General features: G+C 42.6%; 4 protein-coding genes across 5 annotated transcripts; all 4 read right to left on the bottom strand.

Annotated features, from left to right (window-relative positions):
* Positions 1-29,539: 29,539 nt before the first annotated feature.
* Positions 29,540-54,311, bottom strand: LOC122743327 (zinc finger protein 850-like). Its single transcript, XM_043988194.1, has 5 exons — positions 54,046-54,311; positions 52,394-52,439; positions 41,142-41,268; positions 39,593-39,688; positions 29,540-33,092 (listed from the first exon to the last, which is right to left on the bottom strand). The coding sequence occupies exons 1-5, from the start codon at positions 54,183-54,185 to the stop codon at positions 30,565-30,567; spliced, it is 2,937 nt and encodes a 978-aa protein (XP_043844129.1). The 5' UTR covers positions 54,186-54,311; the 3' UTR covers positions 29,540-30,564.
* Positions 54,312-63,020: 8,709 nt separating this feature from the next.
* LOC122739374 (zinc finger protein 420-like) lies at positions 63,021-81,979 on the bottom strand. The gene is made up of 5 exons (XM_043981137.1): positions 81,714-81,979; positions 80,061-80,106; positions 73,665-73,791; positions 72,117-72,212; positions 63,021-66,808 (listed from the first exon to the last, which is right to left on the bottom strand). Exons 1-5 carry the CDS (start codon positions 81,851-81,853, stop codon positions 64,539-64,541), a joined length of 2,679 nt encoding a protein of 892 aa, XP_043837072.1. The 5' UTR covers positions 81,854-81,979; the 3' UTR covers positions 63,021-64,538.
* Positions 81,980-93,684: 11,705 nt separating this feature from the next.
* On the bottom strand, positions 93,685-109,684 carry LOC122739690 (zinc finger protein 606-like). The gene is made up of 4 exons (XM_043981337.1): positions 109,419-109,684; positions 107,767-107,812; positions 101,377-101,502; positions 93,685-93,846 (listed from the first exon to the last, which is right to left on the bottom strand). The coding sequence occupies exons 1-4, from the start codon at positions 109,556-109,558 to the stop codon at positions 93,685-93,687; spliced, it is 474 nt and encodes a 157-aa protein (XP_043837272.1). The 5' UTR covers positions 109,559-109,684.
* An 8,708-nt stretch (positions 109,685-118,392) lies between these two features.
* On the bottom strand, positions 118,393-137,368 carry LOC122742382 (zinc finger protein 850-like). Of its 2 annotated transcripts, XM_043986604.1 has the most exons (5): positions 137,120-137,368; positions 135,463-135,508; positions 129,067-129,193; positions 127,518-127,613; positions 118,393-122,181 (listed from the first exon to the last, which is right to left on the bottom strand). In XM_043986604.1, exons 2-5 carry the CDS (start codon positions 135,493-135,495, stop codon positions 119,912-119,914), a joined length of 2,526 nt encoding a protein of 841 aa, XP_043842539.1. In that variant the 5' UTR covers positions 135,496-135,508; positions 137,120-137,368; the 3' UTR covers positions 118,393-119,911. The 2 variants fall into 2 exon arrangements, with proteins under 2 accessions (XP_043842539.1, XP_043842540.1); XM_043986605.1 differs by lacking the exon at positions 129,067-129,193.
* Positions 137,369-144,179: the final 6,811 nt, after the last annotated feature.

Genomic DNA, 144,179 nt, shown 5'->3' with positions numbered 1-144,179 from the left:
TTGGAATGATGGGATGAGTGAGTCTATTTTCCCCACTGATCCTATGGTCAATATTACTGGACACATTTTGACTACTTTTGACCCTTATTATGCTAATATAATAATAGCTCTAGCAATTGTAATTTTTTTTCTCTCCATTACTAATATTATAGCATGGTATTTTCTTATAGAACTCTGGAGAGAGAAAAAGAATTGTACCCATAGTGAGCCATGTATTAAGAGGGATACCAGAGCTAACTCTACTAAAAATGACCTGAAGTTAGAAAAAGTTGTTGACCAGTCTTTAAAAGCAGATCATCAGAAGCCTCCTATGCAGGATGCTGCAAAGCGTGCTCACAGAAGCATCCTAGCACCTGCACTTTCAGGTCAAACATTTAAAAATCAGTATAAAACCCCTAAAGTGTGTCAATATTGTGAGAAGCAAGGGGGCAGCTAGGTGGGACAGTGGATAAAGCACTGGCCTTGGATGCGGGAGGACCTGAGTTCAAATCCAGCCTCAAACACTTGACACTAGCTGTGTGACTCTGGGCAAGTCACTTAACCCTCATTGTCCTGCCAAAAAAAAAAAAAAGAGAAGCAAGGGCACTTGTTAAGAGAGTGTAGAACCAGAAGGTATGAATTGAGACAGGTAATGACTGAAACCCTTAAAGATTTTTTTAAGGGAAATAGGAATAATCAGAGGAATTTTTACCAGAGAGGAAACAACCAAGGCAATTACAGGCCTTATTACCAACAGAATCAGAATAACTTTAGAAGACCCAATCAGGAAGGTACAGAAGGACAGAATCAAGGCATTTATAGGCCTTATTATAAACAAAAGCAAAATAGATATAGATCTTATCAGGGAGATACAGACAAGCAGAGTCAAAACAGGTATCGGTCTTTTCAAAGAGTTATAAAGGAGCAAAATGAAAATAGTCACAGACCCTCTCAAAAGGGTAAAGATCAGGGAAATATGGAAAGATGACAGTGCACAGGGGAGGAATGGACAACAGTAAAGATTGAAAATTTTATTTTTCTAGACTTTAAATACATTAATCCTCTTATTCTATTCCATTCTCCTCCCCATAGTAACAAACCTCATGTGATCCTCAAAAGTTGGGGACACTTATTATTATTGCTTATTAGAAGCCCAAAGTGTGGAAAAATTAATTAAGAAGCAGCTAAGGGCCATTCTAGGAGCAGCTGGGTATTGCAGGCAATGGATACCCTGTTTTGGTAAAATTGCTAAGCCACTTGTGACTCTAACAAAAAATTCTTTCCAAGTGTCTTTACAGCTGGATTCCCAGCATCTTTCAACTGTGGCAGAATTGAAGCAGGCACCCTGGCCTGCTGATGTTGCTGTTCCTGTTCCTGCTTGGCCACAGTTTGGTCTTCATCATTTCATTCCACCTGCACCATTTGTAGGAGGACTTCTTCACAAAGAGCATATGGCTCTAACTTCTAAAAAAGGTTACTGAACCTCTAACTTCTAGAAAGGGTTATTGAACTCTATTATTTGGTTCATAAGACAATTAATGGACATTGAGTCTTGCTAATGTTTAAGTTCTTTTGGTAAATTGTTTATCACTTCAAGTATGCTGATGTTTAAGCTTTTTTTTTTTTTATAAATTGTTTATCAATTTAAGTATCTATTATTGCCATTGTACTAGATATAGGATCCATGAACAAGATGATGTGGTTTATTTGCTTAATGAAGATTTCATAATAATGTTTAATATTATCAGTCATTTATATTCATTTATCATTAATATGTCATTGTGACTATGTATATAGCTTTTATTATCCTTAGTGAAAGAGTAGTAATTTTGTTGTATTGGTCATTATACCACTTTCCCACATGACTCTGGGTATGGTTTGGAATTATTGTATATATTGCAAGTGTGTATTTAATTATGCAGCATAACATGCATTTTTACCATCATATTTTCTTTGGTGAAATTAATATGAGATTTTTAAATTATGGAAACTTACCATTTCAGAAACTAATTACTCTTACATTGAGCTTTATGGAGATGACTCCACTCCTTCTCCCAACCCTAGCCCCTTGTGTTCTAATATCTTTCTGAATTTGGAAGACATACATTTCTCTCTCTCTCTCTCTCTCTCTCTCTCTCTCTCTCTCTCTCTCTCTCTATCTATCTATCTATAGATATAGATACACACACACACACACCACACACACACACAAAATGTGTGTTGTTTCCTCTTTAACCCAATGAGAATAAGTTTCTAGCACTATCAAACTTCCCCCCTACTAGTGATGTGGGCTAGAATTTGGGGTCAAATTGATCATGAGTCGTCCCAAAAGAATTACAAGACTCAGTGACTCAGTTTCCCAAGTTTTATTGCAATACTGTGGGTGACCACAGGGAGAGAACCAGAAGTGGGAAGGTATCTCTTGAATAGTGAAAGGAAAGACAGTTATATTTATAGTATGGATAAATTGATTATCAGTTTCATTATAATAATCTCCACATTAAGGAGGTACAGTGGAGGGCCTGTCTTATTCATTATAATATTCTCCACCTTGGGGAGGTACAGGGGAGGGCTTATCCTAATTTGGAGTTCCTGGGGTCCTAAGCCAACCGCCAAGGAGGGTAACTTTTTCTGTGGTGTGTTTTTAGGGTTTACATGTCATAATCTGGGGACAAATTTGGTCTTTTCTGTGCATGTCTCTTTCTGATTCCCATGACTAGTTTAAAAATATCTCCATCTTTCATGGAGATATTTCATGGGCAGCTAGGTGGCACAGTGGATAGAGCACCAGCCCTGGAGTCAGGAGTAGCTAAGTTCAAATCCGGCCTCAGATACTTAACACTTACTAGCTGTGTGACCTCGGGCAAGTCACTTAACCCCAATTGCCTCATTTAAAAAAAAAAAAAAAGAATTTCTATAGCCTATCATTTTATTTAAGGTCTTCATGGCCTAGCTCCCTCTGTTCCCATTATGGGTACTGATTTCTGTGGGTAAGAGAACCTAGCATCCTGACTTGTAAGTTGTCCATTAACTGGGGTCTGAATCCCTCTTAGAGCTCATATCTGAATTAGAGCTTGGGCCTTAGGTTTTTCTATTAAGCCTTTTTTCACCTCCTACATCATTCCCCCCTTTTCATATACCCCGGGAAAAAGAACAACAATCATCTCTTCTGTATCTACTTCCTGATGAGTGGGGGCAAAGTAGGGGCCCACAGGGGGTTTATGAATTGAGGGAGATCTAGGAACCAGAGTTATAAATGCAAGAACCACAACACAAAACACAAATGATTTAAAAACAGATCAAGGGACAACAGAGACCCTAATACAGAATAAATCTAAGAGTTCCATGAAAAACAGTTGTGAACAGTTTCAGCCATCCAGGTAATCTCTGTACAGCAGCTCCACCTTCAGGAGTTGTTCTGAACCATATAGACTCCGCCTTAGTCCAGCACCACATTTGCCAGAGAATTAAAGCACTCTTCCAATTCTTGTAATCCTTATGCAGTAAAATTAGAAACTTATTCTATTACCAAAGTTAAATTTGTAAGCATAGCTTCATGTTCAAGTTACCCAACAAAAGGAATAATAAGGGCAGCAGTTTTTCAGACCCACCAAAGAAAATTATCCCAGGTTCCTCTTCTAACTCTAGTATGAGAAGAGGCAGTAGCATTCTTACTATATAATCCAAATAGACCAAGGTAACATATGGGCTTAAGCAGTTGGTAGTTAACACTAAAGATTTATAATCTCCTCCTTGGTATAGGAAGGGGAAATACCTTTGGGGCACAATAGAGTTCAAAGGTACCAGGGCTAGGGTGGACCAGTGAATGGACCTGGCAACTGATCTAGTAGCAAGGTCCGCCCTGTGATTCCCTTGTGCTATGGAGTTGGTAGCTCGGTGCCCTTGGCAGTACAAAACAGAGATCTGACTGGGCAGATTTATGATAAAACCTAAAATGCACAACTATGTTTCCTAGTTACCATCCTTCCTCTCATCTGTAATGGGGAGGAATTTCAAGCAAATGTCACTTCTTGATACCAAAGAAAAGCTTCATGGCCTTGCCCTCAGAGGCCTTCTCCTCATGGTGGAGCTTTCCTACAGTAATTATCCAGCAGGTGGCATCATTCCAATTGTTACAGTCCCCCCTTTGTTTATTCAAGAAACACAGGGTGTTTCCTTGATGAAACAGTCAAACATAACAGAATATAATACCCTATGCTAGCAAACAATGTGTTAATGACAATATAGAAAAGGTAGAGAGAAAAGTTTTGTCCAGAGGGGCAGTCCCTCATGAACCGACACTTTGACACTAGCCTGCAGAGGGAGGGCCTTTGCAGAGAAAACATGTTACAAATGGTGTATATAACAACAGAAAGGAATAAAAATCAACAAAACCAAACTGTTCATTTAAAGTCTTTGAAAGTCTTTTCTCAGATGGTTCTTGGGACATCCTCTGGGTGTAGTCATGGAATAGAAGGTTTGTTTTTGTTTTTTTTTTTGATGTATGGATGCTGGTAATCAGACAGGAAAATTTCCTACAAAATTGAGCTTAAAACAACTTTAAAATAGCTTTGTCAATAATCAAATCAAACAATGAGAGTTCTCAAAAACATGTCTAAGGGAATTCAGAATCTTAGTTGTTATACATGAAACATATAATAAAACAAAAATTGAAACATTCTCTAAAACTTAATATTACTATAGTCCCCCCCTTGAGGGTAAATTGAGAAGACAATTGCTGTGATATTAATTTTTTTATTACATATAAGGTATTTTATTTTTTCCATTACATGTAAAGATAGTTCTCAACTTTTGTTTATACAAGCTTTACACTTTCAGGTTTTTCTCCCTCCCCTCCCTCCCCCCTCCCCAAGACAGCAGGTAATATGATATAGGTTATATCTATATATCTATATATCCATATAGATACAGATATAGATATAGATATACACACACATATATATACACATAACATTAATCCTATTTCTGCATTAATCCTGTTATGAGAAAAAAATCAGAGCAGTAATGAAAAACCTCAAAATAGAAAAAAAAAAATAGCACCCAAAACAAAAGAAATATTATGGTTCAATCAGCATCTATACTCCACAGTTCTTTTTTTTTTTTTCTTGGATTTGGAGATCCTCTTCTATCATGAGTTCCCTGGAACTCTTCTGTACCATTGCATTGGTGAGAAGAATATAGTCCATCACAGTAGGTCAACACTCAATGTTGATGATACTGTGTACAATGTTCTTCTGGTTCTGCTCATCTCACTCATCATCAGCTCATGTAAGACCCTCCAGGTTTCTCTGAACTCCTCCTGCTCATCATTTCTTACAGCACAATAGTATTTCATTGTATTCATATACCACAACTTGTCCAGCCATTCCCCAATTGATGGGCACCCCCTCAACTTCCAATTCCTTGCTACCACGTAAAGAGCAGCTATAAATATTTTTGTACATATGGGTCCCTTTCCCCCTTCCATGTTCTCTTTGGGAAAAAGACCCAAAAGTGGTATTGCTGGGTCAAAGGGTATGCACAGCTTTATCGCCCTTTGGGCATAATTCCAAATTGCTCTCCAGAATGGTTGGATCAGTTCACAGCTCCACCAAAAATGAATTAGTGTTCCAATTTTCCCACAGCTTCTCCAACATTTATTATCTTCTTTTTTTGTCATTTTAGCCAATCTGATAGGTGTCAGGTGGTACCTCAGAGTTGTTTTAATTTGCATCTCTCTAATCATTAGAGATTTAGAGCATTTTTTCATATGGGAATAGATAGCTTTGGATTCTTCATCAGAAAACTGCCTGTTCATATCCTTTGAGCATTTCTCAATTGGGGAATGACTTGGATTCTTATAAATTTGATTTAGTTCCTTATATATTTTAGAGATGAGGCCTTTATCAGAAGTACTGGCCTCAAAAATTGTTTCCCAGCTTTCTGCCTCCCTTCTAACTTTGGATGCATTGCTTCTGTTTGTACAGAAATTTTTTAATTTAATATAATCAAAATCATTGTGATATTAATTTTAAAAATAATTTTATCTTTGTTTCATCACTTTTTGCATCATCTGTCTAATTATCTTCATGCCATTATGAGAAATTTAAAAATCTAATATAATTGGTAATAGATGTCAAGGCCAAATCCAACACTGTATTTATCCTGACACCTGAGATAATTATGGGAGTTACCAAAAAAGAACAGAGAAATGATGGGATATGAGCATTCCCACAATTGAGCAATATATACTGCCCATGCAGTGTGCCAGGCTTAAAATAGGTGGATGGGATATAGGTCCATGCCACCGAATATATTGCAGGAAACTGAGTCAGACTTAATCAGATGCATGGCATTGAAATGTCCGTGGCATCAGGCATATAGGAGGAGGCATAGAAGCCAGGTGTAGAATGAGATGGGTGGGATGAAAACTTCTAGCCATCTGTACAATATTGTGGGGAAAAAATTAAACCAAGAGAAACCAACCTCAACATCTGTCAAAAGCCGTTCCCTCGGCCGTACCTTAACTTCATGCATGTCTCCCCTCATGTGACAGTTCAATGCCTGCTCTTGCATGTATTCCTCTTGTGATTGGATGGCATCTTGGCCAACTGGCATCTGATTACTCAGAATGAAGGCAATTAATGTCTTAAATGATAAATTCACATAATCCAAGTCTCATATAGATTTAAAAATTGAAGATAAATGATTGCAAAAAATGTGAATATACCTTGACTCAGAATATAATATATAATTATGCAATAATTTCAAATAATACCTCTTTTTTTACTAAGTATACAATTACTTTTGTGAAAAATAATACAAGTTAAAATGCAACACAATCTTAAAGAAAACTTTTTTATGAAAAAAGAAAACTTTTAAAAATGTTCCCCTCTTTTTTTTTTTGGAATATGCTTATCGAAAATAATACTTCTAGAATCAATTTACACTTGCCATGGCAACCAATTTGTCAGGGAAATAGAGTTCGATCAAATAATCAGTTGAGAGAAAAAAATAACAAAAACAAACAACTCAGAATATGGGAGCACAATACTCCCAGAATTAACATTGTATTATGAAATCAAAACCATCTTACATTGTTTTAAAACAGAGATCAACAAATACAACAAATACAAAAAAAAATGAAATTCAAACTAGGGAAATCAAATGAATGTAAATGACCGATATTAAACATTATTAAACGAATATGAACTTAACATCAATAAGAGTATTACAAAATATAAACTTGATCACATGACTATAAAAAGCTTTTACAAATATTCTTTTTTAAAAAAAGACTAAATATAAAACACAATCTCAAAAGCATGAAAATCTCTATGAAAACAACCCCCTCCCATTAATTTCAGAATGTAGATGTAATAGCATAGAAATCCTATGTAACCTCTGAAATGACATTATTTCTCTGAGTGAATTTAGAACACTTCATACTGTGGAAATTTATTTTGATTTGGGGACCCTACCTTTGGGCTGAGATTAGAAAGCCTTAGGCCCTCAGGTTTTTCTTCTCTGTGTAGGAGGGGCTAGTGCTCCTCCCCCTCTGCTTCAGCTGAGCCAAAAAAGCCCCATGGGCTGTGCAAGACGCCAGGTCAGACAGTTGGGAGAAAAAGCCCCAGATCCCTCCACCCTGAGCCTATCTATCCGAGAGATCCCAGGCTTGTCCAGGCCAGGCTCTGGCGTAGCCCGTGCAGAGGTCCCTGGGTGCAGAGCAGGGGGCACAGGCCCCTGGAGCCCTGGGTGTGGTACACACAGGATGCTCGAGCATTCCCCCAGCCACAGCCCTAATGTGGCTGGCAGGTTAGCTTGCTGTGTGTGGGGGTGCAAAAAGCCCTGAGGTTTGAGTGGAGTGAAGGAAGATATATAAACTGGAGACACAGAAAGGGGGAATGGACAGAAATGGGCTACAAGGATGCTAAGGAGAATGAGGCTATGTAAAGAGAGGAGATGGTACATGAGGTTAGAGAAACCAGGGGGCAGCAGAGAGCACAGAAGTGGTCAGCACAGGGTACAGGTTGGAGAAAGGAAGGAGGCTGGGGGGATGCCAGAGCACTAGAACGCTAGAAGAAGGTCCATTGGTACACAGGAGGAGGCTAAAAAAGTTCCAGGCACAGCAGGTGGAGACACACCAGAATACAGTCAGGTTGTACATTTTATTTCCCTGTATTTTTATGTTTAAATTATATCTCATAAATAAATTCTGCTTTGATTATTTAGTTAAGAGGCTTCTTAATCTTTTGCTTATCAATTTGGGAGCAGTGTGGGGAACTTTTTAAATGTCCCATACTAAGTTAATAGCAGTCAGATAGCCAGTGAGTCAAAAGTCCCCAAATTAGTCCTCCAGTCAAATTAGGCCCAAAATTAGCCCTAGTGATAAAAAATATTCTACATTTGAATGGCGACCACGAAGGGACTTATGGCTCAATTATAATTTTTCTAAAATTATAATTTTGCATATAGTTATAATTTTTCATATAAATCCTGTTATATAATTTTTCCAGATTAGATTGGCTAATTAATCATTATTTTTTTTACAATTCTGATATCTAAAATCCCCAATACTCATGTTAATACCTTGCTGCTTACTTCCACATTTCTGTAAATTATGTCTTCTTGAAATATGATGGGGGGCAACTAGGTGGTGCAGTGGATAAAGCACTGGCCCTGGATTCAGGAGGACCTGAGTTCAAATCCAGCCTCAGACACTTGACACTAGCTGTGTGACCCTGGGCAAGTCATTTAACCCTCATTGCCCTGCAAAAAAAAAAAAAAACCCAAACCAAACAAAAAAAGAAATATAATGATTGTCATTTTTATTCAGCTTAAGTTTGTCTTCTTTAACCCCTCTATTTTCTCTGTCGGTCCTTTCATAATATAAATGCTTTATAAGGTTACTAATTAAAGACAAAAGCAGATTAACAAAATTATGAACAAAATGAGCATATCTGGAATTTAAAGTGTTTTTTAAGGTTGGTTTGGGAAAAACCACAGCCAGTCAAGTCAGAATCACAGCCAGGCTGGGGAAGGGCTGAGCCTGACTGCTCCTGTACCTGAGTAGAAGCTGCAAATGCAGGTAGAGAAAGCTGTGCATGCTCAAACTCAGATCTCTGGACTTCCCTGGCAGGAGGATCAAGGGGCTTGGCCATGGGAGGTGGCAACGGAGGAAGGGGAGGAGGTAGGGTCCCAAGAGGAGGGGAGGGGACCACCTCTCCCATATGGTGCACAGCCGGGAATCGAAGTCAGGCCTGATTTCCCCTTCCCCCACTTCTAGGGGATTAAAGGCTTCTAGAGGCTGGGTCCTTGCCTCCAGGCATGCAAAATTAGAGCAACAATTAGTGTTAGAATTTGGAAAAGTTGCAGCAGTCAGAGGTATCTCTGAAAAGGCATAGTTGGGAGAGGGGGAGATATTTGTATTCCCTTGTGTGAGCACCTTGCTGGCTCTTTTAACAAAAATAAAAATAAAAATTGAAATTCCACAAAAACAAAGCATTAACATGATCTTATCCCCCATTTTCTGGTTAAACAGACAAAAATCAGGAACAGGCTACTTAGGGAGTTGAAAAAACCCATTTGAAAATTAAAAGCAAAAACAGCCAATACTTAGCAGTACTTTCCAATTTAAGGGGACAGGATAGGGGAAATCTTACCCAACAGGAAGATGAGAAGATGGAGATTCAGCTTTCCTCTTCGTAGTCAGCCATCTGTAAGGGGCTAAAATTCTAGCTATACTAAAATATCTAATGAGTGGTCACTAATAAATTATAAGCTTTAGCAAGAGTTAGACTTTTAAGCATTTATTAAGGAGAATAAGAATTTGGTGAAGAGAAAGGCCTAGATTCATCTATCTATTAAAGGGAGAGCGCATTTCTGACTCCCCTCTCCATGAGAGTTCTGGCGAAAGAGAGCAAGAGCCCCAGCCTCTCCCCCTCTTCCTTCCACAACCAAACATCACTTCCTGATGCCAAAGAAAAGCTGCATGGCCTTGCCCTCAGAGGCCTTCTCCTCATGGTGGAGCTCTCCTACAGTAAGTCTCCAGCAGGTGGCATCATTCCAATCGTTACATAAACTTTATCCTAGTGTAAATATCAATCATTAGAAATTACTTCTATACAATTAGCAGCCTTATAAATCCTCAGCAAAACCATTCTTCCTTCCCGGAAGTTAACAACACCACACCTGTGTCCATGTGGGTGTCACTAAAACGGCAAAGAACCCAATCCAGAGCATCCCCAGACTGCTGGGTCCTGCTAATAGGGCAATTCCTTTCTTCCCTTTTCAGGAAAAAAGTAGTGAAATCCCTCAGGGTAAATTGCTTGATCACATATCAACGAGAAATACCCCCGCTCTCTTTGGTAAGCCGGCCAGACTCCCAAATGAGCCAAAACCTGAATGTAGGAGTTAAAGGCAGATCCCAAACTTACCTTAACAAGATCTCACTCCACTGCTTTCAAAAAAAAAAAAAAAGAAAAAGAGTTTGAGTCTGGGACTTTAAGTCACATGAGGCACCAAATGATGTGGGATGGAATTGAGGGTCAAATTGATAGTGAGTCATCCCAAAAGAATTACAAGACTCAATGACTCCATTTCCCAAGTTTTACAGCAATACTGTGGGTGAACACAGGGAGAGAACCAGAATAGTGGAAAGGTATCTCTCAAATAGTGAAAGGAAAGACAGTTATATTTATAGTATGGTATATTGTTAAGGATAATGTTCAGATTCACTCCTACAAAAATGACACTCCAACACCACGTGAAGAAAATTAAATTTAATGAGTATTATAGTACAGGAAGAGATATTAGTTTTCCAACAGCAATAAAGCAAGCAGCCTAAAGCAGAGCATCCTCTCCACAGGTGAGACTCCAAAGAGGTGGGAGCTTACTTTGACTTATATAGTACCTTAAACAAAAGTGGCTTGAAGCCACCTATTGAAGGCACCTATTGGTGCCTTGTATGATGAGATGACATGATTGACACCAAGTGAGTTCATGCAGGATCACTGCCAGAGAAGTTGGAATAAACATTTAGTTTCTCAGGACATACTCCTGAGGGGGAGCCAACCCCCCAAGACAACCCCTGGATTTGTTTATAGTCCCTAGGAATGGCTAGTTCCTGGGAACCTTAGGCAGTTAATCAGTGAAATATGCCTAGAAGGGACCTGGCCAAGATCCCAAGAGGGTATCTTCCTTCATGTTCCCACTCTCGGTTGTGGAAATTTATTTTGATCTGTGGACTCTGCCTTTGGGCTGAGATTAAAAAGCCTTAGGCCCTCAGGCGTTTTTTGTGTGTAAGAGGGGCTGGTGCCCCTCCCCCTCTGCTTCAGCTGAGCCAAAAAGCCCCGTGGGCTTGACAGGACATCAGGTCAGATGGCTGGGGGAAAAAGCCCCAGCTCCCTATGCCCTCAGGGGAGCTGCCCCGGAGATCCCAGGCTTGTCCTGTCAGGCCCTAGCGTAGCCTGTGCGGAGGTCCCAGGCACACAGCAGGGGCCATGGGCCCCTAGAGCCCTGTTAGGCACAGCCCTAGTGGGGCCGGTGGATTAGCTTGGTGTGTGTGGGGGTGCAGAGAGCCTGAGGTTTGAGGGGAGAAAAGGAAGACATATACCGAAAAGAGGGGATGCAAGGAGGCCAGAAGATTAAGAGAACAGGAGGGACAGTACAGGTGGTGGGAGAGAGTGAAGTTGGAGAAAAAGGAGTTTGGAGAAGACAGTAAGGGAGAACAGAGTGGGGACACCGGAGCACTAGAATGGAAGGAGAGGTCGGTGAGAAACATGAGCTCAGCACAGCAGTACCGAGAGGAAAGTTAGACATGGGGGGTCAACAAAGTGAAAGGGGCTTGGAGTTAGAAGAAAGGAGCAGAGCAGTGAAAGTGAAAGCCCAGGGGAGCTAGAGTGAAGGAGAAAAAGAGTGAAAGTTGGAGAAAGCTGGAGCATACCCTAAGGCAAGAGGCAGCAACAGGGCCCTTATTATATTAAAAGCAGACAGGTTGTATAATTTGCATTTCTTAACCCTTATCTTTTATATTGATTTTTATAAATAAATTTTGCTTTGATTATTTAATTAAGAGGCTTCTTAATCGTTTACTTATCAATTTGGGAGCAGTGTGGAGAAATTTTTAAATGGTCCATATTAAATTAATAGCAGTCAGATAGCCAGCCAGTCAAAAGTCCCCAGTTTAGGCTGTGAAAATATTTTTGATGACTAGCCTAATTTTGGGGGCTGAAGCTGACTGGAGGACTAATCTGGGACTTGTGACTATTTGGCTATCTGACTTCGTTAATTTAATGTGGGCCGTTGATAAAGTTCCACCACACTACTCCCAAACTGATAGACTAAAGATTAAGAAGCCTCTTAACCAAATAATCAAAGCAGAGTTTATTTATGAGATACTATTTAAAATTAGGAATACAGGGAAATAAAGTGTACAACCTGACTGCTTTCTTGCGGTCTCTTTCCACTGCGTCTCTAGCTCTCTTTCGCACCTGCTGAGCTTCGAACTTCTTGAATACAATAAGGGCCTTAGCCGCCTCAGGGCACGTTACACTTTCCCTGGTTTGTATTAAGGCCTGTAACCTTGTCAGACCCATCTCTAGTCTCCAATCTTTGCCCTCTCCTCAGCCGCCTCTTGACCTCTTCTTGTTCCTCCGAACCCCTGAGTCTTGTCTATCTAGTCCATCTCCCGGCTCCTTCCTTAGTCTGTCCCCCTCTAGTCCGTCCAATCCGTCCTCCAAGTCTCCTTCCTTTTTTCTAGTCCATCTCCTCTAGTCTCCTTCCTTGCTCTAGTCAGCCGAACTCTCCTTAATCTTGTCTCTCTACCTAGTCTGTCCTCGCTCCTTCTTTTTCTAGTCCATCTCCCTCTAGTCTCCTTCCTCCTCTAGTCAGCTGAACTCTCCTTAATCTTGTCTCTCTATCTAGTCTGTCCTCGCTCCTTCTTTTTCTAGTCCATCTCCCTCTAGTCTCCTTCCTTTTTTTTTTTTTTCTAACTCCCAGGTCTATATATACCTTTTCTTCTCTCCACTCAAATCTCGGGGCTTCCTTCGCCCCCACAGACCAAGCTAATCCGCTAACCAGAGCTGCAGCTGGTGTGTGTGTGGGGGGGGGGGGGGTGCTCTCGAGCCTTATGCCTCAACACAGGCCATCCGGGATCCTTCAGATAGCTCCGCTCAGGTCGGAGGGAGCTGGGGGCTTTTTTTTCCCCCAACTGTCTGACCTGGTGTCTTGTATAGCCCACGGGGCTTTTTCGCTCAGCTGAAGCTGAGGAGAAGGGGGAGAGACCCTGAGGGCCTAAAGCTTTCTAATCTCAGCCTAAAGGTAGGGTCCCCAAATCAAAATAAATTTCCACAAGGCCCAGCAGTCAGATTAGTCATCCACAGATTAGGCCCCCCCAGTCAGTTTAGGGCCCAGTCAGTAAAATATTTTCACATTTGAATGGCGACCGCAGCAGGACTTACAGCCCAATTATAATTTTTCTGAAGTTATAATTTTTCATGCAAGTCCAGTTATATAAATTTTCAGATTAGATTAGATAAATTAATATATATTTTTTACACAGTCAAAACAGGGGCAATTTCCCATGTTAAGCTATAGCTAGAGTTCACAGAAAACATCTGGCAGTTCATAGAGGGGGCAAACACAGATTTCTGAGCTAGGCCTATACCTGGATAATCTTCTAATATTCATTTACCTTTCATATTGTGAGATTTAAAATTGGATATTAGATCATAAATCTCCCCTACTTAACCTTTCCCTTAATTTATCTCCCAAACTAGTAAATGGAAGCAGCTTTTGGTTTTCTAGATAGACCTTTTTATTTATAGTTATGATAGTCACAAGGTGATGTTGGTTAGAAGGATAGGAAAGTAGAAACACAATACAAATCGTCTTAAGTCTAAGCTTAGTCTATATTCCTTATAACAACTCACCAAACCGACAAGGCCACCTTTGGAGAGAGAATCTGTTCCGCGCCGTCAGGAGTCCCGCCAAGCAGGCAAAAAGGCCCCTCTCCTTCTCTCCACCCCGGAAGTCAAAAAACCCGGCAGGCAGTCTGACATGCGCAGCAGGCGCACTGTACCTGGCAGGCAGTCTGACATGCGCAGCAGGCGCACTGTACCCGGCAGGCAGTCTGACATGCGCAGCAGGCGGACTGTTCATCTCCTCCCCAAAAGGGTGGTCCTTGAAAAACTGGCGTCTTTCACTTATCCTAACCGACTGTTAAAAACTTTCATATTTTACCACATTTCCCCCCTTTGCTTCCTCAAGAAACGGAATGTTTCCTTGATGGAACAGTAAAAAGAACATAATAACTTTTGCTGACTAATAATATGCGAACAACAATACAGAAAAGGAAGAGAGGAAAGAAGATCAGGGCAAAAATATTGGTTTCCTTTTTTTTTTACAAATTTGAAATTTGTTTTTTTTTTAAAGCTAGAATTTTATTTCCATTATTTACTTGTTTAAGTGTCTAATAATAATGGGTTTGGGGTTTTGGGGGGTTTTTTTGGTGATGCATTTGGGGTTAAGTGACTTGCCCAGGGTCACACAGCTAGTAAGTGTCAAGTGTCTGAGGCTGGATTTGAACTCAGGTCCTCCTGACTCCAGGGCTGGTGCTTTACCCACTGTGCCACCTAGCTGCCCCTTGAATTGCTTTTGACAACAAAAATAAGCCTTCTTTCCCCTCCCTTTCTGCTCTGCCCTCCTATTGAGAAAGCAAGAAAAATATAATCCTCTGTTACAGAATGTATGTATTCAAGCTAAACAAAATTTCTCATTGGCCATATCTAAAGAAAGTTACCTCACTTTACACTCTGAGAATCACCTTGCTAATAAGCTCTGCTGACTAATTCACAGAGGCAGAAATGCAGAGTCCCCTTTATTCTGAGATTCCTGCCCTAGTTATAGCAATGCAGGCTGGGCTTGGAGCAAGACCCTGCTTGGCACCCGAGGTGCAAACGACATCCCTGCTTCTGCTAGCTTCCAAATGTCCTTGCTTCATTTCCCAGGATCTCCTGACCCAGGAATTTCACTGCTTCACACAGATTTCCTTGACCCTAGTCATGTGACCTGGGTTTGGGTAGAGGGTAACAAAGGTGCCAGTGGCAGCCATGCTGTTGTAGTTGTCTCATGTGGGTGAGTCTTCTTGCCCTACTGCATAGCATGCTCCTTGTGCAGTGTCTTCCTCACTAGACTTGTCCCCAGAGTCCACAGACCTCCCTTACCTCCACTCCTGCTCCTGCTATACCAAGACTGTCTAGTTTCCTTGGTTTTCCCCATCAGGATTTGGTCTAGAACATTGTCCAGAACTGTTGGGAATAGAGAGTTCAATGAATGGCTTTCTCTCACTCTGCCATCCCAGAGACATTATCCTCAGTGGACATAAACTGAGAAAACTGAGACAGATGTTAAGGCATTTTGCCCAGGGTCACACAGCTCTTAAGTGTCTGAGGTTGGATGTGAACTAAGGTCTTCGCCAGCATGACCCTTTTTGTAAAATTTCACTCATGACATTAGTATAGCATTAAAAGTGTAAATTATTTTGGGTAGTACTGTCACTTTTATTATATCGACAGAACCTATCCATAAACACTGAATATTCTTCCAGCTTTTAGATGGTCTGTCCCTTCTTTGAGGATTGCTTTGTAATTGAATCTACGCAACTTTTTTGTGTGCTTTAGGAGGTTGAATTCCAGATATCATGCAGATTTTACTTATTTTAAATGTGATTTTTCCTTCTTGAACTTTGTTACTATCTAGGAATACTATTAACTTCTGAAGATTCATTTTGTAATCTGCAACTTAGCTTAAGCTACTCATTGTCTCGTTTGTTATCTTTGTTAGGATTTTCCCAGTAAACCATCATATCAGTGAGTGAGGATAGTGTAAGCTCTTTACCTGTTTTTATTCCTTTAATTCATTGCTCATCTTAGTACTATTGATAGCATTTCCAGAAGCCTGAAGACAGTAACTATGCTTGCTTGACTCCAGCATTTCTTGGAAAAGGTTCTAATCTAATCCCATTTCATGTGATACTTTTGGTTTTACATAGATGTTTTTAAGATATTGATAATTGTCTCATAAAGCCTATACTGATTATATTTTTAGCATAAAAGAGTGTTGTACTTTGAAGCTTTCTCTTTATCTATTGAAATGATTATGTGGGTTTGGATTTTTTAAGTTTGAATGTGATTAATTATATTCATCATTTTCCTTTTGTTGAATTTTCCTTGCATCCCTCGTATGAATTCCACTAGATCATAATAAAGGATTGGTTGGATAATCCATTGTAGTCATTTTGATAGGGTTTTGTTTGTTTGTTTGTTTGTTTGTTTGTTTTTTAGTGAGGCAATTGGGGTTAAGTGACTTGCCCAGGGTCACACAGCTAGTAAGTGTCTGAGGCCGGATCCGAACCCAGGTACTCCTGACTCCAGGGCCGGTGCTCTATCCACTGTGCCACCTAGCTGCCCCTTGATAGGTTTTTGTTTAAAATTTGGTGGTGGGGCAATGTTCATGATATTGGCTTGTAGTTCTGTTTGGGCTTTCCTTGGTTTGGGTATTAGGTCTATGTTTGTCTCTAAAGGATTCTGGTAGGATACTTTCTTATTTGGGGAAATTAGTGATTAAGTATGGATACTGTTCTTTATATATTTGATAGCATTCTTGTGTCTTCTTCCAGTTGGATAGCATTAGGGTTAGGGTTAGGGCTAGGGTTTTGGAGATATGCCTCTTTCCTTTCTGCCTTCACTTTCTTTAGAATAAAACTGTGCAAATTATATTCTAATTATTCTTTTTTATTTCTTCTGATGTTGTGATTTTACCTTTGTCTTTTGCTATGTTGTTGATTTGATTTTCTACTCTCTTCCTTTTAATCAGATTAGCCAAGAGTTTTCTCAACTTTATTAGTCATTTCAAAGGATTCATTTTTAGTTTTGTCATTTTTATTTTTTTGTTCCCAATTTATCTCTTTCCGTTCCAATTTAACATCTTTTGTGCCTATTTTAGGTTTATTTACTTTTCTAATTTTTCAAAATGCATATTTAGTTTATTAATCTTTTTTGTGTATTCTTAAAGTAAAATTGTGAGGATATGTTTTTCTCCTTGGGACTTCTTTACCTGAAAGCCAGAAATTATGGCATGTGGTTTAGTCATTATCATTTTCTTTTACAAAGTTAGAATCTCTGTGATTTGTTCTTTGACTCAGTCATTATTTATTATGTCATTCAAGTCTCCATTTGGGTTTATATCTTTTCTTTGTGGTCCCTGAACCAATGTCCATTCCTCTGTCATTATGGAATTGTTGGAATATTTTAAATGACTGGCCTAATTTGGGGGGCTAATCTGACTGGAGGACTAAACTGGGGACTTTTGACTATTTGGCTATCTGACTTCGTTAATTTAATATGGGCCGTTTATAAAGTTCCACCACACTGCTCCCAAACTGATAGACTAAAGATTAAGAAGCCTCTTAACCAAATAATCCAAGCAGAGTTTATTTATTAGATACTATTTCAAATTAGGAATACAGGGAAATAAAGTACAACCTGACTGCTTTCCTGCCATCTCTTTCGCACCTGCTGCACCTTGAGCTTCTTGAATATAATAAGGGCCTTGGCCGCCTCCGGCCTCAGGGCATGTTACACTTTCCCTGGTTTGTATTAAGGCCTGTAACCTTGTCAGACCCGTCTCTCCTTTTCCGAGCCAAACTCTCCTCCGTCCTTGTCCCAGCTCCTCTCTAGTCAGCCTCTCTCCTAGTCCGTCCTCGCTCTAGTCAGCCGATCTCTCCTTAATCTTGTCTCTCTATCTAGTCCGTCTCCCTCTAGTCTTCTTCCTCCTTTTTCTATCTAACTCCCAGGTCTATATATACCTTTTCTTCTCTCCACTCAAATCTCGGGGCTTCCTTTGCCCCCACAGACCAAGTTAATCCGCCAGCCAGAGCTGCAGCTGGGGGGGGGGGGTGCTCTCGAGCCTTATGCCTCAGCACAGGCCATCCGGGATCCTTCAGATAGCTCTGCTCAGGTCGGAGGAAGCTGGGGGCTTCCCCCCCCCCCAGCTGTCTGACCTGGCGTCTTGTATAGCCCACGGGGCTTTTTCACTCAGCTGAAGCTGAGGAGGAGGGGGAGAGACCCTGAGGGCCTAAGGCTTTCTAATCTCAGCCTAAAGGTAGGGTCCCCAAATCAAAATAAATTTCCACAGAATGAAATGATGTACTGATTATTTCTGCCTTTTTACATTCATTTGCAGTATCTCAGTGCCCTAGTAATTAATTCTTGTAGAAGTTCCATGTGTTGCAAAGAAGTATGCATATTCCTTAGTTGTCCCATTTAGAAGATGTCATAACTCTGTTGGGAAAATTTCTAAGTCCAATGAAGGGAAAAAAACAGCAAAGTCTCCAAGTCATAGAATATGGGGTTTTGGTTTTTTGGTTTTTTGCAGGGCAATGGGGGTTAAGTGACTTTCCCAGGGTCACACAGCTAGTAAGTGTTAAGTGTCTGAGGTTGGATTTGAACTCAGGTACTCCTGAATCCAGGGCCGGTGCTTTATCCACTGTGCCACCTAGCTGCCCCCAGAACATAGGTTTACTGAGGGAGGGCCTAGCTCACAATAAAGCCAGTCAGTCAGGGGTTGGTCCTGAAAGACCTTGAGTTACAGAATCAATGGGTTTTTATACCCCTACAGAACTTGAATGCTTCTATACCATACTAATTAAAAGTATCTAAATTAAAGCATCTTCTTAGGAAATATTGAAACTGCCTACGTGACAAATATCAGCATTTTCCAATACTCTTACCAGTCTTCTTGTGGCAACAGGGTCATAATTCTGCTGCATGACCCCTTCTAGTCAAGCATATCACTAGTGAGCTGCATGACCCCCTTGAGTCAAGCATAACACTCGTGGTTTCTAAAATATAGTATTACTGACTAGTGTTATCTTTGGATATTACCTAATGCTTGACATTGGAAAGTATCATCTGACATTATTAAGTAGTAAGAAGAGAGACTTAATCTACTAATACAATTAAAATAAGATATCTAAATATAATAAATCACAATTTTTCAGTTAATATGCTGATTATCATAATTAAATCACATTAAATCTCTTATAACTAAGGGGTGGGGGAAATCTCAAAACTCTTTTAACTCTAGTTTCTCTAGAAATTTCCTCATCTCTCCTGCTTTTCTCATGCTAAATTTCTTTCTTTTTCTTTTCTCTCCTTTTTCATTTTATTTACTTATGTAAATTCCCCTTCAGCTAGTCCTGTTTAATTTCATTCCTTTTTCTCCCCCTCTCTAACAAGGATTTCTCTCCCTCTTCATTGTCCATTTTCTCTTTCTGTTTTACCTACCTTCTTGTTCTCTGATTTGTAGCCCCTCTACTTACCTAGTCTGTCTGTCTGTTTCTTTCCTCTATATAGTTCATATAATCAGAGCCTCCAAGGTATCTATTCTAAGCTCAACTTTCTAGGTGCTTCCTGCCATTGCTTGTAGTGCTAACCTCTATGGATTCCCCTTTTCCATTGTTCCTAACTCAGAATAATGCGTATCATTGCAGGTCTCAGACAGAACACTGCTCTATGGTAGGGAACATCCCCTCCTGCTCTATACCCACCTCTAATTGATCTTTTCTTTTTCTTCCACATTTTCCTAGAAATCTCAACCTGTGTCCATGCTCTCCAAGTCCTTCAAATGCTAGTTGTCCCCAGGGGTGGCAATTCCATCCACTCCCACTCGAGGACAATTAGACTTTTCAAGCATTAAAATCCCAGGTCTCAGTGTGAAATCCTCATTTCCCTCCAACCATAAGAACAGCTGTCAGTGGAGTCCCTTCTCACCTCCAAAGTAAGATCTCCTTGCTTTTTCCACCTTTTCAATCTTTCCCCCCTCCTCCTCAGCTACTCTCCAAGTGCTCTTTTCTTTCTGAGACTACAGAGGTCCTCTCCTCAATCCTCAAAGCCCCAGAGGCAGCATATGGTCTCAAAGAGACCCAAGAGAGAGAAACACAGAGACCAAGTAGTCCCCAAGAGCCAAGAGAAGCTCAGAATAGCCACAAGACCTTAAGGACCTAGAATACCTCCCATGGCATCTTCCAAGGGCCTTTTTATCCTCTTTTGCTAGAGGCAGGTCGTTATACATTGATCAAAGCTAATTGTTAAGCATCATTCCATTCCATTGGTTGACATGACTTGAAGGTGACTGAAACCGCCTCAGAGGCATGGCACACGGAGCACGCAACAACCCTCAAAGTTGACCCCACAACTTAAAAGTGACAGAATTGTGTGATAGCTGGACCCAAGACGGCCACTTCTAAATTGTTTGATGGGTTTGATGGGCCCAGGGTACCCCAGAAGTTTTCCAGAGAGATCAAGGAACCTTCTCCTTGAAATTAAACCAAAGGACAGACACACCTAAAGAGATAAGCAGCCCTGGATCTGGACTGAGATAACTCCAGGACAACCACCCTTCATTCTCCCCCACCCCTCTATGAGGTAATCCTGTTAGGAGTGGCTGTACTAGGAAGGGAAAGAACTGACCCTCACCAGACTGCTTCCAACCCACCACCCAATAAGGGACATTTCACCCTCACTCGGGTAGTCACATCATCTAGGCCCCATAAAAGGGTGCTCCCCAGTCTGGTCGGAGAAGAAAGAGTTTTAAACTTTCCTCCAGGCCAGTTTCTCTTGTACCAAATAAAACTGTTCTTTTATTTCTAACTAGGATGTGCATGAGAGTATAATTCTTTACAGAGGAATCCTAAGGACCCACATGTTTTCCCCATAACATGTTTTCTATTGCCACCATGTGGCTACGTAACATAGCAACAAAGAAAATATAACGTTGGTGGGTGCAATGGGAGATTTGTCTAAAAATAGTAATGTATAAATATGCTGTTTTTTCACTTTATTTCAACTACATTTTCTACAATATTCTCTAGTAGGGCAAGTACTCTAAGCCTAGAACCCTTTAGATGAACTCACACTATTCCCTTGTACTTTTTTTTCCCCCAGGGCAATGAGGGTTAAGTGACTTGCCCAGGGTCACACAGCTAGTAAGTGTCAAGTGTCTAACCCTCCCTTGTACTTTTTAGGTATCAGTTTCCTGTGGTAAAATATGAAAGTTTTTAACAGTCGGTTAGGATAACTGAAAGACGCCAGTTTTTCAAGGACCACCCTTTTGGGGAGGAGATGAACAGTCCGCCTGCTGCGCATGTCAGACTGCCTGCCGGGTACAGTCCGCCTGCTGCGCATGTCAGACTGCCTGCCAGGTACAGTGCGCCTGCTGCGCATGTCAGACTGCCTGCCGGGTTTTTTTTTTTGACTTCCGGGGTGGAGAAAAGGAGAGAGGCCTTTTTGCCTGCTTGGCGGGACTCCTGACGGCGCGGCACGGACTCTCTCTCTCCAAAGGTGGCCTTGTCGGTTGGTGGCCTTGTCGGTTGGTGGCCTTGTCGGTTTGGTGAGTTGTTATAAGGAATATAGACTAAGCTTAGACTTAAGACGATTTGTATTGTGTTTCTACTTTCCTATCCTTCTAACCAACATCACCTTGTGACTATCATAACTATAAATAAAAAAGGTCTATCTAGAAAACCAAAACCTGCTTCCATTTACTAGTTTGGGAGATAAATTAAGGGAAAGGTTAAGTAGGGGAGATTTATGATCTAATATCCAATTTTAAATCTCACAGTTTTGGCGACCCCGAAGGGACCTTAAGGACCCTCCCACCCTCCCTAGTTTGGCCATAAGCCAGCCAATTCGGTGGATTTTCCAAATTACCCCCCCCCACGGACTTTCCCTTTGTCTAATCTCCCTTAAAGACTTTAAGCCTCTAAGAGTCTTGCTTTAAACAGAAAAGCCAGCCCAGTTTAAAGGGCAAGATGCTCGAATATTCTACTATCCCTTTGATTTTTCTCATCGGAATGTATTGGGACAGCATAACATCCCGACTTAGAGGAATAGTTTACTCAATGGTCCTTCATAACATTATTGGTTTTTTCCTCATTCAGGCAGCAAAAAGTTTTTTGTATAATAGTATACGTGAGAATCTTTGGGAAAATACGTTTAATATAAGTAGAAATTTTATGCCTGCAATTGAAATACCTTTTAATACCACATCCATAGTTCATACGACTAAGGATTTTATTTTTTTTTGGTTTTTTTTTGTTTTTGTTATTATCATTGTTTTTGTTATTATCATTGTTATGATATGGGGGAAATTCTCACATATGGAGAGAGACCTCGAAATGAAATTCTCACATATGGAGAGAGACCTCAAAATGGCTGTTTCTACTAGAGATGATCCAAGTTCAGAATCAGATCAGCAGAAACTACTCCCTCTGCAGGAAGCTATAGAACATAGTAAGAAGGGAGTGCCAATTCAAGTCAGAAAATATAGCCCCTTTAGACCAAGTGACTTGAGCGCATGGAAATCAATCATCCCTAGTTTTGAGAAAAATCCTAACACTGTAATTTCACAGTTAAGGACTATATTTAATGCATATCAACCCAGTTGGGCTGATGTTACTTGCCTTTTGGAAACTTTACTGTCCCCAACTGAGATTACAGATGTTATCTCAGCAGGAAATGCCCTTGTTGCGAAAGGTAAGGCCGATGTGGAATGGCCTCTAAAGGATCCAGAGTGGAATTATAATGATGATAGGGATTTCCAAAGATTAAAAGATGCTAGAGAAACACTTCTGAAGGGAATGGAATCTTGCTCTAGAAAACCAGAAAACTGGCAGAAATTTTTAAGCCTACCTCAGGAGGCTAATGAAAGACCAAACAGATTTTATGATAGACTTTGTGAGGCCGCTAGACAGTACACCAGATTGGATCCAGTAGATTTAAGAGATTCCTGTATCATTCTCAACACATTTGTTTATAATTCACTGCCAGAAATACGCAGATACTTTCTGAAACAATGTCCAGACTGGAGAAATCTCTCAGTAGATAGAATTAAGGAACTTGCAAATTATGTCTTTGACTCACGTGAGGAAGATCCAGATCACCCTAAACAGAGCATTCTGGCACCAGCGATTACTAGTCAGCCATGTGGATACCGGAGCAAGGACACTAAGGTGTGTTGTTACTGTCGTAAGGAGGGGCATGAATTGAGAGAATGTAGGACTTGGAGAAGAAATTCTAATTCTAATTACAGGCGAAATCAAAATAGAAATAGATCCTTTTGGAGGAATACAGAAAGGCAGTACCAGAATAATGGTAACCAAGACCCCCCTCAGAAGAGGACACAGGAATGATGGTGTCTTGGGGAGGAATGGAACATAGATAATGAAAGCCATATATTCCCAGATCCGGATTTTTTGAATGCACTTGTGCCAGTCCATTCACCTCCCCAGAGTAATGAACCACATGTCACCTTAAAAGTGGGGGAGACTTATTATGATTGTCTGCTAGACACAGGAGCCTCTAAATCAGTATTAGTAAGCAAACCAGATGCTGGGTGTAGACCTGTAGGATTTTTGAATGTAGTGGGAGTCTCAGGAAAGAGCCAGAGAGTGGCAAAATTGAATCCTCGCATGGTATCTATGGGGCCCTTAACAGTGGAACATTCATTTTTACTCATGCCTGATGCCCCTGTAAATTTATTAGGTCGTGATCTCCTTTGCAAGCTTAGAGCAACCATATCTTGTGCTCCAGATGGGGCTGTCTCCTTACAATTGCCAGAGGATACTGTTCATTTATTACCAATTTTACTTACAGAAGCTCAAGGAACAGCAGGGGAGGTATCCAAAATCCCCTCTGACATTCCTGAGTCTTTATGGGCCTCATCCCCTAATGAGGTGGGGCTCCTTAAGTCTGCCATGCCTGTTACCTTTAAAGTTAAGGGGGGACCACCCCCCTCCATTCCACAGTATCCATTGTCTAGGGAAGCAATAGAAGGGATCACCCCTATAATTGAGGCTTTGAAAAGCCAGGGTATTATTATTCCATGTCATCACTCTCCATGCAATACTCCCATTTTGCCAGTTAAAAAACCCAAGCCTGGGCCAGATGGTAAACCTGTTTATCGCTTTGTGCAAGATCTTAGAGCGATTAATAATTATGTTATTCCTAGACATTCTATAGTCGCAAATCCGGCTATGATAATTTCCTCAATTCCCTATGAATCTACATGTTTCACAGTGGTAGACCTTTGCTCTGCCTTTTTCTCCATACCAGTACATGAGGACTTCCAATATTTATTTGCTTTTACCTGGAAAAATAGACAGTGGACCTGGACTAGACTCCCACAGGGATTTGTAGACAGTCCCACATTATTTTCCCAAATTTTACAGCAGGATCTGGCCTCTATTACCTTTAAAGCCTCCACACTAGTACAATATGTTGATGACTTACTTTTGGCCTCTCCTAATGCTGAAATTTGTCAGGAAGATAGCCGTCACTTACTGCTGGAGCTGCACAAGAGAGGACACAAGGTTTCTAAGACAAAGGTATAATGGTGTTTGCCCCAGGTAGAATATTTAGGATTTATTTTGGCTGCTGGAACTCGCTCTGTCTCTTCTAAGCGAGTCCAGGCCATTCAACAACTCTCTGCCCCCACTACTAAGAGGCAGTTGAGAGCCATTCTGGGAGCAGCTGGGTACTGTAGACAATGGATACCCTCTTTTGGTGAAATTACTAAACCCCTCATAGCTCTTACAAAAAGTTCTGTTCCAGACATTTTACAGTTGGATCCCCAGCATCTCTCAGCCATAAAAGAATTAAAACGGGCCTTGTTATCAGCACCTGCCCTAGGACTGCCAGATTATAGTAAGCCTTTCACTCTCTTTGTGCATGAACAAAGGGGGGTGGCTTCTGGAGTCCTGACTCAGTCACTGGGGCCTAACCAGCGTCCTATAGCCTACTATTCAATTCAGCTGGACCCTGTAGCGGCTGGAGTGCCACCTTGCCTTAGAGCAGTGGCGGCCACAGCGCTTTTGGTAGAAAAAGCCTCTGATTTGGTCCTAGGTAACCCTCTAACTGTGCAATGCCCTCACGAAGTGGAGGCTCTCTTACTACGTCACAGGACACAAGCCTTTTCAGATCAAAGGCTGGCTAAGTATGAAATAACCCTGTTAGGTAATGAGAATATCACTTTAAAACGCTGCACAGTTCTTAATCCAGCAACACTACTCCCTAATTTACCATTCTCGGGGGAACCGTTGCATGACTGTGCTTCTTTAGTTGATATGGCTGAAAAACCCCGTGATGATCTTTTTGATACACCTTTAGAAAATCCTGATCTTGTCCTCTATACAGATGGTTCCTCATTTATGAGAGAGGGAACCCATTTTACTGGAGCTGCTGTAGTTTCTGATTATGACACCCTCTGGGCAGCTTCTCTGCCTTCCCATTTTAGTGCACAGGCTGCTGAACTTGTGGCTCTTACACAGGCCTGTAATATAGCTAAAGATAAGAGTGCCACCATTTTTACTGACTCGAAATATGGCTTTGGCATATGCCACTTTATTGGTATGATTTGGCGTCAACGAGGCTTTCTAACATCCTCGGGCAAGGCTATTGCCAATGGGGACCTTATCAAGGACCTCTTAGATGCCCTAAAACTGCCTTCTTCCCTAGCCGTTGTACATTGCCCTGCCCACACAGGGAATAGTGACCCTGTTTCAAAGGGAAATGCACGAGCCGATTCTGCAGCCAAGCTTGCTGCATTAGAAGCTCCTGAACATGTATTTAACCTTTCACCTTCTGAGGATATTCCTTCCAACCTAACCTATGACGATTCTGAAGTAGAAAAGTGGAAAAAGAAATTTAAGGCGAAACAGATCAATGGCATCTGGGTGTCTCCGGAAGGTAAGCCATTTCTTCCCCGGAAATTCTACCACCAGGTATGCCTCTCTGTTCACAGAAAAGGCCATTTTGGTACACAAGGCATTGTAGACTCTATTAAGAGAACCTGGATAGCACCAGGTGTGACTAATACAGCATCTCGAATCTGCTCGGGCTGCTCCACATGTCAGTCTTATAATCAGTATGCTTTTAAGGCCAAAGCTTATGGAGGGCGTCCTCTAGCATATACACCTTTTGAGCACTTACAAATTGATTATATTACTATGCCAAAAGCAGGACATTATAAATTTTGCCTTGTTATAGTTGATCAGCTCACTCGGTGGGTGGAGGCCTTTCCCAGCCCCCGAGCCACAGCTGCCTTTGTTGCCAAAATTCTTCTTAAAGAGATAGTACCTCGTTTTGGCCCACCAGCCCGCATCGATTCTGACAAAGGCACACATTTCACTGATTCGATTTTATCCCAAATCTACTCTTTCTTGGGAGTGACTCCAAAATTCCACACGCCCTACCATCCACAAAGTTCAGGCCAAGTCGAACGTATGAATAAAGAGCTTAAGAGTATGATTGGCAAATTATGTACTGAAACCCATTTGAAATGGCCTGATGTTCTACCATTGGCATTATTCTATCTACGAAGTAGACCAAGAGGAGAACTTCATATATCTCCTTATGAAATGCTTTTTGGTCACCCTCCTATCCAAGCTAAAACTTTTTCCCCAGTTTATACATCACTGGTGGGAGGTGATACTTCTGTTGCTTCCTATATACAGGAATTACAGACCAGGCTACGTGAACTCCATGAGGCAGGAGCTGTGGTCCAGGCAGGACCATTAGACTTTTCATTGCATAACTTCAACCCAGGAGATAAAATATATGTAAAGAATTTTCAGAGAACCAGTGGAACTCAACCTGCCTGGGAAGGACCTTTTCAGGTATTATTGACAACTCCTACTGCCATTAAAATTGGTGAAAAAGACTCATGGATTCATTGCTCTCATATAAAGCCTGCACCATTCATAGGTGAAGAGATTTCAGATAGACCTGAGGTAGACGCTAAAGAGGTAAAAACCCTAAAGATAGCAACTGTTAAAGAGCAAAGAGAGTTCAGAGGAAAAAGGCAGTTCCCATTTAATAATCCCACTGATCAGTTAAATGCTTTGGGACTCAGTCTTCGTAAAGTATCAGGAGACGGAAATTGCCTTTTTAGGGCTTTAGCAGACCAGCTAGAAGGTCACTGTAGAAATCATCTCAGACACAGACAAGAAGCTGCTTCTTATATGATTAACCATAGACAAGAGTTTGAGTCTTTTATAGTAAATGACTCCCCTTTTGAAGAATATGTTGATGAATTAAAGAAATTTGGAAAGTGGGGAGGAAATGATACAATTGTAGCATTTGCTAAGCAGCATCAGCTGAATGTTGTGGTTCATCAATTAAATCAGCCTTTATTGAAAATCAGTGGCACAGACAAAACTGATGCTAGAGAACTCCACATTTTCTACCATAAAGAACATTATGACAGCATTAGAAAGATCAATGACAATTCAGAAACCCCTGCCACTTTGGCATGCAGAGAATTGGGGAACCAGTTAAAACAATGTGGCATACCCCAAACTCTAGCAGCTTAAATACCTTAAAATTTAACAAGCATTTCCTTCCACAGGCAAAAGCACTGAAGCACATGGCCTAGTTTTCTGGCCCACCTCAATTTCTCCCACCCTTTTCCCTACCCTATACCTATTTTTTTTTTTTAATCCTTTTTGCTTTTTGTTTTGTTTTGACTTTTGAAAGGCACTGAAAAGACCTGGAATTCACCACACCTTTAAATTCTTTAAGAGCACAAAAGGGTGCTTAGCGAATCTTTTGCCTTTTATTTTTGGTTTTTGGTTTTGCTTTGTTTTTTTTTTGTTTTTTTTTTTTACTTTTGTTTCTTTTGCTTTTCTTTAAAAACCCGATTTTGTGAACTAAGTGACTTTTCAAAGGCATTTTAAGTATATGCTATTGAATATTGAATCTTGCTTATTGAAGTCTTATTTCTTTTTGATGAATTAATCACCACTTTAAGTATCTGCTACTGTTATACTAGAGAATTCATGTATAAGATGATGTGGTCTACTTGCTAAAAGAAGATTATGTAATAATGTCTAAAAGAAGATTATGTAACAATGTCTAATATAATCAGCTATTTACATTCGTTTATTATTTATATGTCATTATACTCTGGGTATGGTTTGGAATTATTGTATATATCACTAATATATTCTCAGTTATGCAGCATAGCACACATTTTTACCATCATATTGTCTTTGGTGAAATTAATGAGATTTCAGAAATATGGAAACTTATCATTTCAGAGACTAACTTGCTGTGAACTCTGATGCAGGCCCTGGAGAGAATATATGTGCAACAAAAGGAGAGACAGGTATACATAAGTCCATGGTTTGCTTATGATGGTGACCATGTAGAGCACAATTACTAGGCACAGTCCAGTATTCATCCTCTCTCCCTCCTAATTTAACCTAATTTAACTGAACTTACTTATCTTTTTATCTCACTCAGTTGAATTCACCTGTGGCCTAGCACAATCACTGGCTGTCTCGGAACCATGAGATATGGTATGATAACCTTTCCATAACATTTTCAGGTGTCATGAACACATACTAAATTTGACTTTGATCCAGACACATGGTGGTAAAAAGTGTTACTGATTGCAAAATGCTATGCTAAGGTTTAGTAAAAAAAAAAATACAGCAATTCAAACAGTTAAAGAAGAAATCCAGCTTTCCAGACCAGAGTCCAGAGTCCAGAATCCAGTTTTCCAGACCAGAATCCAGTTTCCTCCTGATGACATCTTACCACTTCAAGAAGACAAGAGAACTCAGAGACTTTATATGAACTGTTTTGCTTTATTAGCTTTTACTATCTCCTTTCTGTTATATACTATCTGTAACATGTACTCTCTGCAGAGGCTCTCCCTTTGCAAGACTAATGTCAAAGCGTCGGTTCATGAGGAAAAAAAAAAAAAATCGCCCCTCTGGACAAAACTTTCCTCTCTTCCTTTTCTGTATTGTTGTTCGCATATTATTAGTCAGCAAAAGTTATTATATTCTTTTTACTGTTCCATCAAGGAAACATTCCGTTTCTTGAGGAAGCAAAGGGGGGAAATGTGGTAAAATATGAAAGTTTTTAACAGTCGGTTAGGATAACTGAAAGACGCCAGTTTTTCAAGGACCACCCTTTTGGGGAGGAGATGAACAGTCCGCCTGCTGCGCATGTCAGACTGCCTGCCGGGTACAGTCCGCCTGCTGCGCATGTCAGACTGCCTGCCAGGTACAGTGCGCCTGCTGCGCATGTCAGACTGCCTGCCGGGTTTTTTTTTTTGACTTCCGGGGTGGAGAAAAGGAGAGAGGCCTTTTTGCCTGCTTGGCGGGACTCCTGACGGCGCGGCACGGACTCTCTCTCTCCAAAGGTGGCCTTGTCGGTTGGTGGCCTTGTCGGTTGGTGGCCTTGTCGGTTTGGTGAGTTGTTATAAGGAATATAGACTAAGCTTAGACTTAAGACGATTTGTATTGTGTTTCTACTTTCCTATCCTTCTAACCAACATCACCTTGTGACTATCATAACTATAAATAAAAAAGGTCTATCTAGAAAACCAAAACCTGCTTCCATTTACTAGTTTGGGAGATAAATTAAGGGAAAGGTTAAGTAGGGGAGATTTATGATCTAATATCCAATTTTAAATCTCACATTCCCCTCCAGCTCTCTTAGGGTTTTTGAGGTTTAAAAAAATTTCTTTCATTTTTAAAGGGTTTGGATACTAAGGACACTGAAGGACTTCTTGGATTTAGTCTTGAACCTTTTTAGAGAACTCACACAGGTTCCTTCAAATCTCTAAGCTTCAGTTTCTCTAATCAACCACTAGAGGTGGTTATATTGTAAAGCCACTGAAGGCTGTTTGGACCCTTTTAGTAATGTCACATCTGTCTCTAAAGCTGCTTCAGACTTATTTTCCCCAATATTTACTAGTAGGGCATGGACTCTAAGGTCAAATAATGCTGATATCTTCCCCTCTCCAAACATTGTTCACATAATACTGACAAATCCTTTTCCTCATTCTGAAGACATTCTATTTCTGAGAACATCCAGATGTCTTCTTTCACACAATCCTGCAGTTCATGACCCTGTTGCCTCCTTTTTTGTTTGTTTTGCAAGCTGGAGATTTGGCATGCATTATCTTCCTTTGTTTCACCATTCTGTTACAATCTGACAAAAAATTTAACCTTTACCACGAACCTCAATGTTCCAGAAAGTAAGCATATCCCCAATGAACACATTCATAAGGTTTCTTTCCAGTATGAATCCTCTAATGAGAAAATAAGAGATGGACTCTGGCTGAAGGTCTTCTCACACTGAGTCCATGAATGGCTTGTAGCCGGAGTGAATTTTCTGCTGTGTAAAAAGCTCTGTAGTCCATTGCAAGGCCCTTCTGCATTCATGTCAGTTAAAGATTCCTATCTCTTAAAAATTCTCTGATGAGAAACAAGGGCTGACTTTACAACAAAGACTTTACCACAGTGATTACATTCACAAGGTTTCTCCCCAGTGTGGATTCTCTAATGTACATTAAGATTGTTCTTCAAGATTTCTCTACAGTGTGGATTCTCTGATGTAGCATGAAATTGTATTTGATTCAGAATGTCTTTCCACATTGATTACTTTCAAAAGGTTTCTCTGAAGTGTGGATTTTCTATCTCGCAAGATAGCACCTCCATGTGAAAGTCTTTCAACACTGATTACATTCAAAAGGTTTCTCTTCAGTGTGGCTTCTCTGATGCTCAGCAAGACTAGAACTTGATGTGAAAGTCTTTCTGCACTGACTACATTCATGAGGTTTCTGCCCAGTGTGAATTCTCTGATGTCTAACAAGACTGTACCTAGATGTGAGAGTCTTTCCACACTGATTACATTCAAACGGTTTTTCTCCAGTGTGGATTCTCTGATGCTTAACAAGATGGGACCTGCGTCTGAACATCCTTCCACATTGATGACATTTATAAGGTTTCTCCCCAGTGTGAATTCTCTGATGTCTAACAAGATTGTACCTGGATGCTAGAGCCTTTCCACATTGATTACATGCAAAAGGTTGTTCTCCAGTGTGGATTCTCTGATGGTTAAAAAGCTTGGACCTCCATCTGAAAGTCTTTCCACATTGATTACATTCAAAAGGTTTCTCTCCAGTGTGGATTATCTGATGTTCAGTGAATTTCTGTCTGATTCTGAAAGTCATTCCACACTGATTGCATTCATAAGGTTTCTCTCCAGTGTGGCTTCTCTGATGTTCAGCAAGATTGGAACTTGATGTGAAAGTCTTTCTGCACTGACTACATTCATGAGATTTCTCCCCAGTGTGAATTCTCTGATGTCTAACAAGATTGGACCTAGATGTGAGAGTCTTTCCACACTGATTACATTCAAAAGGTATCACTCCAGTGTGGATTCTTTGATGGTTAACAAGATTGGACCTGGATCTGAAAGTCTTTCCACATTGATTACATTCAAAAGGTTTCTCTCCAGTGTGGATTCTCTGATGTTCAGTGAACTTCTGTCTGATTCTAAAAGTCTTTCCACATTGATTACATTCAAAAGGTTTCTCCTCAGTGTGGATTATCTGATGTGTAAGAAGCCTGGACCTCCATGTAAAAGTCTTTCCACATTGATTACATTCAAAAATTTTCTCTCCAGTGTGGATTCTCTGATGTTCAGTAAACATCCGTTTGATTCTGAAAGTCATTCCACATTGATTACATTCATAAGGTTTCTCTCCAGAGTGGATACTCTGATGGTTAAGAAGATTGGACTTGCATGTGAAAGTCTTTCCACACTGATTACATTCATAAGGTTTCTCTCCAGTGTGGATTCTCCGATGTTTAACATGACTGGACCTCCATGTGAAAGTCTTTCCACACTGATTACATTCATAAGGTTTCTCTCCAGAGTGGATACCCTGATGGTTAAGAAGATTGGATTTGCATGTGAAAGTCTTTCCACACTGATTACATTCATAAGGTTTCTCTCCAGTGTGGATTCTCTGATGTTTAACAAGACTAGACTTCATTGTGAAAGTATTTCCACATTGATTACATTCAAAAGCTTTCTTTCCAGTGTGGGTTCTCTGATGTATAAAAAGCTGAGACCTCCATGTGAAAAAATTTCCACACTGGTGACATTCATAAGGTTTCTCTCCAGTGTGGATTCTCTGATGTGTAACAAGAAGGTACTTCCATGTGAAAGTCTTTCCACATTGATTACATTCATGAAGTTTCTCCCCAGAGTGGATGCTCTGATGTTCAGTGAACATCTGTTTGATTCTGAAGGTCATACCACACTGATTACATTCATAAGGTTTCTCTCCAGTGTGAATTCTCTGATGGTTAACAAGGTCAAACCTTGATATGGAAGGCTTTCCACACTGATTACATTCATAAGGTTTCTCCCCAGTGTGGATTCTCTGATGTTCAATGAACTTGTATCTGATTCTGAATGCCTTTCCACACTGATTACATTCATAAGGTTTCTCTCTAGTGTGGATTCTCTGATGTTTAACAAGACTGGACTTCCATGTGAAAGTCTTTCCACAATGACTACATACAAAAGGTTTCTCTCCAGTGTGGATTCTCTGATGGTTAACAAGTTCGAACCTTGAGAGGAAAGGCTTTTGACACTGATTACATTCATAAGGTTTCTCCCCAGTATGGATTCTCTGATGTTCTGTGAACATATATCTCATTCTGAATGCCTTTCCACACTGACTACATTCATAAGGTTTCTCTCCAGTGTGGATTCTCTGATGTCTAACAAACTCGAACCTCCATGTGAAAGTCTTTCCACAGTGATTACATTCATAAGGTTTCTCTCCAGTGTGGATTCTCTGATGTGTAACAAGAAGAGACTTCCATGTAAAAGTCTTTCCACATTGATTACATTCAAAAGGTTTCTCTCCAGTGTGGATTCTCTGATGTCTAACAAGCTCAAACCGCCATTTGAAAGTCTTTCCACATTGATTACATTCAAAATTTACCTCTCCAGTGTGGATTCTCTGATGGTTAACAAGACGGAACCTAGATAGGAAAGTCTTTCCACACTGATTACATTCAAAAGTTACCTCCCCAGGGTGGATTCCCTCCTTTACAGCACAGATTTCTCTCCCAGCAAAGTCAGAGGGACCATTATTCATGCATCTTTGCTGCTGAGTTTCTTCCACAGAAAAGTTTATCTGTGCAGGAGCCTCTTTTATTTCAAGCCTGATCTTTCCTAAAAGAAACAAATAGACATACCTTCACATATACACACACATATATAATTATATCCCCTTCCCTTTACTGGTAGAGTATAAAGTGATTTACATTCTGTTTCCCCCAGGCAAAGAGAAAAGTCTTCAAACTTAAATGGGTAGAATCAACCATTTACAATTGTCATTAGCTCACATCTGAAGGATGACTATATTTACTTAATAGAATCTTTTTCTTATAACATGTGAAAATAGTTTTTTTCTTTAAGTAATAAACATTTTTATTTATACCTTTGAGTTCCAATTTTTATCCCTCCTTTGCTCCCTCCCTCACCTCTCCATGAGGCAGTAAGCAACTTGGGTATAAGAAAAAAAAATTAAAGAAAGTAAAAAAATAGCATGCTTCAGTCTCTGTTCCATCAATATCTGTTCTTTCTTTAGAGGTGGACAATATGTTTCATCAACAGGTATTTGGAAGTGTCTTTCATCACTGTATTGCTGATGTGGAAATTTAATTTGATTTGGGGACACTACCTTTGGGCTGAGATTGGAAAGCCTTAGGCCCCCAGGGTCTCTTCTGTGTGGGAGGGGCTGGTACCCCTCCCTCTCTGCTTCAGCTGAGCCGAAAAGCCCCGTAGGCTGTACAAGACGCCAGGTCAGACAGCTGGGGGAAAAAAAGCCCCCAGCTCCCTCTGACCTGAGCAGAGCTATCCAAAAGATCCCAGATAGCCTGTGCTGAGGCACATGAGGTTGGAGTGCACCCCGCCCCCACCAGTCGCAGCCCTGGCTGGAGGATTAGCTTGGTCTGTGGGGGCGCAGGAAGCCCCGAGATTTGAGTGGAGAGAAGAAAAGGTATATATAGACCTGGGAGTTAGACAGCAAGGGGTTTGGACGGACGAGGCAGAGAAGAGGTCAAGCGGCGGCTGACGAGATTAGAAAGGTTGGAGCACAGCAGACTAGAGACGGGGCTACAAGGACGCAGGAGAAGACAAGAAGGACTAGGAGCAGGGAAAAGAGAGGCCGAAGGGCAGACAGACAGAAGGTCCATGAGAGAGAAACACAGGGGTTCAGCGGTGGCAGTAAGGAGAGGAAAGTAAGAAGCAGGGGGATTTACAAAGTGAAAGGGTACAGACGAAGTTAATGAAATTAGCTGAGCAAGTGAAAATACCCTGAGGCAAGAGGTGGTTAAGGCCCTTATTGTACTGAAAAAGTTCTAAGTGCAGCAGGTGGGATCTTTCCCACACAGTGGAAAGAGACCGCAGGAAAGTAGTCAGGTTGTACATTTTATTTCCCTGTATTCTTTTTTAAATAGTATCTCATAAATACTCTGCTTTGATTATTGGTTAAGAGGCTTCTTAATATTTTGCTTATCAATTTGGGAGTAGAGCAGTGTGGTGGAACTTTATAAACAGCGCACATTAAATTAAACGCAGTCAGATAGCCAGTCAGTCAACAGTCCCCAGATTAGTCATCCACAGTTTAGCCCCCCAAATTAGCCCTAGTCATCAAAAATATTCCACATTTCAATGGCGACCACCGCAGGACTTGTGACCCAATTACAATTTCTCTAAACTTATAATTTTTCGTACAATCATAATTTTTCATGGAAGTACAATTATATAATTTTTTAGATTAGATATACTTATTAATAAATAATTTTTTTACACTGAGAAGAGAGAATGAGTTTATTTTCAAAGAGCTTCATACACAGTCACATTGGGTCCTCACAACAAACCTCTAACATAGGCAGGACTGGCATTCTCATTACATTCACAACTTAGGTCATGAATTCAGAATGGTTCAGAGTGTCTTGACCCAAATACCAGCAGGTGAGATTACAACTCAAACCTTGTGAATGGGCCTGCTCTGGTCATAGTACTAGACAAATTGTCCCCACTTTCAGTCTTGCCTCTTCACTTTCACTGCTTGCACTTTCAATCTTCATAAACATTATGCCATTTGGTACACATATGGTAAATATTCCTGTTATTTAATAATCTAACTTATCAGTAAGCATAATGCAATTGTCCTGGGGATCAATTTCAATCTGACTTTTCTGCTGGAGTACATGAAATCACATGATGAATGCCAGCACTGCTTTTTTTGCATTTGCCTAAGGCATAATATTTTGTTCTAGCTCATTGCATTTTGGGGGTTAGCCATTACTTATTCCTTGTTTATAATTTATCTTTAAATGTCTCTGCTCACTAAAACATTAATGAATGCCATGTAATAAACATAACTGTCTGGAAATATATCTCATGAACAAATTTGAATCCATCATCCTTTCATAAGGAAGTGGACAGGATGATTCACTGTTAGTCCTCTTGCATCCCTTATTCACATTTAGTAGTTCACAAAGCTCTTGGAGGTGCTAGACAGTGGTCCAAGGGGTGGCACCAAAAATTTGTAAATGGCACCTTAAGCAGTAAATAATGGCCCAAATATCTTGCAAAGATATTTTTCCTCTGGGACAACAAACATGCACATGTTAACCAAAATAGGATTCTTTCTCCAATGATTCCAAACCATCATGATCAGTCATATAATAATAATTTTGGTGATCATGCAATGATTACATCATACTCTGACTGCTTCAAACTAAGTGCAACATATTCTTTCAGTTAATTAATCAACATCAAATTCTTTCCAAACTTCCAGGAAGGTTGTTTATACATGTGCAAATTGTCAGAAACCCTCGCTGGTCATCTGTCATTACACCTTAGTAGTTCTCTCATTCCTGAGGTGCCTTGCAATTCCGATTCATCAGAGCTGTTACCACCAGATTCAGATATTACATAAGTGTGCACACTGGCTGTGGAGGTAACAGGCTCAGAATACCATGACTCCCAGGCATGCATGGTAGAAGCCATAAGGAAACCATACAGGATGCCCACAAGCTTTCTACAAAAACAGACCTTAAAGTGCCACCCATTGCAATGCCGAGGCATGTCCTGATCTGACCCAATCTTCCATTTATGTTACTGTTTGTCTCCCTGGCAGCTGCTCAAAAGAATGGGTTGGTAAGACAGGTAATTCAATAGAGTCTCAATAAAAGTGTTGCTGATTTGCCTGTGGTAGAAAACACAAACTAAACCTGAAGGAATTCTATCCTTACAAAGGTGGTTCTAAAGATAAACACTGCTTTAAAAAAAAAGAACAAAGTAAAATGTGCAATTAGCCTTCATGTCCATTTATCATTTAATATCCTACTTTTGGATGAGCCAATAGAAAAATACATCTTTTATTTACTCTCTGTTTTTCCTGAGGCAATTGGGGTTAAGTGACTTGCCCAGGGTCACACAGCTAGTCAGCATCTTTTATATAGTAACCAGTAATTCATTTTATTGACTGGTTAAGAAGTTAAAAACAAAAAATGCATTTCCATCCCTCAGCAAGAGAGCTTGTCCGACTGTCCCGTTTTCCACCCCAGATGTGTGTGAAGCTTTTTACAGTATTCTATTTATTTTATTTTTTTACTTGGTAAAACTCCTAATAAGCTTTATTTATTCCTTAAGAAATCAGAGCTAAAGTTATTTTTAGACATTACAATTAAATTGATGCAGTTATTCCATTTGTGAAATTATCTCTGAAATGTTTATAGCTTTGGGTTCCAATTTTTATCCCTCCTTCCCTCCCTTCCTCCTCCCTCCTAGAGGCAGCAAGCAATCAGGTACAGGTTCAGTATTCTACTTAAATGTCAAAATACAGCTGGTGGTCCAATGGGTAGAATGCTGGACCTCAAGTCAGGAAGACCCTTGCTCCAGTCTCACTATAGAAACCAGCTAGTCTTGTGACCCTGGTCAGAGAGGCCTCAGTTTCTTCATCTATAAAATGGGCATAATAATAGCACCTAACTCCTAGAGGTATGAGGATCAAATGAAATCATATTTATATATTGCACGGCACATAGTAGGTGCTTTGTAAATACTACCTACTTAGTACAGTGGGACAGAATTCCAGGGCTGAAGTCAGAAAGACTCATCTTCCCCAGTACAACTCTGGCCTCAGACACTGGCTGTGTGACCACAGGCAAGTCACTTAACTCTATTTGCCTCAGTTTACTCTTGGGTCAAGTAAGGTAGAGAAGGAAATGGTCAACCACTCCATGATCTCTGCCAGGAAAACCCAAAATGGGGTCAGGAAGAATGAGAAAAGACTGAAAAAAATGACTGAAGAATAAGTGTGTGCTATTATTTTTAACATTATTATTTTGATTTCTACTCTTTCCTCATTCTGCTCTCCTTAAACCATTATTATACTCCCTCTTTGCTTTCCCTGTTGAACTAAACGTCTGTCCATTCCAGCACCCTCTCTTTTTGAGGAGATCAGCTAAGAGTGAGGTTCATGAGCTGTTGTCTCTTCCTAAACCATCCCCATGTTTGCATAGTAGACTGTGAACTCTGTGAAAGCAGGGACTGTCTTTTACCTTCCCCTGTATGCTCAGGGCTTTGCATAGCACCAAAAACAGAGGGTGCTTAACCAGTGTTTACTAATTGCCTGACTAGGCCCACAGCTGACACCAGGCCACAGTCCCCACATTCTGGTCTCCCTCCTAGTTGTCAGATGCATACTCTGGCCACAGTCAAGTGTTAGCTCTTTTTTACACCTAATCACCTTTAGGTAGTCACCTTTCTCAGGTTCTAAGCCTGATGCAAACTGACCAGACCCAACAGAGGCTCCTTTCTAGGCTCCTGAAGGGTCTCATACCATGGCACACCTGGGAGTCTCTATCTACCAGCTCCCCAAACTCAGGGGGTGGTCACCTCCATGAGCCTGACCAATGGTTCTCCAAGAATGAGACAGATGGAGCCAGAAAGGGACTTGGGCTGAGGATTTAGGCAAAGCTTAGCCTTAGATGACTTCCAACTAAGGCAGTAGCCTTCTCTCCTCCTCTTGTGTTCTTGAATGGAAAGAGGAAAAAAAAAAATCATTTAAAGCGGGCTTCCTGGGTCCACTACAAATTTAAGTACGTCATCTCAGCTGGGCCCCACTGTGGCAAGGCAGTGCTTTCTCATCACCCTGAATCCCTGTGCTTCTCAACATAGCAGCTTTTCCAAATATTTTCAATCTTCCCCAAGCCTCCCTTATGCCTTGCTTCCAACCCCTCCATCTACCTTCTCGCTAAAAAGGGTGACCTTTATCAAGAGCTACCTCATCCCCCTCATCTCACATGAATCAGAGCCCTTCTTTTCCTCTCTGAACTCAGTATCAGACAAGAAGATCATCTTTCTGCTCACTAAAGCAAATCCCTTTACATGTGCAAATAATCTCATTCCCTCCAGTCGTCTACCTCCTGGTTCTCCTTTTACCATGTCCAGAAGGAAATTCATCCCCTTTCCCCCAACCATCCTTTCTTCCAATGTTCCTAAGGTTCTCTGAAGCATCCTCCCCAGAGTCCAGGCTCTCAGAGGAAGTGCCGTGCATGCCTGGACTCCCACAGTCACACCCGCTACCCCCATGTTCAATCTGTTCCAAAGTCCTGTGATTCCAGCAGTGTGACATCTCTCCAACACAGCCCCTTTTCTCCCCAAACTGTCCCTGTCTTGGTTCAAGGGCCATTCACCTCACACCTGGGTTATTAGGGACCTGCTGGTTGGTCTGGCTGCCTCATCTCCCCCAGTCCAGTCATTCCTCCCCCCAGTTGCGGAGTTCATCTTCCTAAAGCTCTCACCTGACCATGTCACCACCTACTTAACCTCCAGTAAGTGGCTGCCCAGCAAAAGGATCAAATATAAAACCCTCTCTGGGGCTGCTAAAGCACTCCATCCCCTATGCCTCTGCTACTCCTCCAGGCTTCTTTCATTCCATTTGCCCCAGATATGCTAGACTCCAGTGGTGAGGGCCTGCCTTCTGTTCTGTGAACAGGACACTCTACGTCCTGACACCATGGGTTTTCCTCCCTCTCCCTGTTGGCTAGAATGCCCACCCTGGCTCCCCTGAAGCCCTAGCTGGAGCCCCCTTCCACACTAAGCCTTTCCCAGCCCTCCTTCACTTTAGGGCCTTCCCTCTGTTGACCAGCTCCAACTTATCCTGTCCATAGTGGGCTTCTACATAGCTGTTGGTGTGTTGTTTGCCACGCCAGACTGTGAGCTCCATGGGAGTAGGGGAAAGCCCTTGTATCTCTTTATGTCCCCAGTGCTTAGGGCCAGGCATGTAGCAGGCCCTTCTGTGCTTGGTGACTTGAAGGTCTAAGAGCTCATATGGAAAAGCCTTGGCCCCTTTTACACTTTGAGGAGAATTTCATGCTCCTAATTACAAACAGTGACACTGCTTATAGGATCATAGATTGATCCCTGGAAGGGAACTGAAAGGCCATGAAGTCCGACCCCCTCCTTGTACAGATGGGAAAACTGAGGTTATGGGGTTCAAGGGACTGGCCCAGGAGGCCACCGCTAAAAATTTCCTATCAAAGAATTGCGAGGCACATCTTCCTGAACCCAAATCAAGCCCTTGCTTCACCACAACACATAGAAGCCTCTTGTAATGACAAGTCTCCTATACCTGCTTTCACCTCACTCACCTGGACAGCGGCGCTTCCGGCCTTCTTGCTCCAGCATCCATGGTGTTTCCCTTTGCTCAAAATAAGAGATCACATCTTCTCTGGGAACAGGAAGCCCTGGGCAGGGAAAACCAGTTGGGGATGAGCATGGAGAGAAGCTTGGGATTTACTTCCCTTTAGGGAAAGGGGTATGGATACACAGCTGCTCCATTTTGAGAATCACTGCATTATATTCAATTATGTGTCTGTACTCACCCCTCAGGGCTAATAAAGCAAGTAACCCAGAACATGATGTGCCACAGCATCCTGTTGTAAACATGTTCTGAGAATCAGCCAAATCCTCTGCCCACATTCCATCATGGCCCATTCTGGCAGAAACTCCTAACCCCCAAACCAGGTAAAAGGCTTATTATTGTGCCAGATCAGCCTTGAGCCCCAGCTACAGGGATCTTGATGAGTCAGCTTTTGCCCCATCCCCCTACCCTGCTCCTCACTCCCTGAAACCTATGTAACCCTTGGGTGCTGTTCATTCAGGGAGTTTGCCACTCCAGGGGAGCGTCTCCTGCAGGCAAACTCCAGAAACCCTCATTGGTCCAAATTCTATTTCTCTGCCAGTCTCTTCTTCCTGCCAGTGAACGGGCACGCAAGCAAGGACCACAGGATGGTTCCCAGGATGCCTGAAGGATTGTTTCCACAGCATTTATTTTAGGGAGCTTTGGGGAGAGGCTAGGGGAAGATCAAGGTCTTCATAGAAGGATGGACTCACTGCAGAGTTTCCACTCTCTAGAAATTAGAGGCAGCTGATAGAGCAGCAGTGGAGAGAGCCCTGGGCCTGCAGTCAGGAATGCCTGACTTTAAAGCTGGCCTCAGACAGTGCCTGGCTGTGTGCCCTTGGATAAGTCACTTAACCTGTTTGGTTCAATTGCCTGGACTGTCAATGGGGATAATAGTATCACCTAACTTGGAAGATTCTTGTCAGGACAAAGTAACACAATATGGGAAAGAAAGCACCTGGCAAGGAGCAGGTACAAATAGAAATGCTTCTTCCCTTCCCTTTCTTTCCTACCATCTCTGCTGGAATTGTAGGGTAGGAAGAAGGAAGCTGGAGGACAGACCTGCTACACTGGCCACAACTCAGAGCTGTGAGTGACCAGTGCATGCTTGTTAAAGGGAAGAATATTCCAGAAACTAGACCCATCCCAAAGGGAAGGGGTTTCAAGGAAAAGCAGCCCAAGAAGTGTGCAGTCTTGGCAGACAAAACTCACATCCAGGTGGAGATGAGACTAAATAACTCCTGAGATTAATTCCATGTCTGAGAATCTTCAACACAAATTAGATCTTTGACCTGAAGCTACTAGGAGTGGTAAGAGTCAGCTTCAACAGCAACAGAGGGAACCCTCAGGTTTCACACACTGCAAAGACTTTTACAGGAGAACCAGAAAGCAGAAGGAACCTTTCTCTTGGACACTGGAGATCAGCACTCTTCTGTCTCTAATAATTCATAGATGCTTCAGAGCCTGCACAGGAGGGAAGGAGGATCTTCCCTTTGATTGCAGGGAATCGTCCTTACCCAGGGAGAGCAGGTGTCGAGCATTCTCCAGCATGACCTCCTTGTACAGCTCCTTCTGAGGAGGGTCCAAGAGGCCCCACTCCTCCTGGGTGAAGTCCACAGCCACATCCTTGAACGTCACTGTCTCCTAAATCATCAGAAGTCACAGGACAAAGAGCTAAAAGACACTTCAGAACTAAACAGTCCAGCCCTCATCAATGTACAGGAGGAAACTTGAAGCACAGGGAAGGGATTTGCCCAAAGCTCATACCCTTTTTGAGAGTCAGAATCAACCCTTGAAACCCATCAGTAGGAGCCTGATGGCACTTTAAGAAAAGTCTGTGAGATATCAGCTGGTACACTGCATCCTGGGGGAAAAACGCTTAATATGATCACTTAGAAGAGAATAAAGTTCAAGATCTTCCTGAATGGCTGAAATAGAGTCTTATCTGGTTAAAAGCAGGAACAAGATTCTAAAGAGATATTCATCAGAATCTGGACTGCACTGAGTGGTATGAGATGGATTCCAGCAGAGTGAAGGAGATTTATCTGTTATTACATTGAGGACTTGAGGTTACTCCAGATATGATGTATTCTAGGCAAAACAGCTGATGCCTTTGCTTTATGATTGTTTTCATTTGTCTACAGCATATATTTCTTGGGGTTTGGGTTTTTTTTTGGGGGGGGGGGGGCAATTGGGGTTAAGTGACTTGCCCAGGGTCACACAGCTAGGAAGTGTTAAGTGTCTGAGGCTGGATTTGAACTCAGGTACTCCTGACTCCAGGGCCGGTGCTTTATCCACTGTGCCACCTAGCTGCCCCAGCATATATTTCTTAATTGAAAATAACTTGGTAATAAGAGTAACCATGATGGAGAAGGGCTAGCTAGGTGACATAGTTGATAGAGCACTGGCCTTAGATCGGGAAGATTCATCTTTATGAGTTCAAATGTGGCCTCAGAGCCTTACTAGCTGTGTGACCCTTGGCCAGTCACTTAACCCTGTTTGCCTCAGTTTACTCATCTGCAAAATGAGCTGGAGAAGGAAATTGCCAAGAAAATCCCAAACCAGGGCAGCTAGGTGGCACAGTGGATAGAGCACTGGCCCTGAAGTCAGGAGCACCTGAGTTCAAATCCAGGTCTCAGACATTTACTAGCTGTGTGACCCTTGGCAAGTCATTTAACTCCAACTGCCTTACAAACCACCCCCTATCCCAAAAAAAGTAAATAGGCTTATTAAGTGTTGAATATAAATGAAATCACTAAACAACAACAATGGAGAAAGGAGGGTTCCCCTATTGCTTTAAAAAGAAAATGCAATATTTCATTAACTATTTGAGGTAATCAGAAAAATTATGCCAGTTTCTTTGAGAAATAAATGATCTAAACACATACCTAGAACGCAATGTGCTTCCTTACCTTCAAGTAGTATTCTGAGGGCCTCTGGACAAATGCGTGTGGTTGCCTAGCAGCCTAAAGGCATAAAAATCTACCCATGGGAAATCAGGGTCCTTCAATAGCACAAATTTCCCAGAATGGCCCATTGCCACACCTAGCTCAGCTAACCAGATGAGCACCTACATGGAAGCAAGGGGAACCTTTTCTACTCAAGCTAAAGAACTCCCGTATCCTCATTAAATGTTCTTTTTATGCTATACTGACATTAACATACTTTTACTTGTTAAATGGAAAGCCTGATTTTTGCTTAACACCTAAACTGAATATTGGATTGAGTCAATCAGTTCCATCCATTATACCCTGCTCAGGTCAACCCAGGACCTGCTCTAACCTATAGCAGCATCAACATTTCTAAGAAACTTTCTGAAGCACCTGGACACACTAACTGGTCTCTCAGTCCTTCCTCTTCTCCTTGCTACCTTTATGTTCTCTGCAGTGCATGGCACTCTGCACAGGGTAGAACAAATTATAGCACCAAGAAGCCAAATTTGTAGATGATTAAAGCATGAGGTTAAGCTAGTCCTGGGGCCCAGGGAACAGCAGAGGCAAAGGTGAGAATCCCAGTGGCCTCTTTTGAGCAGAAGACCTGCCTTCCATCATTCAATCATTGTGCCTGGGTAGGTGTCAGAAACACAAGAGCAGGGAGATGGTCCCAGAGCTCTCTGTACTAGAAATCTGGGGCTTGTATAAACTAAGGTCTTTCTAAAATGCTTATTGATTGACTTGATCCAAGAACTGGTAAAGGAGAGGGATTCAGAGGAATTCAGGAAGGCTTGTGTGACCTGAGGCAGAAGGACATGAGCAGCAGCAGCATCAAAGGACAAGAGTTGGGAAAGGGGCAGGGGGAGAGTCAAGATGGCAAAGAGAAGCCAGAAAGTTGTCTTGGCTCTCCCCATTTTCCCTCAGAGACAACATTAAATCAAGCATCTAAACAGATTCTAGAGCTATAGAACCTACCAAAAAAAAAAAATGGAGTGGAACAATCTTCCAGCTTAAGAGAACTTAGAAGGACTTCAGGAAAGGTCTGTCTCACTTGCATAAAAGGGGAGTGCAACACAGCACAGAAGGTGTCTGGGAAAGGCAGCTCTTAGCCACAGCACAGATCAGCATCTGAGGCCCTTCAGTCCTGCTTCAGCAGGCTAGTAGCACAGCAAGCCAGTTGTGAGGCCTCCAGCCCCAACACAGAAGGCAAACTGACAGCTGGAATATCTCACACATAACAAGCATGACTAGGCCAGACCATGCTTGTTCATTGAGCAAGCCACAAGCCCCTGAGGCCCCAGTGCAGAAAGCCAGTGATCAGGCCCCTAGGACAAAAAGCTTGAGACAGTGCCTCTTATGCCCTGGGAGCAGAGCTCAACTTTAAGTCACAAAACAGGTTAAAATATGAGTAAGAAACACAAAAGAACCCTCATCATACAAGGCTGTTGTTGTAAGAGGGAACACTAAAACACACACTTGGAAAAGGACAGCAATGTGAAAACGCTGCATGTGAAGCCTCAAAGGGGAAGATGAAGTGGTCTCAAGACGAAAAGGCTTCTTGGAAGAGATCAGAAAAGAAATTAAAAACCAAATATGAGAGGCAGAAGAAAAATGGGAAAAGAGAGTTACGCAAGAGAATTATGAAAAAAGAGTCAACAGCTTGGAAAAGGAAGCTCAGAAATGGACTGAAGAACACGAGTTCTTGAAGAATACAATTGTCTAAATGGGAAAGGAGGTATAAAAGTTGACTGAAGAAAATAATTACTTAAAAATTAGAATTGGGCAGGTAGAAGCTAATGACTCCATGAGACAATAGGAATCAGTCAAACAGAATCACCAGAATGAAAAAATAAAAAATAATGGAAAATGCCTCATCAGAACAACCACTGACCTGGAAAATAGATCCCAGAGAGATAATTTAAGAATTATTGGTATACCTGGGGCAGCTAGGTAGCACAGTGGATAAAGAACCAGCCCTGGATTCAGGAGGACCTGAGTTCAAAAACCTGGGCTCAGACACTTGACACTTACCAGCTGTGTGACCCTGGGCAGGTCACTTAACCCTCATTGTCCCACAAAAAAAATAAAAGAGAATTATTGGTATCCCTAAAAGCCATGATTTAAAAAAAAAAAAGATCACAGGAAATTATCAAGGAGAACTACCCGGATATCCTAAAACTAGAGGGTAAAATAAACATTAAAAGAATCCACTGAGGGGCAGCTAGGTGGCACAGTGGATAGAGCACTGGCCCTGGATTCAGGAGGACCTGAGTTCAAATCCGGCCTCAGACACTTAACACTTACTAGCTGTGTGACCCTGGGCAAGTCACTTAACCCCAATTGCCTCACACCAAAAAAAAAAAAAAAAAAAAGAATCCACTGAGAATCCATTCTGGAGAGCAAATCAGAACTATGCCCAAAGGACTATAAAAGTGTGCAAACCCTTTAATCCAGCAACAGCAGAGTGAATTAAAAAACAGAATCCTACAGTATGTTGTTTATGACGAACACATCTGAAGCAGAACAATACATACAATATAAAGGTAAAAGCCTGGAGCAGAATATTTTATGCTTCAGCTGAAGTTTTTTTTTTTTAATTTATTTTAATTTTTTTGCAGGACAATGAGGGTTAAGTTAAGTGACTTGCCCAGGGCCACACAACTAGTAAGTATCTGAGGCCAGATTTGAACTCAGGTCTTCCTGAATCCAGGGCCAGTGCTTTATCCACTGTACCACCTAGCTGCCCCTCAGCTGAAGTTTTAAAAAATAAAACAGGCACAGCAATCCTTACTTCAGACTTTTTGTTTTGTTTTGTTTTGTTTTTGCAGGGCAATGGGAGTTAAGTGACTTCCCCAGGGTCACACAGCTAGTAAGTGTCAAGTGTCTAAGGCAGCTAGGTGGTGCAGTGGATAGAGCACTGGCCCTGGAGTCAGGAGTACCTGACTTCAAATCCAGCCTCACACACTTAAGACTTACTAGCTGTGTGACCTTGGGCAAGTCACTTAACCCCAATTGCCTCACTTTAAAAAACAACAACATATATGCATCAAGTGGTATAGCATATAAATTCTTAGAAATTGTGAGTTACAGGAAGAAATAGACAGCAAAATGATACTAGTGAGGGACTTCAACCTTCCTTTCTCAGAACTAAAATCTAACCACAAAATAAATAAGAAAGAAGTTAAGGAAGTGAATGGCATCTTAGAAAAGTTATATTTGATAGACCTCTAGGGAAAACTGAATGGGCAAAGAAAGGAACATACCTTTTTCTCAAAGGTACATGGCACCTACACAAAAACTCACCCATGTATTAGGGCATAAAAACCTCACAGTCAAATGCAGAAAGGCAGAAATAATAAATGCATCCTTTTCAGATCATGATGCAATGAAAATTACATGTAATACATTTAATAAAGAGTCATAGAAAGATAAACTAAAAATTAATTGGAAACTAAATAATCTCATCCTAAAGAATGAGTGGGTAAAACAACAAATCATAGAAGTAATCAACAATTTCATCAAAGAGATTACAATGAGACAACATACCAAAATTTAGAGGATGCACCCAATGCAGTTGTTTGAGGAAATTTCATATCTCTAAATGCTTACATGAATAGAGAAAGAGATCAATGAATTGGACATGAAACTAACTCTCAAAGAGAGAATAATATACACATTCAATTGGGTATAGAAATCTATCTTAACCTACAGAAAAGTAGGAAGGGAAGGGGATGGGGGGGTGGAATTGATAAAAGGGAGGGCAGATTGGGGGAGAGATAATCAAAAGCAGTACAATTTTTCCCCCCAAGGCTTTAAGAACATAAGTGATTTTCCTAGGGTCATACAGTTTCTAGTTATTTTTGGTAGGATTTAAACCCTGGTCTTTTTTTTATAATGAACATTTTTATTTGTACTTTTGGATTTTAATTTTTATCCCTTTTTCCCTCCCTCCCTCCCTCCCTTCTCCTCTCCCTTCCATGAAGCAGCAAACGATCAGATATGGGTTATAAATGTATGATTATATAAAACATTACCACATTTGTTATTTTATACAATAAAGGTTGATTAAAAGAAAAAAAATTAAGTGAAAATGTCATGCTTCAGTATGTTCTATCAATATCAGGTCTCTTCTTTCACAAGATGACTAATGTAGAAATATGTTTAATGTGATTGCACATATACAACCTATACTATACTGCTTTCCATCTTAGGGAGGAGGGAGGAAGAAAATAATTTGGAACTAAAAATCCTGTGAAAACAAATGTTGAAAATTATATGTAACTGGAAAATAATAAAATACTCTATCAATATCAGGTCTTTCTTTGGAAGCAGACAGTATGTTTCATTAATAGTTCTTTGGGATTATCTTGGATCATTGTATTGTTGAGAATATCAAGTCATTCACAGCTCTTCATCAAACAATATAGTTGTCTCTATGTACCATGTTCTCTTGGTTCTGCTTACTTCACTATACATCAATTCACACATGTCTTTCCAGATCTTTCTGAACACTTCCTCCTTGTTATTTCTTATTGAACAATAATATTCCATCACCATCATATACCACAGATTGTTTAGCCATTCCCCAATTTATGGGCATTCCTTTGATTTCCAATTCTTAGCCACCACAGAAAGAGCTGCTAGAAACATTTTTGTACAGATAGGTCTTTTTCTCTTTTGGGGATGTCTTTGGGATATAAGCCCAGCAGTGGTATTGCTGGATCAAAGGGCATGCATAGTTTAATAGCCCTATGGGAATAGTTCCAAATTGCTCTCCAGAATGGTTGGATCTTTTCACAGCTCCACTGACAGTGGATTACTGTCCCAGCTTTCCTACATCCCTTCCAATAGCCAATATTTTATGTTTTTGTTATATTTGCCACTCTGATAGGTGTGAGGCGATACCTCAGAGTTGTTTTAATTTGCATTTCTCTGATCTAGAGCATTTTTTCATATGATTACACATAGCTTTGATTTCTTTGTCTGAAACCTGCCTCTTAATATCCTTTGACCGTTTTATCAATTGGGGAATGAGTTGTACTTTTATAAATTTGACTCAGTTCTCTATATATTTGAGAAATGAGGCCTTTTACAGAGATATTTGTTTCAAAAATTCTTTTCCAATTTTCTATTTCCCTTGTAATCTTGGTTACATTCGTTTTGTTTGTACAAAAGCTTTTAAATTTTATATAATCAAAATGATCTATTTTAGATTTAATTTTATTCTCTATATTTTTGGTCCTAAATTCTTCCCCTGCCCATAAATCTGACAGATAAACTATTCCATGCTGCCTTAATTTGGTTATAGTATTATCTGTTATGTGTAAATAATGGACCCATTTTGACCTTATTTTAGTATATGGTGTGAGATGTTGGTCTATACCTAGTTTCTGCCATACTGTTTTCCAGTTTTCCTAGCAGTTTTTGTCAAATAATTAGTTTTTGTTCCAAAAGCTTGGATCTTTGAGTTTATCATATAACTAGATTACTATAGCCATTTAATGTAGTATAGTTTCTATCTATTCCACTGATCTACCTCTCTATTTCTTGGCCAGTATGATATTGTTTTGATAATTACTGCTTTAAAATACAGTTTGAGATCTGGTAATGCTAGACTACCTTCTCTTGTAGTTTTTCAATGATTCCCAGGATATCCTTGAACTTTGGTTTTTCCAGATAAATTTTGTTATTTTTTTCTAGCTCTATAAAATTTTTTTGGATAGTTTGATTGGTATAGCACTAAATAAATTAACTTAGGTAGGATTGTCATTTTCATTATATCCTGGAAGCAGGACCCACACTAAGAAGGAGTTAAAACTCAAGTGAAAGATGGGCAGGATGAGCAGGAAGAGAAAGCTGAGAACCACAGAAAGCTTCTTTAGTGACAAGGAAGATTGAGGTGCACCCTCAGAAGAGGATAACAACATCAGGATCCCTACATCTAAAGCTTCCAAGAAAAATACGAATTGGTCTCAGGCCATAGAGGCACTCACAAAGGACTTTGAAGATGCAGTTAGAGAGGTAGAGGAAAAAATGGAAAGAAAAATGAGGGTAATGCAGGAAAGACATGAGAAAAAAGTCAACAGCTTGAAAAGCCAAATAGAAAAGGAGATACTAAAGCTCTCTAAAGAAAATAATTGCCTAAGAATTAGGATTGAACAAATGGAAGCTACTGGCTTTATAAGAAACCAAGAAACAGGGGCAGCTAGGTGGATAAAGCCCTGGCCCTGGATTCGGGAGGACCTGAGTTCAAATCCGGCCTCAAACACTTGACACTTACTAGCTGTGTGACCCTGGGCAAGTCATAACCCTCACTGCCCCGTAAAAAAAAGAGAGAGAGAAAGCCAGATACAATAAAGCAAATCCAAATGAATAAAAAAATAGAGGGCAATGTGAAATATCTTCATGTAAAAACTGCTGACTTGTAAAATAGAATCAGGAGAGATAATTTGAAAATTATCGGACTACCTGAAAACCATGATTGAGGAAAGAGCTTAAACATCATCTTCCAAGAAATTGTCAGGGAAAATTGCCCTGATATTCTAGAAGCAGAAGGTAAAATAGAAATTGAAAGAATCCAGCTATCACATCCTGAAAGAGATCCCAAAAGGAAAACTCCCAGGAATATTATAGCCAAATTCCAGAGTTCTCGGGTCAGGGAGAAAATATTGCAAGCAGCCAAAAAGAAGGATTCAAATACTGTGGAGCCATGGTCAGGATAGCACAGGATCTAGCAGCTTCTACATTAAAGGATCAGAGGGCTTGGAATACGATATTCCAGAGGGCAAAGAAATTAGGATTACAACCAAGAATCACGTACCCAGCAAAAATTAGTATAATCTTTCAAGGGGAAAAATGGGACTTTAATGAAAAAGAGGACTTTCAGGTATTCACGATGAAAAGACCTGAGCTGAATAGAAAATTTGACTTTCAGATGCAGGACCCTAGAGAAGCATAAAAAGATAAACAGGAAAAAGAAATCAGGAGAGATCTTAAAAGGTTAAACTGTTTACATTCCTACACGGGAAGATGATATGTCTAAATCATAAGAGCCTTCTGAGTACTAGGGCAGATAGGAATAAATTGAGATAGAGGGCACAGTTGGAAATTGATTATGAAGGGATGATACCTGTAAAGCACTTACTTTTTTGTTTCTCTTTTTTTTTGGGGGGGGAGGGTGGCGGGGTGAGGGGAGGGAGGGGAAGAGAGAGTGGTTGGGTTGATGAGTGTCTTGTGTCCGAGGCTGAATTTGGACCCAGGTCCTCCTGGGACCAGGGTGGGTGCTTTCCCCACTGTGTCACCTAGCTGCCCCACGATGACATCTTTGAGGTAAGATTGAGGGGGGAGAGGAATACAATGGGGGAGAGCACAGGGGAGTGGCAGAATGGGGTGAAATCTCACATGAAAGAAGCAGGAAAGGGCCATTGGGGGGGAGAGATGGGGGAACTGTAAGGAAGTGCAGGAGCCTTATACACACCAGAATTAGCTCAAAGAACTTAATCTCATCAGAGTTGGCTCAAGGAGAGAATAACATACACACCCAATTGGGTGGCGTAATCTATTTAACCCGGTAGCAAAGTAGGAGGGGAAGGGGATAAGGAGGGAAGGGTGAAAGAAGGGAGGGCAGAACAGGGGAGGGGGCAGTCAGAAGCAAAATACTTTCCAGGTGGAATAGGGCAAAAAGAAGATAGAAAACAGAGTAAATATCATGGGAAGGGAATAGGATTGGAGGGAAACAGTTATGATGATTGATTATACTAGCAAATACCTACTTTGCTGGGCTATTGTGAAGAAAGTTCTTTGTCAAGTTTAAGATACTAAATAAAAGTTATGATGAAAAGGTTGCTATCAGAAAAACCTGGAAAGACCTACATGAACTGAAGCAGAGTGAAATGTACTGTATACAAAATAACAGCAAAAATGTTAGATGATCTGCTGTGAAGGATGTGGTTATTTTCACCAATGCAACAATCCAATATAAAACTCTGAAGGACTTATGAAAATTGAAATCCATTTACAGAGAAAAAACTGATGGTATCTGAAAACAGAATGAAACATAATTCTTTTTTTATACTTCCTCAATCTGAAGTTTTGTTTTTGTCTAGTTTCTTTCACAACCTGGCTAATGTAGAGATGTTTTGCATAACTACTCATGTATAACTTATATTGAATTGCTTAAGTTCATGAGGGTAGAAGGTGGGGAGGGAGAAAGAGAAGGTGGACCACAAAGTTTTTAAAAATTGAGGTCAAAGATGGCTGAGAGAAGTCAAGAAGCTGCCTGAGCTTTCCTGTGTTTCCCTCAAAAACAACATTAAATCAAGCCTCTAAACAGATTCTGAACTACAGAACCTACAAAAAGACAGAGACACACAATCCTCCTACTTGAGATCATTTAGAAGACTTCAGGAAAAGTCAGTCTCACGTGGGTGAAAGAGGAGGGTGGCTCAGCAAACTCACCAGCAGCTCCACCCACCAGCAGCTCCACACTGCTGAGAGTGGGGCAGCTGAGAGCAGTAAGAAGCTTGTAACAGTGAGCCCTGTGCCCCAGGAGCTGACTTCATCTTTATGAGTAAGAAACAAAAAAGGACTTTTACCATTGACAGCTTCTATGGTGAAAGGGGAAGACCAAAACTCAAACTCAGATGAGTTTGTCAAAATGCCTACAAGTGAAGACTCAAGTGGGAAGATGATCATCTCAAGACCAAAAAGCCTTATTTGAAGAGCTCAAAAAGGCCTTTAAAAACCAAATGAGATGGAAGAAAAAGTGGAAAAAGAAATGAGGGAAATTAGAGTTACTCTGGAAAAAGAAGCACAAAAATTGACTGAAGAAAACAATTCCTTAAAAAAATACAATGGGACAAATGGGAGAAAATAATAAAACACTTATATGATTAAAAAGAAAAAGAAATCATGAGCAGGCAGATTTCAGAACAACCTAGAAAGACGTTACATGATACTGATGCTGAGTGAAGTGAGCAGAACCAGGAAAACATTGTTCACAGTGACAAAGACATTGTGCCATGACCAACTATGATAGGCTTAGCTCTTCTACAATGACCCACATGAAGGAAAGCGCTCACCACACATCCAGAACAAGAACTATGGAGTCTGAATGCAGATCAAAGTGGAATATTTTGACTATATGTGTTGTTTTGTTTTCTTTTTCTTTTTTGAGGGGGTCTCCCTTTTGTTCTGGTTCTTCTTCCACAACATGACTAATAAGGAAATATATTTAGGGGCAGCTAGGTGGCTCAGTGGATAGAGCACCGGCCCTGGAGTCAGGAGTACCTGAGTTCAAATCCAGCCTCAAACACTTAACACTTACTAGCTGTGTGACCCTGGGCAAGTCACTTAACCCCAATTGCCTCACAAAAAAAAATAAATAAATAGATTTAACCTTATTGGACATATAAACCCATATCAGATTGCTTACTGTCTTGGGGAAAGAAGAGGGAAGGAGAAAAATGTGGAATTCAAAATCTTACAAAAATGAATGCTGAAAACTATCTTTACATGTAATTGAGAAAAATCAAATACTATTAAGAATCTATTTTATTTTATTTATTTTATTAAATTATTTTATTAAAATAAAAAGGCAACCTCCTTGAAAGAGAGAGCTGGGGAAGGGTACAGGACTCTTCTACTCCAGGACAGTCCAGACAAAGCTCCAATGTGAAGGCTATTCCTGGATTTTCAGATGCTACAAGGGAAAGCTCAGCCACAAAAAATGAATCAACTTGAAGCACAGAAGATGAGAGCAGGGCAGAGTGGTTACTACTTTGTTCGATTCATCAGATTGTTCATGTTGGTCAAGGCTGTGGATGGACTGCACTCACCTGGGCCAGGGGTCTGCTGCTCCCAGGAGCCATTTTCTCTCCAATCCTGTGTAGGTAGCAAAGCAACCAAAGTGACTCCATTTTGTAAAGTTCCTCCATCTTCTCCCTAGTTCTTATCTACTTCAGGAAGTTGCTTCCCCCACCCTTTATGGCCCCACAAAAAGTTCTTACTAACAGGTGGAATGTTTTAATTCTGTGCCTTTCCAATAGCCATAAGACTGTAAAGGAGCCACCTGGAAAGCCCCTCCCCACTTCTTTAGCTCAGCACAGAAGAGCCCATCTCCTGTACCCCATAATCTCAATCCCATGCTGACTGCCTCTGGGCTCATACTCTGGGGGATTACTATCTGTTGTACCTTATAATAAAACTTCTAATTTCCCTCCCATGTTGGTGTCAGGACTTGAACCAAAACCTGCTTGGGGCAGTCCTATTTCCTCTGCAGACTGAGCTGGGGGGAAGAGAAGGATCCCAGAAGGGGAGAGCTCTTTCCTCTCCCTTCCTAGGCAGAGAGAGCTGGCCAATGGGAATTTCCACTGGGTGAGGTCTCAAGGGAATTACAAAGACCCAGGTCCTGCCTTCAGGGGAGATGATCCAGCAAACAGAGGGAAGCCAGAAATGGGGAGGGTCAGGCTTACAAATGAAGATGGTCTGAAAAGGAAGACTACTCCCTTCCCTCTCCTACTCTCCTTCTGCCCCACCCATCTCCCAATTCTTCTACAGAGACCCAAGAGGCAGAAGGGGTTTACCCAGTCAGAGCCTCAATGACCCCTGAGTCACAGAGCTCTCCATCCAACTGGTATTCTGCCCTCCCAGCATCCCCTCTCCTCAACTAACACACAGGTATTATCTAGATAACAGACTGCTCAAAATAGGACGGAGACAAGCTAGGAAAACTTGATAGGGAGGGCTCTGGAATGCCCAGAGGAAGTCTGAGACTGGGAGACAAAACCCAGTCTGGGATTGGGCCCCCTGCCAGGGCACCTGAGAGCTCTGACAGAAGCAGGGGCAGTGAAGCAGAGGGAGGGTCTGGGAGGCATAGCTCAGGGAGATCAGGGACACTGGAGGGACAGAATGGTTCCAGGTGGACAGCTGAGCCTGGGAAAGCCAGATGACTCTGTCCTGAGGTGTAAATAGGAGCCAAGGAGGACTCCTGGAAGCCTCTGGGAGCCCTCAGGCTAGGAATCCCTCAAGGGAGCCAAAGGCCTGGGATCTGAGAGGGAAGCAGCCCAAGAGCCACGGATTCAGATAAAGGGAGCCAAGAGAGAGCTTTGGTACCTGCATCCGAGGAGGGGTCTGGGGACAGGAAGGTGGCTCCTGACAGGGGGCCCGGTCTGAAGGCAGAACAACTGAATCTGTAACCAGGAGGTGGGGGCAGGGAGAAAGGCCACCTGAGTCCTGCTGGGAAGGCTTGAAGCCGGATGCCTGGATCCCTACGGGCAAAGTCTGAAGTTTGGGAAAGTGGGATCCCACGGTAAATCTCAGGACGGTCGGCCAGGATATCAAGGAAGTGATTGGAAAAGACACAGGGGAGCTGGTCCAGGAGCCAGGCCGGGGAGGCAGGCGTGCTTCTGGCAGACCTGCAGGATGAGACCCAATGGGCAAGGACAGCAAAAGCCAGGATGTGTGTGGGGGGGCCCTGGCCCCGACCTACCTGGGATCTGCAAGCACAGAGCTGGCTTCTGGAAGGCAGAGGGATCTCAGCTCAAAGACTTCCGGCTTCCTGCCAGCCCGCTCCGGAAGGCTCTTCCTAGTCCCAAGAGCACCTCCCGATCCAGCCCCTGAGGTCCTCATGATGAGCCCTTTCCTCCAATCACCCCCAGGGCCAGGCTCCAGCACTCTGACCGCCTCTGCTCCCAAAGCCCTGCCCTTCACTGCAAGGATCCCTTCTCCTGCCTTAAACTCCTCCCAGGCCTCCAAACTCCGCCCCCGTGCTCAGACTCCACCTGGGGCACCGCCCACCAGGCCGGTCATCTCTGAGGGCTCCTCCTCCCCAGGGCTGACACCACCTCCCTCCCTCCCTCCCTCCCTCCCAGACTCCTCCTCCTTCAGAGCAGAAAGACTGCCAGGATCCAGCTGCAGCTCTGGACTGACTGATGCAAAATACACTGAGGGGCACAGGGTTAGGAACTGTAAGAATCAGTCTACAGTGTCAAACTGATCCATCCCCAGACAAAGAACTGAGGTTGTCTGAATACTGATTGAAGCATTGTTTTTCTTTCTTTCTTTATCTTGAGGTGTTTTTGGGGGGTGGGGGAGGGTTAGAGGGGAGTCTGTGTTTTCTTATTCGTAAAATTTATTTTGAATGTAATAAACATTTTTACTCATACTTTGGGGTTCCAATTTTTATCCCTCCTTCCCCTGCCCCTCCCTGAGGCAGCAAGCCAATATGGGTTTTACATGTATGATTATGTAGAACATTGTCATGTCAGTCATCTTTGACAAGAAAACTTGAAAAAAATTTTAAAAACGAAAGAAAGTGAAAAATAGCTTGCTTCAGTCTGTTTCATTAATATCAGTTTTTTCTTTGGAGGTAGATAGAATGTTTCATTGGGATTGTCTTGGATCATTATCTTGTTAAGAATAGTTAAGTCATAGTTCTTCCTCCAACAATATTGCTGTCTCTGTGCACAATGTTCTCCTGGTTCTGCTCACTTCACTCTACATCAGTTCATACAAGTCTTTCCATGCCTTTCTGAAATCATCCTGCTTGTCATTGCTTATACCACAAAAATAGTACATTCCAATCATAGACCACAGCCTTTTTGGTCATTCCCCCAATGGATGGGCATTCCTTTGATTTCCAATTCTGAGCCACCACAAACAAGTTGTACCTGAAGCAGGTTGGGAATAGTGATGACCCTTCCCAAATATTAGGGTCTTCTGAGATCTGGCCAGTCTCTCCTATATATATGGTCCTTCTCAACTCATTTGGATTGTTGTTCTCCCAAGTTTATGGACTTCAAGAGTGTCTTTAGATCACTTATTTCTCCGAAAGGAACCAACATTTTCCTCATGAATTGTTTTTTTTTACTCCATGAAGGAAGCCTCCTCCTTTCTAGTACCTCTTCTTTCTCTACAGCAAAATATTATCATTAAGAAACATATGCCATAGGAAAAGGAAGGCGATCATTAAACCAAGCCATGAGCTGTTTTGGTGATGACAGCATTGTATGCAGAGTGACCTCTAGTCCTCAGTTTAACAGCAGAGAACTCTTCTTCACTTGGCTGGAAACTATCTCCTACCACTCAGTGCACTCCAGATCCTGTTGAATATCTCCTTAGAATCCTCTCCATGCTTTCATCCAAATAAGACTTTATTTTATCTTCCCAGGAAATCACCTAGGTCTTTCCTTTAGCTTTGTTCTCTTTTAAGTGATCCCATAAAACCTCCCACTCCCTGCCCTGCCCATCTGCTGTACTTGCCAGCTTCTCACAATCCCTTTGCAGATTCTTCTTTAGAAAGTATCACATATATCAGCTCTAAAGAGGAAGAAATTTCCTATCACCCTCTCTCGTTCTCCTCCACAGATCCATCTACCTCACAGATAAAACCCAACCTTTCTTCCTGATTCCACAGGTGGATGTGTTCCATAATAAGACATTTCTCAACTTTCTTCCAATTGATCATATAAAAGGCTTTTCTCAAAATCCAATGACAACTATTCTGAACAATACAATGATCCAAGATAGTCCCAAAGGGCAAATGAAGCATACAATCCAGCTCCAAAGAAAGAACTGATATTGATGGAACACAGACTGAAGAATGCTATTTTTCACTTTCTTTCATCTTCTTTTATTCAAGTTTCCTTGCCCAAAATGACCAATATGGTAGTTTTACATGATCATAAGTATATAACTGGGAGAGAAAGCAATCCTCTTCTCAATAACTCTCAGGAATTCAGCAGCAATGTGACAAAGGCTCTTATGTTTCCCTCTCGTGACAAGGAAGTACCCTAGTGTGCAGCTAGTGGGTGCCAAGAAAAGGGGCTCACAGGACCTGTTTTAAACCCCAGTCTCTAATGCAAATAGACCCTCCCCTTTTTCATCATTGGTCCAATTACTCAAGGGTTACACTCTACGTGCAAAAACTAGCTAATCAGAATGCAGTATTCCCATCCCTCTTACTTATATGGGCATAACTCAGGAGTGGACCTTATTCTTCCTTATATGGACACAACTCCAGAGTGGACCTTATTGAGACCAGGGCTCCTTGAACCATGTGATTTTGTTAGCCAGAGGGGGAGGAGGGGATCTGAGACCTTTGTCCTACAAACAGGTCAGGAGGAGCATGACTGACTTATATCCACATTGAGAGGAGACAACTACCCATTTTCTCACAATCCCTTCTCTTTATTTTTGACTACTGGGCTCCTCTCATTTCCATTTATTGAGTATCTCCTCTGCCTCTTGGTCTAAATCTGTGAATTAGCATTTGAGTGTTTGCCTTTACTTTCCCAAATGGAGTAACCTCTGTGAGAGAAGTCTCTATTAGCCTCTGATTTGACACTCCAAGGAAAGGAAGGATACAGCATAAAACTGCTGCCACTATAATGAGAGTGGGAAGGATTGAGGCAGTGAAACCTTTGCATTTCCCAAACCAGGATTCCATCCATCCCGTCCAGGTGGTGTCAACCCCTGAATTTTCTGCTAATTCCTCAGCCAGCATACTTAAGCCTTTCAAGGCTCTAGTTATTGAACCATCAGGGACGGTATTATTTGGGATAAAGGTGCAGCATTGGCCACCTAGCATGACACACACTCCCCCTTTTTCTGCTAACATCATATCAAGGGCTATTGTTTTCCCAAGCCATTTTGCTAGTTGCAGCCAGTTGTTCAGAAATACCCTGTGCTGCATCCCTACTGTAATTGATGGACCTCTGCTTGTTCCAATCTACATTTTTAGTTGTAGTTACCCACCATATGAGAGATTCTGGCACACCCCATGGGACTCCTATGCTATCTAGGCAGATTAGAGCATCAGATGACCCTTTTTGCCCCTCTGGGCTGTTTCTTGATTTAGACTCAGATTCAGAGAAATGCTCAGATGCCATGGTAAAGGGGGTGGCCAGCCACACCAACCCACTTAGTGGTAAGATTGGTCTTCCACCACAATACCACCATAGGTCAGCTCGAGGGCCTGGTAACTCTGAGTCAGCAATCAAAGAGAATATCTTCAGTCCTGAGTATGCAGGGTTTGGAACGTTTATGAAATACTAGAAAGGGAAAAGTGCTGGTCTCCTGGATCCAAGACACCTCATCCTCCTGCCCTCTGGTTTTTCCTATAAAACAGCTTTGCATTGTGTGATAGGAACCTGAGGGGCTCCTTTGTTGCTCCTGAAGCTGTCTCTTACCAATTCTAGGGAGTGGCAGATCAAAGATCAAATCAGTGTTGAAGCATCTCAGATGTGGAACTAATCCCAGAAGTTATGTAGTCTAAGTTCTACGTGGACATGAATTTTGCCTGCCAGATCTCTGAAAACTGCTCAGGCAGCTTTTCCTTGCCACTCTTCCTCTCTGGGATGAGTCTAGTATTTGGAATATTCTCCTTTTTAATAAGCACCAATTTGTAACCCAATGCACTAATTCTCCCTGGTACAGGAAGTCTGTCCTTAATCATGCTTTCTATTGCCCTCAAATTCAAGCACAGAGGGTGGGAAAGAAGGGAAGGGAACAAGCATTTCTTTTCACCTACTATTTGCCAGGTGCTGTGTCAAGTGTTTTCTCTACATTACAGTAATGGCGATATCATTTTAAGAATGACTTGGGGCAGCTAGATGGCGCAGTGGTAAAGCACCGGCCCTGGATTCAGGAGTACCTGAGTTCAAATCCGGCCTCAGACACTTAACACTTACTGACCCTGGGCAAGTCACTTAAGCCCAATTGCCTCACTAAAAAAAAAAAAAGAAAAAAAAAAGAATGACTTGGAGTGCACAAGTTATTTGGACTATTAAAAATAACCTGAATTAGTTATACAAGGCTTATGAAAGATGCTCTCTGCACCCAGAAAGAGAATGGATAAATAGAAATGTATGTAGAATTATTCTACACACATGTGTACTCACACATACATACCTATTTCTACACATATGTATATTCAAATATACACATACATACCTATCTCTACATATGTGTATATTCACATATACATATGCATACCTATTTCTGGTAGCCATCTCTAGGTTGGGTGGGGGTAGGGTGGAAGGGAAGAAAAAATTGACATGACAATTTTATTATCTATTTGAAAGGAATAGCAAATTGTGCATACTAGATGTACAGTTTCATCTGCAATCATCTTTTCTATTGTACTATGTTAAAGAAATGCTTGTTTCATTCCATAAGTTGAAAGTAAAAATTTTTAAATGTTTTGATATTTTACCCTCACAATCCTCACAAGGTTGGTGATATTATTATCCCATTTGAGAGTTGAGAACACTGAGGCAAACAGTTTCTTACTAAGGGACACACAGCTATTAACTGTATGAGGCTGGATTTAAACTCAGGGATAGCTGCCTCTAGGTCCAGGATCCTGTCCACTGTACTACCAGCTCCCTTTAATTTCCAGATGGTGGAATATTTAGAATGGGGGCATCCTTCTATGGAGAAGGTGCACTGAGCCCAGACTGTCTTATTCCCAGGCCCCTGCTGATCAGGCTGAAGGCTGCTCTGTCCCAATAACCCTTTGGACCCAGTTTGGGAGTTAGGATTTTCTGCCAGAATGGAGCATAACAGGAAAGGGACAGAGGGTTTGGCAAATTCTCAGAAGTTTGTACAACACGTCCTATCATGGGTTACTTGTGTTACAAGCACTAATGGGTGGATATAGACGCATATGCGTGAACATAATGGGACAAACCTCAAAATGGAGCTCTCTCTTACCCTCTCCCATTCTCCTACAGAGAAGTAAAATACAGACTTCTCTCCATCTGCATCTCTAAGTGATTCCCCATGCCCAGGGCTTCCAGTTCCCAGAGAAGATGTGATCTCTTATTTTGAGCAAAGGGAAGCACCATGGATGTTGCAGTGAGGCCTGAGGAGCTGCTGTCACGGTGAGCTGAAAGCAAGTATATATGAAAGCTGTGATTACAAGAGGCCTCCAGGTGTTCAGTTAAAGCAAGTGCTATATATGGGGGAAGAAAGACCTGCATTATGTGAGAAATAATGATTAATAGTATCTTGGAGGACCCAGAGATCCCTTCTTAGTCCTCACTTCTCTCCACTCAAAGCCAAGGTCTCCTTCATAGATTTCATCCAACCTCAACTGGACCAAACCTAACCCAGCCCCAAGCTAAGAGATTCTTCCATCTAGATGAGCTCAAGGTCTTTACTGATGAGATTTGGCCTGCATGAACCAGTTCTAGGTGGGAACCATTGTGCCCCATCTGCCTGGGTGGGGGTCTCAACATTTTCCCTGACATCATATTTATTTGAGTCACTAGCTCCTCCCAAGCTTCATTTTCATATAATCCAGCTCCAACCATGTCAATCAATTAGATTTGAATGATGGGTGATGGCCCTCCTATAGTGGAAGAGTATATGAACTGAGACCTGAATACAAGGAAGGGGTCTTTGCACTGAGACTGCCATAGATTTGTTTTACTAATACCCTCATGACAATATCAATAATTAAATCACCTATATACTATGTCTCTCCTATTTCTAATCATCACAGTTGAAATTCTTTTTCAGATATTTCTTAGCAGTAGTTTCCTGGTCTAGTCACTGAGCCTCAGTTTCCCCATCTATAAAATGAGGGGGCTGGACTCCATGGCCTTTTTTTAGCTCCTTTTCAATGACCATCTCTTATCTTTAAGTGCCTGTTTTGTGCCAGGCCCTGTGCTAAGCACCAGGGACATAAAGAGATGCAAGAGATATCCCCTGCTCTCACGGAGCTCAGTCCGGTGTGGCAAACATCATGCCAACAAACTATGTAGAAACCTGCTATGGTCAAGATAATTTGGAGCTGGTCAAGACAGAGATGGTCCTAAAGTTAAGTAGGACTGAGGAAGGTGGAGATCCAGGATGAGCATTCTAAGCATCAGGAATAGGGAAGAAAACTCATGGAGTCAAGGAAGTGGAATGTCCTGTTCACAGAACAGAAAGGAGGCCCATACCACTGAAATATCTCATATATGGGGAATGATTGGATGAAAGAAGCCTGGAAGAGTAGCAGAGAGGTAGGCGATGAAGTGCTTTAACTGCTATAAATTATATTTTACATTTACTAAGGAGCCACTGTAGGGTGTTGACGAGGTGGTCATATGGAAGATCAATGTGACAATTAAATGGAGGACTGACTGGACTGGGGGGGAGATTTGAGTCAACTGGAACAACCATCACGCTCTTGCAGAGTCTCAGCTGTGAGGTGATTAGGGCCTGAATGAAGAAAGGGACAGTGTTAGAAGACAAGGTAGTATATGGGAAAGCTGCTGCAAAGAGGGAATCACAGGACCTGGGAACAGATTGAATATGGGGTAAGGAGGATGAATGAGTGAGAGGCAGTGAGGTGTGAACTCCATTTGTGATCCTAGACCACTGGGAGGATGCCTCAGAGAGCATTAGGAAAGTAGGAAGAACCAGCATTGCAGGAAAGAATGTTTCATTCTGGAGAGAAGGTAGAAGATAAATGGGAGAAGAGAGTAATGTCACCAAAATCTAGAGAGTATCGAGAAGGGGCTGATAGGCAGCGTCAAAGCTGCAAAGAAGTGGAGAAGGATGAGGACTGAGGAATGGCCATCGAATTTAGCCATTTCAAGATGGTTGGTAATTTTGGAGAAAGAAGTTTCAGTTCGGCAATGAAGTTGGGCGCTACACTGGAGAGTTCCAAAGTCCGGAAAAGGCATTGGAGACACCAGTTGTAAATGGCCATCTCCAACTGTTTGACCCTGAAAAGGAGGAAAGGTATTGGACAGCAACTTGTGGGGAGGCTCTGATATAGAAATGGTTTTATTTGTGGCCAAAGGAAAGCAGTAAGAATTAGTGAAAAGGGGCAGCTAGGTGGCGCAGTGGATACAGCACCGGCCCTGGAGTCAGGAGGACCTGAGTTCAAATGTAGCCTCAGACACTTAACACTTACTAGCTGTGTGACCCTGGGCAAGTCACTTAACCCTCATTGCCCCGCAAAAAAAAAAAAAAATGAAGGGCAAGGGGGCAGCTAGGTGGCGCAGTGGATACAGCACCGGCCCTGGAGTCAGGAGGACCTGAGTTCAAATCCGGCCTCAGACACTTAACACTTACTAGCTGTGTGACCCTGGGCAAGTCACTTAACCCCCATTGCCTCACTAAAAAAAAAAAAAAAAAAATTAGTGAAAAATAGGGATAGATTGAGGAGGAAATATACTGAGGTAGATGAGGGGAAGAATGGAATCATTTGCACACATTGGTGGGGGTGGGGGTTGCTTTAGCAAGAAGAGGGCTAATCTTTTCATCTGTGACTGGGCCAAAAAGGAAAAGAAGGCATCTGATTTATATGAGATAAGATAAACCTGGATAATGTCCAGTTTTTTCAGTGACATGGGAGAAGAAATTTTCAGATGAGAATGTGAGGATAGGTGTTGGGGTGGGAGTAAACCATGAGGGAAGACTGGGGATGAATGAAAAGATTTGGGAAAGCTGCTGTGGTGAGTGCCATAGGGAGTCAGGGAGATGTCCAAGATTGCCTTGCCACAGTGAGGGCCCAGCTGAGTGTAAGGAGCCTAAATGTATAAAGGAACCAGGCAGTATAGTTTCATGATTTTCTTTCTCTTATTCAGTAGCACATGAGTAGGAATGAAGGCCACTGCCTGACTTGGAAATCATTCAAGGCTAGACTTTGCATAAATCATCAGCCCAAGTCCCTTTCCTGATTTCTGTGCCTCAATCTCTTTCCCATTCTTGGAGAATTGTTGGCCAGGTTTATGTAGGTGACCACCACCTCACTTTAGGGAGCTGGGAGGTAGAGACTAACAGGTATCCCCTAGCATGACATCCTTCAGGAGCCAGAAAGAAGCCTCTGAGACCTTCAGTACTGGGTCTGTTCCATCAGGGTTAAAACCTGAAAAATAGGACTACTAGGGGTGACTAGATATAAGAAAGAGACAGGTGTTGGTGGGGGATGTAGGAAAGCTGTGATACTAATCCACTGTTGGTGGAGTTGTGAAAATATCCAAGCATTCTGGAGAGCAATTTGTAACTCTACCCAAAGGGCTATGGAACTGTGCATACCCTTTGATCCAGCAAAACCACTGCTAGGTTTACATCCGAAAGACATCCTCCAAAAGATAAAAAGACCTAGTTGTACAAAAATATTTATAGCAGCTCTTTTTGTAGGGGCTAAGAATTGGAAATCAAAGTAATGCCCATCCACTGGGGAATGGCTAAACAAGCTGGGGTACATGATGGTGATGGACTATTATTGTGCTCTGAGAAATGACAAACAAGACTTCAGAAGGGCCTGGAAAGACTTGGATGAACTAATAAATAGTGAGGAGAGCAGAACCAAGAGAACATTGTGCACAGAGACAGCAATGTTGTTTAATGAAGAACTCTGAATGACTTAACTTTTCTCAGCAATACAGTGATCCAAGACAACCCCAAAGGAGTACTGAAGAAACACACTATTCACCTCCAAACAACGAATTGATATTGATGGAACACAGAGTAAAGAATGTTGTTTTTCACTTTATTTCAATCACATTTTCTACAATATTCACTAGTAGGGCAAGTACTCTAAGCCTAGAACCCTTTAGATGAACTCACACTATTCCCTTGTACTTTTTAGGTATCAGTTTCCCCTCCAGCTCTCTTAGGATTTTTGAGGTTTAAAAAAATTTCTCTCATTTTTAAAGGGTTTGGATACTAAGGACACTGAAGGACTTCTTGGATTTAGTCTTGAACCTTTTTAGAGAACTCACACAGGTTCCTTTCAAATCCCTAAGCTTCAGTTTCTCTAATCAACCACTGGAGTTGGTTATATTGTAAAGCCACTGAAGGCTGTTTGGACCCTTTTAGTAATGTCACATCTGTCTCTACAGCTGCTTTGGACTTATTTTCCCCAATATTTACTAGTAGGGCATGGTCAAATAATGCTGATATCTTCCCCTCTCCAAACATTGTTCCCCAGTTGACATAATACTGACACAAATCGAAGACATTCTATTTCTGAGAACATTCAGATGTCTTCTTTCACACAATCCTGCAGTTCATGACCCTGTTGCCTCCTTTTTTGTTTGTTTTGCAAGCTGGAGGTTTGGCATGCATTATCTTCCTTTGTTTCACCATTCTGTTACAATATGACAAAAAATTTAACCTTTACCAACAACCTCAATGTTCCAGAAAATAAGCATGTCCCCAATGAGCACATCGACAAGGTTTCTTTCCAGTATGATTCCTCTCATGAGAAGATAAGAGATGGACTCTGACTGAAGGCCTTCCTATCTCTTATGAATTCTCTGATGAGGAATGGGGGGGGGAGGGCGCCCCCCCCCTTCACTTTACACTGAAGGCTTTCCCACAGTGATTGCATTCACGAGGTTCCTCCCCAGTGTAGATTCTGATGTAAATTAAGATTGTTCTTCTGTGTAACTTTCCCACGGTTATTACATAAGATTTCTCTACAGTATGGATTCTCTGATGTAGTATGAGATTATATCTTATTCTGCATGTCTTTACACATTGATTACATTGAAAAGATTTCTCTGAATTGTGGATTCTCATATCTTGCAAGATAGCACCTCCATGTGAAAGTCTTTCAACACTGATTACATTTAAAAGGTCTCTCCAGTGTGGCTTCTCTGATGTTCAGCAAGATTAGAACTTGATGTGAAAGTCTTTCCACACTGAATACATTCCTAAGGTTTCTCTCCAGTGTGGTTTCTCTGATGTTTAACAAGACAGGACTTCCATTTAAAAGTCTTTCCACACTAGCTACATTTAAAAGCTTTCTTTCCAGTGTGGGTTCTCTGATGTCTAACAAGCTCACCTCGATATGACAGCCTTTCCACACTGTTTACATTCCTGAGGTTTCTCTCCAGTGTGGATTCTCTGTGTAATAAGAAGCAACTTCCATGCAAAAGTCTTTCCACATTGATTACATTCAAAAGATTTCTCTCCAGTGTGGATTCTCTAATGTTCAGTGAAGTTCTGTCTGATTCTGAAAGTCATTCCACACTAATTACATTCAGAAACTTTCTCTCCAGTGTGGGTTCTCTGATGTTTAACAAGACTGGACTTCCATGCAAAAGTCTTTCCACACTGATCACATTCATAAGGTTTCTCTCCAGTGTGGATTCTCTGATGTGTAACAAGAAGGAACTTCCATGCAAAAGTCTTTCCACATTGATTACATTCAAAAGGTTTCTCTCCAGTGTGGATTCTCTGATGTTCAGTGAAGTTCTGTCTGATTCTGAATGTCTTTCCACACTGATTACATTCATAAGGTTTTTCTCCAGAATGGATAGTCTGATGGTTAAGAAGATTGGACTTGATTGTGAATGCCTTTCCACACTGAATACATTCATAAGGTTTCTCTCCAGTGTGGATTCTCTGATGTGTAACAAGCTGAGATCTCGATATGAAAGTCTTTCCACAATGATTACATTCGTAAGGTTTCTCTCCAGTGTGGATTCTCTGATGTGTAACAAGCTGAGACCTCCATGTGAAAGTCTTTCCACACTGGTTACATTCATGAATTTTTTCTCTAGAGTGGATTCTCTGGTGTTCATTGAACATCCGTCTGATCCTGAATGCCTTTCCACACTGGTTACATTGATAAGGTTTCTCCCCAGTGTGGATTGTCTGATGTGCAGTGAATGCCTGTCTGATTCTGAATGCCTTTCCACACTGATTACATTCATAAGGTTTTTCTCCAGTGTGGATTCCCTGATGTTTAACAAGACTGGACTTCCATGTGAAAGTCTTTCCACACTTATTACATTCAAAAGGTTTCTCCCCAGTGTGGATTCTCTGATGTCTAACAAGCCTGGACATCCACGTGAAAGTCTTTCCACAATGATTACATTCAAAAGCTCTCTCTCCAGTGTGGTTTCTCTGATGTTCAGTCAAGTTCTCTTTGTTGCTGAATGTCTTTCCACACTGATTACATTCATAAGGTTTCTCTCCAGTGTGGACTCTCTGATGTTTAAAAAGCTCAGACTTCGTCATGAAAGTCTTTCCACACTGATTACATTCATGAGGTTTCTCTCCAGTGTGGATTCTCTGATGTCTAAAAAGCGTAGACCTCGATATGAAAGTCTTTGCGCACTGATTACATTCATGAGGTCGCTCCCCTGTATGGATTTTCTGATGTTCAGTGAACAGCTTTCTCATTCTGAATGTCTTCCCACATTGATTACATTCATAAGGTTTCTCTCCAGCGTGGATAGTCTGATGGTTAAGAAGATTGGTCTTGTATGTGAATGTCTTTCCACACTGAATACATTCATAAGGTTTCTCTCCAGTGTGGATTCTCTGATGTCTAAAAAGGGCAGACCTCCATATGAAAGCCTTTCCACACAGGTTACATTCATGAGGTTTCTCCCCAGAGTGGGTTCTCTGATGTTCAATGAACATGTATCTAATTGTGAATGCCTTTCCACACTGATTACATTGATAAGGTTTCTCTCCAGTGTGGATTCTCTGATGTCTAACAAGACTTGGTTTCCATTTGAAAGACTTTCCACACTGATTACATTCAAAAGCTTTTTCTCCAGTGTGGGAGCTCTGATGTCTAACAAGCTCAGACTTCCATTTGCAAATCTTTCCACACTGATTACATTCATAAGGTTTCTCCCCAGAGTGCATTCTCTGATGTTTTGTGAATATATGTCTCATTCTGAATGCCTTTCCACACTGACTACATACATAAGGTTTCTCTCCAGTGTGGATTCTCTGATGTTCAGTCAAGTTTTCTCTGTTTCTGAATGTCTTTCGACACTGATTACATTCATAAGGTTTCTCTCCAGTGTGGATTCTCTGATGTTTAATGAGCTTGGACCTCATTGGGAAAGTCTTTCCACAGTGATTACATTCAAAAGGTTTCTCTCCAGTGTGGATTCTCTGATGTATAACAAGAAGGGACTTCCATGTGAAACTCTTTCCACATTGATTACATTCAAAAGGTTTCTCTCCAGTGTGGATTCTCTGATGGTTAACAAGACTGAACCTAGATAGGAAAGTCTTTCCACACTGATTACATTCAATATTTACCTCTCCAGTGTGGATTCTCTGATGGTTAACAAGACGGAACCTAGATAGGAAAGTCTTTCCACACTGATTACATTCAAAAGTTACCTCCCCAGGGTGGATTCCCTCCTTTACAGCACAGATTTCTCTCCCAGCAAAGTCAGAGGGACCATTATTCATGCATCTTTGCTGCTGAGTTTCTTCCACAGAAAAGCTTGTCTGTGCAGGAGCCTCTTTTATTTCAAGCCTGATCTTTCCTAAAAGAAACAAATAGACATACCTTCACATATACACACACATATATAATTATATCCCCTTCCCTTTACTGGTAGAGTATAAAGTGATTTACATTCTGTTTCCCCAGGCAAAGAGAAAAGTCTTCAAACTTAAATGGGTAGAATCAACCATTTACAACTGTCATTAGCTCTATCTGAAGGATGACTATATTTACTTAATAGAATCTTTTTCTTATAACATGTGAAAATAGTTTTTTTCTTTAAGTAATAAACATTTTTATTTATACCTTTGAGTTCCAATTTTTATCCCTCCTTTGCTCCCTCCCTCACCTCTCCATGAGGCAGTAAAAAAAAAAAAAGGAAGCAAAAAATAGCATGCTTCACTCTCTGTTCCATCAATATCTGTTCTTTCTTTAGAGGTGGACAATGTTTCATCAACAGGTATTTGGAATTGTCTTTCATCATTGTATTGCAGAGAAGAGAGAATGAGTTTATTTTCAAAGAGCTTCATACACAGTCACATTGGGTCCTCACAACAAACCTCTAACATAGGCAGGTCTGGCATTCTCATTACATTCACAACTTAGGTCATGAATTCAGAATGGTTCAGAGTGTCTTGACCCAAATACCAGCAGGTAAGACTACAACTCAAACCTTGTGAATGGGCCTGCTCTGGTCATAGTACTAGACAAATTGTCTCCACTTTCAGTCTTGCCTCTTCACTTTCACTGCTTGCACTTTCAATCTTCATAAACATTATGCCATTTGGTACACATATGGTAAATATTCCTGTTATTTAATAATCTAACTTATCAGTAAGCATAATGCAATTGTCCTGGGGATCAATTTCAATCTGACTTTTCTGCTGGAGTACATGAAATCACATGATGAATGCCAGCACTGCTTTTTTTGCATTTGCCTAAGGCATAATATTTTGTTCTAGCTCATTGCATTTTGGGGGTTAGCCATTACTTATTCCTTGTTTATAATTTATCTTTAAATGTCTCTGCTCACTAAAACATTAATGAATGCCATGTAATAAACATAACTGTCTGGAAATATATCTCATGAACAAATTTGAATCCATCATCCTTTCATAAGGAAGTGGACAGGATGATTCACTGTTAGTCCTCTTGCATCCCTTATTCACATTTAGTAGTTCACAAAGCTCTTGGAGGTGCTAGACAGTGGTCCAAGGGGTGGCACCAAAAATTTGTAAATGGCACCTTAAGCAGTAAATAATGGCCCAAATATCTTGCAAAGATATTTTTCCTCTGGGACAACAAACATGCACATGTTAACCAAAATAGGATTCTTTCTCCAATGATTCCAAACCATCATGATCAGTCATATAATAATAATTTTGGTGATCATGCAATGATTACATCATACTCTGACTGCTTCAAACTAAGTGCAACATATTCTTTCAGTTAATTAATCAACATCAAATTCTTTCCAAACTTCCAGGAAGGTTGTTTATACATGTGCAAATTGTCAGAAACCCTCGCTGGTCATCTGTCATTACACCTTAGTAGTTCTCTCATTCCTGAGGTGCCTTGCAATTCCGATTCATCAGAGCTGTTACCACCAGATTCAGATATTACATAAGTGTGCACACTGGCTGTGGAGGTAACAGGCTCAGAATACCATGACTCCCAGGCATGCATGGTAGAAGCCATAAGGAAACCATACAGGATGCCCACAAGCTTTCTACAAAAACAGACCTTAAAGTGCCACCCATTGCAATGCCGAGGCATGTCCTGATCTGACCCAATCTTCCATTTATGTTACTGTTTGTCTCCCTGGCAGCTGCTCAAAAGAATGGGTTGGTAAGACAGGTAATTCAATAGAGTCTCAATAAAAGTGTTGCTGATTTGCCTGTGGTAGAAAACACAAACTAAACCTGAAGGAATTCTATCCTTACAAAGGTGGTTCTAAAGATAAACACTGCTTTAAAAAAAAAGAACAAAGTAAAATGTGCAATTAGCCTTCATGTCCATTTATCATTTAATATCCTACTTTTGGATGAGCCAATAGAAAAATACATCTTTTATTTACTCTCTGTTTTTCCTGAGGCAATTGGGGTTAAGTGACTTGCCCAGGGTCACACAGCTAGTCAGCATCTTTTATATAGTAACCAGTAATTCATTTTATTGACTGGTTAAGAAGTTAAAAACAAAAAATGCATTTCCATCCCTCAGCAAGAGAGCTTGTCCGACTGTCCCGTTTTCCACCCCAGATGTGTGTGAAGCTTTTTACAGTATTCTATTTATTTTATTTTTTTACTTGGTAAAACTCCTAATAAGCTTTATTTATTCCTTAAGAAATCAGAGCTAAAGTTATTTTTAGACATTACAATTAAATTGATGCAGTTATTCCATTTGTGAAATTATCTCTGAAATGTTTATAGCTTTGGGTTCCAATTTTTATCCCTCCTTCCCTCCCTTCCTCCTCCCTCCTAGAGGCAGCAAGCAATCAGGTACAGGTTCAGTATTCTACTTAAATGTCAAAATACAGCTGGTGGTCCAATGGGTAGAATGCTGGACCTCAAGTCAGGAAGACCCTTGCTCCAGTCTCACTATAGAAACCAGCTAGTCTTGTGACCCTGGTCAGAGAGGCCTCAGTTTCTTCATCTATAAAATGGGCATAATAATAGCACCTAACTCCTAGAGGTATGAGGATCAAATGAAATCATATTTATATATTGCACGGCACATAGTAGGTGCTTTGTAAATACTACCTACTTAGTACAGTGGGACAGAATTCCAGGGCTGAAGTCAGAAAGACTCATCTTCCCCAGTACAACTCTGGCCTCAGACACTGGCTGTGTGACCACAGGCAAGTCACTTAACTCTATTTGCCTCAGTTTACTCTTGGGTCAAGTAAGGTAGAGAAGGAAATGGTCAACCACTCCATGATCTCTGCCAGGAAAACCCAAAATGGGGTCAGGAAGAATGAGAAAAGACTGAAAAAAATGACTGAAGAATAAGTGTGTGCTATTATTTTTAACATTATTATTTTGATTTCTACTCTTTCCTCATTCTGCTCTCCTTAAACCATTATTATACTCCCTCTTTGCTTTCCCTGTTGAACTAAACGTCTGTCCATTCCAGCACCCTCTCTTTTTGAGGAGATCAGCTAAGAGTGAGGTTCATGAGCTGTTGTCTCTTCCTAAACCATCCCCATGTTTGCATAGTAGACTGTGAACTCTGTGAAAGCAGGGACTGTCTTTTACCTTCCCCTGTATGCTCAGGGCTTTGCATAGCACCAAAAACAGAGGGTGCTTAACCAGTGTTTACTAATTGCCTGACTAGGCCCACAGCTGACACCAGGCCACAGTCCCCACATTCTGGTCTCCCTCCTAGTTGTCAGATGCATACTCTGGCCACAGTCAAGTGTTAGCTCTTTTTTACACCTAATCACCTTTAGGTAGTCACCTTTCTCAGGTTCTAAGCCTGATGCAAACTGACCAGACCCAACAGAGGCTCCTTTCTAGGCTCCTGAAGGGTCTCATACCATGGCACACCTGGGAGTCTCTATCTACCAGCTCCCCAAACTCAGGGGGTGGTCACCTCCATGAGCCTGACCAATGGTTCTCCAAGAATGAGACAGATGGAGCCAGAAAGGGACTTGGGCTGAGGATTTAGGCAAAGCTTAGCCTTAGATGACTTCCAACTAAGGCAGTAGCCTTCTCTCCTCCTCTTGTGTTCTTGAATGGAAAGAGGAAAAAAAAAAATCATTTAAAGCGGGCTTCCTGGGTCCACTACAAATTTAAGTACGTCATCTCAGCTGGGCCCCACTGTGGCAAGGCAGTGCTTTCTCATCACCCTGAATCCCTGTGCTTCTCAACATAGCAGCTTTTCCAAATATTTTCAATCTTCCCCAAGCCTCCCTTATGCCTTGCTTCCAACCCCTCCATCTACCTTCTCGCTAAAAAGGGTGACCTTTATCAAGAGCTACCTCATCCCCCTCATCTCACATGAATCAGAGCCCTTCTTTTCCTCTCTGAACTCAGTATCAGACAAGAAGATCATCTTTCTGCTCACTAAAGCAAATCCCTTTACATGTGCAAATAATCTCATTCCCTCCAGTCGTCTACCTCCTGGTTCTCCTTTTACCATGTCCAGAAGGAAATTCATCCCCTTTCCCCCAACCATCCTTTCTTCCAATGTTCCTAAGGTTCTCTGAAGCATCCTCCCCAGAGTCCAGGCTCTCAGAGGAAGTGCCGTGCATGCCTGGACTCCCACAGTCACACCCGCTACCCCCATGTTCAATCTGTTCCAAAGTCCTGTGATTCCAGCAGTGTGACATCTCTCCAACACAGCCCCTTTTCTCCCCAAACTGTCCCTGTCTTGGTTCAAGGGCCATTCACCTCACACCTGGGTTATTAGGGACCTGCTGGTTGGTCTGGCTGCCTCATCTCCCCCAGTCCAGTCATTCCTCCCCCCAGTTGCGGAGTTCATCTTCCTAAAGCTCTCACCTGACCATGTCACCACCTACTTAACCTCCAGTAAGTGGCTGCCCAGCAAAAGGATCAAATATAAAACCCTCTCTGGGGCTGCTAAAGCACTCCATCCCCTATGCCTCTGCTACTCCTCCAGGCTTCTTTCATTCCATTTGCCCCAGATATGCTAGACTCCAGTGGTGAGGGCCTGCCTTCTGTTCTGTGAACAGGACACTCTACGTCCTGACACCATGGGTTTTCCTCCCTCTCCCTGTTGGCTAGAATGCCCACCCTGGCTCCCCTGAAGCCCTAGCTGGAGCCCCCTTCCACACTAAGCCTTTCCCAGCCCTCCTTCACTTTAGGGCCTTCCCTCTGTTGACCAGCTCCAACTTATCCTGTCCATAGTGGGCTTCTACATAGCTGTTGGTGTGTTGTTTGCCACGCCAGACTGTGAGCTCCATGGGAGTAGGGGAAAGCCCTTGTATCTCTTTATGTCCCCAGTGCTTAGGGCCAGGCATGTAGCAGGCCCTTCTGTGCTTGGTGACTTGAAGGTCTAAGAGCTCATATGGAAAAGCCTTGGCCCCTTTTACACTTTGAGGAGAATTTCATGCTCCTAATTACAAACAGTGACACTGCTTATAGGATCATAGATTGATCCCTGGAAGGGAACTGAAAGGCCATGAAGTCCGACCCCCTCCTTGTACAGATGGGAAAACTGAGGTTATGGGGTTCAAGGGACTGGCCCAGGAGGCCACCGCTAAAAATTTCCTATCAAAGAATTGCGAGGCACATCTTCCTGAACCCAAATCAAGCCCTTGCTTCACCACAACACATAGAAGCCTCTTGTAATGACAAGTCTCCTATACCTGCTTTCACCTCACTCACCTGGACAGCGGCGCTTCCGGCCTTCTTGCTCCAGCATCCATGGTGTTTCCCTTTGCTCAAAATAAGAGATCACATCTTCTCTGGGAACAGGAAGCCCTGGGCAGGGAAAACCAGTTGGGGATGAGCATGGAGAGAAGCTTGGGATTTACTTCCCTTTAGGGAAAGGGGTGTGGATACACAGCTGCTCCATTTTGAGAATCACTGCATTATATTCAATTATGTGTCTGTACTCACCCCTCAGGGCTAATAAAGCAAGTAACCCAGAACATGATGTGCCACAGCATCCTGTTGTAAACATGTTCTGAGAATCAGCCAAATCCTCTGCCCACATTCCATCATGGCCCATTCTGGCAGAAACTCCTAACCCCCAAACCAGGTAAAAGGCTTATTATTGTGCCAGATCAGCCTTGAGCCCCAGCTACAGGGATCTTGATGAGTCAGCTTTTGCCCCATCCCCCTACCCTGCTCCTCACTCCCTGAAACCTATGTAACCCTTGGGTGCTGTTCATTCAGGGAGTTTGCCACTCCAGGGGAGCGTCTCCTGCAGGCAAACTCCAGAAACCCTCATTGGTCCAAATTCTATTTCTCTGCCAGTCTCTTCTTCCTGCCAGTGAACGGGCACGCAAGCAAGGACCACAGGATGGTTCCCAGGATGCCTGAAGGATTGTTTCCACAACATTTATTTTAGGGAGCTTTGGGGAGAGGCTAGGGGAAGATCAAGGTCTTCATAGAAGGATGGACTCACTGCAGTTTCCACTCTCTAGAAATTAGAGGCAGCTGATAGAGCAGCAGTGGAGAGAGCCCTGGGCCTGCAGTCAGGAATGCCTGACTTTAAAGCTGGCCTCAGACAGTGCCTGGCTGTGTGCCCTTGGATAAGTCACTTAACCTGTTTGGTTCAATTGCCTGGACTGTCAATGGGGATAATAGTATCACCTAACTTGGAAGATTCTTCTCAGGACAAAGTAACACAATATGGGAAAGAAAGCACCTGGCAAGGAGCAGGTACAAATAGAAATGCTTCTTCCCTTCCCTTTCTTTCCTACCATCTCTGCTGGAATTGTAGGGTAGGAAGAAGGAAGCTGGAGGACAGACCTGCTACACTGGCCACAACTCAGAGCTGTGAGTGACCAGTGCATGCTTGTTAAAGGGAAGAATATTCCAGAAACTAGACCCATCCCAAAGGGAAGGGGTTTCAAGGAAAAGCAGCCCAAGAAGTGTGCAGTCTTGGCAGACAAAACTCACATCCAGGTGGAGATGAGACTAAATAACTCCTGAGATTAATTCCATGTCTGAGAATCTCCAACACAAATTAGATCTTTGACCTGAAGCTACTAGGAGTGGTAAGAGTCAGCTTCAACAGCAACAGAGGGAACCCTCAGGTTTCACACACTGCAAAGACTTTCTACAGGAGAACCAGAAAGCAGAAGGAACCTTTCTCTTGGACACTGGAGATCAGCACTCTTCTGTCTCTAATAATTCATAGATGCTCCAGAGCCTGCACAGGAGGGAAGGAGGATCTTCCCTTTGATTGCAGGGAATCGTCCTTACCCAGGGAGAGCAGGTGTCGAGCATTCTCCAGCATGACCTCCTTGTACAGCTCCTTCTGAGGAGGGTCCAAGAGGCCCCACTCCTCCTGGGTGAAGTCCACAGCCACATCCTTGAACGTCACTGTCTCCTAAATCATCAAAAGTCACAGGAGAAAGAGCTGAAAGACACTTCAGAACTAAACAGTCCAGCCCTCATCAATGTACAGGAGGAAACTTGAAGCATAGAGAAGGGGTTTGCCCAAAGCTCATACCCTTTATGAGAGTCAGAATCAACCCTTGAAACCCATCAGTAAGAGCCTGATGCAACTTTAAGAAAAGTCTGTGATGTGAAGTTTAAAATCTAAATGTGTGGTTGCCTTAAATGAGAAGCTTTAGCACCAGTCTTTGGGCATTAAGCATTTATTAAAGCATACCAGGTATTCACGGGGAGGTCAGAAAGTTAAGAAAATGGCCTATCTAACCGAGAGTTCCTGCATGGTGGGGTTCTTCAAGTCCACCACAAACCTGCTTCAACCATGAACTCCCAGCAAACTGAGTGTGGAAGCTTTTTATAGATCCAGAGCAGAGGCGGTCCTTACACACTGCTTCAAGCTGATTGGTTAGTGTCATCCAAATCCACTGGTTCACTGGACCTGAAGGTGATATCCAGCTAAGTTCCACGTTTTTAGCTTGTGAGAACCATACCTTCTTCAGGGCTAGCCAGATGTGCTTACAATCTAGTTAACTTGAAGCAGGCTAATCAGCAGTCAATCACTCTCATTCAATGCAATCAGTTTAGATTAATCTCCAGGTGGGCCTTTGAGTATCTGCTAAATCCCATTATTTTATCACAGTGAAATACCAGCAGGCACACTGCATCCTGGGGCAAAAACGTTTAATATGATCACTTAGAATAAAGTTCAAGAGGGCAGCTAGGTGGCGCAGTGGATAAAGCACTGGCCTTGGATTCAGGAGGACCTGAGTTCAAATCCAGCCTTAGACACTTGACATTTAACTAGCTGTGTGACCCTGGGCAAGTCACTTAACCCTCATTCCCCTGCAAAAACAAAAACAAAGAATAAAGTTCAAGATCTTCCTGAATGGCTGAAATAAAGTCTTATCAGGTTAAAAGCAGGAACAAGATTCTAAAGAGATATTCAGTGATCTCATGACACAATCACTCAAAAAACCATCCAAATAATGCCATACCAGAGCAGCAAAACTCACAGAAGAATGTGCTGAAATCATCTTCTAACCAAGAACAGCTTGGAAGGTCAGAAGGAGGGAGCTGCTGTGCTGATACAGGAGTCGAACCCAACTCCACAGTCACCCTGACACAGATCCAGTCCCAGGAAGGCCTCACCAGAGAAGGAGACCCCCAGAGCCTCTGAATCAGCTGAAGCACCAGTGTTGTCTGAAACTAAGCTCACAGTCTGGGGAGAGGGCTGAGCCCTGGGCAGGGAAGAGACTACAGGGGTCTATGCTGGTACTGAGGCAGAACTTGGATTTTACACCCCTACTGAGAACCAGGTGGTAGGCTTGAGTAGCAGTGGCCCAGGTGGGGGAGGTGCAGAGGCTCATCGGAGCTAACAACCACAACACACAAAGCTGGTTGATCAGCAAGTTGGTCTGAGGTCATCTAAGACCAGGAAACAGGCCGGGCCAGGGAAGAACCTGATTCTCCTTAAGTCATACCTTATACATACACCTGGGACTTCTTAAGTTTGGGAGACTGCAGCCTGGAAACAGTGCCCCACTTGAAGGGGCTAAAAGAAAGGCAAGATGAGCCAACAGAGAAAGGTGAGGACCATAGAAAGTTTGAGTAACAAGGAAGACCAAGGGGCACCCTCAGAGGAAGATGTCAACATCAGGGCCCCTATATCTAAAGCTTCCAAGAAAAATATGAATTGGTCTCAGGCCACAGAGGTGCTCAAAAAGGACTTTGAAGATAAAGTTAGAGAGGTAGAGGAAAAAAATGGAAAGAGAAATGAGGGTGATAAAGGAAAGACATGAGAAAAAAGTCAACAGCTTGAAAAGTCAAATTGGCCAAAAGGAAAAGGAGGTACAAAAGCTCTGATGAAAATAATTGCCTAAGAATTAGGATTGAACAAATGGAAGCAAATGACTTTATGAGAAACCAAGACACAATAAAGCAAATCCAAATGAATAAAAAAAGAGGGCAACATGAAATATCTTCTGGGAAAAACTGCTGACCTGGAAAATAGGTCGAGGAGAGATAATCTGAAAATTATTGGTCTACCTGAAAACCATGATCAAGGAAAGAGCTTAGACACCATCTTCCAAGATATTCTCAGGGAAAATTGCCCTGAAATTCTAGAAGAAGAAGCTAAAATAGAAATTGAAAGAATCTACCGATCACCTCCAGAAAGAGATCCCAAAAGGAAAACTCCTAGGAATATTATAGCCAAATTCCAGAGCTCTCAGGTCAAGGAGAAAATAGTGCAAGCTGCCAAAAAGAAAGAATTCAAGTACTGTGGAGCCCCAGGCAGGATAGCACAAGATCTAGCAGCTTCTACATTAAAGGACCGGAAGGCATGGAACATGATATTCCAAAGGGCAAAGGAAATGGGATTACAACCAAGAATCACCTAACCCTTACCCTAATGCGAATCACCTACCCAGCAAAACTCAGCATTATCTTTCAGTGGGGAAAAAAATGGGACTTTAATGAAAAAGATGACTTTCAGATATTTGTGATGAAAAGACCTGAACTGAATGGCAAATTTGACTTTCAAATACAAGACCCCAGAGAACCATAAAAAAATTGGAACTGGGGGACTGTCTTGTGTCTGAGGCCAGGTTTTGGCTGCGATCCCCCTGGGTCCAGGGGGGAGGGGGAAGGGCAGAAGCGAAATCCTACATGAAAGTAACAGGAAAAGGCTTACGGAGTGGGAGAAGAGATGGGAGAGGAGCAGGGCAGTAAATGAATTTTACACTCATCAGAAAAGGCTCAAAAATCTTAAATTTATCAGAGCAGCCTCATGGAGAGACTAACAGACACACCCAAATGGGTGGAGTAATCTATTTAATCTGGGCAGTAAATGAGCCTAACACTCATCAAAATTGGCTCAAAGACCTCAATCACATCAGAATTGGCTCAAGGAGGGAATAATGTACATACTCAATTGGGTGGAGTAATCTCTCTAAGCAAGGAAAATAGATGGGGAAGGGGATAAAGAGAGAGGGGCAAAAGAAGTAAGGGCAGAGTGGGGGAGGGGACAGACAGAAACAAATCCCTTTTGAAGAGTGATAGGATGAAAGAAGATGGATAATAGAATAAATATCATGGGGAAAGGAATAGGATGGAAGGGAAACAGTTAACAATAGTAATCATGAAAAAGAAAAGGGAAGGGGGCAGCTAGGTGGTGCAGGGGATAAAGCACTGGCCTTGGATTCAGGAGGCCCTGAGTTCAAATCAGGCCTCAGACACTTGACACTGTGTCTGTGTGACCTTGGGCAAGTCACTTAACCCTCGTTGCCCCATCAAAAAAAAAAAGGGGGGGGGGTTGTACAAAAAATATTTATAGCAACTCTTGGTGGAGGCTAAGAATTGAGAATCAAGGGAATGTCCATCAGTTGAGGAATGATGGAAAAAGCTGTGTTATATAATTGTAGTGGAATGGTCTTGTGCTACAGGAAATGAGAAACAGGATGATCCCAGAAAAACCTGGAAAGACTAATGAACATCAATGTATAGTGAAGTGAGCAGAGCTGAGAGGACATTTTGCATAGTGACAGCAGTATTGTTCAATGAGCAACTGTGAATGACTTAACTAGTCTCAGCAGTGCAATGATCCAAGACAATCCCAAGGAACTAATGAGGAAGCTTACTATGCACCCCTATAGAAAGAACTGATAAAAAGAACACTTGTGGATTGTACATATATAACCTGGTTGCGAGGGGGAAGGAAAGGGAGGGAGGGAGAAAAATTTGGAACTCTAAATCTTATGAAAATGAATGTTGAAAACTACCCTTACATGTAAATGGAAAACAAATGTTTGTTGTGGGGAAAAAAATGTAATTGGGAAATGTTTAATAAAATAAATTCAAATATAACAAGATATTCATCAGACTCTGGACTGCACTGAATGCTGTGATATGGATTCCAGCAGAGTGGAGATTTATCTGTTATTACATTGAGGACTTGAGGTTACTCCAGGTATGATGTGTCCTAGGCAAAACAGCTGAAGCCTTTGCTTTATGATTGTTTTCATTTGTCTACAGCATATATTTCTTCATTGTAAAATTACTTGGTAATAAGAGTAACCATGATGGAGAAGGGCTAGCTAGTTGACAGAGCACTGGCCTTAGAATCAGGAAGATTCATCTTTATGAGTTCAAATGTGGCCTCAGAGCCTTACTAGCTGTGTGACCGTGGGCAAGTCACTTAACCCTGTTTGCCTCAGTTTGCTCATCTGTAAAATGAGCTGAAGGAAATTGCCAAGAAAATCCCAAACCAGAAAACCTAGGTGGCACAGTGGATGGAGCACAGGCCCTGGAGTCAGGATGGCCTCAGACACGACATTTACTAGCTGTGTGACCCTTGGCAAGTCACTTAACACCAATTGCCTTGCAAACCACCCTCTATCCCAAAAAAAGTAAACAGGCTTAAGTGTTGAATATGACTGAAAGCAATAAACAACAATGGAGAAAGGTGGCTTCCCCTATTGCTTTAAAAAAAAAAAGCTATATTTCATTAACCTGGATTCTGTTTCAGGTAATCAGAAAAATTTTGCCAGTTTCTTTGAGGGTAGGAGGTGGGGAAGGAGAAAGAGAAGGTGGAACACAAAGTTTTTAAAAATTGAGGTCAAAGATGGCTGAGAGAAGCCAGGAAGCTGCCTGAGCTTTCCTGTGTTTCCCTCAAAAACAACATTAAATCAAGCCTCTAAACAGATTCTGAACTACAGAACCTACAAAAAGACAGAGACACACAATCCTCCTACTTGAGATCATTTAGAAGACTTCAGGAAAAGTCAGTCTCACGTGGGTGAAAGAGGAGGGTGGCTCAGCAAACTCACCAGCAGCTCCACCCACCAGCAGCTCCACACTGCTGAGAGTGGGGCAGCTGAGAGCAGTAAGAAGCTTGTAACAGTGAGCCCTGTGCCCCAGGAGCTGACTTCATCTTTATGAGTAAGAAACAAAAAAGGACTTTTACCATTGACAGCTTCTATGGTGAAAGGGAAGACCAAAACTCAAACTCAGATGAGTTTGTCAAAATGCCTACAAGTGAAGACTCAAGTGGGAAGATGATCATCTCAAGACCAAAAAGCCTTATTTGAAGAGCTCAAAAAGGCCTTTAAAAACCAAATGAGATGGAAGAAAAAGTGGAAAAAGAAATGAGGGAAATTAGAGTTACTCTGGAAAAAGAAGCACAAAAATTGACTGAAGAAAACAATTCCTTAAAAAAATACAATGGGACAAATGGGAGAAAATAATAAAACACTTATATGATTAAAAAGAAAAAGAAATCATGAGCAGGCAGATTTCAGAACAACCTAGAAAGACGTTACATGATACTGATGCTGAGTGAAGTGAGCAGAACCAGGAAAACATTGTTCACAGTGACAAAGACATTGTGCCATGACCAACTATGATAGGCTTAGCTCTTCTACAATGACCCACATGAAGGAAAGCGCTCACCACACATCCAGAACAAGAACTATGGAGTCTGAATGCAGATCAAAGTGGAATATTTTGACTATATGTGTTGTTTTGTTTTCTTTTTCTTTTTTGAGGGGGTCTCCCTTTTGTTCTGGTTCTTCTTCCACAACATGACTAATAAGGAAATATATTTAGGGGCAGCTAGGTGGCTCAGTGGATAGAGCACCGGCCCTGGAGTCAGGAGTACCTGAGTTCAAATCCGGCCTCAAACACTTAACACTTACTAGCTGTGTGACCCTGGGCAAGTCACTTAACCCCAATTGCCTCACAAAAAAAAATAAATAAATAGATTTAACCTTATTGGACATATAAACCCATATCAGATTGCTTACTGTCTTGGGGAGAGAAGAGGGAAGGAGAAAAATGTGGAATTCAAAATCTTACAAAAATGAATGCTGAAAACTATCTTTACATGTAATTGAGAAAAATCAAATACTATTAAGAATCTATTTTATTTTATTTATTTTATTAAATTATTTTATTAAAATAAAAAGGCAACCTCCTTGAAAGAGAGAGCTGGGGAAGGGTACAGGACTCTTCTACTCCAGGACAGTCCAGACAAAGCTCCAATGTGAAGGCTATTCCTGGATTTTCAGATGCTACAAGGGAAAGCTCAGCCACAAAAAATGAATCAACTTGAAGCACAGAAGATGAGAGCAGGGCAGAGTGGTTACTACTTTGTTCGATTCATCAGATTGCTCATGTTGGTCAAGGCTGTGGATGGACTGCACTCACCTGGGCCAGGGGTCTGCTGCTCCCAGGAGCCATTTTCTCTCCAATCCTGTGTAGGTAGCAAAGCAACCAAAGTGACTCCATTTTGTAAAGTTCCTCCATCTTCTCCCTAGTTCTTATCTACTTCAGGAAGTTGCTTCCCCCACCCTTTATGGCCCCACAAAAAGTTCTTACTAACAGGTGGAATGTTTTAATTCTGTGCCTTTCCAATAGCCATAAGACTGTAAAGGAGCCACCTGGAAAGCCCCTCCCCACTTCTTTAGCTCAGCACAGAAGAGCCCATCTCCTGTACCCCATAATCTCAATCCCATGCTGACTGCCTCTGGGCTCATACTCTGGGGGATTACTATCTGTTGTACCTTATAATAAAACTTCTAATTTCCCTCCCATGTTGGTGTCAGGACTTGAACCAAAACCTGCTTGGGGCAGTCCTATTTCCTCTGCAGACTGAGCTGGGGGGAAGAGAAGGATCCCAGAAGGGGAGAGCTCTTTCCTCTCCCTTCCTAGGCAGAGAGAGCTGGCCAATGGGAATTTCCACTGGGTGAGGTCTCAAGGGAATTACAAAGACCCAGGTCCTGCCTTCAGGGGAGATGATCCAGCAAACAGAGGGAAGCCAGAAATGGGGAGGGTCAGGCTTACAAATGAAGATGGTCTGAAAAGGAAGACTACTCCCTTCCCTCTCCTACTCTCCTTCTGCCCCACCCATCTCCCAATTCTTCTACAGAGACACAAGAGGCAGAAGGGGTTCACCCAGTCAGAGCCTCAATGACCCCTGAGTCACAGAGCTCTCCATCCAACTGGTATTCTGCCCTCCCAGCATCCCCTCTCCTCAACTAACACACAGGCATTATCTAGATAACAGACTGCTCAAAATAGGACGGAGACAAGCTAGGAAAACTTGATAGGGAGGGCTCTGGAATGCCCAGAGGAAGTCTGAGACTGGGAGACAAAACCCAGTCTGGGATTGGGCCCCCTGCCAGGGCACCTGAGAGCTCTGACAGAAGCGGGGGCAGTGAAGCAGAGGGAGGGTCTGGGAGGCATAGCTCAGGGAGATCAGGGACACTGGAGGGACAGAATGGTTCCAGGTGGACAGCTGAGCCTGGGAAAGCCAGATGACTGTCCTGAGGTGTAAATAGGAGCCAAGGAGGACTCCTGGAAGCCTCTGGGAGCCCTCAGGCTAGGAATCCCTCAAGGGAGCCAAAGGCCTGGGATCTGAGAGGGAAGCAGCCCAAGAGCCACAGATTCAGATAAAGGGAGCCAAGAGAGAGCTTTGGTACCTGCATCCGAGGAGGGGTCTGGGGACAGGAAGGTGGCTCCTGACAGGGGGCCCGGTCTGAAGGCAGAACAACTGAATCTGTAACCAGGAGGTGGGGGCAGGGAGAAAGGCCACCTGAGTCCTGCTGGGAAGGCTTGAAGCCGGATGCCTGGATCCCTACGGGCAAAGTCTGAAGTTTGGGAAAGTGGGATCCCACGGTAAATCTCAGGACGGTCGGCCAGGATATCAAGGAAGTGATTGGAAAAGACACAGGGGAGCTGGTCCAGGAGCCAGGCCGGGGAGGCAGGCGTGCTTCTGGCAGACCTGCAGGATGAGACCCAATGGGCAAGGACAGCAAAAGCCAGGATGTGTGGGGGGGGGGGGCCCTGGCCCCGACCTACCTGGGATCTGCAAGCACAGAGCTGGCTTCTGGAAGGCAGAGGGATCTCAGCTCAAAGACTTCCGGCTTCCCGCCAGCCCGCTCCGGAAGGCTCTTCCTAGTCCCAAGAGCACCTCCCGATCCAGCCCCTGAGGTCCTCATGATGAGCCCTTTCCTCCAATCACCCCCAGGGCCAGGCTCCAGCACTCTGACCGCCTCTGCTCCCAAAGCCCTGCCCTTCACTGCAAGGATCCCTTCTCCTGCCTTAAACTCCTCCCAGGCCTCCAAACTCCGCCCCCGTGCTCAGACTCCACCTGGGGCACCGCCCACCAGGCCGGTCATCTCTGAGGGCTCCTCCTCCCCAGGGCTGACACCACCTCCCTCCCTCCCTCCCTCCCTCCCAGACTCCTCCTCCTTCAGAGCAGAAAGACTGCCAGGATCCAGCTGCAGCTCTGGACTGACTGATGCAAAATACACTGAGGGGCACAGGGTTAGGAACTGTAAGAATCAGTCTACAGTGTCAAACTGATCCATCCCCAGACAAAGAACTGAGGTTGTCTGAATACTGATTGAAGCATTGTTTTTCTTTCTTTCTTTATCTTGAGGTGTTTTTGGGGGGTGGGGGAGGGTTAGAGGGGAGTCTGTGTTTTCTTATTCGTAAAATTTATTTTGAATGTAATAAACATTTTTACTCATACTTTGGGGTTCCAATTTTTATCCCTCCTTCCCCTGCCCCTCCCTGAGGCAGCAAGCCAATATGGGTTTTACATGTATGATTATGTAGAACATTGTCATGTCAGTCATCTTTGACAAGAAAACTTGAAAAAAATTTTAAAAACGAAAGAAAGTGAAAAATAGCTTGCTTCAGTCTGTTTCATTAATATCAGTTTTTTCTTTGGAGGTAGATAGAATGTTTCATTGGGATTGTCTTGGATCATTATCTTGTTAAGAATAGTTAAGTCATAGTTCTTCCTCCAACAATATTGCTGTCTCTGTGCACAATGTTCTCCTGGTTCTGCTCACTTCACTCTACATCAGTTCATACAAGTCTTTCCATGCCTTTCTGAAATCATCCTGCTTGTCATTGCTTATACCACAAAAATAGTACATTCCAATCATAGACCACAGCCTTTTTGGTCATTCCCCCAATGGATGGGCATTCCTTTGATTTCCAATTCTGAGCCACCACAAACAAGTTGTACCTGAAGCAGGTTGGGAATAGTGATGACCCTTCCCAAATATTAGGGTCTTCTGAGATCTGGCCAGTCTCTCCTATATATATGGTCCTTCTCAACTCATTTGGATTGTTGTTCTCCCAAGTTTATGGACTTCAAGAGTGTCTTTAGATCACTTATTTCTCCGAAAGGAACCAACATTTTCCTCATGAATTGTTTTTTTTTACTCCATGAAGGAAGCCTCCTCCTTTCTAGTACCTCTTCTTTCTCTACAGCAAAATATTATCATTAAGAAACATATGCCATAGGAAAAGGAAGGCGATCATTAAACCAAGCCATGAGCTGTTTTGGTGATGACAGCATTGTATGCAGAGTGACCTCTAGTCCTCAGTTTAACAGCAGAGAACTCTTCTTCACTTGGCTGGAAACTATCTCCTACCACTCAGTGCACTCCAGATCCTGTTGAATATCTCCTTAGAATCCTCTCCATGCTTTCATCCAAATAAGACTTTATTTTATCTTCCCAGGAAATCACCTAGGTCTTTCCTTTAGCTTTGTTCTCTTTTAAGTGATCCCATAAAACCTCCCACTCCCTGCCCTGCCCATCTGCTGTACTTGCCAGCTTCTCACAATCCCTTTGCAGATTCTTCTTTAGAAAGTATCACATATATCAGCTCTAAAGAGGAAGAAATTTCCTATCACCCTCTCTCATTCTCCTCCACAGATCCATCTACCTCACAGATAAAACCCAACCTTTCTTCCTGATTCCACAGGTGGATGTGTTCCATAATAAGACATTTCTCAACTTTCTTCCAATTGATCATATAAAAGGCTTTTCTCAAAATCCAATGACAACTATTCTGAACAATACAATGATCCAAGATAGTCCCAAAGGGCAAATGAAGCATACAATCCAGCTCCAAAGAAAGAACTGATATTGATGGAACACAGACTGAAGAATGCTATTTTTCACTTTCTTTCATCTTCTTTTATTCAAGTTTCCTTGCCCAAAATGACCAATATGGTAGTTTTACATGATCATAAGTATATAACTGGGAGAGAAAGCAATCCTCTTCTCAATAACTCTCAGGAATTCAGCAGCAATGTGACAAAGGCTCTTATGTTTCCCTCTCGTGACAAGGAAGTACCCTAGTGTGCAGCTAGTGGGTGCCAAGAAAAGGGGCTCACAGGACCTGTTTTAAACCCCAGTCTCTAATGCAAATAGACCCTCCCCTTTTTCATCATTGGTCCAATTACTCAAGGGTTACACTCTACGTGCAAAAACTAGCTAATCAGAATGCAGTATTCCCATCCCTCTTACTTATATGGGCATAACTCAGGAGTGGACCTTATTCTTCCTTATATGGACACAACTCCAGAGTGGACCTTATTGAGACCAGGGCTCCTTGAACCATGTGATTTTGTTAGCCAGAGGGGGAGGAGGGGATCTGAGACCTTTGTCCTACAAACAGGTCAGGAGGAGCATGACTGACTTATATCCACATTGAGAGGAGACAACTACCCATTTTCTCACAATCCCTTCTCTTTATTTTTGACTACTGGGCTCCTCTCATTTCCATTTATTGAGTATCTCCTCTGCCTCTTGGTCTAAATCTGTGAATTAGCATTTGAGTGTTTGCCTTTACTTTCCCAAATGGAGTAACCTCTGTGAGAGAAGTCTCTATTAGCCTCTGATTTGACACTCCAAGGAAAGGAAGGATACAGCATAAAACTGCTGCCACTATAATGAGAGTGGGAAGGATTGAGGCAGTGAAACCTTTGCATTTCCCAAACCAGGATTCCATCCATCCCGTCCAGGTGGTGTCAACCCCTGAATTTTCTGCTAATTCCTCAGCCAGCATACTTAAGCCTTTCAAGGCTCTAGTTATTGAACCATCAGGGACGGTATTATTTGGGATAAAGGTGCAGCATTGGCCACCTAGCATGACACACACTCCCCCTTTTTCTGCTAACATCATATCAAGGGCTATTGTTTTCCCAAGCCATTTTGCTAGTTGCAGCCAGTTGTTCAGAAATACCCTGTGCTGCATCCCTACTGTAATTGATGGACCTCTGCTTGTTCCAATCTACATTTTTAGTTGTAGTTACCCACCATATGAGAGATTCTGGCACACCCCATGGGACTCCTATGCTATCTAGGCAGATTAGAGCATCAGATGACCCTTTTTGCCCCTCTGGGCTGTTTCTTGATTTAGACTCAGATTCAGAGAAATGCTCAGATGCCATGGTAAAGGGGGTGGCCAGCCACACCAACCCACTTAGTGGTAAGATTGGTCTTCCACCACAATACCACCATAGGTCAGCTCGAGGGCCTGGTAACTCTGAGTCAGCAATCAAAGAGAATATCTTCAGTCCTGAGTATGCAGGGTTTGGAACGTTTATGAAATACTAGAAAGGGAAAAGTGCTGGTCTCCTGGATCCAAGACACCTCATCCTCCTGCCCTCTGGTTTTTCCTATAAAACAGCTTTGCATTGTGTGATAGGAACCTGAGGGGCTCCTTTGTTGCTCCTGAAGCTGTCTCTTACCAATTCTAGGGAGTGGCAGATCAAAGATCAAATCAGTGTTGAAGCATCTCAGATGTGGAACTAATCCCAGAAGTTATGTAGTCTAAGTTCTACGTGGACATGAATTTTGCCTGCCAGATCTCTGAAAACTGCTCAGGCAGCTTTTCCTTGCCACTCTTCCTCTCTGGGATGAGTCTAGTATTTGGAATATTCTCCTTTTTAATAAGCACCAATTTGTAACCCAATGCACTAATTCTCCCTGGTACAGGAAGTCTGTCCTTAATCATGCTTTCTATTGCCCTCAAATTCAAGCACAGAGGGTGGGAAAGAAGGGAAGGGAACAAGCATTTCTTTTCACCTACTATTTGCCAGGTGCTGTGTCAAGTGTTTTCTCTACATTACAGTAATGGCGATATCATTTTAAGAATGACTTGGGGCAGCTAGATGGCGCAGTGGTAAAGCACCGGCCCTGGATTCAGGAGTACCTGAGTTCAAATCCGGCCTCAGACACTTAACACTTACTGACCCTGGGCAAGTCACTTAAGCCCAATTGCCTCACTAAAAAAAAAAAAAGAAAAAAAAAAAGAATGACTTGGAGTGCACAAGTTATTTGGACTATTAAAAATAACCTGAATTAGTTATACAAGGCTTATGAAAGATGCTCTCTGCACCCAGAAAGAGAATGGATAAATAGAAATGTATGTAGAATTATTCTACACACATGTGTACTCACACATACATACCTATTTCTACACATATGTATATTCAAATATACACATACATACCTATCTCTACATATGTGTATATTCACATATACATATGCATACCTATTTCTGGTAGCCATCTCTAGGTTGGGTGGGGGTAGGGTGGAAGGGAAGAAAAAATTGACATGACAATTTTATTATCTATTTGAAAGGAATAGCAAATTGTGCATACTAGATGTACAGTTTCATCTGCAATCATCTTTTCTATTGTACTATGTTAAAGAAATGCTTGTTTCATTCCATAAGTTGAAAGTAAAAATTTTTAAATGTTTTGATATTTTACCCTCACAATCCTCACAAGGTTGGTGATATTATTATCCCATTTGAGAGTTGAGAACACTGAGGCAAACAGTTTCTTACTAAGGGACACACAGCTATTAACTGTATGAGGCTGGATTTAAACTCAGGGATAGCTGCCTCTAGGTCCAGGATCCTGTCCACTGTACTACCAGCTCCCTTTAATTTCCAGATGGTGGAATATTTAGAATGGGGGCATCCTTCTATGGAGAAGGTGCACTGAGCCCAGACTGTCTTATTCCCAGGCCCCTGCTGATCAGGCTGAAGGCTGCTCTGTCCCAATAACCCTTTGGACCCAGTTTGGGAGTTAGGATTTTCTGCCAGAATGGAGCATAACAGGAAAGGGACAGAGGGTTTGGCAAATTCTCAGAAGTTTGTACAACACGTCCTATCATGGGTTACTTGTGTTACAAGCACTAATGGGTGGATATAGACGCATATGCGTGAACATAATGGGACAAACCTCAAAATGGAGCTCTCTCTTACCCTCTCCCATTCTCCTACAGAGAAGTAAAATACAGACTTCTCTCCATCTGCATCTCTAAGTGATTCCCCATGCCCAGGGCTTCCAGTTCCCAGAGAAGATGTGATCTCTTATTTTGAGCAAAGGGAAGCACCATGGATGTTGCAGTGAGGCCTGAGGAGCTGCTGTCACGGTGAGCTGAAAGCAAGTATATATGAAAGCTGTGATTACAAGAGGCCTCCAGGTGTTCAGTTAAAGCAAGTGCTATATATGGGGGAAGAAAGACCTGCATTATGTGAGAAATAATGATTAATAGTATCTTGGAGGACCCAGAGATCCCTTCTTAGTCCTCACTTCTCTCCACTCAAAGCCAAGGTCTCCTTCATAGATTTCATCCAACCTCAACTGGACCAAACCTAACCCAGCCCCAAGCTAAGAGATTCTTCCATCTAGATGAGCTCAAGGTCTTTACTGATGAGATTTGGCCTGCATGAACCAGTTCTAGGTGGGAACCATTGTGCCCCATCTGCCTGGGTGGGGGTCTCAACATTTTTCCCTGACATCATATTTATTTGAGTCACTAGCTCCTCCCAAGCTTCATTTTCATATAATCCAGCTCCAACCATGTCAATCAATTAGATTTGAATGATGGGTGATGGCCCTCCTATAGTGGAAGAGTATATGAACTGAGACCTGAATACAAGGAAGGGGTCTTTGCACTGAGACTGCCATAGATTTGTTTTACTAATACCCTCATGACAATATCAATAATTAAATCACCTATATACTATGTCTCTCCTATTTCTAATCATCACAGTTGAAATTCTTTTTCAGATATTTCTTAGCAGTAGTTTCCTGGTCTAGTCACTGAGCCTCAGTTTCCCCATCTATAAAATGAGGGGGCTGGACTCCATGGCCTTTTTTTAGCTCCTTTTCAATGACCATCTCTTATCTTTAAGTGCCTGTTTTGTGCCAGGCCCTGTGCTAAGCACCAGGGACATAAAGAGATGCAAGAGATATCCCCTGCTCTCACGGAGCTCAGTCCGGTGTGGCAAACATCATGCCAACAAACTATGTAGAAACCTGCTATGGTCAAGATAATTTGGAGCTGGTCAAGACAGAGATGGTCCTAAAGTTAAGTAGGACTGAGGAAGGTGGAGATCCAGGATGAGCATTCTAAGCATCAGGAATAGGGAAGAAAACTCATGGAGTCAAGGAAGTGGAATGTCCTGTTCACAGAACAGAAAGGAGGCCCATACCACTGAAATATCTCATATATGGGGAATGATTGGATGAAAGAAGCCTGGAAGAGTAGCAGAGAGGTAGGCGATGAAGTGCTTTAACTGCTATAAATTATATTTTACATTTACTAAGGAGCCACTGTAGGGTGTTGACGAGGTGGTCATATGGAAGATCAATGTGACAATTAAATGGAGGACTGACTGGACTGGGGGGGAGATTTGAGTCAACTGGAACAACCATCACGCTCTTGCAGAGTCTCAGCTGTGAGGTGATTAGGGCCTGAATGAAGAAAGGGACAGTGTTAGAAGACAAGGTAGTATATGGGAAAGCTGCTGCAAAGAGGGAATCACAGGACCTGGGAACAGATTGAATATGGGGTAAGGAGGATGAATGAGTGAGAGGCAGTGAGGTGTGAACTCCATTTGTGATCCTAGACCACTGGGAGGATGCCTCAGAGAGCATTAGGAAAGTAGGAAGAACCAGCATTGCAGGAAAGAATGTTTCATTCTGGAGAGAAGGTAGAAGATAAATGGGAGAAGAGAGTAATGTCACCAAAATCTAGAGAGTATCGAGAAGGGGCTGATAGGCAGCGTCAAAGCTGCAAAGAAGTGGAGAAGGATGAGGACTGAGGAATGGCCATCGAATTTAGCCATTTCAAGATGGTTGGTAATTTTGGAGAAAGAAGTTTCAGTTCGGCAATGAAGTTGGGCGCTACACTGGAGAGTTCCAAAGTCCGGAAAAGGCATTGGAGACACCAGTTGTAAATGGCCATCTCCAACTGTTTGACCCTGAAAAGGAGGAAAGGTATTGGACAGCAACTTGTGGGGAGGCTCTGATATAGAAATGGTTTTATTTGTGGCCAAAGGAAAGCAGTAAGAATTAGTGAAAAGGGGCAGCTAGGTGGCGCAGTGGATACAGCACCGGCCCTGGAGTCAGGAGGACCTGAGTTCAAATGTAGCCTCAGACACTTAACACTTACTAGCTGTGTGACCCTGGGCAAGTCACTTAACCCTCATTGCCCCGCAAAAAAAAAAAAAAAATGAAGGGCAAGGGGGCAGCTAGGTGGCGCAGTGGATACAGCACCGGCCCTGGAGTCAGGAGGACCTGAGTTCAAATCCGGCCTCAGACACTTAACACTTACTAGCTGTGTGACCCTGGGCAAGTCACTTAACCCCCATTGCCTCACTAAAAAAAAAAAAAAAAAAATTAGTGAAAAATAGGGATAGATTGAGGAGGAAATATACTGAGGTAGATGAGGGGAAGAATGGAATCATTTGCACACATTGGTGGGGGTGGGGGTTGCTTTAGCAAGAAGAGGGCTAATCTTTTCATCTGTGACTGGGCCAAAAAGGAAAAGAAGGCATCTGATTTATATGAGATAAGATAAACCTGGATAATGTCCAGTTTTTTCAGTGACATGGGAGAAGAAATTTTCAGATGAGAATGTGAGGATAGGTGTTGGGGTGGGAGTAAACCATAAGGGAAGACTGGGGATGAATGAAAAGATTTGGGAAAGCTGCTGTGGTGAGTGCCATAGGGAGTCAGGGAGATGTCCAAGATTGCCTTGCCACAGTGAGGGCCCAGCTGAGTGTAAGGAGCCTAAATGTATAAAGGAACCAGGCAGTATAGTTTCATGATTTTCTTTCTCTTATTCAGTAGCACATGAGTAGGAATGAAGGCCACTGCCTGACTTGGAAATCATTCAAGGCTAGACTTTGCATAAATCATCAGCCCAAGTCCCTTTCCTGATTTCTGTGCCTCAATCTCTTTCCCATTCTTGGAGAATTGTTGGCCAGGTTTATGTAGGTGACCACCACCTCACTTTAGGGAGCTGGGAGGGTAGAGACTAACAGGTATCCCCTAGCATGACATCCTTCAGGAGCCAGAAAGAAGCCTCTGAGACCTTCAGTACTGGGTCTGTTCCATCAGGGTTAAAACCTGAAAAATAGGACTACTAGGGGTGACTAGATATAAGAAAGAGACAGGTGTTGGTGGGGATGTAGGAAAGCTGTGATACTAATCCACTGTTGGTGGAGTTGTGAAAATATCCAAGCATTCTGGAGAGCAATTTGTAACTCTACCCAAAGGGCTATGGAACTGTGCATACCCTTTGATCAGCAAAACCACTGCTAGGTTTACATCCGAAAGACATCCTCCAAAAGATAAAAAGACCTAGTTGTACAAAAATATTTATAGCAGCTCTTTTTGTAGGGGCTAAGAATTGGAAATCAAAGTAATGCCCATCCACTGGGGAATGGCTAACAAGCTGGGGTACATGATGGTGATGGACTATTATTGTGCTCTGAGAAATGACAAACAAGACTTCAGAAGGGCCTGGAAAGACTTGGATGAACTAATAAATAGTGAGGAGAGCAGAACCAAGAGAACATTGTGCACAGAGACAGCAATGTTGTTTAATGAAGAACTCTGAATGACTTAACTTTTCTCAGCAATACAGTGATCCAAGACAACCCCAAAGGAGTACTGAAGAAACACACTATTCACCTCCAAACAACGAATTGATATTGATGGAACACAGAGTAAAGAATGTGTTTTTCACTTTATTTCAATCACATTTTCTACAATATTCACTAGTAGGGCAAGTACTCTAAGCCTAGAACCCTTTAGATGAACTCACACTATTCCCTTGTACTTTTTAGGTATCAGTTTCCCCTCCAGCTCTCTTAGGATTTTTGAGGTTTAAAAAAATTTCTCTCATTTTTAAAGGGTTTGGATACTAAGGACACTGAAGGACTTCTTGGATTTAGTCTTGAACCTTTTTAGAGAACTCACACAGGTTCCTTTCAAATCCCTAAGCTTCAGTTTCTCTAATCAACCACTGGAGTTGGTTATATTGTAAAGCCACTGAAGGCTGTTTGGACCCTTTTAGTAATGTCACATCTGTCTCTACAGCTGCTTTGGACTTATTTTCCCCAATATTTACTAGTAGGGCATGGTCAAATAATGCTGATATCTTCCCCTCTCCAAACATTGTTCCCCAGTTGACATAATACTGACACAAATCGAAGACATTCTATTTCTGAGAACATTCAGATGTCTTCTTTCACACAATCCTGCAGTTCATGACCCTGTTGCCGTCCTTTTTTTGTTTGTTTTGCAAGCTGGAGGTTTGGCATGCATTATCTTCCTTTGTTTCACCATTCTGTTACAATATGACAAAAAATTAACCTTTACCAACAACCTCAATGTTCCAGAAAAATAAGCATGTCCCCAATGAGCACATCGACAAGGTTTCTTTCCAGTATGATTCCTCTCATGAGAAGATAAGAGATGGACTCTGACTGAAGGCCTTCCTATCTCTTATGAATTCTCTGATGAGGAATGGGGGGGGGGGGGGCGCCCCCCCCCCCTTCACTTTACACTGAAGGCTTTCCCACAGTGATTGCATTCACGAGGTTCCTCCCCAGTGTAGATTCTGATGTAAATTAAGATTGTTCTTCTGTGTAACTTTCCCACGGTTATTACATAAGATTTCTCTACAGTATGGATTCTCTGATGTAGTATGAGATTATATCTTATTCTGCATGTCTTTACACATTGATTACATTGAAAAGATTTCTCTGAATTGTGGATTCTCATATCTTGCAAGATAGCACCTCCATGTGAAAGTCTTTCAACACTGATTACATTTAAAAGGTCTCTCCAGTGTGCTTCTCTGATGTTCAGCAAGATTAGAACTTGATGTGAAAGTCTTTCCACACTGAATACATTCCTAAGGTTTCTCTCCAGTGTGGTTCTCTGATGTTTAACAAGACAGGACTTCCATTTAAAAGTCTTTTCCACACTAGCTACATTTAAAAAGCTTTCTTTCCAGTGTGGGTTCTCTGATGTCTAACAAGCTCACCTCGATATGACAGCCTTTCCACACTGTTTACATTCCTGAGGTTTCTCTCCAGTGTGGATTCTCTGTGTAATAAGAAGCAACTTCCATGCAAAAGTCTTTCCACATTGATTACATTCAAAAGATTTCTCTCCAGTGTGGATTCTCTAATGTTCAGTGAAGTTCTGTCTGATTCTGAAAGTCATTCCACACTAATTACATTCAGAAACTTTCTCTCCAGTGTGGGTTCTCTGATGTTTAACAAGACTGGACTTCCATGCAAAAGTCTTTCCACACTGATCACATTCATAAGGTTTCTCTCCAGTGTGGATTCTCTGATGTGTAACAAGAAGGAACTTCCATGCAAAAGTCTTTCCACATTGATTACATTCAAAAGGTTTCTCTCCAGTGTGGATTCTCTGATGTTCAGTGAAGTTCTGTCTGATTCTGAATGTCTTTCCACACTGATTACATTCATAAGGTTTTTCTCCAGAATGGATAGTCTGATGGTTAAGAAGATTGGACTTGATTGTGAATGCCTTTCCACACTGAATACATTCATAAGGTTTCTCTCCAGTGTGGATTCTCTGATGTGTAACAAGCTGAGATCTCGATATGAAAGTCTTTCCACAATGATTACATTCGTAAGGTTTCTCTCCAGTGTGGATTCTCTGATGTGTAACAAGCTGAGACCTCCATGTGAAAGTCTTTCCACACTGGTTACATTCATGAATTTTTTCTCTAGAGTGGATTCTCTGGTGTTCATTGAACATCCGTCTGATCCTGAATGCCTTTCCACACTGGTTACATTGATAAGGTTTCTCCCCAGTGTGGATTGTCTGATGTGCAGTGAATGCCTGTCTGATTCTGAATGCCTTTCCACACTGATTACATTCATAAGGTTTTTTCTCCAGTGTGGATTCCTGATGTTTAACAAGACTGGACTTCCATGTGAAAGTCTTTCCACACTTATTACATTCAAAAGGTTTCTCCCCAGTGTGGATTCTCTGATGGTCTAACAAGCCTGGACATCCACGTGAAGTCTTTCCACAATGATTACATTCAAAAGCTCTCTCTCCAGTGTGGTTTCTCTGATGTTCAGTCAAGTTCTCTTTGTTGCTGAATGTCTTTCCACACTGATTACATTCATAAGGTTTCTCTCCAGTGTGGACTCTCTGATGTTTAAAAAGCTCAGACTTCGTCATGAAAGTCTTTCCACACTGATTACATTCATGAGGTTTCTCTCCAGTGTGGATTCTCTGATGTCTAAAAAGCGTAGACCTCGATATGAAAGTCTTTGCGCACTGATTACATTCATGAGGTCGCTCCCCTGTATGGATTTTCTGATGTTCAGTGAACAGCTTTCTCATTCTGAATGTCTTCCCACATTGATTACATTCATAAGGTTTCTCTCCAGCGTGGATAGTCTGATGGTTAAGAAGATTGGTCTTGTATGTGAATGTCTTTCCACACTGAATACATTCATAAGGTTTCTCTCCAGTGTGGATTCTCTGATGTCTAAAAAGGGCAGACCTCCATATGAAAGCCTTTCCACACAGGTTACATTCATGAGGTTTCTCCCCAGAGTGGGTTCTCTGATGTTCAATGAACATGTATCTAATTGTGAATGCCTTTCCACACTGATTACATTGATAAGGTTCTCTCCAGTGTGGATTCTCTGATGTCTAACCAAGACTTGGTTTCCATTTGAAAGACTTTCCACACTGATTACATTCAAAAGCTTTTTCTCCAGTGTGGGAGCTCTGATGTCTAACAAGCTCAGACTTCCATTTGCAAATCTTTCCACACTGATTACATTCATAAGGTTTCTCCCCAGAGTGCATTCTCTGATGTTTTGTGAATATATGTCTCATTCTGAATGCCTTTCACACTGACTACATACCATAAGGTTTCTCTCCAGTGTGGATTCTCTGATGATCAGTCAAGTTTTCTCTGTTTCCTGAATGTCTTTCGACACTGATTACATTCATAAGGTTTTCTCTCCAGTGTGGATTCTCTGATGTTTAACGAGCTTGGACCTCATTGGGAAAGTCTTTCCACAGTGATTACATCAAAAGGTTTCTCTCCAGTGTGGATTCTCTGATGTATAACAAGAAGGGACTTCCATGTGAAACTCTTTCCACATTGATTACATTCAAAAGGTTTTCTCTCCAGTGTGGATTCTCTGATGGTTAACAAGACTGAACCTAGATAGGAAAGTCTTTCCACACTGATTACATTCAATATTTACCTCTCCAGTGTGGATTCTCTGGCTGGTTTAACAAGACGGAACCTAGATAGGAAAGTCTTTCCACACTGATTACATTCAAAAGTTACCTCCCCAGGGTGGATTCCCTCCTTTACAGCACAGATTTCTCTCCCAGCAAAGTCAGAGGGACCATTATTCATGCATCTTTGCTGCTGAGTTTCTTCCACAGAAAAGCTTGTCTGTGCAGGAGCCTCTTTTATTTCAAGCCTGATCTTTCCTAAAGAAACAAATAGACATACCTTCACATATACACACACATATATAATTATATCCCCTTCCCTTACTGGTAGAGTATAAAGTGATTTACATTCTGTTTCCCCCAGGGCAAAGAGAAAAGTCTTCAAACTTAAATGGGTAGAATCAACCATTTACAACTGTCATTAGCTCTATCTGAAGGATGACTATATTTACTTAATAGAATCTTTTTCTTATAACATGTGAAAATAGTTTTTTTCTTTAAGTAATAAACATTTTATTATACCTTTGAGTTCCAATTTTTATCCTCCTTTGCTCCCTCCCTCACCTCTCCATGAGGCAGTAAAAAAAAAAAAAAGGAAGCCAAAAATAGCATGCTTCACTCTCTGTTCCATCAATATCTGTTCTTTCTTTAGAGGTGGACAATGTTTCATCAACAGGTATTTGGAATTGTCTTTCATCATTGTATTGCAGAGAGAGAGAATGAGTTTATTTTCAAGAGCTTCATACACCAGTCACATTGGGTCCTCACAACAAACCTCTAACATAGGCAGGTCTGGCATTCTCATTACATTCACAACTTAGGTCATGAATTCAGAATGGTTCAGAGTGTCTTGACCCAAATACCAGCAGGTAAGACTACAACTCAAACCTTGTGAATGGGCCTGCTCTGGTCATAGTACTAGACAAATTGTCTCCACTTTCAGTCTTGCCTCTTCACTTTCACTGCTTGCACTTTCAATCTTCATAAACATTATGCCATTTGGTACACATATGGTAAATATTCCTGTTATTTTAATAATCTAACTTATCAGTAAGCATAATGCAATTGTCCTGGGGATCAATTTCAATCTGACTTTTCTGCTGGAGTACATGAAATCACATGATGAATGCCAGCACTTGCTTTTTTTGCATTTGCCTAAGGCATAATATTTTGTTCTAGCTCATTGCATTTTGGGGGTTAGCCATTACTTATTCCTTGTTTATAATTATCTTTAAATGTCTCTGCTCACTAAAACATTAATGAATGCCATGTAATAAACATAACTGTCTGGAAAGATATCTCATGAACAAATTTGAATCCATCATCCTTTCATAAGGAAGTGGACAGGATGATTCACTGTTAGTCCTCTTGCATCCCTTATTCACATTTAGTAGTTCACAAAGCTCTTGGAGGTGCTAGACAGTGGTCCAAGGGGTGGCACCAAAAATTTGTAAATGGCACCTTAAGCAGTAATACTGGCCCAAATATCTTGCAAAGATATTTTTTCCTCTGGGACAACAAACATGCACATGTTAACCAAAATAGGATTCTTTCTCCAATGATTCCAAACCATCATGATCAGTCCATATAATAATAATTTTGGTGATCATGCAATGATTACATCATACTCTGACTGCTTCAAACTAAGTGCAACATATTCTTTCAGTTAATTAATCAACATCAAATTCTTTCCAAACTTCCAGGAAGGTTGTTTATACATGTGCAAATTGTCAGAAACCCTCGCTGGTCATCTGTCATTACACCTTAGTAGTTCTCTCATTCCTGAGGTGCCTTGCAATTCCGATTCATCAGAGCTGTTACCACCAGATTCAGATATTACATAAGTGTGCACACTGGCTGTGGAGGTAACAGGCTCAGAATACCATGACTCCCCAGGCATGCATGGTAGAAGCCATAGGAAACCATACAGGATGCCCACAAGCTTTCTACAAAACAGACCTTAAAGTGCCACCATTGCAATGCCGAGGCATGTCCTGATCTGACCCAATCTTCCATTTATGTTACTGTTTGTCTCCCTGGCAGCTGCTCAAAAGAATGGGTTGGTAAGACAGGTAATTCAATAGAGTCTCAATAAAAGTGTTGCTGATTTGCCTGTGGTAGAAAACACAAACTAAACCTGAAGGAATTCTATCCTTACAAAGGTGGTTCTAAAGATAAACACTGCTTTAAAAAAAAAGAACAAAGTAAAATGTTGCAATTAGCCTTCATGTCCATTTATCATTTAATATCCTACTTTTGGATGAGCCAATAGAAAAATACATCTTTTATTTACTCTCTGTTTTTCCTGAGGCAATTGGGGTTAAGTGACTTGCCCAGGGTCACACAGCTAGTCAGCATCTTTTATATAGTAACCAGTAATTCATTTTATTGACTGGTAAGAAGTTAAAAACAAAAATGCATTTCCATCCCTCAGCAAGAGAGCTTGTCCGACTGTCCCGTTTTCCACCCCAGATGTGTGTGAAGCTTTTTACAGTATTCTATTTATTTTATTTTTTTACTTGGTAAAACTCCTAATAAGCTTATTTATTTCCTTAAGAAATCAGAGCTAAAGTTATTTTTAGACATTACACTTAAATTGATGCAGTTATTCCATTTGTGAAATTATCTCTGAAATGTTATAGCTTTGGGTTCCAATTTTTATCCCTCCTTCCCTCCCTTCCTCCTCCCTCCTAGAGGCAGCAAGCAATAGGTACAGGTTCAGTATTCTACTTAAATGTCAAAATACAGCTGGTGGGTCCAATGGGTAGAATGCTGGACCTCAAGTCAGGAAGACCCTTGCTCCAGTCTCACTATAGAAACCAGCTAGTCTTGTGACCCTGGTCAGAGAGGCCTCAGTTTCTTCATCTATAAAATGGGCATAATAATAGCACCTAACTCCTAGAGGTATGAGGATCAAATGAAATCATATTTATATATTGCACGGCACATAGTAGGTGCTTTGTAAATACTACCTACTTAGTACAGTGGGACAGAATTCCAGGGCTGAAGTCAGAAAGACCTCATCTTCCCCCAGTACAACTCTGGCCTCAGACACTGGCTGTGTGACCACAGGCAAGTCACTTAACTCTATTTGCCTCAGTTTACTCTTGGGTCACGTAAGGTAGAGAAGGAAATGGTCAACCACTCCATGATCTCTGCCAGGAAAACCCAAAATGGGGTCAGGAAGAATGAGAAAAGACTGAAAAAAATGACCTGAAGAATAAGTGTGTGCTATTATTTTTAACATTATTATTTTGATTTCTACTCTTTCCTCATTCTGCTCTCCTTAAACCATTATTATACTCCCTCTTTGCTTTCCCTGTTGAACTAAACGTCTGTCCATTCCAGCACCCTCTCTTTTTTGAGGAGATCAGCTAAGAGTGAGGTTCATGAGCTGTTGTCTCTTCCTAAACCATCCCCATGTTTGCATAGTAGACTGTGAACTCTGTGAAAGCAGGGACTGTCTTTTACCTTCCCCTGTATGCTCAGGGCTTTGCCATAGCACCAAAAACAGAGGGTGCTTAACCAGTGTTTACTAATTGCCTGACTAGGCCCACAGCTGACACCAGGCCACAGTCCCCACATTCTGGTCTCCCTCCTAGTTGTCAGATGCATACTCTGGCCACAGTCAAGTGTTAGCTCTTTTTTTACACCTAATCACCTTTAGGTAGTCACCTTTCTCAGGTTCTAAGCCTGATGCAAACTGACCAGACCCAACAGAGGCTCCTTTCTAGGCTCCTGAAGGGTCTCATACCATGGCACACCTGGGAGTCTCTATCTACCAGCTCCCCAAACTCAGGGGGTGGTCACCTCCATGAGCCTGACCAATGGTTCTCCAAGAATGAGACAGATGGAGCCAGAAAGGGGACTTGGGCTGAGGATTTAGGCAAAGCTTAGCCTTAGATGACTTCCAACTAAGGCAGTAGCCTTTCTCTCCTCCTCTTGTGTTCTTGAATGGAAAGAGGAAAAAAAAAAATCATTTAAAGCGGGCTTCCTGGGTCACTACAAATTTAAGTACGTCATCTCAGCTGGGCCCCACTGTGGCAAGGCAGTGCTTTCTCATCACCCTGAATCCCTGTGCTTCTCAACATAGCAGCTTTTCCAAATATTTTCAATCTTCCCCACGCCTCCCTTATGCCTTGCTTCCAACCCCTCCATCTACCTTCTCGCCTGAGAACTTGGTCTCTTATTCAAAAGGGTGACCTTTATCAAGAGCTACCTCATCCCCCTCATCTCACATGAATCAGAGCCCTTCCTTTTCCTCTCTGAACTCAGTATCAGACAAGAAGATCATCTTTCTGCTCACTAAAGCAAATCCCTTACATGTGCAAATAATCTCATTCCCTCCAGTCGTCTACCTCCTGGTTCTCCTTTTTACCATGTCAGAAGGAAATTCATCCCTTTCCCCCAAACCATCCTTTCTTCCAATGTTCCTAAGGTTCTCTGGAAGCATCCTCCCAGAGTCCAGGCTCTCCAGAGGAAGTGCGTGCATGCCTGGACTCCCACAGTCACACCCGCTACCCCCATGTTCAATCTGTTCCAAAGTCCTGTGATTCCCAGCAGTGTGACATCTCTCCTAACACAGCCCTTTTCTCTCCCCAAAACTGTCCCTGTCTGTCTGGTTCAAGGGCCATTCACCTCACACCTGGGTTATTAGGGACCTGCTGGTTGGTCTGGCTGCCTCATCTCCCCAGTCCGTCATTCCTCACCCCAGTTTGCGGAGTTCATCTTCCTAAAGCTCTCACCTGAACCCATGTCACCACCTACTTAACCTCCAGTAAGTGGCTGCCCAGCAAAGGATCAAATATAAAACCCCTCTCTGGGGCTGCTAAAGCACTCATCCCCTATGCCTCTGCTACTCCTCCAGGCTTCTTTCATTCCATTTGCCCCAGATATGCTAGACTCAGTGGTGAGGGCCTCGCCTTCTGTTCTGTGAACAGGACACTTACGTCTGACACCATGGGTTTTCCTCCCTCTCCCTGTTTGGCTAGAATGCCCACCCTGGCTCCCCTGAAGCCCTAGCTGGAGCCCCCTTCCACACTAAGGCCTTTCCCAGCCCTCCTTCACTTTAGGGCTTCCCTTGTTGACCAGCTCCAACTATCTCCTGTCCATCGTGGGACTTCTACATAGCTGTGGTGTGTTGTTTGCCACGCCAGGACTGTGAGCTCCATGGGAGTAGGGGAAAGCCCTTGTATCTCTTTATGTCCCCAGTGCTTAGGGCCAGGCATGTAGCAGGCCCTTCTGTGCTTGGTGACTTGAAGGTCTAAGAGCTCATATGGAAAAGCCTTGGCCCCTTTTACACTTTGAGGAGAATTTCATGCTCCTAATTACAAACGTGACACTGCTTATAGGATCATAGATTGATCCCTGGAAGGGAACTGAAAGGCCATGAAGTCCGACCCCCTCCTTGTACAGATGGGAAACTGAGGTTATGGGGTTCAAGGGGACTGGCCCAGGAGGCCACCGCTAAAAATTTCCTATCAAAGAATTGCGTAGGCACATCTTCCTGAACCCAAATCAAGCCCTTGCTTCACCACAACACATAGAAGCCTCTTGTAATGACAAGTCTCCTATACTGCTTTCACCTCACTCACCTGGGACAGCGGCGCTTCCGGCCCTTCTTGCTCCAGCATCCATGGTGTTTCCCTTTGCTCAAAATAAGAGATCACATCTTCTCTGGGAACAGGAAGCCCTGGGCAGGGAAAACCAGTTGGGGATGAGCATGGAGAGAAGCTTGGGATTTACTTCCCTTTAGGGAAAGGGGGTGTGGATACACAGCTGCTCCATTTTGAGAATCACTGCATTATATTCAATTATGTGTCTGTACTCACCCCTCAGGGCTAATAAAGCAAGTAACCCAGAACATGATGTGCCACAGCATCCTGTTGTAAACATGTTCTGAGAATCAGCCAAATCCTCTGCCCACATTCCATCATGGCCCATTCTGGCAGAAACTCCTAACCCCCAAACCAGGTAAAAGGCTTATTATTGTGCCAGATCAGCCCTTGAGCCCCAGCTACAGGGATCTTGATGAGTCAGCTTTTGCCCCATCCCCCTACCCTGCTCCTCACTCCCTGAAACCTATGTAACCCTTGGGTGCTGTTCATTCAGGGAGTTTGCCACTCCAGGGGAGCGTCTCCTGCAGGCAAACTCCAGAAACCCTCATTGGTCCAAATTCTATTTCTCTGCCAGTCTCTTCTTCCTGCCAGTGAACGGGCACTGCAAGCAAGGACCACAGGATGGTTCCCAGGATGCCTGAAGGATTGTTTCCACAACATTTATTTTAGGGAGCTTTGGGGAGAGGCTAGGGGAAGATCAAGGTCTTCATAGAAGGATGGACTCACTGCAGGTTTCCACTCTCTAGAAATTAGAGGCAGCTGATAGAGCAGCAGTGGAGAGAGCCCTGGGCCTGCAGTCAGGAATGCCTGACTTTAAAGCTGGCCCTCAGACAGTGCCTGGCTGTGTGCCCTTGGATAAGTCACTTAACTGTTTGGTTCAATTGCCTGGACTGTCAATGGGGATAACTAGTATCACCTAAACTTGGAAGATTCTTGCTCAGGACAAAGTAACACAATATGGGAAAGAAAGCACCTGGCAAGGAGCAGGTACAAATAGAAATGCTTCTTCCCTTCCCTTTCTTTCCTACCATCTCTGCTGGAATTGTAGGGTAGGAAGAAGGAAGCTGGAGGACAGACCTGCTACACTGGCCACAACTCAGAGCTGTGAGTGGACCAGTGCATGCTTGTTAAAGGAAAGAATATTCCAGAACTAGACCATCCCAAAGGGAAGGGGTTTCAAGGAAAAGCAGCCCAAGAAGTGTGCAGTCTTGGCAGACAAAACTCACATCCAGGTGGAGATGAGACTAAATAACTCCTGAGATAATTCCATGTCTGAGATCTCCAACACAAATTAGATCTTTGACCTGAAGCTACTAGGAGTGGTAAGAGTCAGCTTCAACAGCAACAGAGGGAACCCTCAGGTTTCACACACTGCAAAGACTTTCTACAGGAGAAACAGAAAGCAGAAGGAACCTTTCTCTTGGACACTGGAGATCAGCACTCTTCTGTCTCTAATAATTCATAGATGCTCCAGAGCCTGCCACAGGAGGGAAGGAGGATCTTCCCTTTGATTGCAGGGAATCGTCCTTACCCAGGGAGAGCAGGTGTCGAGCATTCTCCAGCATGACCTCCTTGTACAGCTCCTTCTGAGGAGGTCCAAGAGGCCCCACTCCTCCTGGGTGAAGTCCACAGCCACATCCTTGAACGTCACTGTCTCCTAAATCATCAAAAGTCACAGGAGAAAGAGCTGAAAGACACTTCAGAACTAAACAGTCCAGCCCTCATCAATGTACAGGAGGAAACTTGAAGCATAGAGAAGGGGTTTGCCCAAAGCTCATACCCTTTATGAGAGTCAGAATCAACCCTTGAAACCCATCAGTAAGAGCCTGATGCAACTTTAAGAAAAGTCTGTGATGTGAAGTTTAAAATCTAAATGTGTGGTTGCCTTAAATGAGAAGCTTTAGCACAGTCTTTGGGCATTAAGCATTTATTAAAGCATACCAGGTATTCACGGGGAGGTCAGAAAGTTAAGAAAATGGCCTATCTAACCGAGAGTTCCTGCATGGTGGGGTTCTTCAAGTCCACCACAAACCTGCTTCAACCATGAACTCCCAGCAAACTGAGTGTGGAAGCTTTTTATAGATCCAGAGCAGAGGCGGTCCTTACACACTGCTTCAAGCTGATTGGTTAGTGTCATCCAAATCCACTGGTTCACTGGACCTGAAGGTGATATCCAGCTAAGTTCCAAGTTTTTAGCTTGTGAGAACCATACCTTCTTCAGGGCTAGCCAGATGTGCTTACAATCTAGTTAACTTGAAGCAGGCTAATCAGCAGTCAATCACTCTCATTCAATGCAATCAGTTTAGATTAATCTCCAGGTGGGCCTTTGAGTATCTGCTAAATCCCATTATTTTATCACAGTGAAATACCAGCAGGCACACTGCATCCTGGGGCAAAAACGTTTAATATGATCACTTAGAATAAAGTTCAAGAGGGCAGCTAGGTGGCGCAGTGGATAAAGCACTGGCCTTGGATTCAGGAGGACCTGAGTTCAAATCAGCCTTAGACACTTGACATTTAACTAGCTGTGTGACCCTGGGCAAGTCACTTAACCCTCATTCCCCTGCAAAAACAAAAACAAAGAATAAAGTTCAAGATCTTCCTGAATGGCTGAAATAAAGTCTTATCAGGTTAAAAGCAGGAACAAGATTCTAAAGAGATATTCAGTGATCTCATGACACAATCACTCAAAAAACCATCCAAATAATGCCATACCAGAGCAGCAAACTCACAGAAGAATGTGCTGAAATCATCTTCTAACCAAGAACAGCTTGGAAGGTCAGAAGGAGGGAGCTGCTGTGCTGATACAGGAGTCGAACCCAACTCCACAGTCACCCTGACACAGATCCAGTCCCAGGAAGGCCTCACCAGAGAAGGAGACCCCCAGAGCCTCTGAATCAGCTGAAGCACCAGTGTTGTCTGAAACTAAGCTCACAGTCTGGGGAGGAGGGCTGAGCCCTGGGCAGGGAAGAGACTACAGGGGCTATGCTGGTACTGAGGCAGAACTTGGATTTTACACCCTACTGAGAACCCAGGTGGTAGGCTTGAGTAGCAGTGGCCAGGTGGGGGAGGTGCAGAGGCTCATCGGAGCTAACAACCACAACACACAAAGCTGGTTGATCAGCAAGTTGGTCTGAGGTCATCTAAGACCAGGAAACAGGCCGGGCCAGGGAAGAACCTGATTCTCCTTAAGTCATACCTTATACATACACCTGGGACTTCTTAAGTTTGGGAGACTGCAGCGCTGGAAAACAGTGCCCCACTTGAAGGGGCTAAAAGAAAGGCAAGATGAGCCAACAGAGAAAGGTGAGGACCATAGAAGTTTGAGTAACAGGAAGACCAAGGGGCACCCTCAGAGGAAGATGTCAACATCAGGGCCCCTATATCTAAAGCTTCCAGAAAAATTATGAATTGGTCTCAGGCCACAGAGGTGCTCAAAAAGGACTTTGAGATAAAGTTAGAGAGGTAGAGGAAAAAAATGGAAAGAGAAATGAGGGTGATAAAGGAAAGACATGAGAAAAAAGTCAACAGCTTGAAAAGTCAAATTGGCCAAAAGGAAAAGGAGGTACAAAAGCTCTGATGAAAATAATTGCCTAAGAATTAGGATCTGAACAAATGGAAGCAAATGACTTTATGAGAAACCAAGACACAATAAAGCAAATCCAAATGAATAAAAAAGAGGGCAACATGAAATATCTTCTGGGAAAAACTGCTGACCTGGAAAATAGGTCGAGGAGAGATAATCTGAAAATTATTGGTCTACCTGAAAAACATGATCAAGGAAAGAGCTTAGACACCATCTTCCAAGATATTCTCAGGGAAAATTGCCCTGAAATTCTAGAAGAAGAAGCTAAAATAGAAATTGAAAGAATCTACCGATCACCTCCAGAAAGAGATCCCAAAAGGATAAACTCCTAGGAATATTATAGCCAAATTCCAGAGCTCTCAGGTCAAGGAGAAAATAGTGCAAGCTGCCAAAAAGAAAGAATTCAAGTACTGTGGAGCCCCAGGCAGGATAGCACAAGATCTAGCAGTTATACATTAAAGGACCGGAAGGCATGGAACTATGATATTCCAAAGGGCAAAGGAAATGGGATTAAACCAAGAATCACCTAACCCTTACCCTAATGCGAATCACCTACCCAGCAAAACTCAGCATTATCTTTCAGTGGGGAAAAAATGGGACTTTAATGAAAAAGATGACTTTCAGATATTTGTGATGAAAAGACCTGAACTGAATGGCAAATTTGACTTTCAAATACAAGACCCCAGAGAACCATAAAAAAATTGGAACTGGGGGACTGTCTTGTGTCTGAGGCCAGGTTTTGGCTGCGATCCCCTGGGTCCAGGGGGGAGGGGGAAGGGCAGAAGCGAAATCCTACATGAAAGTAACAGGAAAAGGCTTACGGAGTGGGAGAAGAGATGGGAGAGGAGCAGGGCAGTAAATGAATTTTACACTCATCAGAAAAGGCTCAAAAATCTTAAATTTATCAGAGCAGCCTCATGGAGAGACTAACAGACACACCCAAATGGGTGGAGTAATCTATTTAATCTGGGCAGTAAATGAGCCTAACACTCATCAAAATTGGCTCAAAGACCTCAATCACATCAGAATTGGCTCAAGGAGGGAATAATGTACATACTCAATTGGGTGGAGTAATCTCTCTAAGCAAGGAAAATAGATGGGGAAGGGGATAAAGAGAGAGGGGCAAAAGAAGTAAGGCAGAGTGGGGGAGGGGACAGACAGAAACAAATCCCTTTTGAAGAGTGATAGGATGAAAGAAGATGGATAATAGAATAATATCATGGGGAAAGGAATAGGATGGAAGGGAAAACAGTTAACAATAGTAATCATGAAAAAGAAAAGGGAAAGGGGGCAGCTAGGTGGTGCAGGGATAAAGCACTGGCCTTGATTCAGGAGGCCCTGAGTTCAAATCAGGCCTCAGACACTTGACACTGTGTCCTGTGTGACCTGGGCAAGTCACTTAACCCCTCGTTGCCCCATCAAAAAAAAAAAGGGGGGGGGGTTGTACAAAAAATATTTATAGCAAACTCTTGGTGGAGGCTAAGAATTGAGAATCAAGGGAATGTCCATCAGTTGAGGAATGATGGAAAAAGCTGTGTTATATAATTGTAGTGGAATGGTCTTGTGCTACAGGAAATGAGAAACAGGATGATCCCAGAAAAACCTGGAAAGACTAATGAACATCAAATGTATAGTGAAGTGAGCAGAGCTGAGAGGACATTTTGCATAGTGACAGCAGTATTGTTCAATGAGCAACTGTGAATGACTTAACTAGTCTCAGCAGTGCAATGATCCAAGACAATCCCAAGGAACTAATGAGGAAAGCTTACTATGCACCCCTATAGAAAGAACTGATAAAAAGAACACTTGTGGATTGTACATATATAACCTGGTTGCGAGGGGGAAGGAAAGGGAGGGAGGGAGAAAAATTTGGAACTCTAAATCTTATGAAAATGAATGTTGAAAACTACCCTTACATGTAAATGGAAAACAAATGTTTGTTGTGGGGAAAAAAATGTAATTGGGAAATGTTTAATAAAATAAATTCAAATATAACAAGATATTCATCAGACTCTGGACTGCACTGAATGCTGTGATATGGATTCCAGCAGAGTGGAGATTTATCTGTTATTACATTGAGGACTTGAGGTTACTCCAGGTATGAAGTGTCCTAGGCAAAACAGCTGAAGCCTTTGCTTTATGATTGTTTTCATTTGTCTACAGCATATATTTCTTCATTGTAAAATACTTGGTAATAAGAGTAACCATGATGGAGAAGGGCTAGCTAGTTGACAGAGCACTGGCCTTAGAATCAGGAAGATTCATCTTTATGAGTTCAAATGTGGCCTCAGAGCCTTACTAGCTGTGTGACCGTGGGCAAGTCACTTAACCCTGTTTGCCTCAGTTTGCTCATCTGTAAAATGAGCTGAAGGAAATTGCCAAGAAAATCCCAAACCAGAAAACCTAGGTGGCACAGTGGATGGAGCACAGGCCCTGGAGTCAGGATGGCCTCAGACACGACATTTACTAGCTGTGTGACCCTTGGCAAGTCACTTAACACCAATTGCCTTGCAAACCACCCTCTATCCCAAAAAAAGTAAACAGGCTTAAGTGTTGAATATGACTGAAAGCAATAAACAACAATGGAGAAAGGTGGCTTCCCCTATTGCTTTAAAAAAAAAAGCTATATTTCATTAACCTGGATTCTGTTTCAGGTAATCAGAAAAATTTTGCCAGTTTCTTTGAGGGTAGGAGGTGGGGAAGGAGAAAGAGAAGGTGGAACACAAAGTTTTTAAAAATTGAGGTCAAAGATGGCTGAGAGAAGCCAGGAAGCTGCCTGAGCTTTCCTGTGTTTCCCTCAAAAACAACATTAAATCAAGCCTCTAAACAGATTCTGAACTACAGAACCTACAAAAAGACAGAGACACACAATCCTCCTACTTGAGATCATTTAGAAGACTTCAGGAAAAGTCAGTCTCACGTGGGTGAAAGAGGAGGGTGGCTCAGCAAACTCACCAGCAGCTCCACCCACCAGCAGCTCCACACTGCTGAGAGTGGGGCAGCTGAGAGCAGTAAGAAGCTTGTAACAGTGAGCCCTGTGCCCCAGGAGCTGACTTCATCTTTATGAGTAAGAAACAAAAAAGGACTTTTACCATTGACAGCTTCTATGGTGAAAGGGAAGACCAAAACTCAAACTCAGATGAGTTTGTCAAAATGCCTACCAAGTGAAGACTCAAGTGGGAAGATGATCATCTCAAGACCAAAAAGCCTTATTTGAAGAGCTCAAAAAGGCCTTTAAAAACCAAATGAGATGGAAGAAAAAGTGGAAAAAGAAATGAGGGAAATTAGAGTTACTCTGGAAAAAGAAGCACAAAAATTGACTGAAGAAAACAATTCCTTAAAAAAATACAATGGGACAAATGGGAGAAAATAATAAAACACTTATATGATTAAAAAGAAAAAGAAATCATGAGCAGGCAGATTTCAGAACAACCTAGAAAGACGTTACATGATACTGATGCTGAGTGAAGTGAGCAGAACCAGGAAAACATTGTTCACAGTGACAAAGACATTGTGCCATGACCAACTATGATAGGCTTAGCTCTTCTACAATGACCCACATGAAGGAAAGCGCTCACCACACATCCAGAACAAGAACTATGGAGTCTGAATGCAGATCAAAGTGGAATATTTTGACTATATGTGTTGTTTTGTTTTCTTTTTCTTTTTTGAGGGGGTCTCCCTTTTGTTCTGGTTCTTCTTCCACAACATGACTAATAAGGAAATATATTTAGGGGCAGCTAGGTGGCTCAGTGGATAGAGCACCGGCCCTGGAGTCAGGAGTACCTGAGTTCAAATCCGGCCTCAAACACTTAACACTTACTAGCTGTGTGACCCTGGGCAAGTCACTTAACCCCAATTGCCTCACAAAAAAAAATAAATAAATAGATTTAACCTTATTGGACATATAAAACCCATATCAGATTGCTTACTGTCTTGGGGAGAGAAGAGGGAAGGAGAAAAATGTGGAATTCAAAATCTTACAAAAATGAATGCTGAAAACTATCTTTACATGTAATTGAGAAAAATCAAATACTATTAAGAATCTATTTTATTTTATTTATTTTATTAAATTATTTTATTAAAATAAAAAGGCAACCTCCTTGAAAGAGAGAGCTGGGGAAGGGTACAGGACTCTTCTACTCCAGGACAGTCCAGACAAAGCTCCAATGTGAAGGCTATTCCTGGATTTTCAGATGCTACAAGGGAAAGCTCAGCCACAAAAAATGAATCAACTTGAAGCACAGAAGATGAGAGCAGGGCAGAGTGGTTACTACTTTGTTCGATTCATCAGATTGCTCATGTTGGTCAAGGCTGTGGATGGACTGCACTCACCTGGGCCAGGGGTCTGCTGCTCCCAGGAGCCATTTTCTCTCCAATCCTGTGTAGGTAGCAAAGCAACCAAAGTGACTCCATTTTGTAAAGTTCCTCCATCTTCTCCCTAGTTCTTATCTACTTCAGGAAGTTGCTTCCCCCACCCTTTATGGCCCCACAAAAAGTTCTTACTAACAGGTGGAATGTTTTAATTCTGTGCCTTTCCAATAGCCATAAGACTGTAAAGGAGCCACCTGGAAAGCCCCTCCCCACTTCTTTAGCTCAGCACAGAAGAGCCCATCTCCTGTACCCCATAATCTCAATCCCATGCTGACTGCCTCTGGGCTCATACTCTGGGGGATTACTATCTGTTGTACCTTATAATAAAACTTCTAATTTCCCTCCCATGTTGGTGTCAGGACTTGAACCAAAACCTGCTTGGGGCAGTCCTATTTCCTCTGCAGACTGAGCTGGGGGAAGAGAAGGATCCCAGAAGGGGAGAGCTCTTTCCTCTCCCTTCCTAGGCAGAGAGAGCTGGCCAATGGGAATTTCCACTGGGTGAGGTCTCAAGGGAATTACAAAGACCCAGGTCCTGCCTTCAGGGGAGATGATCCAGCAAACAGAGGGAAGCCAGAAATGGGGAGGGTCAGGCTTACAAATGAAGATGGTCTGAAAAGGAAGACTACTCCCTTCCCTCTCCTACTCTCCTTCTGCCCCACCCATCTCCCAATTCTTCTACAGAGACACAAGAGGCAGAAGGGGTTCACCCAGTCAGAGCCTCAATGACCCCTGAGTCACAGAGCTCTCCATCCAACTGGTATTCTGCCCTCCCAGCATCCCCTCTCCTCAACTAACACACAGGCATTATCTAGATAACAGACTGCTCAAAATAGGACGGAGACAAGCTAGGAAACTTGATAGGGAGGGCTCTGGAATGCCCAGAGGAAGTCTGAGACTGGGAGACAAAACCCAGTCTGGGATTGGGCCCCCTGCCAGGGCACCTGAGAGCTCTGACAGAAGCGGGGGCAGTGAAGCAGAGGGAGGGTCTGGGAGGCATAGCTCAGGGAGATCAGGGACACTGGAGGGACAGAATGGTTCCAGGTGGACAGCTGAGCCTGGGAAAGCCAGATGACTGTCCTGAGGTGTAAATAGGAGCCAAGGAGGACTCCTGGAAGCCTCTGGGAGCCCTCAGGCTAGGAATCCCTCAAGGGAGCCAAAGGCCTGGGATCTGAGAGGGAAGCAGCCCAAGAGCCACAGATTCAGATAAAGGGAGCCAAGAGAGAGCTTTGGTACCTGCATCCGAGGAGGGGTCTGGGGACAGGAAGGTGGCTCCTGACAGGGGGCCCGGTCTGAAGGCAGAACAACTGAATCTGTAACCAGGAGGTGGGGGCAGGGAGAAAGGCCACCTGAGTCCTGCTGGGAAGGCTTGAAGCCGGATGCCTGGATCCCTACGGGCAAAGTCTGAAGTTTGGGAAAGTGGGATCCCACGGTAAATCTCAGGACGGTCGGCCAGGATATCAAGGAAGTGATTGGAAAAGACACAGGGGAGCTGGTCCAGGAGCCAGGCCGGGGAGGCAGGCGTGCTTCTGGCAGACCTGCAGGATGAGACCCAATGGGCAAGGACAGCAAAAGCCAGGATGTGTGGGGGGGGGGGGGCCCTGGCCCCGACCTACCTGGGATCTGCAAGCACAGAGCTGGCTTCTGGAAGGCAGAGGGATCTCAGCTCAAAGACTTCCGGCTTCCCGCCAGCCCGCTCCGGAAGGCTCTTCCTAGTCCCAAGAGCACCTCCCGATCCAGCCCCTGAGGTCCTCATGATGAGCCCTTTCCTCCAATCACCCCCAGGGCCAGGCTCCAGCACTCTGACCGCCTCTGCTCCCAAAGCCCTGCCCTTCACTGCAAGGATCCCTTCTCCTGCCTTAAACTCCTCCCAGGCCTCCAAACTCCGCCCCCGTGCTCAGACTCCACCTGGGGCACCGCCCACCAGGCCGGTCATCTCTGAGGGCTCCTCCTCCCCAGGGCTGACACCACCTCCCTCCCTCCCTCCCTCCCTCCCAGACTCCTCCTCCTTCAGAGCAGAAAGACTGCCAGGATCCAGCTGCAGCTCTGGACTGACTGATGCAAAATACACTGAGGGGCACAGGGTTAGGAACTGTAAGAATCAGTCTACAGTGTCAAACTGATCCATCCCCAGACAAAGAACTGAGGTTGTCTGAATACTGATTGAAGCATTGTTTTTCTTTCTTTCTTTATCTTGAGGTGTTTTTGGGGGGTGGGGGAGGGTTAGAGGGGAGTCTGTGTTTTCTTATTCGTAAAATTTATTTTGAATGTAATAAACATTTTTACTCATACTTTGGGGTTCCAATTTTTATCCCTCCTTCCCCTGCCCCTCCCTGAGGCAGCAAGCCAATATGGGTTTTACATGTATGATTATGTAGAACATTGTCATGTCAGTCATCTTTGACAAGAAAACTTGAAAAAAATTTTAAAAACGAAAGAAAGTGAAAAATAGCTTGCTTCAGTCTGTTTCATTAATATCAGTTTTTTCTTTGGAGGTAGATAGAATGTTTCATTGGGATTGTCTTGGATCATTATCTTGTTAAGAATAGTTAAGTCATAGTTCTTCCTCCAACAATATTGCTGTCTCTGTGCACAATGTTCTCCTGGTTCTGCTCACTTCACTCTACATCAGTTCATACAAGTCTTTCCATGCCTTTCTGAAATCATCCTGCTTGTCATTGCTTATACCACAAAAATAGTACATTCCAATCATAGACCACAGCCTTTTTGGTCATTCCCCCAATGGATGGGCATTCCTTTGATTTCCAATTCTGAGCCACCACAAACAAGTTGTACCTGAAGCAGGTTGGGAATAGTGATGACCCTTCCCAAATATTAGGGTCTTCTGAGATCTGGCCAGTCTCTCCTATATATATGGTCCTTCTCAACTCATTTGGATTGTTGTTCTCCCAAGTTTATGGACTTCAAGAGTGTCTTTAGATCACTTATTTCTCCGAAAGGAACCAACATTTTCCTCATGAATTGTTTTTTTTTACTCCATGAAGGAAGCCTCCTCCTTTCTAGTACCTCTTCTTTCTCTACAGCAAAATATTATCATTAAGAAACATATGCCATAGGAAAAGGAAGGCGATCATTAAACCAAGCCATGAGCTGTTTTGGTGATGACAGCATTGTATGCAGAGTGACCTCTAGTCCTCAGTTTAACAGCAGAGAACTCTTCTTCACTTGGCTGGAAACTATCTCCTACCACTCAGTGCACTCCAGATCCTGTTGAATATCTCCTTAGAATCCTCTCCATGCTTTCATCCAAATAAGACTTTATTTTATCTTCCCAGGAAATCACCTAGGTCTTTCCTTTAGCTTTGTTCTCTTTTAAGTGATCCCATAAAACCTCCCACTCCCTGCCCTGCCCATCTGCTGTACTTGCCAGCTTCTCACAATCCCTTTGCAGATTCTTCTTTAGAAAGTATCACATATATCAGCTCTAAAGAGGAAGAAATTTCCTATCACCCTCTCTCATTCTCCTCCACAGATCCATCTACCTCACAGATAAAACCCAACCTTTCTTCCTGATTCCACAGGTGGATGTGTTCCATAATAAGACATTTCTCAACTTTCTTCCAATTGATCATATAAAAGGCTTTTCTCAAAATCCAATGACAACTATTCTGAACAATACAATGATCCAAGATAGTCCCAAAGGGCAAATGAAGCATACAATCCAGCTCCAAAGAAAGAACTGATATTGATGGAACACAGACTGAAGAATGCTATTTTTCACTTTCTTTCATCTTCTTTTATTCAAGTTTCCTTGCCCAAAATGACCAATATGGTAGTTTTACATGATCATAAGTATATAACTGGGAGAGAAAGCAATCCTCTTCTCAATAACTCTCAGGAATTCAGCAGCAATGTGACAAAGGCTCTTATGTTTCCCTCTCGTGACAAGGAAGTACCCTAGTGTGCAGCTAGTGGGTGCCAAGAAAAGGGGCTCACAGGACCTGTTTTAAACCCCAGTCTCTAATGCAAATAGACCCTCCCCTTTTTCATCATTGGTCCAATTACTCAAGGGTTACACTCTACGTGCAAAAACTAGCTAATCAGAATGCAGTATTCCCATCCCTCTTACTTATATGGGCATAACTCAGGAGTGGACCTTATTCTTCCTTATATGGACACAACTCCAGAGTGGACCTTATTGAGACCAGGGCTCCTTGAACCATGTGATTTTGTTAGCCAGAGGGGGAGGAGGGGATCTGAGACCTTTGTCCTACAAACAGGTCAGGAGGAGCATGACTGACTTATATCCACATTGAGAGGAGACAACTACCCATTTTCTCACAATCCCTTCTCTTTATTTTTGACTACTGGGCTCCTCTCATTTCCATTTATTGAGTATCTCCTCTGCCTCTTGGTCTAAATCTGTGAATTAGCATTTGAGTGTTTGCCTTTACTTTCCCAAATGGAGTAACCTCTGTGAGAGAAGTCTCTATTAGCCTCTGATTTGACACTCCAAGGAAAGGAAGGATACAGCATAAAACTGCTGCCACTATAATGAGAGTGGGAAGGATTGAGGCAGTGAAACCTTTGCATTTCCCAAACCAGGATTCCATCCATCCCGTCCAGGTGGTGTCAACCCCTGAATTTTCTGCTAATTCCTCAGCCAGCATACTTAAGCCTTTCAAGGCTCTAGTTATTGAACCATCAGGGACGGTATTATTGGGATAAAGGTGCAGCATTGGCCACCTAGCATGACACACACTCCCCCTTTTTCTGCTAACATCATATCAAGGGCTATTGTTTTCCCAAGCCATTTTGCTAGTTGCAGCCAGTTGTTCAGAAATACCCTGTGCTGCATCCCTACTGTAATTGATGGACCTCTGCTTGTTCCAATCTACATTTTTAGTTGTAGTTACCCACCATATGAGAGATTCTGGCACACCCCATGGGACTCCTATGCTATCTAGGCAGATTAGAGCATCAGATGACCCTTTTTGCCCCTCTGGGCTGTTTCTTGATTTAGACTCAGATTCAGAGAAATGCTCAGATGCCATGGTAAAGGGGGTGGCCAGCCACACCAACCCACTTAGTGGTAAGATTGGTCTTCCACCACAATACCACCATAGGTCAGCTCGAGGGCCTGGTAACTCTGAGTCAGCAATCAAAGAGAATATCTTCAGTCCTGAGTATGCAGGGTTTGGAACGTTTATGAAATACTAGAAAGGGAAAAGTGCTGGTCTCCTGGATCCAAGACACCTCATCCTCCTGCCCTCTGGTTTTTCCTATAAAACAGCTTTGCATTGTGTGATAGGAACCTGAGGGGCTCCTTTGTTGCTCCTGAAGCTGTCTCTTACCAATTCTAGGGAGTGGCAGATCAAAGATCAAATCAGTGTTGAAGCATCTCAGATGTGGAACTAATCCCAGAAGTTATGTAGTCTAAGTTCTACGTGGACATGAATTTTGCCTGCCAGATCTCTGAAAACTGCTCAGGCAGCTTTTCCTTGCCACTCTTCCTCTCTGGGATGAGTCTAGTATTTGGAATATTCTCCTTTTTAATAAGCACCAATTTGTAACCCAATGCACTAATTCTCCCTGGTACAGGAAGTCTGTCCTTAATCATGCTTTCTATTGCCCTCAAATTCAAGCACAGAGGGTGGGAAAGAAGGGAAGGGAACAAGCATTTCTTTTCACCTACTATTTGCCAGGTGCTGTGTCAAGTGTTTTCTCTACATTACAGTAATGGCGATATCATTTTAAGAATGACTTGGGGCAGCTAGATGGCGCAGTGGTAAAGCACCGGCCCTGGATTCAGGAGTACCTGAGTTCAAATCCGGCCTCAGACACTTAACACTTACTGACCCTGGGCAAGTCACTTAAGCCCAATTGCCTCACTAAAAAAAAAAAAAGAAAAAAAAAAGAATGACTTGGAGTGCACAAGTTATTTGGACTATTAAAAATAACCTGAATTAGTTATACAAGGCTTATGAAAGATGCTCTCTGCACCCAGAAAGAGAATGGATAAATAGAAATGTATGTAGAATTATTCTACACACATGTGTACTCACACATACATACCTATTTCTACACATATGTATATTCAAATATACACATACATACCTATCTCTACATATGTGTATATTCACATATACATATGCATACCTATTTCTGGTAGCCATCTCTAGGTTGGGTGGGGGTAGGGTGGAAGGGAAGAAAAAATTGACATGACAATTTTATTATCTATTTGAAAGGAATAGCAAATTGTGCATACTAGATGTACAGTTTCATCTGCAATCATCTTTTCTATTGTACTATGTTAAAGAAATGCTTGTTTCATTCCATAAGTTGAAAGTAAAAATTTTTAAATGTTTTGATATTTTACCCTCACAATCCTCACAAGGTTGGTGATATTATTATCCCATTTGAGAGTTGAGAACACTGAGGCAAACAGTTTCTTACTAAGGGACACACAGCTATTAACTGTATGAGGCTGGATTTAAACTCAGGGATAGCTGCCTCTAGGTCCAGGATCCTGTCCACTGTACTACCAGCTCCCTTTAATTTCCAGATGGTGGAATATTTAGAATGGGGGCATCCTTCTATGGAGAAGGTGCACTGAGCCCAGACTGTCTTATTCCCAGGCCCCTGCTGATCAGGCTGAAGGCTGCTCTGTCCCAATAACCCTTTGGACCCAGTTTGGGAGTTAGGATTTTCTGCCAGAATGGAGCATAACAGGAAAGGGACAGAGGGTTTGGCAAATTCTCAGAAGTTTGTACAACACGTCCTATCATGGGTTACTTGTGTTACAAGCACTAATGGGTGGATATAGACGCATATGCGTGAACATAATGGGACAAACCTCAAAATGGAGCTCTCTCTTACCCTCTCCCATTCTCCTACAGAGAAGTAAAATACAGACTTCTCTCCATCTGCATCTCTAAGTGATTCCCCATGCCCAGGGCTTCCAGTTCCCAGAGAAGATGTGATCTCTTATTTTGAGCAAAGGGAAGCACCATGGATGTTGCAGTGAGGCCTGAGGAGCTGCTGTCACGGTGAGCTGAAAGCAAGTATATATGAAAGCTGTGATTACAAGAGGCCTCCAGGTGTTCAGTTAAAGCAAGTGCTATATATGGGGGAAGAAAGACCTGCATTATGTGAGAAATAATGATTAATAGTATCTTGGAGGACCCAGAGATCCCTTCTTAGTCCTCACTTCTCTCCACTCAAAGCCAAGGTCTCCTTCATAGATTTCATCCAACCTCAACTGGACCAAACCTAACCCAGCCCCAAGCTAAGAGATTCTTCCATCTAGATGAGCTCAAGGTCTTTACTGATGAGATTTGGCCTGCATGAACCAGTTCTAGGTGGGAACCATTGTGCCCCATCTGCCTGGGTGGGGGTCTCAACATTTTTCCCTGACATCATATTTATTTGAGTCACTAGCTCCTCCCAAGCTTCATTTTCATATAATCCAGCTCCAACCATGTCAATCAATTAGATTTGAATGATGGGTGATGGCCCTCCTATAGTGGAAGAGTATATGAACTGAGACCTGAATACAAGGAAGGGGTCTTTGCACTGAGACTGCCATAGATTTGTTTTACTAATACCCTCATGACAATATCAATAATTAAATCACCTATATACTATGTCTCTCCTATTTCTAATCATCACAGTTGAAATTCTTTTTCAGATATTTCTTAGCAGTAGTTTCCTGGTCTAGTCACTGAGCCTCAGTTTCCCCATCTATAAAATGAGGGGGCTGGACTCCATGGCCTTTTTTTAGCTCCTTTTCAATGACCATCTCTTATCTTTAAGTGCCTGTTTTGTGCCAGGCCCTGTGCTAAGCACCAGGGACATAAAGAGATGCAAGAGATATCCCCTGCTCTCACGGAGCTCAGTCCGGTGTGGCAAACATCATGCCAACAAACTATGTAGAAACCTGCTATGGTCAAGATAATTTGGAGCTGGTCAAGACAGAGATGGTCCTAAAGTTAAGTAGGACTGAGGAAGGTGGAGATCCAGGATGAGCATTCTAAGCATCAGGAATAGGGAAGAAAACTCATGGAGTCAAGGAAGTGGAATGTCCTGTTCACAGAACAGAAAGGAGGCCCATACCACTGAAATATCTCATATATGGGGAATGATTGGATGAAAGAAGCCTGGAAGAGTAGCAGAGAGGTAGGCGATGAAGTGCTTTAACTGCTATAAATTATATTTTACATTTACTAAGGAGCCACTGTAGGGTGTTGACGAGGTGGTCATATGGAAGATCAATGTGACAATTAAATGGAGGACTGACTGGACTGGGGGGGAGATTTGAGTCAACTGGAACAACCATCACGCTCTTGCAGAGTCTCAGCTGTGAGGTGATTAGGGCCTGAATGAAGAAAGGGACAGTGTTAGAAGACAAGGTAGTATATGGGAAAGCTGCTGCAAAGAGGGAATCACAGGACCTGGGAACAGATTGAATATGGGGTAAGGAGGATGAATGAGTGAGAGGCAGTGAGGTGTGAACTCCATTTGTGATCCTAGACCACTGGGAGGATGCCTCAGAGAGCATTAGGAAAGTAGGAAGAACCAGCATTGCAGGAAAGAATGTTTCATTCTGGAGAGAAGGTAGAAGATAAATGGGAGAAGAGAGTAATGTCACCAAAATCTAGAGAGTATCGAGAAGGGGCTGATAGGCAGCGTCAAAGCTGCAAAGAAGTGGAGAAGGATGAGGACTGAGGAATGGCCATCGAATTTAGCCATTTCAAGATGGTTGGTAATTTTGGAGAAAGAAGTTTCAGTTCGGCAATGAAGTTGGGCGCTACACTGGAGAGTTCCAAAGTCCGGAAAAGGCATTGGAGACACCAGTTGTAAATGGCCATCTCCAACTGTTTGACCCTGAAAAGGAGGAAAGGTATTGGACAGCAACTTGTGGGGAGGCTCTGATATAGAAATGGTTTTATTTGTGGCCAAAGGAAAGCAGTAAGAATTAGTGAAAAGGGGCAGCTAGGTGGCGCAGTGGATACAGCACCGGCCCTGGAGTCAGGAGGACCTGAGTTCAAATGTAGCCTCAGACACTTAACACTTACTAGCTGTGTGACCCTGGGCAAGTCACTTAACCCTCATTGCCCCGCAAAAAAAAAAAAAAAATGAAGGGCAAGGGGGCAGCTAGGTGGCGCAGTGGATACAGCACCGGCCCTGGAGTCAGGAGGACCTGAGTTCAAATCCGGCCTCAGACACTTAACACTTACTAGCTGTGTGACCCTGGGCAAGTCACTTAACCCCCATTGCCTCACTAAAAAAAAAAAAAAAAAATTAGTGAAAAATAGGGATAGATTGAGGAGGAAATATACTGAGGTAGATGAGGGGAAGAATGGAATCATTTGCACACATTGGTGGGGGTGGGGGTTGCTTTAGCAAGAAGAGGGCTAATCTTTTCATCTGTGACTGGGCCAAAAAGGAAAAGAAGGCATCTGATTTATATGAGATAAGATAAACCTGGATAATGTCCAGTTTTTTCAGTGACATGGGAGAAGAAATTTTCAGATGAGAATGTGAGGATAGGTGTTGGGGTGGGAGTAAACCATAAGGGAAGACTGGGGATGAATGAAAAGATTTGGGAAAGCTGCTGTGGTGAGTGCCATAGGGAGTCAGGGAGATGTCCAAGATTGCCTTGCCACAGTGAGGGCCCAGCTGAGTGTAAGGAGCCTAAATGTATAAAGGAACCAGGCAGTATAGTTTCATGATTTTCTTTCTCTTATTCAGTAGCACATGAGTAGGAATGAAGGCCACTGCCTGACTTGGAAATCATTCAAGGCTAGACTTTGCATAAATCATCAGCCCAAGTCCCTTTCCTGATTTCTGTGCCTCAATCTCTTTCCCATTCTTGGAGAATTGTTGGCCAGGTTTATGTAGGTGACCACCACCTCACTTTAGGGAGCTGGGAGGTAGAGACTAACAGGTATCCCCTAGCATGACATCCTTCAGGAGCCAGAAAGAAGCCTCTGAGACCTTCAGTACTGGGTCTGTTCCATCAGGGTTAAAACCTGAAAAATAGGACTACTAGGGGTGACTAGATATAAGAAAGAGACAGGTGTTGGTGGGGATGTAGGAAAGCTGTGATACTAATCCACTGTTGGTGGAGTTGTGAAAATATCCAAGCATTCTGGAGAGCAATTTGTAACTCTACCCAAAGGGCTATGGAACTGTGCATACCCTTTGATCCAGCAAAACCACTGCTAGGTTTACATCCGAAAGACATCCTCCAAAAGATAAAAAGACCTAGTTGTACAAAAATATTTATAGCAGCTCTTTTTGTAGGGGCTAAGAATTGGAAATCAAAGTAATGCCCATCCACTGGGGAATGGCTAAACAAGCTGGGGTACATGATGGTGATGGACTATTATTGTGCTCTGAGAAATGACAAACAAGACTTCAGAAGGGCCTGGAAAGACTTGGATGAACTAATAAATAGTGAGGAGAGCAGAACCAAGAGAACATTGTGCACAGAGACAGCAATGTTGTTTAATGAAGAACTCTGAATGACTTAACTTTTCTCAGCAATACAGTGATCCAAGACAACCCCAAAGGAGTACTGAAGAAACACACTATTCACCTCCAAACAACGAATTGATATTGATGGAACACAGAGTAAAGAATGTTGTTTTTCACTTTATTTCAATCACATTTTCTACAATATTCACTAGTAGGGCAAGTACTCTAAGCCTAGAACCCTTTAGATGAACTCACACTATTCCCTTGTACTTTTTAGGTATCAGTTTCCCCTCCAGCTCTCTTAGGATTTTTGAGGTTTAAAAAAATTTCTCTCATTTTTAAAGGGTTTGGATACTAAGGACACTGAAGGACTTCTTGGATTTAGTCTTGAACCTTTTTAGAGAACTCACACAGGTTCCTTTCAAATCCCTAAGCTTCAGTTTCTCTAATCAACCACTGGAGTTGGTTATATTGTAAAGCCACTGAAGGCTGTTTGGACCCTTTTAGTAATGTCACATCTGTCTCTACAGCTGCTTTGGACTTATTTTCCCCAATATTTACTAGTAGGGCATGGTCAAATAATGCTGATATCTTCCCCTCTCCAAACATTGTTCCCCAGTTGACATAATACTGACACAAATCGAAGACATTCTATTTCTGAGAACATTCAGATGTCTTCTTTCACACAATCCTGCAGTTCATGACCCTGTTGCCTCCTTTTTTGTTTGTTTTGCAAGCTGGAGGTTTGGCATGCATTATCTTCCTTTGTTTCACCATTCTGTTACAATATGACAAAAAATTTAACCTTTACCAACAACCTCAATGTTCCAGAAAATAAGCATGTCCCCAATGAGCACATCGACAAGGTTTCTTTCCAGTATGATTCCTCTCATGAGAAGATAAGAGATGGACTCTGACTGAAGGCCTTCCTATCTCTTATGAATTCTCTGATGAGGAATGGGGGGGGGGAGGGCGCCCCCCCCCTTCACTTTACACTGAAGGCTTTCCCACAGTGATTGCATTCACGAGGTTCCTCCCCAGTGTAGATTCTGATGTAAATTAAGATTGTTCTTCTGTGTAACTTTCCCACGGTTATTACATAAGATTTCTCTACAGTATGGATTCTCTGATGTAGTATGAGATTATATCTTATTCTGCATGTCTTTACACATTGATTACATTGAAAAGATTTCTCTGAATTGTGGATTCTCATATCTTGCAAGATAGCACCTCCATGTGAAAGTCTTTCAACACTGATTACATTTAAAAGGTCTCTCCAGTGTGGCTTCTCTGATGTTCAGCAAGATTAGAACTTGATGTGAAAGTCTTTCCACACTGAATACATTCCTAAGGTTTCTCTCCAGTGTGGTTTCTCTGATGTTTAACAAGACAGGACTTCCATTTAAAAGTCTTTCCACACTAGCTACATTTAAAAGCTTTCTTTCCAGTGTGGGTTCTCTGATGTCTAACAAGCTCACCTCGATATGACAGCCTTTCCACACTGTTTACATTCCTGAGGTTTCTCTCCAGTGTGGATTCTCTGTGTAATAAGAAGCAACTTCCATGCAAAAGTCTTTCCACATTGATTACATTCAAAAGATTTCTCTCCAGTGTGGATTCTCTAATGTTCAGTGAAGTTCTGTCTGATTCTGAAAGTCATTCCACACTAATTACATTCAGAAACTTTCTCTCCAGTGTGGGTTCTCTGATGTTTAACAAGACTGGACTTCCATGCAAAAGTCTTTCCACACTGATCACATTCATAAGGTTTCTCTCCAGTGTGGATTCTCTGATGTGTAACAAGAAGGAACTTCCATGCAAAAGTCTTTCCACATTGATTACATTCAAAAGGTTTCTCTCCAGTGTGGATTCTCTGATGTTCAGTGAAGTTCTGTCTGATTCTGAATGTCTTTCCACACTGATTACATTCATAAGGTTTTTCTCCAGAATGGATAGTCTGATGGTTAAGAAGATTGGACTTGATTGTGAATGCCTTTCCACACTGAATACATTCATAAGGTTTCTCTCCAGTGTGGATTCTCTGATGTGTAACAAGCTGAGATCTCGATATGAAAGTCTTTCCACAATGATTACATTCGTAAGGTTTCTCTCCAGTGTGGATTCTCTGATGTGTAACAAGCTGAGACCTCCATGTGAAAGTCTTTCCACACTGGTTACATTCATGAATTTTTTCTCTAGAGTGGATTCTCTGGTGTTCATTGAACATCCGTCTGATCCTGAATGCCTTTCCACACTGGTTACATTGATAAGGTTTCTCCCCAGTGTGGATTGTCTGATGTGCAGTGAATGCCTGTCTGATTCTGAATGCCTTTCCACACTGATTACATTCATAAGGTTTTTCTCCAGTGTGGATTCCCTGATGTTTAACAAGACTGGACTTCCATGTGAAAGTCTTTCCACACTTATTACATTCAAAAGGTTTCTCCCCAGTGTGGATTCTCTGATGTCTAACAAGCCTGGACATCCACGTGAAAGTCTTTCCACAATGATTACATTCAAAAGCTCTCTCTCCAGTGTGGTTTCTCTGATGTTCAGTCAAGTTCTCTTTGTTGCTGAATGTCTTTCCACACTGATTACATTCATAAGGTTTCTCTCCAGTGTGGACTCTCTGATGTTTAAAAAGCTCAGACTTCGTCATGAAAGTCTTTCCACACTGATTACATTCATGAGGTTTCTCTCCAGTGTGGATTCTCTGATGTCTAAAAAGCGTAGACCTCGATATGAAAGTCTTTGCGCACTGATTACATTCATGAGGTCGCTCCCCTGTATGGATTTTCTGATGTTCAGTGAACAGCTTTCTCATTCTGAATGTCTTCCCACATTGATTACATTCATAAGGTTTCTCTCCAGCGTGGATAGTCTGATGGTTAAGAAGATTGGTCTTGTATGTGAATGTCTTTCCACACTGAATACATTCATAAGGTTTCTCTCCAGTGTGGATTCTCTGATGTCTAAAAAGGGCAGACCTCCATATGAAAGCCTTTCCACACAGGTTACATTCATGAGGTTTCTCCCCAGAGTGGGTTCTCTGATGTTCAATGAACATGTATCTAATTGTGAATGCCTTTCCACACTGATTACATTGATAAGGTTTCTCTCCAGTGTGGATTCTCTGATGTCTAACAAGACTTGGTTTCCATTTGAAAGACTTTCCACACTGATTACATTCAAAAGCTTTTTCTCCAGTGTGGGAGCTCTGATGTCTAACAAGCTCAGACTTCCATTTGCAAATCTTTCCACACTGATTACATTCATAAGGTTTCTCCCCAGAGTGCATTCTCTGATGTTTTGTGAATATATGTCTCATTCTGAATGCCTTTCCACACTGACTACATACATAAGGTTTCTCTCCAGTGTGGATTCTCTGATGTTCAGTCAAGTTTTCTCTGTTTCTGAATGTCTTTCGACACTGATTACATTCATAAGGTTTCTCTCCAGTGTGGATTCTCTGATGTTTAACGAGCTTGGACCTCATTGGGAAAGTCTTTCCACAGTGATTACATTCAAAAGGTTTCTCTCCAGTGTGGATTCTCTGATGTATAACAAGAAGGGACTTCCATGTGAAACTCTTTCCACATTGATTACATTCAAAAGGTTTCTCTCCAGTGTGGATTCTCTGATGGTTAACAAGACTGAACCTAGATAGGAAAGTCTTTCCACACTGATTACATTCAATATTTACCTCTCCAGTGTGGATTCTCTGATGGTTAACAAGACGGAACCTAGATAGGAAAGTCTTTCCACACTGATTACATTCAAAAGTTACCTCCCCAGGGTGGATTCCCTCCTTTACAGCACAGATTTCTCTCCCAGCAAAGTCAGAGGGACCATTATTCATGCATCTTTGCTGCTGAGTTTCTTCCACAGAAAAGCTTGTCTGTGCAGGAGCCTCTTTTATTTCAAGCCTGATCTTTCCTAAAAGAAACAAATAGACATACCTTCACATATACACACACATATATAATTATATCCCCTTCCCTTTACTGGTAGAGTATAAAGTGATTTACATTCTGTTTCCCCCAGGCAAAGAGAAAAGTCTTCAAACTTAAATGGGTAGAATCAACCATTTACAACTGTCATTAGCTCTATCTGAAGGATGACTATATTTACTTAATAGAATCTTTTTCTTATAACATGTGAAAATAGTTTTTTTCTTTAAGTAATAAACATTTTTATTTATACCTTTGAGTTCCAATTTTTATCCCTCCTTTGCTCCCTCCCTCACCTCTCCATGAGGCAGTAAAAAAAAAAAAAAGGAAGCAAAAAATAGCATGCTTCACTCTCTGTTCCATCAATATCTGTTCTTTCTTTAGAGGTGGACAATGTTTCATCAACAGGTATTTGGAATTGTCTTTCATCATTGTATTGCAGAGAAGAGAGAATGAGTTTATTTTCAAAGAGCTTCATACACAGTCACATTGGGTCCTCACAACAAACCTCTAACATAGGCAGGTCTGGCATTCTCATTACATTCACAACTTAGGTCATGAATTCAGAATGGTTCAGAGTGTCTTGACCCAAATACCAGCAGGTAAGACTACAACTCAAACCTTGTGAATGGGCCTGCTCTGGTCATAGTACTAGACAAATTGTCTCCACTTTCAGTCTTGCCTCTTCACTTTCACTGCTTGCACTTTCAATCTTCATAAACATTATGCCATTTGGTACACATATGGTAAATATTCCTGTTATTTAATAATCTAACTTATCAGTAAGCATAATGCAATTGTCCTGGGGATCAATTTCAATCTGACTTTTCTGCTGGAGTACATGAAATCACATGATGAATGCCAGCACTGCTTTTTTTGCATTTGCCTAAGGCATAATATTTTGTTCTAGCTCATTGCATTTTGGGGGTTAGCCATTACTTATTCCTTGTTTATAATTTATCTTTAAATGTCTCTGCTCACTAAAACATTAATGAATGCCATGTAATAAACATAACTGTCTGGAAATATATCTCATGAACAAATTTGAATCCATCATCCTTTCATAAGGAAGTGGACAGGATGATTCACTGTTAGTCCTCTTGCATCCCTTATTCACATTTAGTAGTTCACAAAGCTCTTGGAGGTGCTAGACAGTGGTCCAAGGGGTGGCACCAAAAATTTGTAAATGGCACCTTAAGCAGTAAATAATGGCCCAAATATCTTGCAAAGATATTTTTCCTCTGGGACAACAAACATGCACATGTTAACCAAAATAGGATTCTTTCTCCAATGATTCCAAACCATCATGATCAGTCATATAATAATAATTTTGGTGATCATGCAATGATTACATCATACTCTGACTGCTTCAAACTAAGTGCAACATATTCTTTCAGTTAATTAATCAACATCAAATTCTTTCCAAACTTCCAGGAAGGTTGTTTATACATGTGCAAATTGTCAGAAACCCTCGCTGGTCATCTGTCATTACACCTTAGTAGTTCTCTCATTCCTGAGGTGCCTTGCAATTCCGATTCATCAGAGCTGTTACCACCAGATTCAGATATTACATAAGTGTGCACACTGGCTGTGGAGGTAACAGGCTCAGAATACCATGACTCCCAGGCATGCATGGTAGAAGCCATAAGGAAACCATACAGGATGCCCACAAGCTTTCTACAAAAACAGACCTTAAAGTGCCACCCATTGCAATGCCGAGGCATGTCCTGATCTGACCCAATCTTCCATTTATGTTACTGTTTGTCTCCCTGGCAGCTGCTCAAAAGAATGGGTTGGTAAGACAGGTAATTCAATAGAGTCTCAATAAAAGTGTTGCTGATTTGCCTGTGGTAGAAAACACAAACTAAACCTGAAGGAATTCTATCCTTACAAAGGTGGTTCTAAAGATAAACACTGCTTTAAAAAAAAAGAACAAAGTAAAATGTGCAATTAGCCTTCATGTCCATTTATCATTTAATATCCTACTTTTGGATGAGCCAATAGAAAAATACATCTTTTATTTACTCTCTGTTTTTCCTGAGGCAATTGGGGTTAAGTGACTTGCCCAGGGTCACACAGCTAGTCAGCATCTTTTATATAGTAACCAGTAATTCATTTTATTGACTGGTTAAGAAGTTAAAAACAAAAAATGCATTTCCATCCCTCAGCAAGAGAGCTTGTCCGACTGTCCCGTTTTCCACCCCAGATGTGTGTGAAGCTTTTTACAGTATTCTATTTATTTTATTTTTTTACTTGGTAAAACTCCTAATAAGCTTTATTTATTCCTTAAGAAATCAGAGCTAAAGTTATTTTTAGACATTACAATTAAATTGATGCAGTTATTCCATTTGTGAAATTATCTCTGAAATGTTTATAGCTTTGGGTTCCAATTTTTATCCCTCCTTCCCTCCCTTCCTCCTCCCTCCTAGAGGCAGCAAGCAATCAGGTACAGGTTCAGTATTCTACTTAAATGTCAAAATACAGCTGGTGGTCCAATGGGTAGAATGCTGGACCTCAAGTCAGGAAGACCCTTGCTCCAGTCTCACTATAGAAACCAGCTAGTCTTGTGACCCTGGTCAGAGAGGCCTCAGTTTCTTCATCTATAAAATGGGCATAATAATAGCACCTAACTCCTAGAGGTATGAGGATCAAATGAAATCATATTTATATATTGCACGGCACATAGTAGGTGCTTTGTAAATACTACCTACTTAGTACAGTGGGACAGAATTCCAGGGCTGAAGTCAGAAAGACTCATCTTCCCCAGTACAACTCTGGCCTCAGACACTGGCTGTGTGACCACAGGCAAGTCACTTAACTCTATTTGCCTCAGTTTACTCTTGGGTCAAGTAAGGTAGAGAAGGAAATGGTCAACCACTCCATGATCTCTGCCAGGAAAACCCAAAATGGGGTCAGGAAGAATGAGAAAAGACTGAAAAAAATGACTGAAGAATAAGTGTGTGCGATTATTTTTAACATTATTATTTTGATTTCTACTCTTTCCTCATTCTGCTCTCCTTAAACCATTATTATACTCCCTCTTTGCTTTCCCTGTTGAACTAAACGTCTGTCCATTCCAGCACCCTCTCTTTTTGAGGAGATCAGCTAAGAGTGAGGTTCATGAGCTGTTGTCTCTTCCTAAACCATCCCCATGTTTGCATAGTAGACTGTGAACTCTGTGAAAGCAGGGACTGTCTTTTACCTTCCCCTGTATGCTCAGGGCTTTGCATAGCACCAAAAACAGAGGGTGCTTAACCAGTGTTTACTAATTGCCTGACTAGGCCCACAGCTGACACCAGGCCACAGTCCCCACATTCTGGTCTCCCTCCTAGTTGTCAGATGCATACTCTGGCCACAGTCAAGTGTTAGCTCTTTTTTACACCTAATCACCTTTAGGTAGTCACCTTTCTCAGGTTCTAAGCCTGATGCAAACTGACCAGACCCAACAGAGGCTCCTTTCTAGGCTCCTGAAGGGTCTCATACCATGGCACACCTGGGAGTCTCTATCTACCAGCTCCCCAAACTCAGGGGGTGGTCACCTCCATGAGCCTGACCAATGGTTCTCCAAGAATGAGACAGATGGAGCCAGAAAGGGACTTGGGCTGAGGATTTAGGCAAAGCTTAGCCTTAGATGACTTCCAACTAAGGCAGTAGCCTTCTCTCCTCCTCTTGTGTTCTTGAATGGAAAGAGGAAAAAAAAAAAATCATTTAAAGCGGGCTTCCTGGGTCCACTACAAATTTAAGTACGTCATCTCAGCTGGGCCCCACTGTGGCAAGGCAGTGCTTTCTCATCACCCTGAATCCCTGTGCTTCTCAACATAGCAGCTTTTCCAAATATTTTCAATCTTCCCCAAGCCTCCCTTATGCCTTGCTTCCAACCCCTCCATCTACCTTCTCGCCTGAGAACTTGGTCTCTTATTTCACTAAAAAGGGTGACCTTTATCAAGAGCTACCTCATCCCCCTCATCTCACATGAATCAGAGCCCTTCTTTTCCTCTCTGAACTCAGTATCAGACAAGAAGATCATCTTTCTGCTCACTAAAGCAAATCCCTTTACATGTGCAAATAATCTCATTCCCTCCAGTCGTCTACCTCCTGGTTCTCCTTTTACCATGTCCAGAAGGAAATTCATCCCCTTTCCCCCAACCATCCTTTCTTCCAATGTTCCTAAGGTTCTCTGAAGCATCCTCCCCAGAGTCCAGGCTCTCAGAGGAAGTGCCGTGCATGCCTGGACTCCCACAGTCACACCCGCTACCCCCATGTTCAATCTGTTCCAAAGTCCTGTGATTCCAGCAGTGTGACATCTCTCCAACACAGCCCCTTTTCTCCCCAAACTGTCCCTGTCTTGGTTCAAGGGCCATTCACCTCACACCTGGGTTATTAGGGACCTGCTGGTTGGTCTGGCTGCCTCATCTCCCCCAGTCCAGTCATTCCTCCCCCCAGTTGCGGAGTTCATCTTCCTAAAGCTCTCACCTGACCATGTCACCACCTACTTAACCTCCAGTAAGTGGCTGCCCAGCAAAAGGATCAAATATAAAACCCTCTCTGGGGCTGCTAAAGCACTCCATCCCCTATGCCTCTGCTACTCCTCCAGGCTTCTTTCATTCCATTTGCCCCAGATATGCTAGACTCCAGTGGTGAGGGCCTGCCTTCTGTTCTGTGAACAGGACACTCTACGTCCTGACACCATGGGTTTTCCTCCCTCTCCCTGTTGGCTAGAATGCCCACCCTGGCTCCCCTGAAGCCCTAGCTGGAGCCCCCTTCCACACTAAGCCTTTCCCAGCCCTCCTTCACTTTAGGGCCTTCCCTCTGTTGACCAGCTCCAACTTATCCTGTCCATAGTGGGCTTCTACATAGCTGTTGGTGTGTTGTTTGCCACGCCAGACTGTGAGCTCCATGGGAGTAGGGGAAAGCCCTTGTATCTCTTTATGTCCCCAGTGCTTAGGGCCAGGCATGTAGCAGGCCCTTCTGTGCTTGGTGACTTGAAGGTCTAAGAGCTCATATGGAAAAGCCTTGGCCCCTTTTACACTTTGAGGAGAATTTCATGCTCCTAATTACAAACAGTGACACTGCTTATAGGATCATAGATTGATCCCTGGAAGGGAACTGAAAGGCCATGAAGTCCGACCCCCTCCTTGTACAGATGGGAAAACTGAGGTTATGGGGTTCAAGGGACTGGCCCAGGAGGCCACCGCTAAAAATTTCCTATCAAAGAATTGCGAGGCACATCTTCCTGAACCCAAATCAAGCCCTTGCTTCACCACAACACATAGAAGCCTCTTGTAATGACAAGTCTCCTATACCTGCTTTCACCTCACTCACCTGGACAGCGGCGCTTCCGGCCTTCTTGCTCCAGCATCCATGGTGTTTCCCTTTGCTCAAAATAAGAGATCACATCTTCTCTGGGAACAGGAAGCCCTGGGCAGGGAAAACCAGTTGGGGATGAGCATGGAGAGAAGCTTGGGATTTACTTCCCTTTAGGGAAAGGGGTGTGGATACACAGCTGCTCCATTTTGAGAATCACTGCATTATATTCAATTATGTGTCTGTACTCACCCCTCAGGGCTAATAAAGCAAGTAACCCAGAACATGATGTGCCACGGCATCCTGTTGTAAACATGTTCTGAGAATCAGCCAAATCCTCTGCCCACATTCCATCATGGCCCATTCTGGCAGAAACTCCTAACCCCCAAACCAGGTAAAAGGCTTATTATTGTGCCAGATCAGCCTTGAGCCCCAGCTACAGGGATCTTGATGAGTCAGCTTTTGCCCCATCCCCCTACCCTGCTCCTCACTCCCTGAAACCTATGTAACCCTTGGGTGCTGTTCATTCAGGGAGTTTGCCACTCCAGGGGAGCGTCTCCTGCAGGCAAACTCCAGAAACCCTCATTGGTCCAAATTCTATTTCTCTGCCAGTCTCTTCTTCCTGCCAATGAACGGGCATGCAAGCAAGGACCACAGGATGGTTCCCAGGATGCCTGAAGGATTGTTTCCACAACATTTATTTTAGGGAGCTTTGGGGAGAGGCTAGGGGAAGATCAAGGTCTTCATAGAAGGATGGACTCACTGCAGAGTTTCCACTCTCTAGAAATTAGAGGCAGCTGATAGAGCAGCAGTGGAGAGAGCCCTGGGCCTGCAGTCAGGAATGCCTGACTTTAAAGCTGGCCTCAGACAGTGCCTGGCTGTGTGCCCTTGGATAAGTCACTTAACCTGTTTGGTTCAATTGCCTGGACTGTCAATGGGGATAATAGTATCACCTAACTTGGAAGATTCTTGTCAGGACAAAGTAACACAATATGGGAAAGAAAGCACCTGGCAAGGAGCAGGTACAAATAGAAATGCTTCTTCCCTTCCCTTTCTTTCCTACCATCTCTGCTGGAATTGTAGGGTAGGAAGAAGGAAGCTGGAGGACAGACCTGCTACACTGGCCACAACTCAGAGCTGTGAGTGACCAGTGCATGCTTGTTAAAGGGAAGAATATTCCAGAAACTAGACCCATCCCAAAGGGAAGGGGTTTCAAGGAAAAGCAGCCCAAGAAGTGTGCAGTCTTGGCAGACAAAACTCACATCCAGGTGGAGATGAGACTAAATAACTCCTGAGATTAATTCCATGTCTGAGAATCTCCAACACAAATTAGATCTTTGACCTGAAGCTACTAGGAGTGGTAAGAGTCAGCTTCAACAGCAACAGAGGGAACCCTCAGGTTTCACACACTGCAAAGACTTTTACAGGAGAAACAGAAAGCAGAAGGAACCTTTCTCTTGGACACTGGAGATCAGCACTCTTCTGTCTCTAATAATTCATAGATGCTCCAGAGCCTGCACAGGAGGGAAGGAGGATCTTCCCTTTGATTGCAGGGAATCGTCCTTACCCAGGGAGAGCAGGTGTCGAGCATTCTCCAGCATGACCTCCTTGTACAACTCCTTCTGAGGAGGGTCCAAGAGGCCCCACTCCTCCTGGGTGAAGTCCACAGCCACATCCTTGAACGTCACTGTCTCCTAAATCATCAAAAGTCACAGGAGAAAGAGCTGAAAGACACTTCAGAACTAAACAGTCCAGCCCTCATCAATGTACAGGAGGAAACTTGAAGCATAGAGAAGGGGTTTGCCCAAAGCTCATACCCTTTATGAGAGTCAGAATCAACCCTTGAAACCCATCAGTAAGAGCCTGATGCAACTTTAAGAAAAGTCTGTGATGTGAAGTTTAAAATCTAAATGTGTGGTTGCCTTAAATGAGAAGCTTTAGCACCAGTCTTTGGGCATTAAGCATTTATTAAAGCATACCAGGTATTCACGGGGAGGTCAGAAAGTTAAGAAAATGGCCTATCTAACCGAGAGTTCCTGCATGGTGGGGTTCTTCAAGTCCACCACAAACCTGCTTCAACCATGAACTCCCAGCAAACTGAGTGTGGAAGCTTTTTATAGATCCAGAGCAGAGGCGGTCCTTACACACTGCTTCAAGCTGATTGGTTAGTGTCATCCAAATCCACTGGTTCACTGGACCTGAAGGTGATATCCAGCTAAGTTCCACGTTTTTAGCTTGTGAGAACCATACCTTCTTCAGGGCTAGCCAGATGTGCTTACAATCTAGTTAACTTGAAGCAGGCTAATCAGCAGTCAATCACTCTCATTCAATGCAATCAGTTTAGATTAATCTCCAGGTGGGCCTTTGAGTATCTGCTAAATCCCATTATTTTATCACAGTGAAATACCAGCAGGCACACTGCATCCTGGGGCAAAAACGTTTAATATGATCACTTAGAATAAAGTTCAAGAGGGCAGCTAGGTGGCGCAGTGGATAAAGCACTGGCCTTGGATTCAGGAGGACCTGAGTTCAAATCCAGCCTTAGACACTTGACATTTAACTAGCTGTGTGACCCTGGGCAAGTCACTTAACCCTCATTCCCCTGCAAAAACAAAAACAAAGAATAAAGTTCAAGATCTTCCTGAATGGCTGAAATAAAGTCTTATCAGGTTAAAAGCAGGAACAAGATTCTAAAGAGATATTCAGTGATCTCATGACACAATCACTCAAAAAACCATCCAAATAATGCCATACCAGAGCAGCAAAACTCACAGAAGAATGTGCTGAAATCATCTTCTAACCAAGAACAGCTTGGAAGGTCAGAAGGAGGGAGCTGCTGTGCTGATACAGGAGTCGAACCCAACTCCACAGTCACCCTGACACAGATCCAGTCCCAGGAAGGCCTCACCAGAGAAGGAGACCCCCAGAGCCTCTGAATCAGCTGAAGCACCAGTGTTGTCTGAAACTAAGCTCACAGTCTGGGGAGAGGGCTGAGCCCTGGGCAGGGAAGAGACTACAGGGGTCTATGCTGGTACTGAGGCAGAACTTGGATTTTACACCCCTACTGAGAACCAGGTGGTAGGCTTGAGTAGCAGTGGCCCAGGTGGGGGAGGTGCAGAGGCTCATCGGAGCTAACAACCACAACACACAAAGCTGGTTGATCAGCAAGTTGGTCTGAGGTCATCTAAGACCAGGAAACAGGCCGGGCCAGGGAAGAACCTGATTCTCCTTAAGTCATACCTTATACATACACCTGGGACTTCTTAAGTTTGGGAGACTGCAGCCTGGAAACAGTGCCCCACTTGAAGGGGCTAAAAGAAAGGCAAGATGAGCCAACAGAGAAAGGTGAGGACCATAGAAAGTTTGAGTAACAAGGAAGACCAAGGGGCACCCTCAGAGGAAGATGTCAACATCAGGGCCCCTATATCTAAAGCTTCCAAGAAAAATATGAATTGGTCTCAGGCCACAGAGGTGCTCAAAAAGGACTTTGAAGATAAAGTTAGAGAGGTAGAGGAAAAAAATGGAAAGAGAAATGAGGGTGATAAAGGAAAGACATGAGAAAAAAGTCAACAGCTTGAAAAGTCAAATTGGCCAAAAGGAAAAGGAGGTACAAAAGCTCTGATGAAAATAATTGCCTAAGAATTAGGATTGAACAAATGGAAGCAAATGACTTTATGAGAAACCAAGACACAATAAAGCAAATCCAAATGAATAAAAAAAGAGGGCAACATGAAATATCTTCTGGGAAAAACTGCTGACCTGGAAAATAGGTCGAGGAGAGATAATCTGAAAATTATTGGTCTACCTGAAAACCATGATCAAGGAAAGAGCTTAGACACCATCTTCCAAGATATTCTCAGGGAAAATTGCCCTGAAATTCTAGAAGAAGAAGCTAAAATAGAAATTGAAAGAATCTACCGATCACCTCCAGAAAGAGATCCCAAAAGGAAAACTCCTAGGAATATTATAGCCAAATTCCAGAGCTCTCAGGTCAAGGAGAAAATAGTGCAAGCTGCCAAAAAGAAAGAATTCAAGTACTGTGGAGCCCCAGGCAGGATAGCACAAGATCTAGCAGCTTCTACATTAAAGGACCGGAAGGCATGGAACATGATATTCCAAAGGGCAAAGGAAATGGGATTACAACCAAGAATCACCTAACCCTTACCCTAATGCGAATCACCTACCCAGCAAAACTCAGCATTATCTTTCAGTGGGGAAAAAAATGGGACTTTAATGAAAAAGATGACTTTCAGATATTTGTGATGAAAAGACCTGAACTGAATGGCAAATTTGACTTTCAAATACAAGACCCCAGAGAACCATAAAAAAATTGGAACTGGGGGACTGTCTTGTGTCTGAGGCCAGGTTTTGGCTGCGATCCCCCTGGGTCCAGGGGGGAGGGGGAAGGGCAGAAGCGAAATCCTACATGAAAGTAACAGGAAAAGGCTTACGGAGTGGGAGAAGAGATGGGAGAGGAGCAGGGCAGTAAATGAATTTTACACTCATCAGAAAAGGCTCAAAAATCTTAAATTTATCAGAGCAGCCTCATGGAGAGACTAACAGACACACCCAAATGGGTGGAGTAATCTATTTAATCTGGGCAGTAAATGAGCCTAACACTCATCAAAATTGGCTCAAAGACCTCAATCACATCAGAATTGGCTCAAGGAGGGAATAATGTACATACTCAATTGGGTGGAGTAATCTCTCTAAGCAAGGAAAATAGATGGGGAAGGGGATAAAGAGAGAGGGGCAAAAGAAGTAAGGGCAGAGTGGGGGAGGGGACAGACAGAAACAAATCCCTTTTGAAGAGTGATAGGATGAAAGAAGATGGATAATAGAATAAATATCATGGGGAAAGGAATAGGATGGAAGGGAAACAGTTAACAATAGTAATCATGAAAAAGAAAAGGGAAGGGGGCAGCTAGGTGGTGCAGGGGATAAAGCACTGGCCTTGGATTCAGGAGGCCCTGAGTTCAAATCAGGCCTCAGACACTTGACACTGTGTCTGTGTGACCTTGGGCAAGTCACTTAACCCTCGTTGCCCCATCAAAAAAAAAAGGGGGGGGGGTTGTACAAAAAATATTTATAGCAACTCTTGGTGGAGGCTAAGAATTGAGAATCAAGGGAATGTCCATCAGTTGAGGAATGATGGAAAAAGCTGTGTTATATAATTGTAGTGGAATGGTCTTGTGCTACAGGAAATGAGAAACAGGATGATCCCAGAAAAACCTGGAAAGACTAATGAACATCAATGTATAGTGAAGTGAGCAGAGCTGAGAGGACATTTTGCATAGTGACAGCAGTATTGTTCAATGAGCAACTGTGAATGACTTAACTAGTCTCAGCAGTGCAATGATCCAAGACAATCCCAAGGAACTAATGAGGAAGCTTACTATGCACCCCTATAGAAAGAACTGATAAAAAGAACACTTGTGGATTGTACATATATAACCTGGTTGCGAGGGGGAAGGAAAGGGAGGGAGGGAGAAAAATTTGGAACTCTAAATCTTATGAAAATGAATGTTGAAAACTACCCTTACATGTAAATGGAAAACAAATGTTTGTTGTGGGGAAAAAAATGTAATTGGGAAATGTTTAATAAAATAAATTCAAATATAACAAGATATTCATCAGACTCTGGACTGCACTGAATGCTGTGATATGGATTCCAGCAGAGTGGAGATTTATCTGTTATTACATTGAGGACTTGAGGTTACTCCAGGTATGATGTGTCCTAGGCAAAACAGCTGAAGCCTTTGCTTTATGATTGTTTTCATTTGTCTACAGCATATATTTCTTCATTGTAAAATTACTTGGTAATAAGAGTAACCATGATGGAGAAGGGCTAGCTAGTTGACAGAGCACTGGCCTTAGAATCAGGAAGATTCATCTTTATGAGTTCAAATGTGGCCTCAGAGCCTTACTAGCTGTGTGACCGTGGGCAAGTCACTTAACCCTGTTTGCCTCAGTTTGCTCATCTGTAAAATGAGCTGAAGGAAATTGCCAAGAAAATCCCAAACCAGAAAACCTAGGTGGCACAGTGGATGGAGCACAGGCCCTGGAGTCAGGATGGCCTCAGACACGACATTTACTAGCTGTGTGACCCTTGGCAAGTCACTTAACACCAATTGCCTTGCAAACCACCCTCTATCCCAAAAAAAGTAAACAGGCTTAAGTGTTGAATATGACTGAAAGCAATAAACAACAATGGAGAAAGGTGGCTTCCCCTATTGCTTTAAAAAAAAAAAGCTATATTTCATTAACCTGGATTCTGTTTCAGGTAATCAGAAAAATTTTGCCAGTTTCTTTGAGGGTAGGAGGTGGGGAAGGAGAAAGAGAAGGTGGAACACAAAGTTTTTAAAAATTGAGGTCAAAGATGGCTGAGAGAAGCCAGGAAGCTGCCTGAGCTTTCCTGTGTTTCCCTCAAAAACAACATTAAATCAAGCCTCTAAACAGATTCTGAACTACAGAACCTACAAAAAGACAGAGACACACAATCCTCCTACTTGAGATCATTTAGAAGACTTCAGGAAAAGTCAGTCTCACGTGGGTGAAAGAGGAGGGTGGCTCAGCAAACTCACCAGCAGCTCCACCCACCAGCAGCTCCACACTGCTGAGAGTGGGGCAGCTGAGAGCAGTAAGAAGCTTGTAACAGTGAGCCCTGTGCCCCAGGAGCTGACTTCATCTTTATGAGTAAGAAACAAAAAAGGACTTTTACCATTGACAGCTTCTATGGTGAAAGGGGAAGACCAAAACTCAAACTCAGATGAGTTTGTCAAAATGCCTACAAGTGAAGACTCAAGTGGGAAGATGATCATCTCAAGACCAAAAAGCCTTATTTGAAGAGCTCAAAAAGGCCTTTAAAAACCAAATGAGATGGAAGAAAAAGTGGAAAAAGAAATGAGGGAAATTAGAGTTACTCTGGAAAAAGAAGCACAAAAATTGACTGAAGAAAACAATTCCTTAAAAAAATACAATGGGACAAATGGGAGAAAATAATAAAACACTTATATGATTAAAAAGAAAAAGAAATCATGAGCAGGCAGATTTCAGAACAACCTAGAAAGACGTTACATGATACTGATGCTGAGTGAAGTGAGCAGAACCAGGAAAACATTGTTCACAGTGACAAAGACATTGTGCCATGACCAACTATGATAGGCTTAGCTCTTCTACAATGACCCACATGAAGGAAAGCGCTCACCACACATCCAGAACAAGAACTATGGAGTCTGAATGCAGATCAAAGTGGAATATTTTGACTATATGTGTTGTTTTGTTTTCTTTTTCTTTTTTGAGGGGGTCTCCCTTTTATTCTGGTTCTTCTTCCACAACATGACTAATATGGAAATAGATTTAGGGGCAGCTAGGTGGCTCAGTGGATAGAGCACCGGCCCTGGAGTCAGGAGTACCTGAGTTCAAATCCGGCCTCAAACACTTAACACTTACTAGCTGTGTGACCCTGGGCAAGTCACTTAACCCCAATTGCCTCACAAAAAAAAATAAATAAATAGATTTAACCTTATTGGACATATAAACCCATATCAGATTGCTTACTGTCTTGGGGAGAGAAGAGGGAAGGAGAAAAATGTGGAATTCAAAATCTTACAAAAATGAATGCTGAAAACTATCTTTACATGTAATTGAGAAAAATCAAATACTATTAAGAATCTATTTTATTTTATTTATTTTATTAAATTATTTTATTAAAATAAAAAGGCAACCTCCTTGAAAGAGAGAGCTGGGGGAGGGTACAGGACTTTTCTACTCCAGGACAGTCCAGACAAAGCTCCAATGTGAAGCCTATTCCTGGATTTTCAGATGCTACAAGGGAAAGCTCAGCCACAAAAAATGAATCAACTTGAAGCACAGAAGATGAGAGCAGGGCAGAGTGGTTACTACTTTGTTCGATTCATCAGATTGCTCATGTTGGTCAAGGCTGTGGATGGACTGCACTCACCTGGGCCAGGGGTCTGCTGCTCCCAGGAGCCATTTTCTCTCCAATCCTGTGTAGGTAGCAAAGCAACCAAAGTGACTCCATTTTGTAAAGTTCCTCCATCTTCTCCCTAGTTCTTATCTACTTCAGGAAGTTGCTTCCCCCACCCTTTATGGCCCCACAAAAAGTTCTTACTAACAGGTGGAATGTTTTAATTCTGTGCCTTTCCAATAGCCATAAGACTGTAAAGGAGCCACCTGGAAAGCCCCTCCCCACTTCTTTAGCTCAGCACAGAAGAGCCCATCTCCTGTACCCCATAATCTCAATCCCATGCTGACTGCCTCTGGGCTCATACTCTGGGGGATTACTATCTGTTGTACCTTATAATAAAACTTCTAATTTCCCTCCCATGTTGGTGTCAGGACTTGAACCAAAACCTGCTTGGGGCAGTCCTATTTCCTCTGCAGACTGAGCTGGGGGGAAGAGAAGGATCCCAGAAGGGGAGAGCTCTTTCCTCTCCCTTCCTAGGCAGAGAGAGCTGGCCAATGGGAATTTCCACTGGGTGAGGTCTCAAGGGAATTACAAAGACCCAGGTCCTGCCTTCAGGGGAGATGATCCAGCAAACAGAGGGAAGCCAGAAATGGGGAGGGTCAGGCTTACAAATGAAGATGGTCTGAAAAGGAAGACTACTCCCTTCCCTCTCCTACTCTCCTTCTGCCCCACCCATCTCCCAATTCTTCTACAGAGACCCAAGAGGCAGAAGGGGTTCACCCAGTCAGAGCCTCAATGACCCCTGAGTCACAGAGCTCTCCATCCAACTGGTATTCTGCCCTCCCAGCATCCCCTCTCCTCAACTAACACACAGGCATTATCTAGATAACAGACTGCTCAAAATAGGACGGAGACAAGCTAGGAAAACTTGATAGGGAGGGCTCTGGAATGCCCAGAGGAAGTCTGAGACTGGGAGACAAAACCCAGTCTGGGATTGGGCCCCCTGCCAGGGCACCTGAGAGCTCTGACAGAAGCGGGGGCAGTGAAGCAGAGGGAGGGTCTGGGAGGCATAGCTCAGGGAGATCAGGGACACTGGAGGGACAGAATGGTTCCAGGTGGACAGCTGAGCCTGGGAAAGCCAGATGACTCTGTCCTGAGGTGTAAATAGGAGCCAAGGAGGACTCCTGGAAGCCTCTGGGAGCCCTCAGGCTAGGAATCCCTCAAGGGAGCCAAAGGCCTGGGATCTGAGAGGGAAGCAGCCCAAGAGCCACGGATTCAGATAAAGGGAGCCAAGAGAGAGCTTTGGTACCTGCATCCGAGGAGGGGTCTGGGGACAGGAAGGTGGCTCCTGACAGGGGGCCCGGTCTGAAGGCAGAACAACTGAATCTGTAACCAGGAGGTGGGGGCAGGGAGAAAGGCCACCTGAGTCCTGCTGGGAAGGCTTGAAGCCGGATGCCTGGATCCCTACGGGCAAAGTCTGAAGTTTGGGAAAGTGGGATCCCACGGTAAATCTCAGGACGGTCGGCCAGGATATCAAGGAAGTGATTGGAAAAGACACAGGGGAGCTGGTCCAGGAGCCAGGCCGGGGAGGCAGGCGTGCTTCTGGCAGACCTGCAGGATGAGACCCAATGGGCAAGGACAGCAAAAGCCAGGATGGGGGGGGGGGGGGGGGGCCCTGGCCCCGACCTACCTGGGATCTGCAAGCACAGAGCTGGCTTCTGGAAGGCAGAGGGATCTCAGCTCAAAGACTTCCGGCTTCCCGCCAGCCCGCTCCGGAAGGCTCTTCCTAGTCCCAAGAGCACCTCCCGATCCAGCCCCTGAGGTCCTCACGATGAGCCCCTTTCCTCCAATCACCCCCAGGGCCAGGCTCCAGCACTCTGACCGCCTCTGCTCCCAAAGCCCTGCCCTTCACTGCAAGGATCCCTTCTCCTGCCTTAAACTCCGCCCAGGCCTCCAAACTCCGCCCCCGTGCTCAGACTCCACCTGGGGCACCGCCCACCAGGCCGGTCATCTCTGAGGGCTCCTCCTCCCCAGGGCCTCCACCACCTCCCTCCCTCCCTCCCTCCCTCCCAGACTCCTCCTCCTTCAGAGCAGAAAGACTGCCAGGATCCAGCTGCAGCTCTGGACTGACTGAAAGTCATCTCTGCGAGTAAATCAGACCCTGATGCAAAATACACTGAGGGGCACAGGGTTAGGAACTGTAAGAATCAGTCTACAGTGTCAAACTGATCCATCCCCAGACAAAGAACTGAGGTTGTCTGAATACTGATTGAAGCATTGTTTTTTTCTTTCTTTATCTTGAGGTGTTTTTGGGGGGTGGGGGAGGGTTAGAGGGGAGTCTGTGTTTTCTTATTCGTAAAATTTATTTTGAATGTAATAAACATTTTTACTCATACTTTGGGGTTCCAATTTTTATCCCTCCTTCCCCTGCCCCTCCCTGAGGCAGCAAGCCAATATGGGTTTTACATGTATGATTATGTAGAACATTGTCATGTCAGTCATCTTTGACAAGAAAACTTGAAAAAAATTTTAAAAACGAAAGAAAGTGAAAAATAGCTTGCTTCAGTCTGTTTCACTAATATCAGTTTTTTCTTTGGAGGTAGATAGAATGTTTCATTGGGATTGTCTTGGATCATTATCTTGTTAAGAATAGTTAAGTCATAGTTCTTCCTCCAACAGTATTGCTGTCTCTGTGCACAATGTTCTCCTGGTTCTGCTCAATTCATCCTACAACAGTTTCATGTAGGAGGCAAAAAAAAAAAAAAGGTTAATAGGAAAACCTAAGCTCTAATTCAGATATTAGTTCTAAAATGGATAAATTATGTTGGGTTATCGTACCCACAGAGGGAGAGAGGCCATGATGACCTTAGAGTGAATGACAAGGGTATAGAAATTCTAATGAAAAATGGAGATTTTTCACTCCATTTTTTTTTTCACTTCACAGGGAAGGGAAGGAAAGGGGAAGGGGAAGGGAAAGGAAACCATGAAAGAAGTCCTTAGACTTCTCAGGGGGAGAAGGCATAGCACAGAGCGTGGCTCTGAGATACCAATCTCCTCGAGCAAGAGACAGGCAGTTACTGTTATAGAGGACTGATGGTGGTCTGATGAGGTGATTGTCTGACTGTGGAAAGTTCCCATATTGAGGGAGGACCACCCCTCTCTGGTGGTGGCTGGGGAAGTTGAGTGAGGGGTGGCTGCAGATCTCAAGCCATCTCTCCTCCTGCCACAAAGGCAGCAGCCACACCTAATCTTATCTCCCCAGGGGTGGGGGAGACTTGAATGAAGGGTGGTGGTCCTGGAGCTAGCTCAGTCCCATCTCCTTCCACTTATCTCTTTAGGTGTGTCTGTCCTTTGGTTTAGTTTCTCAAGGAGAAGGTTCTTTGATGTACCCCAGAGAACTTCTGGGGTCCTCTGGACCCATAACATTGTGCTTTAAGAAATGACAAGGGGGAAGCTAGGTGGCACAGTTGATAAAGCACTGGACCTGGATTCAGGAGGACCTGAGTTCAAATTTGTCCTCAGACACATGATACTTACTAGCTGTGTGACCCTGTGCAAGTCACTTAACCCTCATTGCCTTCCAAAAAATAAGAAAAAAAGAAAGAAAGAAATGACAAGCAGGACAATATCAAAAAGGCTTGGAAAGGCTTGTATGAACTCATATATAGTAAAGTGGGCAAAACCAAGACAACATTGTGCACAGTGACCCCAATAATGTTAGACAAAGAACTGTGAATGACAACTATTCTCAACAATACAATCCAAGACAATCGCAAAGGAATAATGATGAAGCATATTATCCACCTCCAGAGAAAGAATTGATATTAATTGAACACAGACTGAAGCATTCTATTTTTCACTTTCATTTTTTCATTTTTTCTTTTATTTGAATTTTCTTATACGAATTGACTACATGGTAATGTTTTACATAATTGTGATGTAGGAGGTGAAAAAAGGGTAAACAGAAAAACCTAAGACCCAAGCTTTAATACAGATATTAGCTCTAAAAAGTTAATGGATAACTTACAAGTCAAAATGCTAGGTTCTCATACCCACAGTGATCAGTATCCATAACGGACCAAAATGGGTCAGATCAAAATAACAATAAAGGAAATGACAAGGCTATAGAAATTCTAAAAAAAAAAAATTATTATATTTTGAAACTAGCCATGGGAATCAGAAAAGGCCAAATTTGTCCCCAGATTCACCTTATGACCTATAAACCCCCAAAACATACCTACACTGAAAAAGGTACCTCCCTCGGGGGTTGGTTTAGTACCCCAGGAAATCCAAATTAGGAAAAGCCCTCCCTTGTAACACCCCTAGGTGGAGAATATTATAATGAGTAGGACAGGCCCTCCCTTAAGATTATTATGAGACTAATAATCAATTTATCTATACTATAAATATGACTGTCTTTCTTTCACTATTTGAGAGATACCTAACCACTTTTCTGGTTCTCTCCCTGTGATCACTCACAGCATTGCAATAAAACTTGGTAAACTGAGTCACTGAGTCTTGTAATTCTTTTGGGATGACTCATAATCAATTTGACCCCAAATTTCCTGCCCACATCAACTGCACATGTATAACCTATATGTGTTTTCTCACCAACTCAGGATAGGGAAAAGGGAGGGAAGAAGGGATAGAATTTTGAACTCAAAACTTTCAATTAAAAAGGTTATTATTTTCAAAAATAAAAATAAATGAACATACACCTATGTTGCTCAGATTTTCTTTTCTGTCATCTTGCTAATTGTAATGAAAAATCCTGTCAGCTCTCACTCATGGTCATTGAAAGAGGCCATTGACTCAATTCATCCATTATGACTAGCCTAAGTAATAAATTGATCTTGCTGAGAAAAAGGGGAGGAAGGAAAAAATGCCTTAAAAAGTAGAATTGGTCAAATGGAAAAGGAAGCACAAAAGCTCACTGAAAAAAAATCCTTAAAAATTAGAATTAAGCAAATTAAACTAATGAGTTTATGAGACATCAAGTAGTAATTAAACAAAAGCAAAAGAATGACAAAAATAGAAGAAACACTTAATTGGACCTGAGTGCAAATCTCACCTCAGACACTTACTAGCTTTGTGACCCTAGGCAAGTCACATAACTTCAACCACCTTGAAACATCCTGGGACATCTTCAGTCACCCTCATATATATCTTGCCACTAGACCCAGATTGCTCTGGAGGAGATTGAGGGTGGTGACCTTGCACAACCCCCTCTCACTTAAATTCACTTCAGTATAAGTCCTAACATCACCCCAATGTCATCGTTTTCTTCAAGAATGAAGGACAGGGGGAGCTAGATGGCACAGCCCTGAATTCAGAAGTACCTGAGTTCAAATCTGGCCTCAGACACTTGATACTGTTATGGGCCCAGAGCACCCCAGAAGTTCTCTGGGGCACATCAAAGAACCTTCTCCTTGAGAAACTATCCAAAGGACAGACACACCTAAAGAGATAAGTGGAACCAGATCTGACTGAGCTAGCTTCCAGACCCCCACTCTTCATTCTAGCCTCCTTTATCCCTGGGGAGATAAGTTTGGGTGTGGCTGCTGCCTTTGTGTACTGAGGAGAGAGATGGCTAGAGGCATCTGCAGCCACCCCTTACCCAACTCTTCCAGCCACCACCAGTGGGGGATGGTCCTCCCTCACTAAGGGAACTTTCCACAGTCAGATGATCATCCCCATCAGTCCTCTATAAAATTATCTCCCTGTCTCCTGCTCGAGGAGACTGGTATCTCAGAGCCATACCCTGTGCCATGCCTTTCTCCTCATGAGAAGTCCAAGGATTTCTTTCATGGTTTCCCTTCCCTTCCCTTGCCCCTTGTAAGAATATTTTAAATGACTAGGGCTAATTTGGACTTATTTGGGGGGACTAATCTGAGACTTGTGACTAACTGGCTATCTGACTGCTATTAATTTAATATGGGCCATTTATAAAGTTCCACCACCACTCCCAAAATTGATAAGCAAAAGGTTAAGAAGCCTCTTAACTAAATAATCAAAGTAGAGTTTATTTATGAGATACTATTTAAACATAAAAATACAGGGAAATAAAATGTACAACCTGACAGTGTTCCTGCTGTCTCTTCCCACTTTTTGTGCCTGCAACTTTTTTAATATAATAAGGGCCTTGCCGCCTCTTGCCTTAGGGTATGCTTTACTTTCACCGCTCAGCTACTTTCTTCTAACTTTCCTCTTAATCTTCTGGCCTCCTTCCAGCCTCTCTAGTCTCTGGAGTGCCTCCTTGTAGCCCCTTTCTGTCTGTTCCTCTCCAATCCTGTCAGTCTGGCCTCTCTATCTTGTCCTTCCACCTCCCAGGTCTATATATATTTTCCTTTTCTCCACTCAAATCTCGGGGCTTTTTGCACCCCCATTCACACCAAGCTAATCTGCCAGCCAGGGTTGCCGCTGCTGGGGGGCCTGGATGCTCAGGTGTCTCATGCGTACCACACCCAGTGATGAGGGCTGGAATTTAGGGTCAAATTGATTGTGAGTCATCCCAAAAGAATTACAAGACTCAGTGACTCAGTTTCCTAAGTTTTATTGCCAATACTGTGGGTGACCACAGGGAGAGAACCAGAATAGTGGAAAGGTATCTCTCCAATAAGGAAAGGAAAGACAGTTATATTTATACTATGGACAAATTGATTATCAGTCTCATTATAATAATCTGTACCTTGGGGAGGTAGGGGAGGGCCTGTCCTCATTATAATATTCTCCACCTAGGGGTGTTACAAGTGAGGGCTTATCCTAATTTGGAGTTCCTGGGGTCCTAAGCCAACCTCTGAGGCGGGTACCTTTTTCAGTGGAGGTGTGTTTTGGGGGTTTACATGTCAGAAGGTGAATCTGGGGACAAATTTGGCCTTTTCTGCACATGTCTCTTTCTGATTCCCATGGCTAGTTTAAAAATATAATCATTTTTCATTAGAATTTCTATAGGTTGTCTTTTTCCTTTATTGTTATTTTGACCTAAGCCATTCTGGTCTGTTATGGATGTTGATCACTATGGGTATGAGAACCTAACACAAGTTATCCATTAACTGGGATCTTTTAGAGCTTTTAGAGCTAATATCTGTATTAGAGCTTGGGTCTTGGGTTTTTCTATTAACCCCTTTTTGACTCCTATATCACCAGGGCTCCAGGGGCCCATGCCCCTGCTGTGCACCCAGGGACCTCTGCACGAACTATGCCAGAGGCCGGCCTGGACAAGCCTGGGATCTCTGGGATAGATCCGCTCATGCTGAAGGGAGCTGGGGGCTTTATCCCCCCAGCTGTCTGACCTGGCTTCTCATACAGCCCATGTGGCTTTTTTTTTTTTTTGGCTCAGCTGTAGCTGGGGGGGGGGGGCACCAGCACCTCCCACACAGAAGAGACCCTGAGGGCCGAAGGCTTTTTCATCTCAGCCCAAAGGTGGGGTCCCCAAATCAAATTTCCACACCCTAAATAAACTATTGTCATGGGGTGCAGAGCACCCCAGAATTTCTCTGGGGCACATCAAGGAATCTTCTCCTTGAGAAACTAAACCAGAGGACAGATAAAGCCTAGAGAGATAAGCGGAACCAAATCAGACTGAGCTAGCTTCGAATTCCCACCCTTCATCCTGGTTTCCCTTGGGTGTGGCTGCAGCCTTTGTGTCCTGAAGAGAGAGCCACCCCTCACCAAATTCCTCTAGTCACTACCAGTGGGGGATGGTCCTCCACTCCTCACCCAATTCCTCTAGCCACCACCAGTGGGGGATGGTCCTCCCTCACTAGAAGAACTTCTCACAGGCAGATGGTCCACCCCCATCAGTCCTCTATAAAAGTACGTTCCAGTCTCCTGTTCGAGGAGATTTGGTACTTCTGAGCCATGTGCTTTGTGCTTATCTCCCCATGAGAAGTCCAAGGATTTCTGTCATGGTTTCCCTTCCCCCACCCTTCCCTTCCCTTGCTCCTAAATAAACTACCACCTTATTCTAACTACTTTTGTGTGCAAGAGGGTATAATTCTTTAAAAAAGAATTCCTAAGAACCCCAACCCCAAAACCCCGCACCATTTTCCCCCATTACTCTATTATCTTATTCCATTGGATTTGTGTGCAAGAGGGTGTAATTTTTTTTTAATGCGGAAATTTTTTATTTATTGTTTTTTTTTATTTTACATATAAGGTATTTTATTTTTTCCATTACATGTAAAGATAGTTCTCAACTTTTGTTTATACAAGCTTTACAATTTCAGATTTTTCTCCCTCCCCCCTCCCCTAGACAGCAGGTAATCTGATATAGGTTATATCTATATATCTATATACATATACATATATATATATATACATAATAACATTAATCCTATTTCTGCATTAGTCCTGTTACAAGAGAAAAAATCAGAGCAATGATGAAAAACCTCAAAATAGAAAAAAAAAATAACAGCACCAAAAACAAAAGAAATAGTATGGTTCGTTCAGCATCTATACTCCACAGTTCTTTTTTTTTTCTTGGATTTGGAGATCCTCTTCTATCATGAGTTCCCTGGAACTCTTCTGTACCATTGCATTGGTGAGAAGAATATAGTCCATCACAGTAGATCAGCACTCAATGTTGATGATACTGTGTACAATGTTCTTCTGGTTCTGCTCATCTCACTCATCATCAGCTCATGTAAGACCCTCCAGGTTTCTCTGAACTCCTCCTGCTCATCGTTTCTTACAGCACAATAGTATTCCATTGTATTCATGTACCACAACTTGTCCAGCCATTCCCCAAT

This window comes from Dromiciops gliroides, chromosome 2, assembly GCF_019393635.1.
Source record: "Dromiciops gliroides isolate mDroGli1 chromosome 2, mDroGli1.pri, whole genome shotgun sequence".
NCBI lineage: Eukaryota > Metazoa > Chordata > Mammalia > Microbiotheria > Microbiotheriidae > Dromiciops > Dromiciops gliroides.
This window is presented reverse-complemented; position numbering and strand designations above follow the sequence as displayed.

Excerpts from the sequence above, each read along its gene's own strand:
- LOC122743327 (XM_043988194.1), bottom strand. The coding sequence starts at position 54,185 with ATGAGGACCTCAGGGGCTGGATCGGGAGGTGCTCTTGGGACTAGGAAG. Across the intron at positions 52,440-54,045 it reads TCTGTGCTTGCAGATCCCAG|GATTGGAGAGAAAATGGCTC; the intron begins GTAGGTCGGGGC and ends CTACCTACACAG. Across the intron at positions 33,093-39,592 it reads CCGGAAGCGCCGCTGTCCAG|GAAAGATCAGGCTTGAAATA; the intron begins GTGAGTGAGGTG and ends TGTTTCTTTTAG.
- LOC122739374 (XM_043981137.1), bottom strand. The coding sequence starts at position 81,853 with ATGAGGACCTCAGGGGCTGGATCGGGAGGTGCTCTTGGGACTAGGAAG. Across the intron at positions 80,107-81,713 it reads TCTGTGCTTGCAGATCCCAG|GATTGGAGAGAAAATGGCTC; the intron begins GTAGGTCGGGGC and ends CTACCTACACAG. Across the intron at positions 72,213-73,664 it reads TCGACACCTGCTCTCCCTGG|GGCTTCCTGTTCCCAGAGAA; the intron begins GTAAGGACGATT and ends TTCCCTGCCCAG.
- LOC122739690 (XM_043981337.1), bottom strand. The coding sequence starts at position 109,558 with ATGAGGACCTCAGGGGCTGGATCGGGAGGTGCTCTTGGGACTAGGAAG. Across the intron at positions 101,503-107,766 it reads GCAGCAGACCCCTGGCCCAG|GAGACAGTGACGTTCAAGGA; the intron begins GTGAGTGCAGTC and ends TTGATGATTTAG. Across the intron at positions 93,847-101,376 it reads TCGACACCTGCTCTCCCTGG|AGAATGCACTCTGGGGAGAA; the intron begins GTAAGGACGATT and ends ACAAAACATCAG.
- LOC122742382 (XM_043986604.1), bottom strand. The coding sequence starts at position 135,495 with ATGGCTCCTGGGAGCAGCAGACCCCTGGCCCAG. Across the intron at positions 129,194-135,462 it reads GCAGCAGACCCCTGGCCCAG|GAGACAGTGACGTTCAAGGA; the intron begins GTGAGTGCAGTC and ends TTGATGATTTAG. Across the intron at positions 127,614-129,066 it reads TCGACACCTGCTCTCCCTGG|GGCTTCCTGTTCCCAGAGAA; the intron begins GTAAGGACGATT and ends TTCCCTGCCCAG.